The sequence below is a fragment of the Callionymus lyra genome, chromosome 2 (assembly GCF_982586985.1).
Source record: "Callionymus lyra chromosome 2, fCalLyr1.hap1.1, whole genome shotgun sequence".
NCBI classification, from domain to species: Eukaryota; Metazoa; Chordata; class Actinopteri; order Syngnathiformes; family Callionymidae; genus Callionymus; species Callionymus lyra.
Genome location: NC_141819.1, coordinates 38953884 through 39061466, shown reverse-complemented (window position 1 = coordinate 39061466; position 107583 = coordinate 38953884). Strand labels below are relative to the sequence as shown.

Genomic DNA, 107583 nt, shown 5'->3' with positions numbered 1-107583 from the left:
ACACACACAGGCACACAGCTGAGTCGGTTCATTCAGATGAAATACTCATCAAACTAAGTGCCAGTGTTTGACTGTGTCTGTGGCTCTACTCCGAGTCTCTCCTAGATGAGTGGTCCTCATCTTCAACACACAAACTCCCTCTGGACTCCCCTGTACCCCCGCTGACCCACATCTGGGTGAGATATTTTAGTTGTGTAGCTGAAACCTGATTTCAGGTCACAGGTTTTTTTTCACGTCAGCAAGGCCAGATACATGACATGACAAAAGTCTTCACACTCGTGTTTAAAACACAACTCAAGGCCACCAACAGAGATATTAGGAGGAAAATGTGTTCAGAGTAGTTGTGTGTCTTGTGTTTGTACTTGTGTGTATCTTTATTTGTGTGTGATTTGGTGTATTTACATACATGTATCATGTCAATGTGTAATGCTGTGACATTTTGTGTGTCAATGTCAACGTGTGTTAATGAATGTGAGTTTTTGTTGGTACATTACAGAATATTTGTGTGTACTCAGGTTTCCTCTCACAACAATGAGCACTTGTGAGTTTCGGCTGGAGAAGATCACATGTGGAAGTAAATCAGTGCCATTAGAAAATTGAACATTTCAAATGTTGAAACTTTAAACTTAATTATTAAAATTATTTTTAAACATTTTTTCTTTTAATAATTACATTTAGTATTTTTGTATGATTTTTTTTATTGAATGAAAAATTCAGAATATTTTCACAATTGTTTATTTTTTACTTATATACATATTCTAATTTCAATAATTTAAAAATAAATTTTATAATTTTAATCTTTCTTTTGTAGCCCTTTAATTACAATGTAAAAATATTATAATATACGACAGACTGGCGTCCTGTCCAGGGTGTCCCCTGCCTCTTGCCCTATGATACTGGGATAGGCTCCAGTCTCCCCACCACCCCGGGATAAAGCGGTAGACAATGATTGAATGAATGAATGAATGAATAAATTAATAAAATAATATTATAATACAATAGTGCCAACAGACATTATAAAAGAGTAATGAGCTCGGTACTTTTTGGGTATTGTTTGTACATTGAATTCAAAAGTCTAAAAATGTAAAAAATATATGGTATTATGAAAATGTATCTTTCAATTATTGGAATGAGAACCTTGAACTCTATATGTAAAAAATAAATACATTTCGTTATTTTGTTTTTTATGAGAATTTTTTTTTTAAATCACTGCTAAGAAAAAACATTTAAAAAATGATTGATTGAAAAAATGTTTCAACATTTAAAATGTTAAATTTAACCATTCAATATTCTGCTGTCACTGATATACTTCCGTTCTCACCTGTCATCAACCCTGCCGATAGTTTATGTTCCTCTGAACATAAATGTACTTTTTCTCATCAGCTTACAAGACACCTGACTGTGTTCTGCACTCTGGCCGGTGAATGTCCTGTGAGTTTGTGACCAACTGTATCTGTGGTCAGCAGCTGAAGTCACATGACTCAAGCATGTCCCGCTTCGAAACAGCAGCTCAGTTAAAACACTTTAATGCTCCACTCAAGAACGTCTCGATCACGTCACATGACCTCTTGATTGTCTCCACAACAACACAACTTTAAAAGTAGAACAAAAGTCACGAGCGTGTTTGCGTTGAACACGTCTTCATCAGCACCAAGGCAGGACCATCCTCACCAGGTCAAAGCCACGTACCTGTCTGGACCTCCAGCTCAGCCGCGTCCAGAAGCGTGTCCACAGCAGAGAGGCCACTACACACACGCCACCCAGGATCCAAATATCTCGGCCCAGAAGGCTCTCCATGACTCCCGCTCGGGCTCCTGGTCTGGACCACGTCCACCCACAGCATGACCACCCCCCCACTATGCCGGCTCCCCGGCCTCCTTCAACCTAAAAGGAGAACACGCCGCCCTCGAGACGCACAGGAGTCAGGTGGTGTCAGGTTCAAGACCCGACCTGCTGCTGCGGCAGGAATGTCCGAGGTGTCCCCTAACTCAGACGCAGCACTTCACACACGCTGCAGGTGTGTGTGTCACCAGAAGGTTTTGGAACTCTCAACTCCTCAGCTCAGAACCTTTCACAGGATCCTTGAGGTTTGGACGGGCAGCAGCAGGTGCCGGGGTCAGAGGTCGTGGGGGTCGGCGACCTGGTATCAGGTCTTCTGGCAGTCAGGTGAAATTTCAGCTGCAGCGCCCCCTGGAACTGCACCAGATCTCTTCATTTTTTGAGCAAATGCTTCAAGAACGACCTTCACCTCTGAACACTTCTATAGTCACTGAACAACAAACTACTTCCTGTTCCACTCACCTGAACACTCTGAAGCCACACCCTAGTGGAGGACACCTGCAGGTGCAGGCTCATAACAGTGTGTGTGTGTGTGTGTGTGTTCTCATGCTGCCTTATATTTTATGTCGATGGATTGTGTCATATGTGAGTCTCCACATGCATTTGTCTATGGAGGTGATTTGTCTATGTTCCTAACACAAAATATACTATTTCAATCAAAGAAAACTTTTTTTAAGTGCTAAAAAACTTTTTGTAATAATTATTTTTTTTAAGCAACCCTTTTTTTTTATTAGAAATGAATGTTTTTATTTAAAAAAAAAAAGTGACAATGACTCCATGCTCAGCTCGATCCTCATTGACATGTCGCCATCTTGTGGCTGATCAACGCACGTGCGTCCATCAGAGTGGCTCGTGTGTGTAACAAAGTCAGCCCTCTGCCGCCCCCTAGTGACACAGCGTCACATCCCGGGGCTGACAGGTGCAGCGACTGGTTGAGCTGCTCTAGTATGTCATGAACTGAGTGGACCCAGCGGGGTGTTTGACCTCTGACCCTCTGAACATCACAGGGGTTGAGCGTTGGTCTGACCTGTCCGTTCTGAGCCTGCTTCAACTCCCAGAAGCTGCGCATCGTCTCCACCTTCTCCACGTGTCGGTAGAATGCCAGGCGGAGACTGTCGCTGTGGTTCCTGATGGCCTTCAGACCCTCCATCTTCTCCACCATGGGGGACATGGGTATGGGCGGCGGGACAGTGCAGATGGACAGTCTGGTGGTCTGCATGGTCATGTCTGAACACAAAGGAGGCTTCGGCGACCTGTCGAGGAGAGACCAGTTGTTGGTTATAGTTATGGTGGTGGACACTGTGGTGGTAAATAGTACGTAAGTAAGTAAGTAAATAAATACATGTTGTGGTGGTGGACACTGTGGTGGTAAATAGTACGTAAGTAAGTAAGTAAATAAATACATGTTGTGGTGGTGGACACTGTGGTGGTAAATAGTACGTAAGTAAGTAAGTAAATAAATACATGTTGTGGTGGTGGACACTGTGGTGGTAAATAGTGAGTAAGTAAGTAAGTAAATAAATAAATAAATGATGTGGTGGTGGACACTGTGGTGGTAAATAGTGAGTAAGTAAGTAAGTAAATAAATAAATAAATGATGTGGTGGTGGACACTGTGGTGGTAAATAGTGAGTAAGTAAGTAAGTAAGTAAATAAATAAATAAATGATGTGGTGGTGGACACTGTGGTGGTAAATAGTAAGTAAGTAAGTAAGTAAATAAATAAATAAATGTCGTGGTGGTGGACACTGTGGTGGTAAATAGTAAGTAAGTAAGTAAGTTAATAAATAAATAAATGTTGTGGTGGTGGACACTGTGGTGGTAAATAGTGAGTAAGTAAGTAAGTAAATAAATAAATAAATGTTGTGGTGGTGGACACTGTGATGGTACATCATATGGTGGTGGACACTGTGGTGGCAAATGATTTTGTGGTGGTGAATTATGTAGTGGTGGACACTGTGGTAGTACATTATATGGTGATGGACACAGTGGTGGTAAATAATGTGGTGGTGGACATTTTGGTAGTAAATTTTATGGTGGTTGACACTGTGGTGATTAATGACGTGGTTATGGAAACTGTTTTGGTAAATGATAAAGTGGTGGTAAATGATGTGGTGGTGGACACCGTGGTAGTAAATTACGTAGTGGTGGACACAGTGGTGGTAAATGATGTGGTGGTGGACACCGTGGTAGTAAATTACGTAGTGGTGGACACAGTGGTGGTAAATAATGTGGTGGTGGGCTCTGTGGTGATAAATGATGTGGTGGTGGACACTGTGGTAGTAAATTATATGGTGGGGGACACTGGTGGTAAATTATGTGGTGGTGGACAGTTTTGTGGCAAATTATATTGTGGTGGTGATTTATGTAGTGATGGACACTGTTAGTAAATAATATGGTGATGGACACAGTGGTGGTAAATGATGTGGTGGTGGACATTGTGGTAGTAAATTACGTAGTGAGGGACACACTGGTGGTAAATAATGCGGTGGCAAAATATATTGTGGTGCTAAGTTATGTGGTGGTGGGCTCTTTGGTGATAAAATATATGGTGGGGGACACTGTAGTGGCAAATGATATTGTGGTGGTGAATTATGTAGTAGTGGATACTGTGGTAGTACATTATATGGTGATGGACACAGTGGTGGTAAATGATGTGGTGGTGGACATTGTGCTAGTACATTTTATGGTAGTTGACACTGTGGTGGTTAATGACGTGGTGGTGAACTCTGTGTTGGTAATTTTTGTGGTGGTGAACTCTGTGTTGGTAATTTTTGTGGTGGTGGACACTTTGGTGGTAAATGATATTGTGGTGGTGGACACTATGGTGGTGGACACTATGGTGGTGGACACTATGGTGGTGGACACAGTGGTGGTGGACACTTTGGTGGTAAATGATATTGTGGTGGTGGACACTATGGTGGTGGACACTATGGTGGTGGACACAGTGGTGGTAAAGGATGCGGAAGAAGCCGTGGTGTGGAACACTAGAACAAATCTATCACTATATGAGGAGCAGCAGCAGCAGTCCTGGACATCTGCGGGTCCACTTTCAGGACGTACAGAGCAGCAGCTGTCAGCCCCGTCTATATGTCCACAACATTCCTCTGGAGTTATTTTTATGTACATCACACTCGGCTCTCAACCTCTGACTCTTCTCATAACGATTAGATGAAACCATTTCCATCAGAAGTCACGTCGATCATTCATGAACGATGTCCGTCTCCAGCTGTGAATGCGTTAACTCTCTGCTCAAGAGTGACACCTGCTGGTGTTTTAAGGTGTTGTTTTAAAGGCAGTGGCCACCAGGAGGCGCCCTTCTGAAGCAGGGCTAATAACTGCCCGGCGCCCCTCGGTGATCCCCGGCTGTAAACCAGCGGGAGTTTCTCCTCGCAGTAATCCAGGCGCGTCAGTGAGAGGAAGCGAGTGTCTGGTGTCTCTGCTGCTTCATTAACTTCTAAAGTGACCCATGAAAACCACTCGATGAAAACTTCTCTTCAACTGCTGCCAAGTCCACAACAACCACACAACCTCTATTCTATTTCTGTGTGTTTGTGTGGCTGTTTGTCAGTGTCTGTTTGGGTTTGTGTTCATGGCTGTGTCTTCTTCTTTGAGTGTGTCTATGTGTGTGTGTGTGTTCATGGCTGTGTCTTCTTGTTTGAGTGTCTATGTGTGTGTGTGTGTGTTTGGGTGAATACACAAAACACTCACAAACAAAAAGTCACACATTTATATACATACTGTACATGCACACAGACACGCAGAGATAATACTTAGAAAGACTCACACATTCACACAAAACATTTCACACACATACATACAGACACCGACAATCACTTTTTTTGTGTATTTGTTTGTATTTGTGACTACTTTGGTTTGTGTGTGTAAATATGTTGTGTGTCTTTGTGAATGACTGTTCATGTTTTATGTGTTTGTGAGGGAGTGTTTTTGTGTATGTGTTGTGTATTTGTGTGTTTCATGTATGTGTGTGTGAGTTAGAGTCTCTGTATGTATAAGTGTTTTTGTTTGTGTTAGTATTGTTTTTTTTTATAAGTGTATGTTTGTGTGGCTGTACTTGTCTGAATGTCACTATGTTTGTGTGACAGTTTTCTTGTGTGTGTGGGTTTCTGAGTGAGTGTCTGTTTGTTTGTGTGTATACGTTTTATGTGTATACAGATATCCAAAAGAGTGTTTGGTAAGTGTGTTTTGTGTACATGCACACATACTTCATAGAGAGTTTTGATAATTGAAAGACTGCGACATGTGCAGAAAGGTTAAAGGTCAGGGTTTCGGAGATTCATGGGGTGCAGGTAGAAGCTAAATGGGGTCAAAAGGTGAGAAGATAAAAAGAGTTTTTATGGTTGTTACAACTGTCCTCATGACCTCTCACCCTCAGGTGTTCGACATGTGTCTGCTCAACACTCCGACAATAGTCACTCAAAAGCAAACAAGTCACTTTAAAATAGTCATCACATAGACCAGTTGTGCGACCGGAGACAAAATGAAACACACAATATTTGTTGGTAACAGAGTCACCAGAACAAACAACGGCGAGGCCTTTTCTTTGGCAGAGCGCTAATCCGTGGACACCAGCAGCTGTCACTTATCTGAGGAACATAAATGCCGTAAGTTCTGGTACCGCACGCGTTAAACGGGCGATTCGATGTGTAAAGAGGTCGGATTAGACGACTGCAGGCAGCCAGAGCGACGCTAGGCTAACGGTTGCGTTGTTGTGGGGTGTGGTAAGCTAACAGCTAGCATTAACAGGTGTAAAAGAATGTCAATAGAAGAGCGGCACCATTAATAATCCTTTCTTTAGTGTGTGTCTGTGTGTAAGTGTGAGTGAGAGTTTGTGTGGTAAAGTTAGCTAGTTAGCTAGCTTGTTTTCTGCAATCAGAAGTGAAGCGGTTGAGTTGTGTTGCGCGGTGATGCTAACTGTGTGTGGCTGACTTGAGTTGTGACTGTAGTAAGTGTTTAGAAATAGCGGGCGACTTGTGCTGTCAGTGAAGGAATGCCAGCCATGATTTGTGACGGCCGTTTTATTTTTTACAGCTAGCATTTCTGTTTGTGCTCTCGATGCCAGAAACTTTAATGTCACTAAACCTTGACACGGCCGGTTCATGACAGATGAACCCGCGACCTGCAACTGATGCACAACTGTTTTGCACAATGAAATAATTATAATCTCCTTTTTTCTTCTTGTTTACACAAGAAAATAATGACATTTTAGTTTTTTCTTCTTGATAAACAAGAAAATAACGACATTTTAGTTTTGGTCCTATTGTTTACACGACTAGTAGACTTTTTATGGTGCACAATTGTATTCCTGTAGATGGAGGAGAGAATGTTTGTTTTTTAAATCACCAGCTGTGTGTAGATGACTTGTGTATGGCCAGGTCAGATAATGCAGAGTGGTTCTTGGAGACCTAGAGTCTGGTGTGTGTTTGTAACTTTGTACTCACTATCTGAGTCATTGTGTGTGTTTGAGTAATGTGTGTTTGTGCGTGTGTACTTATGTAAAAGTAATCCAGACTAACTCTGGAGTGTGTCCGGGTGTGTCGGCTCCAGAAACAGCAACTGAACAGATTAGAGTCTTTTTTTAAAGTCGGGCACCAGCGGGGGGTTCGGCTTCTCTCGGGGGTCTCAACCGTGCTGTTTGGAAAGAACCTCCAGAGCCCATAAGCCAGAGGAATGTAGTGGAGATGTGTACTTGACCAACTGAGTTTCTTTCCAGAGCAACGATTGTTTCATCGTGTAGATCTTTGACTAATATTAGAGACGCAAAAAATCAATGTGCAGTGACAAAACTATTGTTGGTTTTAGAAAAACATTTTTATAAACACTGTTTAGAACATTTTCTGATGCCTTTTAAAGTCATAGAGACCATTATTTTTTTTATAATTCTTATGATATTTTCGCATCAAGTTTCTGTCTTTGTTTTGTTTTTTTATATATTGTTTAAAATATTATTATGATTTGTTGCATACCGGAACATTTTAGAGACCAGTATTCATTTATAATTTAAAAGGTTAAATGGTAGGTTGGATGAATCCGATTATTAATAAATAAATCTTGTTGTGATTTTTATGAAAGCAGTATTAGTTTATATATTTTTATGTATGTAAATCTGATTATTATTTGTTGCTTCAGATTTATTGTAAATTACTTCTTTAGTGGAAACCATCAAAAGCTGTTTTGCTAATTTCTAATGCATTTTTAAAATAAATATTATTGTGATTTGTTCCGTCAGATTTATTTTAGATTTTTTTTTTACTGGAAAATATACGAAAGCAGTATTTATCTATATATTTTTGCTTTAATGTGTTTTTATTGCCAAAGTTGTTCCACATTTCCAATACATTTTTAAACTATTATTATGATTTGTTGCATCAGATGTTTGCAAATTATTTTTTAACTGGAAAATCTTAGGGACTAGTATTTATTTATTTTTGTTTTAATATGGTTTTATTCTCAAAAGTTGTTTTGTTTTGAATTTAGAATTTGTTTCCTTTTCTGTTTTTTTAATTTATCTGTTGAGTCTTTTCCTCACTGATTTTTGAGCGATTTAAATGCATTTCTACCGTCTTAGCTGACTAAGAGCGTCTGGTACTGGTATGCAGCTTCATTAGCCACATTAATGAGCAGCACTCGGACCAGAACCTCAGATCAAGTGACCAGCAGATTTATTTGGCAGGATATCCCAGTGATCAACGTATCATCACCTTCCTGCTGAAGACTCTCAGATCCCGAGTTAGTCTAGAACTTCTCACTTTTACACTCCACTCAGCAGAATGTGAAACTATAGATGATCCACTGGATGTTTCAAGACCATTAGGAACAAAACAGAACCTCTAATTTGGTCTTGGGCAGATGACAAGTTCCACTCACGTCAAGTGGAACGCTCCTTCGTCACTCCAAGGAAAACTTCACTCAACGGTTGTTTATCAGTTCTATCACTTGTCATCATGTTGACGATCAAATGGAAAGTTATTAACGGTGATTTACAAAGACATAGACGATGATGATAAATGTCAAAGTCTTGATGTATGAGAATTTTGTCTTGGGTCGTAACTAAAACAAGATTGAAGTTTAAGTTGCTAAAGAATTGTTAGAATTGAAATGTTTCACCAGTTCTAACTTGAGTCAAAGGATGAGTCACAGGTGTTACTTTGAGTCACAAGTGTTATTTTGAGTAGAAATATATTGAGTCGGAAGTCTAACTTTGGGTCATGAGTCTAGCTTTAATTCTCATGTCTTACTTCAAGACTTCAGCATTGAGTCACAATCTTTCTCAGTCACAATTCTTACTCTGAGGTGCAAGTCTGACTTTGAGTCAGATGTCTTTCTTCTGAGTCAGTAGTCTCGATTTGAGTCAGAAGTCTGACTTTGAGTCAGATTTCTTTCTTTTAAGCAACGAGTCTTAGTTTAAGTTACAAACCTAACTTGAGTCATGCGTCTAACTTGTAGTCGCAAGTCTAACTTTAATTCAGAAGTCTTACTTCGAGGTTAGAAGTCTTACTTTGAATCTAAAGTCTTGCTTGGTGTAGTCTTTGAGTCACAAGTCTAACATTTAGTCATAAGTCTAACCTTGAATCACAAGTCTAACCTTGAATCACAAGTCTAACTTTGAATCACAAGTCTAACTTTGAATCACAAGTCTAACTTTGAGTCACAAGTCTAACTTTCAATCACAAGTCTAACTTTGAGTCACAAGTCTAAATTTATGTCATAAGTCTAAATTTCAGTCATGAGTCTAACTTTGAGTCACAATTCTAACTTTGAGTCATTAGTCTTTGACCCCGTTCATACTTAGCCTACGTAACCGGTTAAATAGACTAGAGATGCTTAAACGGTTGAAATAAGCCTAGTATGAATGAAAATCAACTGTTTTTTTTAGGGTTTTAACTGGTTGAGCAAAAACCTCCTCAGGAGTAGGTTTGGTAAGGGTTTTCTGGGGTTCGCCGTGGTGAAAACCCTGGTGTGAACGTAATGACGCACCATGGTCAGCCATAGGCTTCAGCGTAGCCAGATATGTCAAGTGTGTATGAACGCAAGAGGTTTTAACTGGTGGGTCTTACTTTCAGTCATGAGTCTTACCTTTGAGACACAAGTCTAACTTTAAGTCATAAGTCTAACTTTGAGTCACAAGTCAAACTTTAAGTCATAAGTCTAACTTTGAGACACAAGTCTAACTTTAAGTCATAAGTCTAACTTTGAGTACCAAGTCAAACTTTAAGTCATAAGTCTAACTTTGAGTCACAAGTCTAACTTTAAGTCAAAAGTCTAACTTTGAGCCACAAGTCTTACTTTAAGTCATGAGTCTAACTTTGAGCCACAAATCTAACTTTAATTCACGAGTCTTACCTTTGAGTCACAAGTCTAACTTTAAGTCATGAGTCTAACTTTGAGCCACAAATCTAACTTTAATTCATGAGTCTTACCTTTGAGTCACAAGTCTAACTTTAAGTCATGAGTCTTACCTTTGAGTCACAAGTCTAACTTTAATTCATGAGTCTTATCTTTGAGTCACAAGTCTAACTTTAAGTCATGAGTCTTATCTATGAGTCACAAGTCTAACTTTAAGTCAAAAGACTAACTTTGAGTAACAAGTCTAACTTTACGTCATAAGTCTAACTTTGAGTATCAAGTCTAACTTTATGTCATAAGTCTAACTTTGATTCACAAGTCTAACTTTGATTCACAAGGCATACTCTGTTTTACTTCAATTCCAAAGTCTTACTTCGAGTCAGAACTAGATGTTTAGTTTTAAACATCTAGTTCTTACTTTGAATCTGAAGTCTTACATGGAGTTACAAGTCTTTGAGTCACAAGTCTTACCTTAATTTGTGAGTCTCTCTAGCACTGTCAACAGACTCGAGAGAGGGTGAACACAGAAGAGATAAATCAGCAACTCGGCAAGCGTCGCTCGGGCAGAAACTGATACAGTTGGACACGCCGGCGTCAGAATTCCGAACACGGCAATTATGTAAATCCGACCGGAGACAAAAGATGGAGCCACTGACCCTTGGTAGTTGGGCACGTTTGCGATCACTAGGACCTTCTTATCCTTCCCTCCCATGTCTCTCATGGGCTCTTGTGGCTCTTCTGGTTCTTGTGGGTTCTGGGGTGCAGGAGTGAGTTCAGAGATGGTGACTGAGAAGGTTCTGCAACAGATGTCCAGGGATAAGCACCAGTGGGAAGGGGGGGGGGGCAATGGAAGGGGGTTGGGGGTGGGGGTTCTCTAGGAACAGTTCCAGGGAATGTGGCTTGTTATGGTTATGATAGAGTGAATGTTGGCAGCATGTGTCTGCGGCAGAGACGCTGAAGTGACTCTATCTTTAGCTGCTGTTGGTTGTTGACGTGGTTCTGAGCATGCTGGTCTCAGGAGGTCCTGGATCAGAACCTGCCCGCAGAGACCGGCCCAAATCACCGTCTGGAAGCGGGTTCCTGAGGGCTCCTTCCCACTCAGGTCTCATGTTGGTGTGAACACTGAACACAACCAGAAGATGCTCTGATGGACTTCCCTGGAGATTCTTCATTCATACACATGCTTTTACATCCCTTCATCCTTCCATTCCATTGCATACACATTTCACTTGTTCATCCGATTACCTTACTTTTCATGCATCCAGCCATTCAAAGAAACCAATCCAGCCATGATTCATTCATTCATCTGTCTAGCCAGGGTCATGGTTCCTCCTGGTGTTAGGAGTTCCCTGGATAGGGAACATCCGAGACTCTATAGAGGAAGTCAAAGTGCGCGTCCATGTTCTTCTCTCTTCTCCCTCTGACCTCCACAGCAGTCCTCCCTCACCCTGGCGCTGTAGCGGCAGGATTATCAGTCGCGGAAGAACAAATGTTTGTGTTGAACTAACTTTAGCTGGTTCTCTATTAGATTATCAAAGACAATAGAGCAGAGACACCAGAGACCAACATCAGGTCACATGTGGACCTAAGACAACAACACTGCTGAGGTTTGTAGGTCAACTGGACTCATGCGTGTCCCTGTTCTTTCCATCCATCCATCCATCCATCCATCTATCCATCCATCCATCCATCCATCCATCCATCCATCCATCCATCCATCCATCCATCCATCCATCCATCCATCCATCCATCCATCCATCCATCCATCCATCCATCCATCCATCCATCCATCCATCCATCCATCCATCCATACATACATACATACATACATACATACATACATACATACATACATACATACATACATACATACATACATACATACATACATACATACATCCATCCATACATACATACATACATTAATCCATCTATAAAATCATCATTATCAATAATCCATCATCATCTATCTATCATCATTGTCCATTATGATCATTCATTCATAATCATCACTAAACCATCCTCATCATCTGACAGACAGAAGAGAGTTACAATAGTCCAGCCTGGAGGTAACAAAAGCATGGATGCCAATGCCATGATTTATGAAATATCATCATTTATTATCATTCATTCATCATCATTTATTTATCAACATCATCATCTGTCTATCAAAATGCTAACACAACACAAGCACAACGCTAACAAAACATTAGTAAAATGCTAACTCACCCTAGCACAACACTGACATAGCAATTTTACAAAACTAAAATCACATTACATGACATTAACGTAATACTAACACAATACTATCATGACACATCTTCAAGATTAATACAGTGCAGGCTCAAAGTGTGGACTCACTTTCATTCAATGTGTTGTCCTTATTGTCGTGACTACTTCGACTGTAGATGATCACTGAAGGCATCAAAACTATGAATTAATACATGGGATATTAAGTACTCGGAAAACACATTTGAAGAAACTGAAATCATGTCTTAGATTTCAGTTTCTTCAAAGAAGCAACTTTTTTTTGTTGTAATAATTGCTTTTATCTTTTTCCTGATGAAGTGTATCTTTTCTGGCTTACTTTGTGGAATTTCTTTACTTTTTAATGGAGTGGGCCATCAGTTGTGTTGTGCAGAGATCAGGTTGACTGTCCATCAAAACAGAAAATTGCAAAAACTTTGAATGAGCCCGTTGGGTGTGTCCAAACATTTGGCCTGTACTGTAACACTAACACAAATCTTCCATGAACACAAACTTGAGTGCCAGCAGCAGTACGACAACACTTCTCTACTCCACGTTTTGGAGTTCCTGTACAAAAGTGGAACACATGATCGGCTCATCTGCTCTCAGAGTTTAAGAATGTTCCGGTCTGAGTATCAGGACGGATCAGGCTGCCGTATCCTCTGACCCAGGACTCTGATTGTTCTGTAAGTCCAACTCACACACACACTCTGATCACTTAAGCTTCCAACCATCAGAGGACAAGAGGACAAACCTGACACACACGTAAATTGACACACACTCCTGTGCACAAATGTATACACTCTGTCACTTTCACTCTGTGGTCTTGATTGGCACATGATGTTCACTAAGTTATGTGACTACAGGTGAAGAAAGTGGTCATGTGACTACAGGTGAGGAGAGCGGTCATGTAACTACAGGTGAAGAAAGTGGTCATGTGAATACAGGTGAGAAGAGTGGTCATGTGACTACAGGTGAAGAAAAGTATCTTGTGACTACAGTTGAGGAGAGTGGTCATGTGACTACAGTTGAGGAGAGTGGTCATGTGACTTCAGTTGAGGAGAGTGATCATTTGGCTATAGGTGGAGAGAGTGATCATTTGAATACATGCAGGTGAAGAGAATGATCATGTGAATACAGGTGAAGAAAGTGGTTATGTGACTTCAGTTGAGGAGAGCAGTCATGTGACGTCAGTTGAGGAAAGTGGTCATGTGACTACAGGTGAGGAAAGTGGTCATGTGAATACAGGTGAGGTGAGTGGTCATGTGAATACAGGTGAGGAAAGTGGTCATGTGAATACAGGTGAGGTGAGTGGTCATGTGACTTCAGTTGAGGAGAGTGGTCATGTGACTACAGGTGAGGAAAGTGGTCATGTGACTTCAGTTGAGGAGAGTGGTCATGTGACTTCAGTTGAGGAGAGTGATCATTTGGCTATAGGTGGAGAGAGTGATCATTTGAATACATGCAGGTGAAGAGAATGATCATGTGAATACAGGTGAAGAAAGTGGTTATGTGACTTCAGTTGAGGAGAGCGGTCATGTGACTACAGGTGAAGAAAATAATCTTGTGAATACAGGTGAGGAGAGTGGTCATGTGAATACAGATGAGGAGAGTGGTCATGTGAATACAGGTGAGGTGAGTGGTCATGTGACTTCAGTTGAGGAGAGCAGTCATGTGACTTCAGTTGAGGAAAGTGGTCATGTGACTACAGGTGAGGAAAGTGGTCATGTGAATACAGGTGAGGTGAGTGGTCATGTGAATACAGGTGAGGAAAGTGGTCATGTGAATACAGGTGAGGTGAGTGGTCATGTGACTTCAGTTGAGGAGAGTGGTCATGTGACTACAGGTGAGGAAAGTGGTCATGTGACTTCAGTTGAGGAAAGTGGTCATGTGACTACAGGTGAGGAAAGTGGTCATGTGAATACAGGTGAGGTGAGTGGTCATGTGGCTTCAGTTGAGGAGAGTGATTATTTGGCTATAGGTGGAGAGAGTGATCATTTGAATACATACAGGTGAAGAGAATGATCATGTGACTATAGGTGAAGAAAATGATCTTGTGAATACAGGTGAGGAGAGTGGTCATGTGACTACAGGTGAGGTGAGTGGTCATGTGACTACAGGTGAAAAGAATGATCTTGTGAATACAGTTGAGGAGAGTGATTATTTTAATACAGTTGAGGAGAGTGATCATTTTAATACAGTTGAGGAGAGTGATCATTTTAATACAGTTGAGGAGAGTGATCATTTTAATACAGTTGAGGAGAGTGATCATTTTAATACAGTTGAGGAGAGTGATCATTTTAATACAGTTGAGGAGAGTGATTATTTTAATACAGTTGAGGAGAGTGATCATTTTAATAGAGTTGAGGAGAGTGATCATTTTAATAGAGTTGAGGAGAGTGATCATTTTAATAGAGTTGAGGAGAGTGATCATTTAAATATAGTTGAGGAGAGTGATCATTTTAATATAGTTGAGGAGAGTGATCATTTTAATACAGTTGAGGAGAGTGATCATTTTAATATAGATGAGGAGAGTGATCATTTTAATATAGTTGAGGAGAGTGATCATTTTAATACAGTTGAGGAGAGTGATCATTTTAATACAGTTGAGGAGAGTGATCATTTTAATATAGATGAGGAGAGTGATCATTTTAATATAGTTGAGGAGAGTGATCATTTTAATATAGTTGAGGAGAGTGATCATTTTAATACAGTTGAGGAGAGTGATCATTTTAATACAGTTAAGGAGAGTGATCATTTTAATACAGTTGAGGAGAGTGATCATTTTAATATAGTTGAGGAGAGTGATCATTTTAATACAGTTAAGGAGAGTGATTATTTTAATATAGTTGAGGAGAGTGATCATTTTAATACAGTTGAGGAGAGTGATCATTTTAATACAGTTGAGGAGAGTGATCATTTTAATATAGTTGAGGAGAGTGATCATTTTAATACAGTTAAGGAGAGTGATTATTTTAATATAGTTGAGGAGAGTGATCATTTTAATACAGTTGAGGAGAGTGATCATTTTAATATAGTTGAGGAGAGTGATCATTTTAATACAGTTAAGGAGAGTGATCATTTTAATATAGTTGAGGAGAGTGATCATTTTAATACAGTTAAGGAGAGTGATCATTTTAATATAGTTGAGGAGAGTGATCATTTTAATACAGTTGAGGAGAGTGATCATTTTAATACAGTTAAGGAGAGTGATCATTTTTATACAGTTGAGGAGAGTGATCATTTTAATACAGTTGAGGAGAGTGATCATTTTAATACAGTTAAGGAGAGTGATCATTTAAATATAGTTGAGGAGAGTGATCATTTTAATACAGTTGAGGAGAGTGATCATTTTAATATAGATGAGGAGAGTGATCATTTTAATACAGTTGAGGAGAGTGATCATTTTAATACAGTTGAGGAGAGTGATCATTTTTATACAGTTGAGGAGAGTGATCATTTTAATACAGTTGAGGAGAGTGATCATTTTAATACAGTTGAGGAGAGTGATCATTTTAATACAGTTGAGGAGAGTGATTATTTTAATACAGTTAAGGAGAGTGATCATTTTAATAGAGTTGAGGAGAGTGATCATTTAAATATAGTTGAGGAGAGTGATCATTTTAATATAGTTGAGGAGAGTGATCATTTTAATACAGTTGAGGAGAGTGATCATTTTAATATAGATGAGGAGAGTGATCATTTTAATATAGTTGAGGAGAGTGATCATTTTAATACAGTTGAGGAGAGTGATCATTTTAATACAGTTGAGGAGAGTGATCATTTTAATATAGATGAGGAGAGTGATCATTTTAATATAGTTGAGGAGAGTGATCATTTTAATATAGTTGAGGAGAGTGATCATTTTAATATAGTTGAGGAGAGTGATCATTTTAATACAGTTGAGGAGAGTGATCATTTTAATACAGTTAAGGAGAGTGATCATTTTAATACAGTTGAGGAGAGTGATCATTTTAATACAGTTAAGGAGAGTGATCATTTTAATATAGTTGAGGAGAGTGATCATTTTAATATAGTTGAGGAGAGTGATCATTTTAATATAGTTGAGGAGAGTGATCATTTTAATACAGTTAAGGAGAGTGATCATTTTAATATAGTTGAGGAGAGTGATCATTTTAATACAGTTGAGGAGAGTGATCATTTTAATACAGTTGAGGAGAGTGATCATTTTAATATAGTTGAGGAGAGTGATCATTTTAATATAGTTGAGGAGAGTGATCATTTTAATATAGTTGAGGAGAGTGATCATTTTAATACAGTTGAGGAGAGTGATCATTTTAATACAGTTGAGGAGAGTGATCATTTTAATACAGTTAAGGAGAGTGATCATTTTAATACAGTTGAGGAGAGTGATCATTTTAATATAGTTGAGGAGAGTGATCATTTTAATACAGTTAAGGAGAGTGATTATTTTAATATAGTTGAGGAGAGTGATCATTTTAATACAGTTGAGGAGAGTGATCATTTTAATACAGTTGAGGAGAGTGATCATTTTAATATAGTTGAGGAGAGTGATCATTTTAATACAGTTAAGGAGAGTGATTATTTTAATATAGTTGAGGAGAGTGATCATTTTAATACAGTTGAGGAGAGTGATCATTTTAATATAGTTGAGGAGAGTGATCATTTTAATACAGTTAAGGAGAGTGATCATTTTAATATAGTTGAGGAGAGTGATCATTTTAATACAGTTAAGGAGAGTGATCATTTTAATATAGTTGAGGAGAGTGATCATTTTAATACAGTTGAGGAGAGTGATCATTTTAATACAGTTAAGGAGAGTGATCATTTTTATACAGTTGAGGAGAGTGATCATTTTAATACAGTTGAGGAGAGTGATCATTTTAATACAGTTAAGGAGAGTGATCATTTAAATATAGTTGAGGAGAGTGATCATTTTAATACAGTTGAGGAGAGTGATCATTTTAATATAGATGAGGAGAGTGATCATTTTAATACAGTTGAGGAGAGTGATCATTTTAATACAGTTGAGGAGAGTGATCATTTTTATACAGTTGAGGAGAGTGATCATTTTAATACAGTTGAGGAGAGTGATCATTTTAATACAGTTGAGGAGAGTGATCATTTTAATACAGTTGAGGAGAGTGATTATTTTAATACAGTTGAGGAGAGTGATCATTTTAATACAGTTGAGGAGAGTGATCATTTTAATATAGTTGAGGAGAGTGATCATTTTAATACAGTTAAGGAGAGTGATCATTTTAATACAGTTGAGGAGAGTGATTATTTTAATATAGTTGAGGAGAGTGATCATTTTAATACAGTTGAGGAGAGTGATCATTTTAATACAGTTGAGGAGAGTGATCATTTTAATACAGTTGAGGAGAGTGATTATTTTAATACAGTTGAGGAGAGTGATCATTTTAATACAGTTGAGGAGAGTGATCATTTTAATATAGTTGAGGAGAGTGATCATTTTAATACAGTTAAGGAGAGTGATCATTTTAATACAGTTGAGGAGAGTGATTATTTTAATATAGTTGAGGAGAGTGATCATTTTAATACAGTTAAGAGAGTGATTATTTTAATATAGTTGAGGAGAGTGATCATTTTAATACAGTTAAGGAGAGTGATTATTTTAATATAGTTGAGGAGAGTGATCATTTTAATACAGTTAAGGAGAGTGATTATTTTAATAGAGTTGAGGAGAGTGATCATTTTAATATAGTTGAGGAGAGTGATCATTTTAATACAGTTGAGGAGAGTGATCATTTTAATACAGTTAAGGAGAGTGATCATTTTAATATAGTTGAGGAGAGTGATCATTTTAATACAGTTGAGGAGAGTGATCATTTTTATACAGTTAAGGAGAGTGATCATTTTAATAGAGTTGAGGAGAGTGATCATTTTAATATAGTTGAGGAGAGTGATCATTTTAATACAGTTAAGGAGAGTGATCATTTTAATATAGTTGAGGAGAGTGATCATTTTAATACAGTTGAGGAGAGTGATCATTTTAATACAGTTGAGGAGAGTGATCATTTTAATACAGTTGAGGAGAGTGATCATTTTAATACAGTTGAGGAGAGTGATCATTTTTATACAGTTGAGGAGAGTTATCATTTTAATACAGTTGAGGAGAGTGATCATTTTAATACAGTTGAGGAGAGTGATCATTTTAATATAGTTGAGGAGAGTGATCATTTTAATACAGTTGAGGAGAGTGATCATTTTAATATAGTTGAGGAGAGTGATCATTTTAATACAGTTGAGGAGAGTGATCATTTTAATATAGTTGAGGAGAGTGATCATTTTTATACAGTTGAGGAGAGTGATCATTTTAATATAGTTGAGGAGAGTGATCATTTTAATACAGTTGAGGAGAGTGATCATTTTTATACAGTTGAGGAGAGTTATCATTTTAATACAGTTGAGGAGAGTGATCATTTTAATACAGTTGAGGAGAGTGATCATTTGCATACATTCAGGTGAAGAGAGTGGTCATGTGACTACAGGTGAGAAGAATGGTCATGTGACTAAAGTTGAGGAGAGTGATCATTTGAATACAGGTGAGGAGACTGGCCATGTGAATACAGGCTCCTCTTTTAGTCTACCATAACATAATGACCACACTGACCAAACAGATCTAGTCGACCTGGATCGTGACATCTGGACAGTACAGGAGAAGAAGAGCTGAAGATGATGGAGTCTATAAAGCTCCATATAAATATGTTAAGATATGTTGGTGGTTACATGAGTCCACCTCTATATTTGCTGTCATATAGTTTTACCTCCACATATGTCTAGACACGTGTAGGGACAACTTGAGACCACACGCGTTATAGAGCATCGGTATAAGGAGAGAGTGAAGCCTCTGTCCTTCATGATAATGGTCATGAACTCACCTGCTGACATCACACACCTCTCTTGTTCTCACACAACACTCCGTCCTTCATCCTCCTGTCATGTAAGACACGCCCAAACAACACAAAGATACAACTCAGGTCGGGTCAGAGTGAGGTGTGAATGCTGTTGTGTTTACCATATCCTACTGGTTACCATGGCAACACTGTAGTCTGTATAACATGTTATCTTCTGAAAGAGGGACACGTTGAAGTAAGAGCTTCAGAAACTTTTTCGAATGTCCTCCAGTTCTTGGTTAGACAGACTTCATTCTCTGCCCAAGGACCTCCTCCTAGTCCAACACCTTGGAGTAGAAGATATAACTCGTGGTTCAAATAAAATAATTATAACTTAACACTATTGTATCTTTTTATTATCTATTTATACTGTATTCAATGATGTTGGAAGTTTAATCACTAAAATGAAAATCAATATGTATTTCAAGAGAGAGTGCGAGTGTGTTCATGTGTGTGTGAGAATGCTTTCATGTGGGTGTACGAGTTTACGTGTTTGTGTATGTGTGTATGTCCAAGTGTATTGATGTGTGTGCGTGGGCGTGTGTGTGTGTGTGTGTGTGTGTGTGTGTGTGTGTGTGTGTGTGAGTGATTCATTCTCGCTCAGTCAGCGTTCCTCCCCCCGGAACAGACATGTTTGTATAAATGAACTTGTGAACTGCAGAATGTTCTGCTGCTGAGATTCTCGCTCCAACTGCTGCCACCACCCAGGTAACACACACTGAAACACACTTTCACCCACAAACATTGTGTTCAGACGGATTGTTGATCTCCAGTTGTAGAGTGTTCAGTGTTAAACCAGGAAGTGTCGGTCTGTTTTGTTCAAGTTTGGAACCGAATGTTTCTCGTCAGGAGTCTCTTTATCCTCGTAAGCATCATGGACTCCGTCAGCTGCTCCAACAACACCTTTTGTCTGGACCTCTTCCGGGCTCTGAGCGGGACCAAGCCGTCAGAGAACATCTTCATCTCCCCGATCAGCATCAGCTCTGCCATGGCAATGGTCTACCTGGGAGCTCGGGGGGAAACGGCGACCCAGATGGCTCAGGTACCAAGATGTTTAGATAGAAGATATTCCTTGATGCTCCCCACAGTGAGGACATTTAATGTGTTCGTGAACAGGGATTAGTATAATAGTCCATAACTCTGAAACAGCTGCTGAAGACCACATCCTTCCTCTCTGTCCCCACTGAGCCTTCCTACCTCGACAATTCTAGTTTCTGTCCTCTCCAGTCCAGAACGTCTGATCTTGCGGACACAGAATTCTGAAGATTCAGAGAACTTGGACCAGTATAAGTTTTGCTCTGGACCAGTCCAGATGTCCCGTTTCGTCTCAGAGCTGGCAGAGTACGCATTGAATTCCAAGCTCATATGGGTGTGCCGTCGGTGAGCTCCTGGACTTTGTCCTCTAAAGAAACTGGTTGCGGTTGTAATAACACTGAACGTTCATTGTTGAAGCTCCATAAATCAGATTTATCAGTTGTGTAACTAGCTGTCACATTCACACAAGACTGATAACCCAACTAATCTGTCTGGGTGGAGTCACATGACCACATGAGTCACTAGTCCCAGCTAAACGGGGAGAGAGGAGAGACCAAACCTTGCACATGATTAACACAATGGCAACGTTTTAACGGTTTGGAGTCTCTGATAGTGTTGCTTCATAATTTCTGGAGGATATAGAAATAACTAGATGTGTTCACCATGACTGAGACTCCACCATTATTGTGACTCTCCAAAAATGACTTGTTGGTCAGTGACTTTCTAGCATCTGCTGCCTGAAGAAGAACAATCCTGCGAGCCACTTATTGGTCCATTTTCGTGTGCCTATGTCTACTCAAATTCCTCTGTATTTTAAATTCAAGAACTTGTGTGTGTGTATGCTCCCTCCAGGCCATGTCGTTCAGCTCAGTGCAGGACGTCCATGCTGCCTTCCAGACCATCAACAGCGAGATCAACTGTGCGTCCTCCTCCTACACCCTCAAACTGGCAAACCGACTGTTTGGAGAACAAACGTTCAACTTTCTCCCTGTGAGTTTTTCTTCAGTCGTTCAGCTTTGCACCAGTCCGATCCTGACCGGTCTGTCTGCAGGAGTTTCTGGACAACACCCAGAAGTTCTACAAGGCTGACCTGAAGTCTGTGGACTTCATGGGGAACCCGGACCAGTGCCGGGGGGAAATTAACAGCTGGGTGGAGCAGCAGACCGAGAGTGAGACCAACAAATCTTGACAAACAAATGGCCGATTTTGACGGGATTGTCTATCCCTTTCAGATAAGATCAAGGACCTCCTGCAGCCTGGTTCCATCACCCCGATGACCCGCCTAGCCCTGGTTAATGCTCTCTACTTCAAGGGGGACTGGATGTCCAGCTTTAAAACCTCTGACACCAAAGAGATGCCGTTCAAGACCAACAAGGTGGACCACGTTCAATTATCCCGATACTCAGTCCTCGCTAAGTGTGATATTTTGTGGTCCAGAACGGAACCAAGCCGGTCCAGATGATGTACCAGATGAAGAAGTTGCCGTACAATTACATCCCAGAATTGGACCTGCAGATCCTGGAACTGCCGTACAAAGAACAAGAGCTCAGCATGTTTGTGTTGCTGCCGGAAAATTCCCCCGAAGCGCTGCAAAAGGTATGAGGTCGCACCAGGTCACAAGAAATGAGGAGGTTGTTATGTATTGCATGTCTTGCAAGCAGATTCTTAATGACATATCAATTGTTTAGAACCTAATTTTGTCAGAAATCTGCAGTATGACTTATGTATTAATTCTGTTTGTACAGACTGACCTCAGAGCAATTTTATTTGATTCAAGGAAATCTTTCAAAATGTTGGTAAAGTATGAAGCCGCACTGTGAGTCTCGGCGGGTCTCCATAGTATTATTTCACAAGGCTACATAGGTGTCCATAGAATTACTTCGCGAGGCTCTGTAGTTTTACTGGGCAAGGTTCCGTAGTATTTCTCAGCGAAGCTTAGTGGTATAACTCCGCGAGCGTCCATAGTAATATTCCATCAGTGACTGTGGTATAGTTCCGAGGGGCCATGGTATTAGGCTGTGAGGCTCTGCAGTATTACTCTGCAATCATCCCGGTTATTACTTCATTCACACTTGAACGGTTTTTTGGTGGTATTACTCCACGATGGTCCGTAGTATAACTCTGTGAGGCTCTGTAATATTAATACACAAGGGTCCATAGAATTACTTCAGGAGGGTCCCTGATATTGCTCTGTGAGTTAGTAGTATTACTCTGCCAGGCTGCTTATGGTCCGGGGAATACAGTAATAAAAGTGAGACCGGGTAACGGGTTAGCTGCGATATGATGAGGGACCACTTTAGTTCTTTATTAATGGTGTCTTAGCTGAGGTCATCCAGGTCAAGGACAAAGTATCTCTCAGCGAAGTCGCCGCAACTGAAATACATAAATATATAATAATATATAAATAGACAAATATTCTTTTTAAAATTGAAAACGTCTCTAACTAGTCTCTGAGATGCAAGTGGTGATATAGGCCTCTAAGTTAGCACCGGTTGGCGGAACCATCTTGCATGAAGACTAAACTTACTCTGTTGTTCCTCTGCAGCTGGAGGAAGCTTTGACCCCAGAGAAGCTGGAGGAGTGGACATCTAAAGACATAATGGACACCAGCGCGGATGTCCACGTTCACCTTCCCAAGTTCAAGCTGGAGGACCAGTATGAGCTGAAGGAGCCTCTGGCTAAACTCGGGATGAGCGATGTGTTCTGTGCGAACACGGCCAATCTCTCTGGCATGAATGATCTTGGTGGACTCTTCCTGTCCACGGTGGTCCACAAGACCTTTGTGGACGTGAACGAGGAAGGCACAGAGGCGGCCGCAGCTACCGCCGGCATCATCAGTTTCTGCATGTTCAGGGAGGAGCACTTTGTTGCCGACCATCCCTTCCTCTTCTTCATCAGGCACAACAAGACCAAGGCAGTCCTCTTCATGGGCCGTTTCTGCTCCCCCCAGTAGGATTTTAATTTCCTGTCAAAATAAAAGCTTTAAGTTGTCCTCAGATATCACTGGTTGAAGATGAACATTTTATCTTCACATTTATTTTGTCTCCTCTTAAGGGTCTTGTTTAGGTGAAGAGAGTGGTCATGTAGGTGCAGGTCATTGACTTGCTTTTGCTCTACACGTGTTCTCTTAGGTGTCCATACCAGAAGCTATGTCATGTTCTTTTCAGATTCATTTATTTTAGTCTACCATATCATCGACCACTGTGAGGAACGATCAGTTCTAGCTGACCTGAAACTTCACAGCGCGACTGAACAGGAGAAGACGAGCTGAAGATCAACATGGCTCTGCATATGAATATGTTAACATATGTTGGTGCTTACGTAAGTCCACCTCTATATTTGCGGTCATATAGTTTTACCTCCACATACGTCTAGACACGTGTAGGGACATCTTGAGACCAGCGTGACGTTGTGCACACACGCTATAGAGCGTCGGTATAAGGAGAGAGTGAAGGGTCTGTCCGTCATGATAATGGTTATGAACTCACCTGCCGACATCACACGTCTCTCTTGTTCTCACACAACACTCAGTCCTTCATTCTTCCTGTCATGTAAGACACGTAGGAACAACACACATGAAGACTCAAGACAGTTAAGAGGGTGGGCAATTACACTTCCTTATTTCCTTGTAGTTTTGACTGTATTAACGTGGCCCTCATGAGGTCACAGTAAAACTACAAAAATGTTCTGTGACAGCTAGAACGTTGATTGAAAAAACAATTTGTCTTATTGATAGCTTAAAGAGAGTCTTTTAGCTTACTTAAATCCTTGTTTGAACATTTTTGTGTGTAAGTTGTTTCCTTTTGAGCTTCTTTTTCTTTTCATTTATTTTAGTCTACTATAATATTAACCACCGTGATGAACGATCAGATCTAGCTGACCTGAAGCTTCCCAGCGGACTGTACAGGAGAAGAAGAACTGAAATATCAACATGGCTCTGCATATGAATATGTTAACATATGTTGGTGCTTACGTAAGTCCACCTCTATATTTGCTGTCATATAGTTTTACCTCCACATATGTCTAGACACATATAGGGACATCTTGAGACCAGCGTGACGTTGTCCACACGTGTTATAGAGCTTCTGTCTGCCTCATGCGTCACAGTATAACAACAACAAAAATGATCTGTGTTAGCGAGAACATTGATCGAAAAAAACTATTTGTCTTATTGATACCTTAAGGATAGTCTTTCAGCTTACTTTTATCATCAAGTTATTTATCAACATTTTTATGTTTATATTAATATATATATTTAAGTATGTTCGTTTTTATTTCCTGTTGAGCTTCTTTCTTCTTCTTCATTTTGTAATTTTTGTTAAACAGTATAGTACAGTGGCCCCTATGGAAATTAAGTTGTAACTAAGCTCCAGTACAGATATTTGAAACGTGTACTTTTAGCTTGTTACCGTCCACAACCCCTATTATGCCGAACCTCATAAAATCATCCCCCAAGTTGATTTTTTTTTTCCAAGATTTTTAACTTTCCTCCTAGTTTTATTTTGAAAGAACAAACCGGAAGCTCTCTTGCACTAGCTCCTCGCTGCCGGGCGCTCTTAAGTTGCCACAAAAACGCTTGGAGATATATAAATTTATTTTACGCAGTCATTATTTAAGATCTTGAACGTTAACTTTGGTGTCTGCGTGGAAAACAAAAGACGCAGCGATCTAGGGAACGTGCGATGCTAAGCTAACAGCTAAAGCTAATGACAGCAGCTGTGAGCAACTTCAGCTAAAGTTAGCAGCAGGACCGAGGCAGGTAAATAAAGCACATTTTACTATTATTTAGTATTTTATTAAACATACCGTGACGTGTGGAACACACTAAATTAAGCTCAAAATCTCTTAAATAGTACATTTTTAAAATCTAAATTGTGAACGATCTCGATCAGTTTATATAGAAACGTACGTGGAGATTATTTATAAATATAGTTTGTGTTTTTATACCCAAGTCCTGTAAAGTCTCCACTGCGTTTATTTTCTCCAAAAAGCAGCTACTGTGGACATTAATCATCATTGTTATCCTCCATTAAGACAATGTACGAATTGGTAATGAATGATATCTTTATATGACTAAAATCGTAATTCTATCGTATTCTTTTTTACTCGTATTTTTTTTTGTATCTACCTGTAATGATGATGTGTTGTGACTCAGGTGGACCTCACACGTGACATGAAGGTCCTGGTGACAGGAGGATCCGGTCTGGTCGGCCGAGCTATCCAGGAGGTGGTTCAACAGGAAGGGGGCGCCAGAGAGGGAGAGCAGTGGATATTCCTCTCTTCCAAGGATGCTGACCTCACGTGAGTGCACCGGTCAGGACTGCGTGTCGTCCAGAATGAGTCAAGTCCGTGATCCGCAGGAACATGGAGGCGACACGAGCGCTCTTCAAGAAACACCGACCCACTCACGTCATCCACCTGGCTGCTATGGTGGGAGGCCTGTTCAAGAACATGAAGTCTAACCTGGACTTCTGGGTGAGCTTAGAGACCTCCACGTGTGGGAAAGTTACATTGACCCAAGGAGTTAAAGTGCATCTTAAAATTAACTTTTATTATTTGAAAAGTTTTTTTTTATCTGACTGATGATCATTCAAGGGGGAAACATTTGTGTGGACTAAGAGTGAAGGCGGCGAAGAAGAGAATGCAGTATATTGGTGCCATCAGAATATTGACTTATTTTTAATAATTGAAAAGTTGAATTTGAATTGAAACTGAGAATTCTTTATTTAATTGTTGTTTTTTTGCATTTAACATATATTTTAAATGATTTAATTCAATAGTTTCTATATTAAAAGGTTCAGTTTGTTTTTATTGAAAAATTTAATTCTATCATTTTTAAGTTGACACCTTATTTTGTTGGTTTTTTTACATTGAATTTTTAAGAAATATTTTTAAAAGCAGTTTTTTTTACACATAGTTTGATATAATAATTCAAAAATAAATTTCTAAGTACAATATTTTTGAATCTTTAGCTTTTAAATTCAATACAAAATGTGTATAAGGGAGCCACCAGACAATACCATAGAGTACACAGCTACCTGATCAAACGGCGATCAATTGACGATGTCGAAGCACACTTTGATGTTAAATTTAAAAGGCTGCGAATTAAAACGTATTTAATTTTGATCTTTTTAAAAATTATTGTAGTTAAAATATAAACTCACTTTTTAGATTTAATATTTCAATGTAATTGACAAATTCAACCTTTCAATTATATTTAAAAATATTTTTGTAAATGCTTAAAACATGTTAAAATAAATTAGTAGAAATGTTAAATTGAACCATTTAATATACTACTAGCACTGATATACTTCCATATAAGAGTGACGGGGGTGAAGAAGAGAGTGCAGCAGAGTGGAGCAGCACTTGTATTCAGACTTTGGCAGAAAGAAAAAGAGCACCTGTGTGTTTTTTCCCAATTGTTGATGGACGGTGGTGAAGGTTCCATGTTTTTTCTTGTTTCAGAGGAACAACCTCCACATCAACGACAACGTGCTCCAGGCAGCTCACGAGGAGGACGTGGTCAAGGTGGTTTCCTGTTTGTCCACCTGCATCTTTCCAGACAAGACCACCTACCCCATCGACGAGACCATGGTGAGTCCCCAGTACTCCACCCATAGACCCTCAACTCTCACCTCCCCCCTCCCCTTAGATCCACAGCGGCCCGCCACACCAGTCCAACTTCGGCTACTCCTACGCCAAGAGGATGATCGACGTCCACAACAGGTGACCAGTCAGTCCTCATGGATCTAAGAGGAGCGTGAAGTTGTGACACACTGTTGTGTTCCTGCAGAGCTCTGTCGCAGCAACACAATCGCTGCTACACATCTGTGATCCCCACGAACGTGTTCGGACCGCACGACAACTTCAGCGTGGAGGACGGACACGTGCTGCCGGGACTCATCCACAAAACCTACATGGCTCACAGTGAGTTTCCTTCGCAAGGCAGCCGAGTCAACTTTCAATAAAATGTTTTGATTTAAGAATTAAATTACGTTCTTAAATTATTGAATTCATTAATTTCTATATTTCTTATTTTAAATATATTTTTTAATTTAATTTAAAACATTTACACATGAAGATTGATATTAATTCCATGTCATCATGTGATTTTCTGCGCGTCAAGTAGTAATATTAGAAGTAGCTTTTAAATCAATTGGATTTTTGTCTGGTGGCTCAACTATACTAATATTGTTATATTGAATTTAAAAGAATAATTAAAAATATTATATTTATGAAAATACATTTTTAAAATTATTGTAAAAAGAAAATCGTACTTTAAGATTTTGAATTTGTTTTTATTAAATTTAATCAATACAAAATAAACATTTGAATATAGAAATATTGAATTCAATTACCAAAGTAAAAATGAGACTAAATAATAATATTGAATTGAAAATATATGAATAAATAAGAAAAAATAAATTGAACCTTTTAAATATAAAAATTATTGAATTAAATTATTCCAAAAATGGCAAAATACTATCTATCGCAAGTATTCAATAAAAACACATTTAAAACATTTAAATGAAAAAAAAATCAGTCAACAAGCATCTCAACTTCAGAGCTGAAAGCAGGTCCAGGTTTTGCTCATCAACCTCCTGGCAGGTCACAATCTGAACCTCCGTCTTTGCAGAGGAGGGGACGCCACTGGTGGTCTGGGGCTCTGGCTCTCCTCGGAGACAGTTCATCTACTCCCTAGACCTGGCCCGGCTCTTCCTCTGGGTTCTCCGGGAGTATCCGGAAGTGGATCCCATCATCCTCTCTGGTGAGTCTTGCTCTGGTCCAGCTCGGCTGCAGGCTGATGTGTTCCTTCGCCTGCAGTTGGAGAAGAAGACGAGGTCTCCATCAGAGAGGCAGCCGAGGCGGTGGTGGAGTCGCTGGACTTCCGAGGCCCGGTGGTTGTATCCTTCAGTGCTGGTGAAACTGGAGCAAGGGTCATGAAAGGTCGCGGACGTCTTTGATTCCGTTGACCACATCTGAGTCATAAGTCCCGGAATATAAAAAGGTCACACATCCGAGTGAGTCACTGACTCGGTCCAGAGTCTCACTTGTTGACCAGGTTTAACCTTCTTGACTCCCACGGCGGGTCCACCATGACCTTCCTTGACCTCCAGCTCAGTTCGACAGCAGCAAAGCCGACGGTCAGTTCAAGAAGACGGCCAGTAACGGCAAGTTGAGGAGCTACAGACCGGACTTCACCTTCACGCCGTTCAGACAAGGTGAGGGACGTAAATGATGTCATCAGACGATAGGGAAGCACATCATCAGTTTGTTGAATGGAGGAGGGTGACCCCTGTGGTGACCCCTTAATGAAAAGAAGATATTGAATGGTTGAAATTCAAATGGAGATACCTTATATTTTTTTATTGAATTGAATTGTTGCTTTTTCATCTTTTTTCAATGATTGAATTGAATAATTTCTATATTGAAAGGTTGATTTAGTTGTTGTTCAATTTAATTTAAAATATTTTCAAAATGAATATTTTTTCTTTTACATGTTATCAATTGTTTTCATTCAAATATTAAACAAAACAATTTCAACCAATGTTGTATTAGTTGAATTAAATTACTCAATAAATATAATTCAATGCTTAAAAAACATTTTGATCACAAAATTCAAAGTTTCCACTTTTCAAATGTCTCTATTCTGATGTCACTGACTTCCGTAGATGATGTCATCACTGATGATGTCACTGACTTCCATAGATGATGTCATCACTGATGATGTCACTGACTTCCATAGATGATGTCATCACTGATGATGTCACTGACTTCCATAGATGATGTCATCACTGATGATGTCACTGACTTCCATAGATTATGTCATCACTGATGATGTCACTGACTTCCATAGATGATGTCATCACTGATGATGTCACTGACTTCCATAGATGATGTCATCACTGATGATGTCACTGACTTCCGTAGATGGTGTCATCACTGATGATGTCACTGACTTCCATAGATGATGTCATCACTGATGATGTCACTGACTTCCATAGATGATGTCATCACTGATGATGTCACTGACTTCCGTAGATGGTGTCATCACTGATGATGTCACTGACTTCCATAGATGATGTCATCACTGATGATGTCACTGACTTCCATAGACGATGTCATCACTGATGATGTCACTGACTTCCGTAGATGATGTCATCACTGATGATGTCACTGACTTCCATAGACGATGTCATCACTGATGATGTCACTGACTTCCATAGACGATGTCATCACTGATGTCACTGACTTCCATAGATGATGTCATCACTGATGATGTCACTGACTTCCATAGACGATGTCATCACTGATGATGTCACTGACTTCCATAGACGATGTCATCACTGATGATGTCACTGACTTCCATAGATGATGTCATCACTGATGATGTCATAGCTCCAAATCTTTCTTTCTCTTCCAGCCTTGAAAGAAACGTGCGACTGGTTCGTGGCGAACTACGACTCGGCTCGAAAGTGAGTCGCACCGACCCAGAACTGTTCAGGTGGACGTGTCAGGAAGTGACGCTGGACTAGTTGGACGGAATGTTGTCGAGGTCTGGTCATGTGATCAGACTCATGTTGCTGAGGTTCTTCGTTACATTCTAACAAACTCGAATCACGTACCCAACTGGTACTTTTGGTAACATGCTATCATGAAGAAGCATACACTTTGTACGAACTGGTGTTTTTTCTTGCAAAATAAAAAAATAATGTATATTTTACATTTTTCTGCTGTAACACTTTATTTTCTGTCAGTATTTTTCAGGGGATAAGTTGTGTTTGCTTGAAATGACCTGCAGCTCTTAGAGTCAGGCGAGTTAACAGAAGATTCTCAGAAAACAATGTTTTTTATGTGTCTTTAAAGTCTCATCACTACAGTTTACTTGTGGCAAATATGAATACACTAATATTTTATTACACAATACCATATTGATATCCAACACCACTGTATTGATTACGAAAAGAAACAATTTCAATGTTCGCTTTCAAATCTTATTTTTATATATTTATTTATATAGTTTTTATGGTTTTAGCGTGTATAAAAATCACACTTTTTTCATAATTAACGTTCTCCGCAGCTTAAGGAACAATCAAACCCCGCCAGATCACAGCAAAGACTGAGGACGAGAGGATACTATAGATTCCAGCAGCTTTTAAAGCTGATGTTTGGACATATTTTGGTTTCAAAACAAATGAAAGCAGTTACGACTTCATTAAGAGTCATGTGGTCTGTAAATACTGCAACACCGGAGTCAAGTACTCGACAATACAACTGTTCCTACAATACATTAATTTTGTTGTAACAAGTGCTGTAAATATTTACCTGGTCAAAAAGCATAACACGTTAATTAATACTGCAATTCAAACAGGCTTATGTTGCCTCACGTCACTCAGATCATTTAGCTCATATGGCAGAGCAACAGCGTTTTAGCGAGTTTGAGGCTTGCATCCACGGATTTTATTTTATTTTTTCAAGTTGATATTTATATTCATACAATGATAGTTATACATTTATTACCCTTTAAATGGATGTGGATGAGAGACTGGAAGAAACTTGCACTCTTTGTCACAAGCAAATCAAACGTTCAATTCAAGTACATATTTTAAAACTAAAACGTGAAACACTGGATAGAATGAACACAGAACGCATGGATAAAAGCACCTTTGTGAAGTTTACATTGTGGGCTGGATTAGATCACCGTTGTCAGCGCTTAAAATCATTTCATTCAAGATTAATTTTGTCATTTAATAGGTTTCTGTGATCGTTGGTGAGAAAAAAAAAGGCAACTTCAGCGTTGGTTGAGTGTATTCATTAATTTAAAAAAATAAGTTACTTAAGGAAATTAACTTGTAAATAACGTTAAAGTTACCATTTTAAACTCACTACCCCAACACTGCCGCTGACCAGGTTTAACTTGCTCAAAACAAACCATTTTTTGTTAAACAAAAAGTTATAATCCGAGTTCAGGTTGTTTAACATCAGCAGAAGACGGGAGGTCCCAACAGTCCCGAGACACTTCTTTTGACAGACAAAAAAAATTGTTTTGGAATCTTCTTTATTTGTGAACAGAAACATTCATAGGGTTGAAAGATAAATAATAATTTATCAAGTTAAAATAATAAAAGTGTAACATTTTTAAAAAGCTCAGAGGTTAAAAAGAAAGTGTGGTGGTCTGGTGGGTTCAGGGTGAGGGCCTGGAGCAGGAGACTCAGGTCTGAATGTAAGACGTGGCTCCCCCCTCGTGGACTCGACAAAACTCCTGCCCGAGCACGGCTCTCTTCTTACAGGCCTTCCCGGTCTTCGTGACTCCGTTACAGAGCTGTCGGCCCGTCAGAGAGCTGCGGAAAGACTTGGTCAATAGTGAACCATAACATTATGACCACTGATACTACACACATATCTTGGCAGGACAGACACTGACCTGTTGCCGACCATAGAGGGTGTTGGACTCCCGCTCCGAGAGTCGTACATAAAGTCCCGCGAGTCGTTTGCCCCGTCGAAAACTGCTCCCAAGTTCCTCAGTGGAGTCTCTTCTGCCTGCACCAAAACACCAGTCTTCAAATATTTAGCCACCAACCACTAGCTAGCATGACTCACACAAAGGGTAAAAAATGTCAATCGTTTTTTATAAAAATACAAATGTTTCTGGAAATCCCAGGTGACTGTGTCTTCCAATACCCCCAACATGTCTGTTCTGGGGGCTATCCAAGTATTTTTTTAGCCCCTCCGAAAGGGCTGCTTAAGTGTCTTTTCGGGAATTATGAACATACTTTTAACCAAGTTAGAAGCTAGTAAATTACAGCTCAACCCAACCCGAAAGAAAATCCAAAAAAATTTCGCTCCACAATTTTCCCGTTTTGAGGGATTCAAAGTATGGTCTCCCTACGTAACAAAGTAAACTGAGGTTGCATTAGCCAATGGACAAACAGGAAGTGTCGTCCTCTATAGAGTGTTGACTCAAGATGGCATCCTGGTGTAACAGTGGGTTCATCAACTATGTTTGGTGGAAAAGGTGATTGAAGATTCACCCGTTTATCTGATCACAAACCTGCTCCATCACTTTACTTGGATCTATTCTTGGGCTTCATGACGCATACAAGAGCGTCTATATACATTTACACCCACATATAGATCCATGTAGGGGAGACTTGCGACAGAGGGGGATTCCAAGCCTCAGATTCAGTATAGCCTCAGGCTTCCTGGAATCCATCGTGACAGAAGATCAACTACAAACTCATCAGAGGGCTTGAGAGTCATTTATGATGCTACTCATCGACTCCTCTTAGTCTTATTCCGTGCTGCAGTGACAAGTGACATTACAAGTGATATTACATATAATGGCGGCCTCTAGTGGTGGACCTGTGCCACTGCATGTCTCAACAATAGCCGCTTGATGGACATCCCACTAACGAGGACGCAACCGTATGAAGTTCAACAACATGAGGTATTAAAACAGCCCAAAATGATGTATGAAGGTAGGTTTGTTTCTTCATTATTAAAAAAAAGTGACCCTTTTCCCCACTGTACACAAATAAACAATTAAAAATGTACCTTCAAAAAGATTGAAGACTACAATGCGTTTGCACCTATTGATGCAAAGATCGTATGACGAACAGATTAAAGTCACATGACCGATCGACTCCAGGTCCCCGACTCGAGTGCAGTACTCACAGTTTTACGACTGCGGGGGGTGGAGTGACCCATCGAGCAGCTCAGAGGCCTCCTGGGAGGAGGAGAGACGACCGACACGCCCAGAGAACCTGAAGGCAACACGATGCATGAGTGGTCAGGGTCAGAGCGGGAGAAGGTTTTGACCCAACACACCTGAAATGATGGACTCCTGGACCAGCAGCTCGTCGCCAGAGTCGCCCTGATCTCTAAGGAAACAACAAGTGTGACTCCTCCCAACAATGACATTTCCATTAACAACAAGTCTTTTCTTAACCTACGAGGCCAAAGATCGACGAGTAAGCCTACATTTTTGTTACTTTAAAATGAATTAAAATATATATTAGATCCTATATTAAAAGGAAGGAATTGGTTTCTTCATTTAATTTAAAAATAGTACATTTACACAGAGTTTGATATCGTTTTTTCCAATAATTCAAAAATACAATATTCTTTATTATCTTTTCTTTAAAAATAAAATATATAAAAATATATTACGACTAAATGTAACTATTGAAAATAATTTAATAACCTTTACTTACTTTAAAAGAAATTTGAAAACATTAATTGTCACCCATAAATTTCACAAATATTCTGATGCCACCTCCACAGCGAGTGGTGAACGAACCTGTGGGGGGTGGAGGACGGGGGGTAACAACTGGACTCCTTTGGTTCTGCCGGCAGCAGCTGAGGCGGCTCTCTGGACTTCTCTGTTCCGTTGAAACGTAGGCGTACTTGTCGCAGCAGCCAGTGAGCTGTGGAGAACCTTCAGATCAGAAAAAAAACCCTGCACACTTTCCCCAACAGGGACCAGCACGTCCTCACCCAGAGACAGAACCAGCAACAGCAGCGAGAGGCTGCCCAGGTCCAGCGCCGCCTGCTGGTTGATCTCAGCGACAGCGTTGATGGGCACCACAAAGAGCAGCGCCGCACGAGTGAACCCGGGGCAGCGCAGGAAGGTCAGGAGGACGGCACACAGCAGGAAGTAGACGGCGTGAGAGACACAGACCCACATGGCCGTGATACTGAGACCTGCGGGTGGAACCAGATCGTGGTTTTACTGTCACACCGAAGGAAGTCAGTCAACATGGACCTGACCTGCCCAACTCAGGTACCCCTGGATCATGTGCAGTCGCTCCTCGATGCGCGTCTGCATGTGGTCCAGGTAGTCCAGCAGACCCGCCAGAGTGCTGTTCACGCGCTCCAGCTTGTTCATCAGGTCTGTGTAGTACTGGGAGGTACGGTCCTGGTACTGCTGGAACTCTGACATGCTGTCGTCTGCAGACAAGAGTTGATATCAGTCCATACATGAGTGCCTTCAGAAGATTCAGTGTTGAATTATTCTTGAGCTTTGAATTACTTTTTAATAATTGAATTAAATAAGTTCTATAGTGAAATGTGGATTTTTTTTCTTTTTTAATTATTAATTCAATTTTTACAATGAATACATTATCCACAGTTTTTGATATTGCAGTTGATACAATTGAACATTGCATTTTGAAATACATTTTTAAACCACATTTGAATATTTTCTGTTTTTAACATGGTTTAATATTCTTCTCGGTACCAAATTTATTTTTTATTCCATTTTTTTAATCAAATTATTTAAAAAGTAATGAAATGATTGAATTCAAGTATTAAAAAAGGGTTACACGGTTCCTACAGCTTAAGGCTCGTTAGACACTAATGCCATTTTAAATTAAATTTTAGACCAACATGATTTATTTTACACCATACCAGTTAAATTTGTTTAGTGACAGGTTTTTACGTTTTTTATTTTATTTACATAAAATAAGTATTTGATTTTACTGCACTAAAAAAAAAAAAAAAAAAAAACTTTCCTTAAATCTTTTTTTTTGTTTTAATTTCCTGGACAAAATCAAACGTGCCTCCTACTCGTTGCCAGCTAACAGGTCCAGCCATGTTGAAAACTGTAGTTGTACAGCCAATACTTAATTACATTTTCCCCTGTAGCCCAAAGCAAACGTCTCTTTCCTGAGTTGGTACATGAACCGAGCTGCAGTAGAAGTGGATCTGCTGTCCCGACTGAAACTACTTCACCGATGTTTGTTGAATCAGTCACGCTATTGGATTGTTTGTCGATCAGGTTGTATGTTTTAAATTAGTATTATAACTAAATTATAAAATGGTTACGCGTTTAGGATTTTTGAAAATGACCAGTATGCTAAATAATACCATGTTTAAAAAATGTAAGGTTTCAACATAAAAAAAAAAAATTCTATTTAATAATTCCATATTCTGATGGCATATAATTCCATATCAGTGCTGGTTAGACTTTACACCAACATCCAGGAAGAGACGCTCAGAAGCATCCGCAGACTCACCGATCTTATGTTGGATATCCTGGGTCTGGTGCTGGACCTGGGCCAAGTCCTGGACCATGGTCTTGTGGTTTTGCTGGACCTCAGAACCCTGCATCTGCAGGTTCTCGCTCACGTTCTCTGGAGACAAAATCCACTTTAGCTGGAGAGTCTAGAGTGTGTTCCTGATCTAGAAGCATCTGCTAGACTTTGACGGACAGGAGGATGAGGAGACTCGTGAGTGAAGAGAGGGAGAGACACTCACCCATTTTCTCCGTGATGCCCTGGATGAGCTGAGCCACCAGCTGCTGTCCCGAGGCGATCAGAGCCTTCTCCTGACCCAGACGCTGCAGGTTATGTGTGAGCGAGTCCTCCATCAGCTCCTGACCCGCCATCAGCGTCACCTGCTGACTCTGGAGGGCGCCGTGTCCCTGCAGCAGCTTGTCCAGCGAGGCAGACGTCAGATCCCGCAACTCCAGCTGAGCGTCCTGCAGACTCACACGTCAATACCTGGCTCAAGGGCAGCCAAGAGCTCCGGTGGAACGAGTATATTGAATGGTTGAAAATATTAAAAATGTTTTTCTTTGATTGAAATGTTTTTGTAGCATTACATTATTTTTTGGGGTATAATACAAACGTTTTAATTTTTAAATACTAAATGCGTTTTTTTTATACATTTAATTAACAAATAAGAATTATATATTCGTATTTCAATGATTCAATTTTTTTTTTTTCTTAATTCAATTCTTTTTTTAATTGCATATCTTTTTTTAATTCAGGGTCGCTGGTGGCACTTTTACACCAATATTTTATATTGAATTTAAAAGGCAATGCATTTAAAATAATTTGAATTTAGAAAATCGGAATTAAAATTTTAAACCACGTGAAACTCTTTAAATGTACAAATCATTGAAAACAATTATTCAGTAAAAAACAATTTCAACCTCTCATTGAATAAATGATTGATTATAATTAATTTAAAAAAATAATTTGAAATTTTAAAGAACTCTGCAGGTACCTTCAGCTCCTTCATGGCACTCAGCTGGCTGGTTGCCGTGGAGATCAGCGTGTTGACCGTGAGCTCCGCCCGCCGACGGAACAGCTGCTGGCGAGTGGCGTAGCAGACCGAGCGCGCTCTGTTGCTCACGATGTGATAAGCATTCCAGGTGTCGGAGTCCATGTCTGCCGTACAATCCTTGATGCCCTGCAGAGACACAAGCTGCTCGATCAGGTCTTCATCGAACTGAAGCGCAGTTAAGGTGGAAGAATATAGTCTTCTCTTTTTTGTTTGCGTTTCAATAAACATTAACTTTTATCAGTCTGCCTGAAAAGTTCTCTAAAGTAGCTCAGTATTTGATATCGTCTGATGGCACTTTTATATTGAATTTAAAACGCTACAAATACAACAAATATCGAGTTTGGAAAAGGAATTTTTCAATTATTGGAATTAGTGGAAAAACTCGCCCACATGTCTGCATATTTGAGTGGCGAGTCATTTATTTTTAAGGTCCATGTTCTACATCATCCAGTGAATTGTGCAGCGCCATGTTATTTAAGTTTTTTTTTTTTTTTTTTTTTTTTTTACAGTTTAAATAAAGCTATTTTATTCAAATCAATAGCTTTACAATTGTGTTAAATGTCGATATCAAATGTTGTGTTGTTCATACTACACAATGACTTGTATTGTATGATACTCACTACTTGAAACCCAACAGCAGGAACCATAAGTTAAAAATAAATACAAATATTTGATTTTAAACACTTGAATACAAACCACAAAACGACGATTATAAAAATATGATTTTAATCAAAATAAAAATGGTGCTTTTAAATATCAATACAGTATTAAGAAAAAATATTGTGATATACGGCCATATGGATATTATCCAACACCTCTACTTACCATCTCGTCTGTGCACGTGAACGTGCGTCGTCCTTCGATCTCGGCCTGACAGTTGAAGAGCACGACTCCTAGCTTGGCCAGCTGTTCTTCTGTCAGACCGTCGCAGCTCGCCCTCAGCTGTGCAACCACCTGACAGATAGGAGAAGCAGTTATTGACTCCATCAACTCAAGCTTGGACCGTCTGCACTGAGGTCGCTGGTTCCACACCCGGTAGTGGCAGGAGTCTAGTCCGCTCAGCTGCAACTGTTTGGCTTCGGCCAGGAACTTCTCGTCCGCCGTCACCATCTCGAACGGAGCGTCTTCAGGGCGGACATCAGGAGCTGGAACCACTGCCACAGCCGGAGGAGGAGGACGAGGAGGAGGAGAGGTGGAGCGAAGCCAGTCGAAGAGAGAGTTCACCTCCACACAGGCCAGCAGCAGCAGCAGCAGCACACGAGACATTCCTGAGGACATGTGCCAGAGAATAGAAGCATATCAGAGCCATCAGAATATTGACTAGTTCAAATTTGGAAACTTTAAACTATTAAAGAATCAATAATCTATATCTAAAAAGTTTGATTAATTTTTTTATTATTATTGAATCAACATATTTGAATAGTTTCTGTATTGATTTTTTTTTTAAAGAATTGAATATTAAACAATGTATATATCTAAATCTTATATTCGTTTTGTTCTTGTTAAATTAGATTAAACAAAAAAAAAAATTTAAAAGATATTCAGAGTTTGATATTCCAATTATAAAACATTTCATTAAAAAAATGTCACCGGACAAGTATCTCAGTGTTCTTTCATTGTACTGCGGTCAAGTGAGCAGTTGTTTGGTGGAACTTTTATAGCAAAATTTTAAAATTGAATCGATTCATTTTATATTCAATGTAAAGGAAATTAAAAATATATTTAAATTATTTTTAAATCCAATCTTTCAATATAGAAATAATGGAATTCAATTGTTCTCTCAAAAATTGTTCTCGAATAGTATCCTTAGTATATATATATATATATATATATATATATATATATATATATAATTGACTTCCATACCAGAGAGACGCAAATAAACTTCCTTCAGAATCGCAGAATTTAAAAAAACGTGGACCCAACATAAGATAAGAATAATGTATGGCCCCAATATATAAATGACGTCATGAACTGTGGAGCCGTCAGAACCAAAATACAGCCACGCTCTAAAGCAACATTTAAATAGTAACAAAAGTTGCTTAAGTCAAAAAAAGCGCCATTAAAAAACTGATCTTTGATCAAATATATATATTTTGCGCAGCAGCCTCTGGGGGGCCGCGTCGAGCGTTGCCCGGACATGTCTCTCTGTCCTATGAACGCACCTGCAGAAGCTTCTCTCGTGTGGTCACTGGGTCTCAGGTGTGCAGGAGATCCACGCAGGTTCAAGCACGCAGCCGGTTCTGATCGCAGCTGAGCGGGTCGAAGATGAAGCTTCATCAGCCAATCCAAAGTGACGAGCCGGGGAGCGCTCGCGTTTGTACCGTCATCTTCGCGGAGAGCGGGACTTCTGCTGAGCATAACTTTTATTTTTTAGTAAAACATTTTTATATAAAATAACATCTCTTCGAATTCTAGTTAAACACGTAAATTAGGCCGATTTTTTTTATTTTAAAGCACCACTGGATGACCAAACCTTTATTTTGTAATCTCAAAAAATATGAATTCCGGTAACGTCACGATAGATAGAACAACAATGTTGTATTAAAGTAAAGTTAATCAAATCTGAATCAGCCTTATTTGCCAAGTATATGTTGACAGAATGTTTATTCGGCTCTTTAGGTTTTATGAATGTAGGTACACACGGGAAATAAAATATAAATAAAGTTAGAAATATACATAAAATATACAAAATAGTCTCTAAGAAGAGCAGTGTGACATTTTTATTATAATATGTATTATTATAGTCTTGAAAAATATATTATAAAATATTAAAATAATTAACAAAATACAATATTCAAATATCAATAATCAAGATAAAATTTCCGAAGTAACCTTCCAAATAAATGAATAAAACACTATCTAGTGTGACTCCGCCCGTGTTGTTATTCCGGTGTTTAAACCTAACGCCGTACACGTCACACACTAGTTTGTTGATCACGCGTGGACATCCCGGTGTTCGTGTGAGGAACCAGAACCGAACCCGTCGACAGGACTCATCACAGCCAGCATGGACCGCAGTGCCTCCGACAACATCCAGGTGATTGACAGTTTTAACCAGACCGATCCACTCCCGCAGACGCGACCCTCCCGAGTCACTCCGCGATAGTTCTCGCTCGTCCAGCTCACACGTGTTTCTGTTCATCCGGATTATGTCCTGGACGCGAATAACAACAATAACAAAACCGAGATCCAACTTTGACCCTCGAATTGTCGCGGTTTTGTAAACATTCTGCGAGTCCGCGGAGGAAACTAGATCCTCGCAGAGACCCGTCATGTAGTCCATCAGGAAGCAGAACTGGGACGTGAAGGAGACCGAGGTGTTCCTGGAGACCCTGAAGGAGCTGGACACGAAGAACTGTTTGGACGGCAGGAAGGTTCGCAACACCAAGTTGTTCCGGGTGGCGCAGCGGCGGATGACGGCCGCGGGTTTCCACAGGTCTGTGGACCAGCTGAAGATCCGCTGGAAGCTGCTGAGGAGCGCCTACTACAGGTGCAAGAGAGATGCCGAGGCTCCGGCCCCGGTCAAGGTCCAGGGCTGGTGGCGTTACGAGGAGTCCATGGTGGCGATCATGGAGTCCAGGCACACGCTGGTCCACCCAGACCGAGCCGATGACGCCACTGAGGACTCGGATGGGGATTCCTCGATGACCATCTGGCCTCAACTGGAACTCCGGAACCCGATCAACAATGACCTCGGCATCCAGAACCACAGCTTCCAGAACTTGGACCTAGTTGTAGGCACAGTTCCGATTATTGATCATTTGCAGAGTGACGAGCGGACTCACTGTATGTTTCTAGAATGGAAAACCAGTTGGAAGACGGTCTCGCTCAAACGTGTGTTGTGGCAGCGTGTCAGGAGTCAAAAGTTCTGTTTGTTTCAGATGAAAACTGACCCAGAGCTGGATGGGCAGCTGAAGATCGGCTTCATCGGAGCAGGCAACATGGCGTTCGGCATCGCCAAGGGGATTCTGTCGGGTGAGTCCCACAAAGTGTCTCCTCTGGTTTTCCATCCTGTCAGACTCTTCTGATTATTATTCTGTTGATACGTTGACAGGAAACGTTCTCCCCTCCTGCGTGACTGTCGGCGCACCGTCCTCCAGGAACCTGGGCCGCTTCCAGGTGAGTCCCGCTGTGGGACTGGATGTTTCTACAGACTCTTCTGACATGGTCGTTGCAGGAAATGGGCGTGGCAGTCACACACTCCAACGTGGACGTGGTCCGCAGGTCTGACATCGTCTTCTTGGCGGTCAAACCTCACCTGGTTCCCCCGGTCCTGGGCGAGATCTCGGGGCACGTAACAGGGAAACATGTGGTCGTGTCGGTCGCTGCTGGAGTCACGCTGGAGACTCTGGAAGAGGTGAGGGTCTGGTAGAGCTTCTTGGCTTTGGATCTGGTCCGCTGACCTGTCTTTGGCGTCCTCAGATGCTGCCTGAGAACACCATCGTGATCCGGCTGATGCCCAACCTGCCATGCCTGGTCCAGGAAGGGGCTCTGCTTTTCTGCAGAGGCACCCGGGCCAAGGTGGAGGATGGGGCGCGGCTGAGGTCACTCCTGCATTGCTGTGGTCTGGTGGAAGAAGGCCCCGAGTCCTGGATCGACATCCACACAGGGCTCAGTGGGAGTGGAGTGGCTTTTGTGAGTCTGGCGTAGTCATGTGTGTTCACGCCTGTGTTAACCTTCTCTCTGCAGGTCTACCTCTTTGCTGAAGCTCTGGCAGAAGGAGCTCTGAAGATGGGCATGCCGAGCTCTCTGGCCCACAGCATCGCGGCCCAGACCGTTCTGGTCAGTTCTCTTCTTCTGATTCAGCAGACTTTAGCAACTTGACAAATCAATACACCTATTTTAAAGATATTGATATTCAACAGCACTTTATTGATTTAAAAAAAAAAAAAAAATTAAATTCCAATAAGGCTTTTTTAAAAGTAAAGTAATTCTATTTCATAATACTGCAATTAACATGCAAATATTTACAGAATTCGTTCATTTGGTGGCAATAAAACTTCCGGCCACTAGATGGGAGCAGTCATTAAATCCTCCCCAGCTAAGAGAAGAACGAAATCCCATGAGTGCCTAATGCTGACTGAGGACGAGAGGATACACTCGACTCTAGCAGCTTTTAAAGCTGATGTTTTTGTATTTGTCATTTTGTCTGTAAATTCTGCAATGCCAGAGTCAAGTACATAACAATACTATAAATGTATACTGGTTCCTAGAGTATCAAAATACATAGGGTGTGATTAAACAAAATCAGTATACCGATATAAATCGTATTTTTTATGTTGTTTTTTTTGTTTAAAAGATGTGTATATATACATTATGTATGTATATATATATATATATATATATATATATATATATAATTCATTTTTGGGTCTTATAAATCAGATTTTATTTTTAATATAGTAAAATGTATACCTAAATAACAATTTGGCTATATTTTGACTTTCAGTTCTATTCATTCATCCAAAAGCAGGTTAAACAATCACTAGATGGATGGATGGATGGGTAAACTTTATTAATCCCTCTGGAGATCTCCTTCGGGAAATTGTTTTCCAGCATACAGCAACACATACGACAGATGTCAGCTGAATATTCTTGCCAGGTTAGCAGATGAACAACATTTAATTATGACGGTCTTGACTTCATTTTTGCTGGTGTGAGACAGTTTAGTCCTGTGAGCAGACCCAAATAGCTCAGTCTGTTGACCAGGTTTAACATCCAGCACTGAATTGTCTACCAGGAGAGGAACAATTTCCTTCACTTTTCTGACTCGTGCTTTCGTCAGCAGGGTGCTGGGCGGTTGTTGAAGGATTCTGGGAAACACCCGGCCCAGCTTCGCTCGGAGGTCTGCACGCCCGGTGGGACCACAATCTTCGGCCTCCATGCTCTGGAGCAAGGAGGTGTGCGGGCGGCCACCATGGCTGCCGTGGAGTCGGCCACAGAGAGGGCAAAGGAGCTTGGACGCAGGTCAACGAGCAGCAGCAGGAAATGACTGTGTGTGTGAGTGAGTGAGTGTGTGTGTGTGTGTGTGTGAGAATTTTTAGTTTGTTAAAAAGTAACTTATTCAACACGATCATGTGGTCTGAGTTAACGTCTGAATAAAAGTGTTTTATTATCAAACACAACTTCCTCGTCAACGTCAATCATAGGTCATTAAGTACAGATATTAAAAAACTACTTCGGTACAGTTCCAAGGTATTCCAACTAGAAAATTGTCAAATGATGACATCAAATTATGATGTATTCAAAATGTAATATTCCCACATTTACACACTTGCCAAAGTCATTAAATGCAGCATAATATTTTTAATTTGCATGGTTGGCTCAACACAAACATTATTTCAGTCAAACTTTTTTTATTTAGCAATATTTGTCTGAAAATGGATTAAAGCTTCACTCGCTGAATGTGAAACTGACAGAAAAGCAAAATGGTAATTTCCTAATTTGGTTGATTCAGTTTAATATAGATTTTTTTTAATTGAATTGAGAAATTCTGACATACAATTATGACTTAATCTACCCATTTCTATCATGTGACTACTAAAATGATGTCCTAGAGGCCCACTATATGTTTTAAAAATGCAAGTATAATTTCTTATGTAATATTCATAATTCATGAGTGTCACACGAATCTCCAGAATGCAAGTCGCCCTATTTAAAAAAAACAAACAAGATTCATAGAAACTTACTGTACTTTAATTTTTTTGTTTTTTTACCTGTATTGTAAATTGAAAGACACTTAAACTAATAATAATATTCCGAAGATTTAAGTCTAGATTTTTATAAATTTACAAATAAATATAGCAAGTGTACATTGATTTATTTTTTAAAAACTGTATTGAAAAGTGAAGGACATTTTAAACTAAATGTATTTGTATCTTCGTATAAAATATCTATATTTAAGATTAAAGTCTAAATTATGTCAAAGCTTATGTCAAAGGAGGAACAATAGATCTTGCCGGGTTAATAACATTTTCATAACGTAAATGCCCAAGATCAAGCAGCTGCTTAGTTCTCCTAATAGGAGGGCCGGTGAAAAACCTGAGCTATGATATCATCAGTTTCTCAGACACCACAGATCCTTTGAAACCTTTGATGCCTTAAACACTCTTACAAAGGTCAAACGAGTCCCTCCCAGTTGGTAAACCTTCTTATTTGAATTCTAAACCGGAACACCACAAGAGCAAAGCTGGTCGCCCAGTTGCCAAATTATCCTTCAACAGTCGTACGCAACAGCGCCCCCTCTGCCTCCTCCCGTCACTGCAGCCGACACACACGCGTCTTCTCCCCCGACACACTCCAGCCGACAGCGCGGCCCCACCGAACCACCGCAGTAAGTAACACACGGACGCACACGGTCGAAGGTTCGGCTCAGGTCCAGTCTCGTCTGCCGGATCGTTTTTTATGTTAAAATAACGGAACGGACGTGGAAGAGGGGCGACACATGCTAGCTAGCTGAGGCTAACGCTAGCCGGCTTCGAGATTTCATTTGATTATTCAACGTCGTGTCAATAAAACAAACACATTCGATCTATTGGAAGGTGATCCTCGAACCTCGTTTGGTGCGGAGGATTTTTTTGTAGAGGTTGACTAGGGCTGTCGGTGAAAGTGAAAGCTCCAGGATGACAACGACGTGGTATCGACCCAGTAACCGGGGGAGCTCGTGTCTCCTGCGGCAGAACATCTTGACTCGTGTCAGTCTGAAGTCTTGATAATAACCGTTATTCTGGTGCTTTTTTCTTCATGAATGTCTAACCAAACTGACCAAGGGCTGACCAGGTATTTCCACGTCAGAGTGAAGTGTACATAAATCAAGTCTGGTCAAATTTAGGGGTGTTGTTTTTCATGAATCTGGCAAAAACGATACTTATCGCGATACAAGGCAGCGAAACAATATATTGTGATACTGTAGGGACGAGAAGATGATTTAAGTAACAAATAACAAGCCTGTGTGAATCGCATTAATTGTTTAACATGTTATCGTTTTTGACAAAGTAAATAGTCACAGCAATTGTTACTACAAATCTAACATAGTACTGTAGGGACAATTATTTGTAGTATTGTCGAGTACTTGACTGTGGTGTTGCGGAATTTAAGTCGTTGCAGATGAAGTCACGGCTTCCATTTGTTTTGAAAACAAAATATGTACATCAGCTTCAAAAGCGGTTGACATTGAGTGTATCCTCTTGTGCTCAGTCATTGCAGTCATCTCACTGGAAATAATTGTTCCTATAGCTGTGGAGGATGTAATGACTGCTGCCATCTAGTGTCCAGAGGTTTAACACAAACATTTATTTTTATTATTATTTATTTACATTTAATCAATTTCCCAAAGGAGACCTCCTGAGGGATCAATAAAGTTTTACCTTACCTTATTTTAATTGTCAAATAAAATGTCCATACAGTACACTGACAAAAAGTATTGTCACATTTTGCTACACCGCTTGTGAAATTCCAGTTTGTAATTAGGTTAAGTCAGAAGTGACTGCAGTTGTCCTCGCATAACCTTTTGTAAATCAATGTTTCTTTCTTGTAAATGCAAGGTTGTAAGAGGTGTAATGACGGTTCAACTCTCAGGTGTGATCAGTAAACGAAATGGAAAAAGTTTGGCTCCACCTGTCAAAAGCATGTTGTTTGTCAAAGCAAAACCGGTCCTGAATTAAATCTGCTTTCACGTCTCACACCTGTTTGTGACTTCTTCTTCTGCTTCTTCTTCTGCTTGCGTTCTTCTGGGTGAAAAGTTCGCTCACCTTGTCACTAAGACGGTGAGTCACAATCAAGATTATGGTCTGTTCTGTGGACAAGTGTCCCACTGTGAGTCTGTGTGCATGTTTGTGTGTCCTTGTTGGATTACCTAGTTTGCCTCCTGTGGATCTGTGACGTGTTGACTTCCGTTCACCTTCAGTTCACACTAGTAACACAGCACAAGTGTCACTGTGACCAAACTCTGAAATCACTTAGTAAAGGACATTTTAAGCTTATTGCTTCATTCGGTAGCTTAGCTAGTGGCGAATAGTGCTAGCTGCACTTATTTTGAGATGACATTAACGCGTTGTATATTTTGGATAGTAAAGTCTAAATTCTGTAAATGTAGATCATTCTTTAAAAAATAATAATTAAAGTGTTTGGAAAAGAGATTTGAAACTTGGTGGTTTATTTGGTAGCTTGGCTCTTGGCTAGCAGTGCTAGCTCGAGTCATTTTGAGGTGAAACCAAACAAACATTTAACGTGATACACGTTACAACACGTCAACGGCAGCTTTACAAGCTAAAGATGTCCCGTCGGCGTTGGCGCTGAAAGTCGGGCATAACGAACCAATGAATCCAAGATGATTTATCGAGCGGCATCCACGATGTGCATGAAGAAAACGACTTCCTCCTCTGTTATTAATTTCCCAGCATGCCGATTGACTGCACGCCATGTGTCGCCTGATCAGACTGGTTGTCCAGTCGCTTGCTCCTTGTGTGGCTAAACCTGTGTGTGTCTATCTAACCCAGAAGCGCGTTCCTGTCCTGTCTCTGTTTCTGCCGGATCAAAGATGATGCCAAAGAAGGTTCATCTGAGTTCTATCGAGGACAAGGACCCAGAGAAATGTATCGCAGCAACGGGGTCGGGTCCGAAACTTAAGACAACCCCGAGCCAGCGGAGCAGCGACACAACGTCGTCCTCTCCGGAGAGCAGCGGCACCAACGGTGATGTTAAGCGAAACGGAAAAAGCCGCAGACGCAAGAAACGTTCTTCTAATCCAGACAGCGGCACAGAAGAAGTGGTCCGCGGGCAGTCAGTTGAACCAGGAACTGGGCATAAGGGGGACCCGGCGGCCTCTCTGGCTGGGCTTCAGTCCGAGTGTGCCAGCGTATGGATGGAGAGGAGCTCGTACGAGCGGGCCGAGAGTCTCTACCACAGCTGGTTGGCCTGCAACTCGAATGGAACCGGCACAAAGTCCCGACCTCCACCTGCTCAAGGGAAGACCACTCCGCCGACCGTGACACAGTCGTGTCAGCACGGCGAGCATGTGGCGTGTCACCATCTGGTGAACGACGTCTGGGTGAACAAGCGCAACTTCGACCAGGCAGAGGATCACTTTCTCAAGTCCGTCCAGCCGTCTGTCCCGAACTCCCTGAACCTCCAAAGACCTCCAGTCACCCCCGATAGCCCTGATGAAGGTTACCAGTCTCGAACCCCAACTCCCGCCACACCTCTTGTCCAGCAGCAGCCGGCGCTGACGGCGGCAGCTCGACCTTCTGTCAATGGGCTTCCTGGCTTCCCGCTGGAGATCCTTCAGGATGTCTGGCTGGACAAGCCGCGGTACGACCGTGCCGAAGCTGCTTTCTACCAAAACCTTTACGGCAGCAACTCGTCTAAAAGGCCTGGAGCTACTTCCAATTCAAGAAGTGGCGACCGCCCCCAACGCCTGCTGGAGGAAGAGGAGGAGGAAGAAGAAGAGGCGATGTCTGTGGAGGAGAAGCCGGCAACGCCTCAGGGAAAGGCAGAGATCTTCCATGCTCTGCACCCCATCCAGGAGGAAGAGGAGCCGGCAGAGGTCTCGGACAAGGAGGACCCGTCTGGACCAGGAACCGCCTACTTCCTCCACCCAGACAGCGAGCGGGTTTGGATGGACAGGCGTCAATTCGACGTAGCCGAGAGCCGATTTCACGACAGAGGCGGGAAGGCTGCTGGGAAGAAAGGTCGGAGGTCAGCAGGTGTCGCAGCCACCCAGATTGGGGTCAAGTATGACAATCCGGCGGAGCTCCATCGTTTGTTTTCCTGCAGCTTCATTCGTTTATCCGATGGTTTTATTTTCCCGTCATCCGTTCCCCCACGTGTTTTAGCCATTTTTCCACATCCATCACCTCCTGCTCGTCTCGCTCACCCGTCACGGACTCTCTCGAGTCTTCTCACACCCGAGACACAAAGGTCGCCCTCAGATTGGCTGACTCTACTGTTAGCCACACCTTCTCTTCCAAAAGCATGGGGCTTTCTCTGGAAGTCAAACCCACAACCTTCTTGCTCACTGAAGTATAATCGTTTCATTCTGATGAAAATGTTTTCGATGACCAGGTGACGCGGGTCCGGGTGTGACAAAGCTATGGGGTTCCCGGTGAAAGGGGGTCAACGTGATGCAGCGGTCTTCACTGTCTTCTCTCCCCTCAGGAGCACCATGACCTCCGTCCAGTTCCTAGCTCAAGAGAAGATCTGGTTCGAGAAGCCGAAATACGATGAAGCCGAGCGGCGTTTCTACGAGAACCAGAACAGAAGCTCTCAACTCAAACAGGTAAAGAACAGAGTACTTGCCTCTAGGGGGGTCTGTTGTCAATACACTGGTGAAACGATGTTCCCCTCTATACAGGGACAACGATACAATATAATGTGAGCAACAATTATATATTTGTAGTATTTCAAGAGTACTTGATCCTGGCATTACAGGAATTACGGACCAAACACGTCATCTGCTTTTTTTAATTTTTTCTTTATTTTTTTAACCAAAATATCTCCAAACATCAACATTTGGCAACATTTAATTATTCCTTATCCTGTGGTGGGCATAGTGACTGCTGCCATCTGGTGGCCGGAAATGAATGATGTGAATATTTTAATTTTAATTGTAAATAAAAATGGTTTTATTTTATCCACACTTTAAAAAAAAAATACAAACCATAAAGAAACTATGATTGCATTTTTTTTAAATACGATTTGAAAGCTGTATAACAAAAAATAAATACATACATTGATAAAGTTTACTATTAATGTGGTAGTGTGAAAAGTAACTATATTTAAGTTCATCAATATTTTGTTACACACCTACTCACCACTGCAGACGTAGTGTTTTTGATATTCTTTTTACGATGTGATACAGGACGTCGGCCCCAACTCCTCGATCCTGCAGGACATCGCCAGAGCCCGTGAGAACATCCAGAAGTCGCTCGCCGGTGTAAGTTGTCTTACCATCTTATCTTACCGTCATTTGTTGGAACCAATTTAATTTCGTCAGAGTGTAGATGTTGGTCTCAGAGGTCAAATGAATTCCGTCTACCCCTCAGCTGAAGACCACTCTCTGTAGCACTCCTGCTTCCCTCAGACCCCCAACTTCTGTAAGTCCCTGTGTGAGGTTCTGACCCTCCAACAGTGGAGACTAGGGTGCTCTTAGCACCCAGTAACGTGTGTGTTTGTGTGGTTTTCTACATATTGTGAGCATTAATTAGTCTGCGTTTGTTTAACAGGCTTTTACATAGGGGTGTGCATATTACGTTACGATATATTGCGATACTGTAGAAACTGAGATATATTTGTAGTATTGTCCGAGTACTTGACTCTGGTGTTGCAGAATTTACAGACCACATGACTCTTGATGTATTCGTAACTGCTTTCATTTGTTTTGAAACCAAAGTATTTTTAATCATCAGCTTTAAAAGCTGCTGGAGTCAACAGTTCTTTCAGTTGCATAGGACGTAGTGACTGCAGCCACCTAGCGGCCGGAACTTTAATTGCAGCACACATTAAAACGAACTAACTGTAAAAAATATAATTTAAAAGCCAGAATAAAAATATCGATACAGTAAATTGCAATATTTAAGTGTATCGATATTTTCTTACACCCCTACTTTTAAGTGTGTATTGCTAATGTCCGTTCTGAATCAGAACCGGGTCAAAGAAGGCAAATGTTCATTTGTGTGTATGTGTGTCAGAACACCAACACAACATGCAGCGCAGCAGATCAAGAACTCGTCACTCGCATCAAGAACCTGGAGCTGGAGAATCACAACTTGTACAAAGGTCAGTTGGTGGTTCAGACTCTCACTGGTCACGTGACTTGTGTGTCTGACGTGTGCTCTCGTTTGCAGTGATGGGTGACCTGAGGTCATCTCTGTCCAAGTTGGAGTCTCGAGTCGCCGTTCTAGAAAAGTCTCCCGCTGCAGCCTCGTCCACAGTTGCCCTAACCAACGTGAGCACACACGGATATACACACAAGACATTTTTGCTCTTTTTCAAACTTTATTTGAATGTGACAGAGAGAAGGAGCAAGTTCTAATGTTACACATGAAGATAAAAAAGGCAACATTTTATTAACGATTGGATCATTGACAAAAAGTACAAACATAAAATTGACACAGACATCAGCACTGAGGGGGTCTGACCCGCTGATGTCCCGGCTCTCCAGGGCACGTCCGTCCAGCAGAAAACAACCACTCCAGCCAAACCAGTTGCCGCCGACGACGACGATGACGACATGGACCTGTTCGGCAGTGACGAGGAAGATGACGAGGAGGCGGAGAAGCTCCGAGAGCAGCGGGTGAAGGAGTACGCGGCGAAGAAGAGCAAGAAACCCACAATCATCGCCAAGTCCTCCATCCTGCTGGACGTCAAGCCTGTAAGTCTGAGGTTGGAGGCGGGCGAGTGAGGTCAGACTGACGTGTGTTCTTCCAGTGGGACGATGAGACGGACATGAAGCAGCTGGAGACCAACGTGCGCTCCGTGCAGATGGACGGGCTGCTGTGGGGGTCGTCCAAACTGGTGCCTGTCGGCTATGGAATCCAGAAGCTGCAGATCAACTGTGTGGTGGAGGACGACAAGGTCGGGACAGACATCTTGGAAGAGGAGATCGTCAAGTTCGAAGATTACGTGAGTGTTGAAAAGACCCCCTCATCCCTTCTACGTGACTGACGCTTTTGTGTATTTTAGGTCCAGAGCGTCGACGTGGCTGCGTTCAACAAGATCTGAATTCTCATTAAAAAGTTGCACTGATGACTCGTGTTTCGTTTACTTCACCATCAGTCCAGGCCGCACAGACGCACACTGGTCTCCACGCCCACCCAAAACGCTGGGTACAATGGTTCCGTGAAGCGTCCGGTGACGCGGTGCAGCAGTCTGAAGTCTCCTCGAGTCACAGTGTAGAAGCAGATCAGACCAGCACGGTGGTCCAGGAAAACTCCCATCCTTTTGATGGCACCCTTGGGCGCCAGCGTCTGTTGCTCGCCATCGTGTGTGAACACCATGGAGGAGTCGCTGCACTTGATGCACCAGGAGCTGGAGTTGTGACCGAGCCGGCTGTTGTTCAAAGAACCCTGAGGAGCACAGAAGTATATCAGTGCCATGAAATTATGCATTATTGTTTATTTAAGAATTGATTATTTTTTATATATATTGAATTCAATAACTTGTATATTAAAAGGATTTATTTCTTTCTCTTTTAAACAATTTATTAATATATAATTTCAATTAAAAATACATTTGACCGTTTACAAAAATGTAAAATAGTGCCACCATTTTAAAAGGCAAAAAATTAAAACATTGATTCAAGATTAAGCCGTTTTTAATACCATTTAATATCCAATTTAAGAACAACTTGACAATCAACAATGAACAAATCTTTAGGAACAATTTTTAACCCATTTTTTTATTTTAACATAACTCCAATTATGCTGATTTTAATTAAAGAAAACAACCTACATTACAATAATCTACGCGAATCTTGTTCAATGCTTAACAAAAAGTTGAAATGTTAAATTCAATCATTTAATGTTCAGTGGGCAGCTAAAGCATGAAGTGAGAAAGTTCTCTCAACTCACTTTTCTGTTGATGCTCTGGTACGTGAGCCCCAAGGCCAGCTGTGGGCCGCTCCACTCCACTTCCCAATAACTGCGACCTCGTAGACCTTCTCGACACAAGACCTGGACCCACGAGTCGAAGCGGTCCGGATGCTCGGGGTAGGGATGCAGCTCCATGCTTCGCTCTACCACGCGGTTCCCTTCACTCAGTCGGAGTTCACAGTGAGCAGAGAACTGATCCAGTGTCATTGGAAACATATCTGCAAAAGACAATTTAAACTCTTAGGAGCAACAAATCTGGCTTGTTCTCCACATCTCTACAATTGATTTATAGTAGCAACGATACAATATATTGATATATTGGGATACTGTAGGAACAAGGATATATTTGTAGTATTGTCGTGTATCTACTCTGGTGTTGCAGAATTTACAGACCACATGACTCTTGATGTAGTCGTAACTTGTTTTGAAACCTTAATACGTCCAAACATCAGCTTTAAAAGCTGCTGGAGTCGATTTTAATTGTTATTCTAGCTGAAGAAGGAAATGTGACTGCTGCCATCTGGTGGCCGGAGTTCTAATTGCAACACAAAATGGATTGCATGTTACTTGTTAAATAAAATGAAAATTATATATATATATTTTTTTTAACTAAAAATCGATACCATGCTATTGAGTAATAATAAAGGACAGTAAAACAACTAAATTGATCAACTCCTGAACATATGGATCACGAGACAGCTGTGGAAGAAGACTCACACTGCTGCAGCTCACTGTGGCTGTCCAGAGAACAAACCGCCTCCCTGTCCGTCTTTGTCTCTGCAACATCAAAGGACGTCAGAATCTGGACAGTGATCATGCGAGAGTTAAGACTCACCTGAGTCCTGCAGGATGCAGACGTCTCTCACTGTGGATCAAAGCTTCGTTAGTCACATTTAGAAGAACCAACCAGCAGCGTTGATGACATCACCTGCAGACGTGACCCTGGGGAAGCACGACTGATAAACGTTCTGCAGCTCCTCCTTCAGGTCTGACACTGCGCCGCGAACATCCACGAAGGAGACGGAAGCACTGACCACGGGGGGGCAGCGAGTGGCTGGGAGCTGGCAGACAAAAGGGGTTGAGTCTCCCTGCTGCAGTGATTGACAGGATGAAAGAGGAGGTCACCTGGAGAGGCAGGTGTGCGTCGGGTACTTGCGCGATTCGCTTCAGATCGGCTACTTGTTGCTCGAGTCCCCTCAGGACGTGCTCGGCTCGGGTCACTTCGGACCTCTCGTGTGCTCGGATCAGATCCTTCATCTCCACACGCCGACTCTCCAGGAAGTTCTGGAGCTCTGAGAAGATCCTGCTGACGTCCTTCACCACCGACTTGGATGCTCGCTGACGATCAAAGACACGGCGTCTAAATTATACTTTTTCAATACATTTTATAAGATCAAGATTAAGAAATGTACAATTACGCAAATCATGAGTTTTAATGTTTCAGCTTTGGTATATTTCCACTCAACGCTGTTCTCTTACACAAAAGTGTTTTTTGAGAGGACACAGTCGACTCCAGCAGCTTCTAAAGCTGATGTTTGGACATATTTTGGTTTCAAAACAAATGATAGCAGTTATGACTTGTCAAGAGTCATCTTGTCTGTAAATTCTGCAACACCAGAGTCAAGTCAATCAGGTAAAAATAAAAGCCAATCACCAGCAACATTATTAAGTCTTGATCCCGCATTTAATCTCCGGGTACTGTAACTTGGAACCGAACGACAAAGAATGTTTTAGTACTTGATACTACCTAAGCACCACCCAAGTTCATTACAGTCCTAAACCCACATGTCAATTGAGCATCATGCTGGTTTCTCCCCATTATGTGTACTAAGATATTGTTGGCATAGTTTCCTATTGATTTTGTTGTTTGTTCCTCACCAAGATGGTCTTGATGCTCTTCCTTAGATTCTCCATTTCCGTCTCTTTCTGGAGGATTTGTTGAGCGAGTTGCTGTCGTATCTCCTGCATGCGTCTCTGAAACAGACAAAGTTGAAATGGAAGACGGACCTCAGATCTGTTTTTTAACTAAACTGAAGAAGCCACCGCTCACCTGATCTCCATGCACCTCACTTCGCACTGAGTTGATGTCGAAGATTGCGTGTTCGAATCCCTCCGGTCCAATACTCGCCAGGTCCAGTGGCGGGGCAGAGGGGACCAGTGTCATGGCCCTTATGCTCTGGATGGTGTTGTGCAGCAGAGTGTTCCGGCCCAGCTTAGGTCTGGGTCTGAAGATGACCCGGCACATGGGGCAGCTGCAGACCTGTTGTTTGTCCCAGAAGTGACTCAGGCAGCTCATGCAGAAGCTGTGTCCACAAGGGATGGTGACAGGATCCTGCAGCAGCTCCAGACAGATGGAGCAGCTGAACTGGGCGGGATCCAAGCTGGTCGGGTTCATGGTGGATACTTTAGACGATCTGTGAGATGTGGTTGTCATGGAGGGGGGAGACACACACTTTTGAAACTGGTTCACAAACAATGACTGACTTAACTGTTGTTACATGTTCCAAAAGTGTAACAACATGTTTGATCTAAAGTTAGTTCGATGAATTAACAAGTTGTCATCCCCAGGTGTGAAAAATGAAACACATTCGTGTAAAAGATGTAATTTTAGAATGCGATAAAATAGGTTTCTACGTACACGTTTGCAGTAAAACCTATAAACCACAGTAAAAGGTAATGCCAAATGTGTATTCTACCTCAGGAATTAATTAATTAAATATGATTAAAGTGTGTAGTTCTCCGCAGCGACGTGATTGGACGGACACAGTCTAGCCCCGCCCCTGTGGCAAATCACACCCTATCAGTCACGAACATGTTGTGTTTTGCTCCGTAAACTTCCTCAAAATTGAAAAAACAACAAAAAAACAACAAGAGCGAATCAAACAAACTCTTACCGCGCTGAGAAAACGAGTCAACGCTTCGTCTCTGCAACGACAACAACGGCCGCTGTTAAAGAAATCGGAAGTAGAAGCTTCTTCTTCGCGAGTGTCAACAACACGGACCTCGAGAGCGAAATGCCACCTAGGGGCTGAATGCGTAAGTGTAGTGACTTCACGACTTTCCTGCGCTTTAAGTCCAGTTAAATCATCCCTTTATCATCATCTAAGCATTCTGCTGTTTCTTCATCCCTCCATCTTCGACCTCCACCCTTTCTACGCTGCTATTCTTTCATTAATCAATCCTTTCTTCATTCATCCAGCATTCTAGTATTCATCGATTACTCTTTCATTAATCAATACTAACGTTCATTTATCCATCCATCATGCTTTCATCCATAAATATTTCCTTTTACTCACCCATCCATCATGCTTTCATCCATAGATATTTCCTTTTACTCATCCATCCATCATGCTTTCATCCATAGATATTTCCTTTTATTCATCCATCCATCATGCTTTCATCCATAGATATTTCCTTTTATTTATCCATGCATAATTCTTTGATTCATCATTCATCTATATTGCCTTTCATCCATCCATCAATCTTTCATTAATCAATCTTACATCCATCTATCCATTCATCATTCTTTCATTAATCAATAATTCCCTTCATTCACCCATCCATGATTATTTCATTATCAATAATTATTCAATTTATCATTCTTTTATTAATTGATCTTTTCTTTAGTTTATCCATTTATCATTCTTACATTACTGGATCCTTCCTTTCATTTATTCATCCATCATTCTTTCATTGATCCAACCATCAATTTTACGTTAATCAATATTTCCTTTATTATTTGATTCCTTCGTTCTTTCATAATCTATCCATTTACTCATCAATCCATCAATATATCTTTCCTTTCATTAGTCCACCAGTTTTCCCCCACCCTTTCATCCATCATCCTCTCATCCATTCACACATCAATCAGACAAGCAGTGAAGTGACGCCAAGTTTATAAAAGTGGATCAGAAATTATTGTTTTTTTAATTAAAGATTTAAGAAAAACATTCATTCACACGCTTTCAATTGACAATCGGTTCAATCTCCTTCATTGGCCCGGAAATATTTTTCTTTACGATTCAGAAACTGTTCATTTTTCAGAAGAAAGACCTTGAAATACTATTTTAAAGAAACAGCAACACAACTACTGGCCTGAAACCTACTCCGACATCATAACAAGTCACTCGTGTGGTCCCTTGTGTTCTTTGGTCTCTCGGGTCTCAGGGACTTTGTCCACTTCTACAATCTTTTGTAGGTTCATCTGTGAAGATCACTCAACCTGGGCTGGTGCCCATGCTCACTCCTTCGTCATCCTTTCATCTTTGAAATCGATCTTTTCCTTATCTCACTCATCCCATCATAAATTCACCTTCACTCTGTCCAACAGAATTCCTTCACTTTTCTCTTCTCGACCTTCTGAGTCCTTCTTTGTCGTGTTCGTCCTGCAGCAGCGTGGATAAAAAACAGGTAAAAAGGTAAAAAAGTATAAATTTGTGTTCTGTCAATCAAATGACAGCAGGTCAGGGTGCGTCTCCCCCTCCTCTCCTCTGCCAGGGGGGGCGCCACTCTCCAGGAACTCCTCCCCCACACTGATGCGGATCGAGTTCTTGCCCGAGCGGGGCGTAGAGGCCAGTCTGGAATCTGGACACGAGGCCTTCTGCCAGACCTCTGGGGCAGGGGGGTCTTTGTTGATGAGGTCTGGGACACACAGGTGCAGAGGGGAGTCTGCAGGGACCTCCCCCTCCTCAACCTCTCTTCCCTCCTGTAGCCCCACAAACTGCTCTTCACTAGGGCTCTCCAGACATTCCTCTGCCAGACGACTGGTGATGTCGGTGTTCTCCTGCAGCTCCTCACTGATCAGGGGGGTCTTCTGGGGGGACGGGGGGAGAGAGGGGGTGTCGCCAGGGTCTGGGGAAGTCACCACCGGGTCGGAGGAGATCATCATGTCCTGGGTGGTCTTCAGAGCGCGGGGGACGCGCTTCTTCCCCGAGGGGGGCGGTGGGTCCAGACGAGGGACGACGTCGCAGCTGCAGAAGACACAAGATGCCATGTAAGAGTGTGTGTTTGTTTAGGTGTGTGTGTTTGTTTAGGTGTGTGTTAGTATGTACGTGTGTGATTGTTTGCTTTTTTTATGTGTGTGTGTGCGTGTGTGTGTACGTATTTTCTGGTGTGCATACGTGTATGTGCGTACATGTGTGTATAAGTTTGTGTACGTGTGTGTGTGCTTATGTTTGTACGTGTGTGTGAACGTGTGTGTGTGTACGTGTGTGTGCGTGTGTGTCGCTTATGTGTGTGTGTGCTTATTTGTGTGTGTGTGTGTGTGCTTATGTTTGTACGTGTGTGTGTGTGTGTGTGTACGTGTGTGTGTACGTGTGTGTGTGTGTGTGTGTGTGTGTACGTATGTGTGTGTGTAAATGTGTTTCTTAGGTGACAGTTACCTGGCTGACGACCCGAGGTCGATGGAATCTCTGCAGCTCCACACGTCCACATTCTTGTTGACCTCAGTGACCCCGACTTCACCGAGGTGACTGGACTCTTTTCGTCTCAGCAGGTCGTTGACCTGGCAGGAGACTCGTGGTCAGACATGTGTGTGTCAGTGATGGTTTGTTTACTTCAGGTCACTAATGTCTCTCTCACATTCCTGTCAAAGACCCTCACTGACCTTTGCCCCCACGGCTCTCCCCAGGTTGATGGCGTTCTTCAGCCTCTGTTGGCCGGCGGACGGCGAAGGGTCGCAGGACAGCGTTGTCAGAGAGCGGCGGGAAGACAAGTGAGCGGCTCTGGAGGGAACGGGACTCTGCTGCTGCGCCCTCGAGTTCTCAAACATGCTTTGATCCACTGAAACATGTACACACACACGTTAGTAACACTCTCTGTGACATCACTTCCTGTTCTTACTTTACACTGTGTTTGTGTGTAGGTGCGTGTGTGTCAACACGTCTGTGTCTGTCTTTGTGCAGGTGTGTTTGTGTGAACATGTGTGTATGTTTGTCTCGCTCTGTGTGTGTGTATGTGCGTGTGTGTGCCTGTGTATGGTTGTATGTATGTGTGTGTGGGTACATGTATGTGTGTAGGTACGTGTGCATAGGTGTGTGTATATATGTATGTGTTTATTTGTGTAGGTATTTGTGTGTGTCTGTGATAGCATGTGTGTGGGTACATGTGTGTGCTCGTACATGTGTGTATGGATGTGGGCATGTGTGTGTACATTAGTATTTGTGTTTCTTTGTGTGCGTGTGTGGGTATTCGTACGTGTGTATATCTTTTTTGTGTGCGTTTGGGCGTGTTTGTACCTGTGTTTGTATAATATAAATCACAAACAACAATTTCAACGATACAACATGATACAAACACAACATCGACAACAAAAAGGTCAACAATGTTCCTCAGAAAGACAACAACAAGGTTAAACATTGTGTTGCTATGAGGTGTTGAACAGAGTTTTTCATGCTCAACAAAAGTTTTGTAGAGTTTCTGAGGAACCAGCAGGCAAACATGATGATGACACACATGCACACACACACACACACACGGGTCAGAACCAGGACCAGCATCGGACCAGTTCTTACCTCGAGCGCAGAACAGACTCTCGGCAGCAGTAAACAAAAGAGTTGAAAAGTTGAACCTCTGAAGAAGAGGTTGAAGAGCTGCTGACTCATGTTTAGGAAGAGAAACGTTAGGCATCCTGCTGAGTCACTGCAAAGTTAAAGTAACTGCTGACTCATAGTAAGGGAGGGCTACAGAAACTGCTGATTCATGGTAAAGAAAATCTAAGTCAAAGATGGCCGACTGTTGGCGAACGATAAATCGCTGCGTCAAGATAAAAGAAAAACAGACACAGAAAGTTGTAATTCATGGTATCACGAATCAGGAAGAAACAAAGTTGACAACAAAGATGTGACAGAAGATTTTTATATCGGTTAAGGCGTGGACAGATGATGACGAAGATCACATGATCCGAGCAGCATCACGAAAGGATCCTTTATGACAAAAATGTCACATGAGAGTGAAGGTGAAGATTTATCCATTGTTTAAAATTTGTTCTTGAGGGAGAAAGCATGTAACTACCATGCTAGCCTGATGCTAACATCGACCAAATGCTAACATGCTAACGTTGCTATAAAGGTTCCTATGTAGAAGTATGTCAGTGCCATCAGAATATTGAATGGTTGAATTTAACATATGTAGAAACTTTGAATTTTTTTTAATGAAATGTTGTTGGCTTTGTTTTTTCGAATAATTTAATTATATAGTCAATTTTCAAAATGGATTTTAGACATATTTTTACACATATAGTTTGATATTCTATTTCCAATAATAAAAAATAAAAAAAACACAAGTTTATTAAATATTATTAATTCTTCTACTTTTAAATTCAATATATAAATGTTTATATAGGAATGAAACCTTACACCAGACAATACTAAAGGTTTCCCAGCAACTTAATCAAACTTTCAGCCAATCATGTGACACACAGATGATCATGTGACTGATGAGATTGTAATTAGAATACTAAACTCTTGTGTTTAAATATTTTTTTTATTTATGTAGAAAATGATATTTTTAATTGAATTATAAAAATAACACAAATTCAACCTTTCAGTTTAGACTCTATAGAATCTAAAAATAAAAAAACAAAAAACAGATAAATAAATAAATTGGAAAAGAAAATACAAAAAAAAATTAAATGCTTAATTCAATCATTCAATATTCTGATGGCACTGATACACTTCAATACTCCTCGATAACGCTGATGGTTTGTAGAAATATTTCAGATAAATCGTCAACAAAGATAAGTACAACAATGACATCTTGAGATAATAAAAGTGCCTTTGAGCAAGACCTTCCCACTGGAAATACTTGTACTTGATGCCAACTTGGCCGCTGAAGGTTCTAAACTCCGACTGAGATTCAACAGCTCCACGTTTTATAAACGTCCAAAAGCCTCAACGTCTCGTCGTCGCAGCCCCACACAAAGACTTCCTCCTCCTCATCGCTGTCGTCGGTGTTAGACTCGTACTCGGACGCTATTCCCGACTCTCTGAACCTTTCACAGTCCGGCCGGTCCAGAGGGTCCAGGTCAAGCGAACCCTCGGGGTTGCTGACGGGTGAGGGCGAGGAGGGGGGACTCTGCCCGGGCGGGAGGAAACGGAAACAGTCTAGTTTGAGAAGACATCGGTTCCTACCTAGAGGACTTCCCAGCGTGCCGTTTGTAGACGAGAAGACGCTGGCGTCATCCGGACCCAGCGAGGGCAGCATCACCGTGGACACCTCTGGTTTGGGCGTAGTGGGGTCACAGATGACGGCGGGGACCGTGGAGCGGAAGGTGATCTCCAGCAGGCTGTCCTGAGACGCACCTGCAGGTGGAAGACAAGTTGAACAGGCGTGCCAATGTGCTTGGATAGTTCATTGCAAGGTGACTCACTACAGGGGCTGATCTTGGTCTCCAGCTCCTGGATCTGCTTGACCAGCAGGGAGATGTGCTGCAGCAGATCTTTGTTCTGCAGCAACAGCTGGTGGACTCGGGCCTGAGACTCCAGGCGGGCTGTGGCTTCTGCGTTGAGCTGGTCCTTCAGCAGCTGGACCTGCGGGAGCAGGAGGGGCACAGGTGTGAGTGCTTGAACATGGAGGTGCTGATCCTCATCTCATCATCCCTCCTCATGAACTCGTCTGCTCTCTCTAGCGCCACGGCAGGGAACTGACAATCCAAATTTGGGGGAAAAACGAGCCTCATAGAAAGTGACTTGTGGTGAGGAGGTGACCCGGTTTCTGTGGAAACAGACCAGATTCTCAGACAGAACCAGACTGAAAAATGGATGAGATGACGATACGTAAATTATTTAGCACAGAGCTCTGCAGATTCCCCAGCAGAGGGCGCCATACAGACATAGGTCAAGTTCTTGAGCGCCAAGTACTGTTCCAATAGAAAAACACATCTTCTGCAACGCTATGATTAACATCACAATCATTATCGTCCTCAACAGAGTCTTCTTTGTCGTTCTCCAGTGAGATATCAAGTGTTGAACAAGTCTGACTTGAAAGCTAGTCGACGTGGGGGAGGGATGAAGATGATGAAGATGATGATAATCCAGCATGAAGAGAACATCCCTGTCAGAAGAACAAGAACGTTCCAGATCCTATCACGACCGTGACGGCGGCGATCGTCAGAAGTCATGTCACATGACGGTATGCAGCCAATGTCTGACTGTGTGTGTGTGTGTGTGTGTGTACGAGCTCACAACTATGCTGTTGGCTTGTTTGTAACACAACTCCCACATTAAATTACACAGAGTCGTTGCCAGGGCGATACTCTAGCATCTGTCGGAAAAAAAGAGTTGGTGGTGTAAAAAGCCGCAGAGAGACTCCAACTCCAAAGTGTGTGTGTACAAAACCTCCAGTTGTGATCATCTTAACTGTGGCATGGTCGCCATGGTAACTCACCTGCGCGACGGCCACCTGCGTCTGCGTCTGCTGCTGCTGCAGCTGCTGCTGGAGCAGCTGGATCTGGTGGTGGACCGACAGAGGGGTGGCCTGAGGGGGGATGGCCGACGCGGGGAGCAGCAGCCGAGGACTGGACAGCAGCAGAGAGTCTGCGGGCTGAAGGTTACAACGCAGGTGAGACGTACTCAGCAGCAGGTCAGAGGTCAACAGATGAACATTCCAGTGACTCCAGTAGAACAAGACCTTGGGACCTTCATTGCTGTTCTGCTGACACCACATGAAACAGCAGTCTCATGACCAAACCAGCATCATTGTCTGGTCAAAGGTCAAGGTCACAAGAGTCTTTAAATATAACCTTGCAGACTGGCTCAGTATCGCTGAGTCAACAAACATGCATACACTCGCTTACAAACACACACACACACTCTCTATATTTATCTCACACATACACACATGTATGCATGCACAAACACACAAAAACTTGGATGTTTTCATCTCATTTGCCTAAAAGACTTGATCGGACAGTCCATCAATCACTCTGTTCAATTTGTGTGTGTGTGTGTCAGAGGGAGAGAGAGAGAGGAGGAGAGAGAGTGAGAAAGTGTGTGTGTGCGAGAGTATGCAAGTGTGTTTTTGCATACGTGTTTGTGTGTGCATGTCTACGTTTGTGTTTGTGTGTGCAAATGTATGCGTGTGTTCGTGCGTGCCTGTGTGAGAGAGAGTGAGTAGGTGTGTTTGTGTCCCCATATGTGTGGTTATATGTGTGTGTGTGTGTGATTCTTTCCCCAACACATCCTCTTCCTCTTTCAGCTCCAGGTATTATTTAATTGTCTGTCAAGACTCACCTGGGTGTACAGAACGTCCTGATCCACGGCCTCTGCGTCCAGGTCGGTCACTCCTCTGTTCTGGTTCTGGTCGTCCGACGCTGCAAGCTGGTTCAACTCGTCTGCGTCGATGTCCGTCTCCTCAGCAACTGTGGTTTTCTCTTCTGCTCCAGGATCCTCTCCAGCTGCTCCCAACAGAGTACACACACACACACTGGGATGAGCACACACACCTGCACGCACACATGAGGACATGTGTCGACACACACACACACACAGAGTGGTACATAAATGTAGAAACACAATCACACGCACACATGAGGAAAAATGTAAGAAGTATCAGTGCAGGGCCGACCATCGGACCAGAACCCAGCAATACCAGTGGTTCTGGTCAGTATTTTCTGACTAATATATTGGTCTGAAAGAAAACTCTCGCCAGTTCTAGACCAGAACCTCTAAACTAGTTTGACCAGAAACTCTAAAACTATTTTACTAGAAACTCTCAAACTGTTTGAACAGAAACTTTGGACTAGTTTATCTAGAAGATATAAAATTGTTTGATCAGAACTAGTTTGGCCAAAACCTCTCGGCTAGCTTGGCCGAAACCTCTAAACTAGTTGACCAGAACCTGATATAGTTTGACCAGAACTAGTTTGAGCAGAACCTCTAAACTAGTTTAACCAAAATCTCTGAGCTAGTTTGGACAAAACCTCTAAACAACAGCTATCTAATATAGTTTGACCAGAACCTCTAAACTAGTTGGTCCAGAAACTCTGAAATCATTTGACCAGAACCTCTAAACAAGTTTATCCAGAACCTCTAAACTAGTTTAACCAAAAGCTCTGAGCTAGATTGCCCAGAAACTCTGAAATCATTTGACCAGAACCTCTAAACAAGTTTATCCATAACCTTTAAACTAGTTAGACCAGAACCTCTAAACTAGTTTTTCCAGAACCCTTAAACTAGTTTGTCCAGAAACTCTGAAATCATTTAACCAGAACCTCTTAACTAGTTTATCCAGAACCTTTAAACTAGTTTGTCCAGAACTGCTAAACTAGTTTGACCAGAACCTCTGAACTAGTTTATCCAGAAACACTGAAATCCTTCTACCAGAACCTCTAAACTAGTTGACCAGAACCTGATATAGTTTGACCAGAACTAGGTTGAGCAGAACCTCTAAACTAGTTTAACCAAAAGCTCTGAGAGCTAGTTTGGACAAAACCTAACATCTATCTAATCTAGTTTGACCAGAACCTCTGAACTATTTTTTTCCAGAACCTTTAAACTAGTTTGTACAGAAACTCTGAAATCATTTGACCAGAACCTCTAAACTACTTTTAACCAGAAACTCTAAACTAGTTTGACCAGAACCTCTAAACTAGTTTATCCAGAAACTTTAAAATATTTTTTCCAGAACCTCTAAACTAGTTTATCTAGAACCTTTTAACTAGTTTGACCAGAACCCTTAAACTAGTTTGTCCAGAAACTCTGAAATCATTTTACCAGAACCTCTAAACTAGTTTATCTAGAACATTTTAACTAGTTTGACCAGAACCTCTGAAATAATTTGACTATAACTTCTAAACTCCTTTAAACTAGTTCAGACCCTCTGGACTGGTTTGAAGAGAACTTCTGGACCAGTACTGCCTCTCATGAGACACCTACAGGGTGTTTATCCCACTAACTATCAAGCACAAGTTAAGCTGAGTGTTCTTGTCGAACTACACAACTGTTGTCAACACTGAGGGAAGTCGTACCTGTGACTGAGGTGTCGTTGCCGTTCTTGTCCGTCTGGTTGTCGTTCTGCTGTACGTGCTGCAGACTCAGCTTGTGGCAGACCTCGAAGGCCTGACCTACGGTCCGCACGATCCTCATGGCCTGACTCTAAGAGGGACACACTGGTAAGCTACACACAGTACTGTCGACAACTCTGTGTCTGTCTATTAACCACAAACAAGAGTGACAGATTGGGTTCATTACTGATTCAGTGCCACCTGGTGGTGGAGAGCTGTCACCTTCTTTTTGGACTTGAAGACGTTACAGCGGAACAAGTTGCTCTGCCCATCTCGAGCGATGTAGCTGAAGATCTTCAGGTCCTGTGAGTCGTGTGACACGTAGAAGATCCTGCAATGAAGACCGAACACAGAGAGACTCAGAGAGACTCAGGGAGACATGAAGAGACAGACAGGTGTCACACTGGTGATGCTGAGGCGGATCTGCTGTCTCCTCACTGAAGATCAGCGGTTAACAAGGGTGTGTGTGTGAGAACATTGTTTCTTTTTCTTATCCTGCTGAGGTACTACTACTACTGAGGAGTATAGAAGTATATCAGTGACATCTGAATATTAAGTGAGTGCATTTATTATTACAATAATTTATATAACTAAATAGAAATATTGATTGTTTTTAAATAATTCATTTTTTCTGTGTGAACCCGTGTTTGATAACCCAATTTTCAAAGTAAATATTCGTGGCAATGTATTGTTTATTGAATTTGAAAGGCTACAAATTAAAACATATTTAGTTTAGAAAATCTTTTTTTTTAATTATTCAAATAAAAAAATGTGTAAAAAAAACCCAATTAATTTAGTTTCAACATTTAAACAATTCAACATACAGTACTTCAATATACGATTCAGTCTTAGAAGCTTTGTTATTTGATCGTTACCACAAATCTGCAATGGAATGTGGGATTGTAAAGGATCTTTCATCTTTGTCTTTTTTGTCGCCTTTATCTTTTATCAGGTTTTTAAACTATTTTAGTTTGATTTAACGTCATCAACTTGAGGTGTGAAAGACGGACGTCGTTGCGCAGTGGCGCCCCCTGGCGACAGTCTATAGCAGAACACGGAGAAAGATGCGCGTATCGGACTGACCTGTAAATCGGATCCTGCATCACCATCATCTTGCTCTCGTCCCACGTCCACCCCTTCTTCTGCGGAGTCATGTGACCAGACAGAACCAGGTGAGAATCTTAATCCATCAACTTTTTGAATTTATTTGAACAGTTTTGACATATTATGACGAACGCTGTAAATGCCACAGCGGCGGGCCGACCGGTGATTGACATTCAGATCATTGTCAGTCAGATTATCGTCTCCATCCGGTTGACGGACGCAGGTCGACGACTCTCCTGACATTTCCGTAACCACAGTGACGAGACAAAAGCCTCCGGGTTTCGTCTCCAGTAAACAAAAAGTTGTGACATTTATGAAGCCATCAGTCCGGCAGCGCATCGCCATGGGAACCAAACGACACGACGAGGTCGACCCACGCGAGTCTTTCAATCCTCACCTGCTGCTCCACTTCTAGAACAATCGAGATGAAAGTTTTATTTTCTATCGTCAGATTTGATTCTTTTTCTTCTCTTCTCTTCGGAAATACACAAACTAGGAGTAGTTTCTCTGTTAGCTCAGGCTAGCTCAAGAACTTTTATTGAATTCCACAGGACCATGTCTAGCTTAAAACACGGAGCTAGCTCAAACATTTGTTTTTAGTAAGTCAGTAAGTAATGTTAACCTCCATAGTTGTGAATAAAAGTTAAAACATTAAGTGTCACCTTCCTCACTTTTCTTTTAAGAAAAATCCATTAACTCTGTCTTTATAAAAACTCAGTCAATAACTCTTATCCAAACCAGCGACCTTCAGAAAGAAGTAATTTTTTCAGCTGTTAAAAACACTGTAAAACACGTTCAATTTATCATTTTAATTTGATAAAACTTCTAAAAACCTTCATGTTCATGTTCTATGTGTGAGCATGTGACCTTTGAAATGTTATATTTATATTTTTTAAAGCTTTTTTAAAATATGGATTCCAATACTTTGTATATTGAAAGTTTCAATTAGTTTTTGTATCATTTAATCAAAATATTATAATATTTTTTTATAATGAGTATTTTTATTTAAGCACAGAGATTGACATTCTAATTTAATCATTCAAAAATGTTCCTGTAGTAGACCTGGTGCTCCAGAACCGGATATCAAATATTTGTTTAATTTAATATAGAAATATTACTGTTATAGTGCCACCAGACAATACTATTGCTTTGTATTTCTGTGATTAATCGACGCGCCAACTGCGTCTACGTCGTCATGTGATGGTCTACAAGTCACATGATCGGCTGAAAGTTCAATCAAGTACCTTTGTATGTACTTTGAGTATTGTTTTGATTGTTAAAGCGCTTTGTGACCCTGGTCTCGAAAAGCGCTATATAAATATATATTACTTACTTACTTTGTACTCCTTTGGTATTGACTGGTGGCACTATTATAGTAAGTAAGTAAGTAAGTCAAAGTTATTTGTAAAGCGCCTTTCTAGACCAGGGTCACAAAGCGCTTGAACAATCATAAATACACAGTTAAAATATATACTTTAAAAGGTCAAGAAACATAAGACAAACACAGTCAACACTGACACATTTTATGATTTTAATTTAAATAAATTATCTTCCTTGATCTCGATTTACTTGGGTTTGATTCACTTCTTCAACTCTTTCATCTCATCTTCGAACTCACCTTCTTCTTCTTTCTCAGAGCGACCCGCACGCCGTCCGTGGACACCATGATGTTCACCTTCTTCTTCTTAATATTCTTCACTTTGAACTCGTACTGCAGACACACACAAACATTGACACGTCAATACTCACATTTACTTCTTGTTTTTCCATCACAGAAATTCAACATCATTAACAATTATATTTAATATGTTATTCATACAACAGCAAACATTGCATAGTGATTGACATGTTGTTTAAAGGGTTGTTTATTTGCAAGAATACTAATACAATAATATATTTCTTGATATGTTATGATACTGTAGGAACAAGAATATATATTTGCAGAGTACTAGACTCTGGTGTTGCAGTATTTACAGACCACATGACTCTAGACGAAGTTGGAAATGATTTTGTTTGTTCATGGTGACTGAGAGAGAATCCACTCTGCAAACTCTGCGACCAGAGCGGGACTCTGGCACACATACTGTCAGGGTGTAAAACAGCTTTAACCTGCATAGGTGACGCCAAGATTAAGTCCTCCTCTCACTCGCTATCAAGAAGAGAGCAGCAGGTACAGCCACAGGGAGGGAAGTCACCTTCCTCAGGGAAGGAGCCAGGCCCACTCCAACAGCAAGTCCAACATCCTTCAATCTGCCAGCTCCGGCCTGACAATCGTGCTGTGATCAACCAAAGACCAGAAGATAATACTGGTTGAACAAACCATTCCAAGGGAGGAAGGCTGCGAAGTGGCCCATGAGAGGAAGGCCTTAAAGTACCAGCAGCCCCTTATCCAGGATTGCAGAGACAAGGGCTGGCAGGCATGGTTGTTTCCCGTGGAGATTGGGTGCAGGGGCTTCCCAGCTAAGTCGGCATGGCACTTGATAGTCAGCTTTGGGCTTGGATTAAGGGAGAAAGAAAAAAGTGGTCTGTAGGATGGAGGAGGACACAGGACTCGAGAAACCGTGAGGAGGAAGGCTGGAGGCCACTCACTGCCGGCTCACCGACCGGAGAGTGATGTGGTTGAGAGCAGAAACACTCAGTGAAGGTTGTGCACCACCTGATGACATCTGCTCCTGGACTAAGCCTACAGCTACACCTACTAAAGGTATCTGAAGAAGGCACCCACAAGTGTATGTACATGGAAATAGATAATATATCATGTGATATAAAAATAATAATATTAAAATACATATTTTTGGAAGAATATTTATTAAGAAAGTGTTGTTCAATACTGATATTGAATGAAAACATCGTGGCATTTAAATCTATCAATATGTCAATCTTGTCAACACAATACTCTAGTTGTCACTCACTTGATCACTGACTGATGACCAACAAAACTGACCAGAACCAAATGTTTCAAAGACCCCTTCCAGGTGTCGCTGACTCGTGAAGGTCCAGGAACCACCTCTGCAGCAGTCTCACTCAACGACACCGGCTCATCGCGATGCAGCAGGTACTTCTTCACACCCCGTCTTGTCACTCACGCTTCAGAAACTTTCACCGCTTCTGATCAGCCGGCTCTTTTCCCGCCAAAGTTACCACGGGCGCCGCCATCAATCACCACAGCAAACGACACCAGAGGGACAGGAGGGAGATGTGCCGACAGCCGTCACTGAGAACAATTCATTAAGTGGAGGAAGCGCACACACATGCACACTCACACACACGATATACTGCAAGAACGACTGTTTTGTGCAGGATGGACGACAATAGAACAACCGTGACTCTCCTGTTCCTATCCTACTCTTCCTCAATCCTCCTCCTCCCCACCTCCTCATCTCCTCCCCTCGCCCTCCAAGTCTGATTAAATCTCCTGCAGTTGTGTTGTTGTTTCATCACAAGAAAAAATGTTTTTCTCTCGCGAGCCTTCGACTGTTTATCAACGACAAAACTCCCAGTGTCAACGTGCGAGCCGGAGGCTGATTAGACTCTCACACACACACACACTCACAGTCACACACACGCACACAAACAGATATAAATTACAGATTGAGAAGTAATTTGTCTCGGATCTCTGCGGGACTATATCAGACGGACGAGAGTGGAAGTTATAGGATGAAAGTTGAAGCATCATTCTGAGGCGGAAAACTGCTGATATGAAGAGAATCCAGAACAGCTCTGCAGAGATTTACACACACGCCACCAGACGCACACTCGTGTCACTCTTCAGCCGACTCCTGTTTCCTGGGTTGAGACGCCTTCTCGTCTTTTTTTGGACACGATTCCTTTATCGGTTGATAAAATATTTAATATGGAATATATATTAATATGGAAATTCATGTAATTTTGAAGCGAAAATGTCCGACAACATCTTCAAAACTAGTTGTGTAATATTCATGAATCATTGTTATTGGAAACATGCACATTAGATCTGGTTCAATTCAACAGATGAACATTTTATGCTCTTTATGATGTGCTGTAAAACATTTTTACTACTCCATCGACATGATATAAATGTAAAGGACTTTTATGTAACCACAGTATCTCAAGAGTAAGATATTGGTCGTCTGATCAGAGCTTCTTAGCATCCGTTGCATTATTAGAAAATACGGAATATAAGTAAGTAATTAAGTAAGTCATTTATATTTGTAGAGCGCTTTTCCAGACCAGGGTCACAAAGCGCTTAAACAATCAAAACAATACTCAATAAAATATATACTTAAAAGGTCAAGACATCACTGAGAACAACACCGGAGTCTCAGAAAATCAAGAATAAAAATGTCTTAAGATGTTTCTTGAAGGAGAAGTGAAGAGAGTTAAGGATCGGAGAAATGTGAGTTCTTCTACTAGAGCAGGTCAGAGTACTAAATAAATTGCAGGCGAGACGTCTCCTTCTTCTGAAGACATGAAAACATATAACAGCAAATAAACCAACAGGGAAACATCTCATCTACTAAAATAACAATGGAACATGTCTAGATATGAACAAAAGCTAATATTGGTTGGAGGGAACAGAGAACGTCTCAATGACGTTATAAACAGCGGAGATGATAGCAGTAGAAACAGACCCGTCACACGGACAACAACATTAACAGCTGATACGAACAAACGATAGAGATGCAAGCGAAAGAGCAACAAGGTCTACCACCTTCTAATAACACAACAGTTATTCTCAAAACCTCTCTCAGTTAGTCTCTTTCAACCACGTTTCATCCAACATTCCTATCTTTGTGTGATCCAGTGAAAGAATAAATTAGCAGCTCCTCTGTTTCAGCTGGAGTTTAAAGCTTTTCATGGTCCTTGACAGAACTTGATGTTCATTAGAGTCCACCTAGTGCTACAGGTTCCTCTTTTGATGGTTTGAACGATGAACAAATCACACATTCTTTTGATATCGTTTGTACACGTGAATTCTATATAATCGTGATTATGTTTAACAGACATCAGATCGAGCAGTGTGAAGTCATGAGAGTCACTGATCTCAACCGTGTATTTAGCATTTTTAGTACATTCAAACATGATGTTTATGGTCTGTTCCTGTTGTGCAGGTCCACGACCACTAAATTACAAGGCATTCTGTCGAAGACGGGTGGTTTTTGAGCAGCTTATATTCCAGAACATGTGATTTAAATGAGCAGAGAACAGCTGTGTTTGAAGTATGTCTTCATGCGTTTGCGCAACTTCTGCTGGACGTCCATAAAAATATGCAAAAATAAGCTTTTTTTAAATCATTAAAAGATTTAGGATGATTGCTATTAAAGAAATACACAACCCTGCTCCAAATATCTTAAAGAATTATTTGGGTAAAAGTTGTGCAATCGCACTTAAACTGGTTATACCTTCAGTCCCGCAGTCATTTGTTGTGTATACACGTGTCTGCATGTGCAGGTTTTTCTGTGTATGTGTGTGCGTTTGTGTGCATGTGTGTTAGTGCGTGTGTGTGTGTGCTAGTGTGCACCTGCCCGCCAGCGACACTGACTGAATTAGGATCAAACAGAACCAGGCGTAGCTCAACAGAGCTCAGATCCACAAAGAATGTTCTGATGTTTCTGACTCTGATCTTGTTCCGATTCAGATTCATGAGCCGGGTCGTACAGGAGTGTGTGTGTGCGTGTGCGTGCGTGCGTGCGTGCGTGTGTGTGTCATAAATCGTCATGATAAAGTGGCGTTAATAAACGGAATTGATCTCAAAAAGAATGAGACCTTTTTGACACAGAATTGGCTTCGGTGTCTGATTTGATTTTCAGCTCTGGTGCGCTCATGTCCGTGAGGTCCGGTTTTGGAGCACCAGGTCTACTTGACAGAATCACTAATGTGTCTTAATGAGTCGACCTTTGACCCCTCAGGACTCGATTAACGGGCTTTGGACTGCAAAAGTTTCACATCAACGCGAGGCTCGTTAACTTCAGGGAGTTTTAAGCCCATCAAACACACACACATCCACACACACCTCCTACGCCATCTGCTGGTTCATGTCAATCCCACAATGAAGGAGTGCAACAACTTGTGAACATTGTCTTGCTCAAGTTTAAACTGTTGCACCTGGCAGTCTATGTGTGTATGTACATCTCCTTATCTATTTATGTAAACATGCTTGTTCACGCATGCGTGAGTCACTGTGAGGCATTATTGTACTGTTGTGTGCATGTGTGAGTCTGTCACTTTAAAGTGTGTGTCCACACATTCAGATTTTGACCGGTGCTGTGACTGTATAATCGTATTTTCATTGTGCATATGCCTGTGTCTGTGTTTGTGTACACATACATGATTGTGGGTGCGTCTGTTTACTGTGTGCGCGTGCGTGTGTGTGTATGTGTGTATGTGTGTATGTGTGTGTGTGTGTGTATGACATCAGCCTGAACACACACGCGAGAGGATTTCTGACCACCAGACAAGATCAGTTTGTCATCCCGGCTCATGGATGCAAAATAATGATGAAGCACAAGAGGAAGAGGAGGCATGAAGTAGAAAGAGGAAGAGTTTGAGGAGGAGGAAGAGGAAGGAGAGGAAAATGTTGCAGCTGAACATGACCTCATTGAATGTTCCTTTTTTATTGTTTTTTTAATGATTAGCTGCTGATCATGACCTTCGTCATATTTGCATGGCGGTCACGTTAGCTAGCGTGTCCAAGACTGATCTGGAGAAGATTGACAGCCGACGCCATTAACAGATGTTCTTGTGTCGTGGAAACACTTGTCCGTCACGCTGACGATCATCATCAGCCTCCAATCAACACTACAGTTACACACTTGGTGTTCATAAACTCACACCTAATGTACATAAACGTTTTTGACTTGCTTGTCCTGCATGATAGTTTTAGTGACTTAATGTTGATAACATTGATTTTTTACATACAAACTTTAACATATGAAAAAGTCACCTTTGTTCACACACTGATATTTTTGCAATAGTGTAGGAACAAGTATATATTTGTAGTATTGTCGAGTACTTGACTCTGGTGTTGCAGAATTTACAGACCACATGACTCTTGACAAAGTCGTAACTGCTCTCATTTGATTTGAAACCACAATATGTCAAAATGTTGGTCTTTAAAAGCTGCTGGAGTAAACTGTATCCTCTCGTCCTTAGTCGTCGCATAGATTTCAGAGGATTTTTATTGTTGCTTTAGCCGAGCAGGATGTAATGACTGCTATAAGTTTAATTGCAACACAAAAATGAACAAACAGCATGATTATTGGCATATTAATTGTAACAAACAAATAAAGAAACATGAAACATGATTTAAAAGGCACAAAAAAATAAAAATAAAAAGGATTTCTCTTTCAAGGCTTTTGAGTTGCTAAGCATGAAATCATATACTTGAATGAGCGTTTCACAATATTTTTGACCCCCCTTATTGTGGCTTTAAAGTACAGCAACATGTTCAGACCACTGTGGCAGAGAAGCCGTTCCTCAGTCTGGTGGTTCTGCTCGGGATGCTCCGCAGCCTCCTACCAGAAGAAGAAGAAGGGGAGATGATCGATTATCGGAGTCTCGCTCCACAGGTCTCCACCGCTTCGCCTCCTGTTGGGTCGACTCTGAGCGATGACTCGACCACTTCAGCTCATTAATCATCTCTGGGAGGAGCCGAGTCAGTGTTCGGGAGGACGTGACCTGGCCTGTCACTCACACCTCAAGTCCAGAGCTGAGCATCAAGTCGACGATTGACCTTCAGCCCTGCTGACTCAGCAACCTCGAATCACCACTTACTTGAAAAGAGAATCCTAAGTGAACGTCACCACCAGCGTGACTGACGGAGCATCTTAGAACACTAGAGTGAAATCCTCCAGCTCTCATGAGCAGGAAGTGACACGTCATAGAGTCAAACAGTCCACTGGCGTTGGGCTACACTTTCATCATCCGTGGATAGAAATGATGCAACACCAGCGCCGGAGGAGAGAGCGAGAGAGTCGGAGTGAGAGACGAGAAGAACTGATGCAATTTTGTTGGTTTACTTTTTTGTATAAACAGCCTGACGAGTGACATCTATGTTTTGTTTCTTTTTTTGTTGTGATCAGTAACGGTGTTGTTCGCTCGTCTACTGTGGTGTGTAACTTTTGATGTGGTGTGTTGAGTGACTGTGATTCATTTTGTCGTCTCCGTTTGAATAATAGATTCTATATTGAAAGGTTGAATTTGTTTTTCAACCATTTAATTAAAAATATAGATTTTATCTTTTGTACACATGTACACTGAGGGTTGGACAGTCTAATTCCAATTATTCCAAAAACAACGTTCCAAATTGAATATTGTATAATTCGTAATCTTTTAAATTCAATATAAAAATGTGATTAGTACCACCAGACCTTACCATGGCGGTTTCCTAAGTAACTGTAAGATATTCGATATTGTCACTAATGGAAGCTTTACAGCTCGGTGTGAATGTTGAAGTTAAAGCGAGTGGCTCAGCACTCGATTGGATTAGTCTGGTAAGATGGCACCAATATGCCATCATTCTTTTTGATTGATTTGGTTTAAAAATCAAACTATTTGTAAAAATAAATAAAATTTGGACGTAAAAAAAGTTCAAACATTTGAAATATAAATTAAAGTAGGTCAACATTTTCTGTGTAAACAAATAATCACACAATGTGTGGGCAGAGGATTGTGGGAATTTTCATGAATGCACATGGTCGGCCCTGGTTGATCTTCCAGTTGTTTTGTGTGGTTACTGTGGATGTGTCACTGCAGGAAGCCCTAATGTTGAGGGTCTGTACTTCCTGTTTGTTTGTCGTCATTGATGCCTCAGACCAACCTTCTCACCGCTGCCTCCTGTCTGTCAGGAAGTGACTCAACACTTGCACAGTGTGTAGGGAACGAGAATCTGTTTCCAGAATCATCCCACAAAAGTCTATGGTCTGCACAAGCTGTGTTTGTTCCCACATACGTTTGAAGATCAAAGTGTTGTATTGACGACCGTTTCATAAAAGGATCCCACAGTCAGTTTCCCCAGTTGATAACCACCGTCTGGTTTTTCTTGTTCTCTAATCTGAACAGCGTTAGCAGATTGTGTTGCTGAGAAGACGTGAGGCAGAGAAACAGAAGAAGAACACGTCAGCAATAATGCAGCTGATAAAATGAGTCAGGACCTCTTTGAGTGGCAGGTGGTCTGCTGAACCCTTTCCAAAGAGTCCACGGAACAACAATGGTTTCTTTAAAGTTGAGTAAAGGGGAAACTTTGTCAGCCTTATAGTTTGTGTTTCAGCAGGATAGTCAGTGCCATAAACAGACCATCTGAGAACAGGTGGAGAACGACACGGTTGGACTTTATGGTACACTTGGGTAACACAACGAGGGAACAATTTTAAATCAATTTTAAACCTTTTTCACAGTCGTCGGTTGCGAGGGAACCATTTTTGACCACAACGGAACAGTCTTTAATGACAAGGGAACAGTATTGAAAGCATGTGTGCATTTTGGGGATATTTTTCTATGTGCATTTATTTTTCTATGGGAACAGTCTTTTATCACGAGGGAACAGTTCTAAATCACAATGAAACAATCTTTGATCCCCGGTAAACAGGCTACATGTCTGTGGGATAATTCATTACAATTTACTGTTTCTTTCATATAGGAACAGTGTTTGATCAACTGTCTTAATTTATCATATTCAAAATTCTTCTATTACGTGGGAAAGGTCTTCTATTGCTTGGGAACATTCCCTCCTCAGCAGTAAACAGTCAGTAAAGGTGGGAACAGTCCTTATCTGGAGGGAAATGTTTTCAATCACAGTGGAACAGTCTCTGCTTAGGAGGAAAAACTTTGAGAACATTTTTCCTCCAGAAATAAAAGTCCAGTGGTTTCTTTTTTTTTTAGGGAAAAACCATCTCTCCTTCGCTCTCCTGACAGACACTCTGGATGTGGCCCACAGACCAGGTCCGCTGGACCAGAACCAGCCAAGTGTGTCTACGTTGCCGTTCAAACATTCCTGCAGCAGGTCACCACGGAAACACTGACGCAGCAGCAGGTCTGACTTGACATTGGTCCGGTAGAACTCGTCTTTGATTCTCTCGGTTTCATGGGTTCATGACACAACTATCTAATGAGGAACGTCAGGAACTTCCTTGACTCATCTGTGGGAGCAGCAGGGGAGCAAGAAGAGGGAGGAGGAAGAGGGAGGACGAGGAAGGTCAGCAATTCTTCATTTTCCCTCCTCCACAGGACTTCACCCCCTTCTTTTATAGAAGTCTTCTTGTCTCTCCTTCAACGGGTCTCCACCTTCATCGCCCCTCCTCCTCCTCCACTCCTCCTATTCATCACACCCTTACCTCCCCCGCAGCTTCCTCCTCCTCACAGCCCGATGAAGAGTTCTCATAGTTCACATTCCTGCTGGACACAAGTCTTCACACTACGACTTTAGCATTTAACATCTGGACAGCTTTACATCTTCTCCCCCCTCGAGTCTTCCCTCACCTCAAGTCTTCTCCCCCTTCTCACAACAGGTGACTTGTCTCGGGTCTCCCGCCGTCTCAAGACTTCTGTCCTCCAGAGTCTCCCCCATCCTCCTATCACCCTTCTCAAGTCTTTCCCCTCGAGGCTCCCTCCCCCTCAAGTGTTTTCACTGCTCGAGTCGTCCCCTTCCTCGAGGCTTCCACCCCAAGGGTCTGCTGAGATGAAATGCAGAGGAACGAAAATGTCGCCACGAGTCAAGTCACATCGGGTGACTTGTTTAAGTAAAGAGACAAATTGAGGTGGAGATAAATCAGCTAGATGTAGCACAAGTCATACTGCAATTAGATCCACACCAGGTCTGAAAAAGACTTGTTGACTTGGTCCGTCATGAAAAGAGGATGTTGTTGTCGTGTCTGCCGCAGTATTTTTTTGGTGTGAGAAAAATAATCTTTATCGAATCATTTTTTTTCCTTCCTCAGCGAGTCTTGACCTGCTGATGTCCTTGAACACTCTGACAAAAGTCTTATCACTTATCATCTCATTCGTCTGAAAAAAAAAAGAATCATCTTCTGGAGTCCTGACGACTCCCAAGGTCACCGAACGTCTTCTCCGCCAGAGTGACTTTGACAATCACAAGTGTCTTTCAGCTGATTTATGAAAGAAACTTTCAAGTCAACCTTAATTAAAGTCGAGAGTCTGAGAGTGCAGATCTTCCCTGTCGAGCAGACGAGTCACACCGCTCCGTGTCAGCGTGAGTGAGTCTGAGCAGGAAAAGGAAGCAGGATGCAGGAAGCGGACTTTGGAGGAAACAGGACTATTGTTGAAGGGACTTTGGTTTGGCTCTAAGGTTCCATTCGTGCTCTAGTTTCTGCTGGTTGAGAGACAAAATTCGAAACTGGATCTGAACTTTATGCGTCAGACTTATAATTAAGTGTGTGTGTGTGAGTGTTTATCTCTGTGTGAGTCGAGTGTGTGTGTTGAATAATAAAAGCAGCATCGTAAATCTCTCTGCTTGCTTAAACTAAACCTCGAGTGCCTCAACACTGTGCTGGGACAACCTGTATCTGGTCGTCATGGTGAAGGCTGTGTGCTGACCCACTCCACACACACACACACACACTGATTAAGACACAGATCTCAGAGGGCAGAGTCAGGATTCACAGTCCAGCGAGCAGCTTCAAAAGAAAGTTAAAAAGTCCAAAACCACGTGAGAGAAAATTCCCAGACGGACATCCGAGCAGTTCCAGAAGCTCCCCAACACCAGCAAGTCTGACTCATCCATGACTGTGAGCTCCAACACAAACATTACAACAAGCTGCTGGTGTGTTTGTGGTCAAAACATTAAGGAACTTTTGTCCTTTTAAACCTGTAGAGGAGGTCCAGAGTCACAGTAGAGGAGGTCAGAGTAGAGGAGGTCCAGAGTCACAGTAGAGGAGGTCAGAGTAGAGGAGGTCCAGAGTCACAGTAGAGGAGGTCAGAGTAGAGGAGGTCCAGAGTCACAGTAGAGGAGGTCCAGAGTCACAGTAGAGGAGGTCTAGAGCAGGGGTCTCCAAACCGGTCCTCAAAGGGCCGGGGTGGTGCAGGTTTTTGTTCCAACCAATCAAGCATGTACAGTTTCAGCTTTATCAAGCAACAATTGACTGTCAATCAACTGATTACACTCTAAAGACTCCTGATTGGGTTAAGGGTTAAGGGTCCAGAGTCACAGTAGAGGAGGTCCAGAGTCACGGTAGAGGAGGTCCAGAGTCACGGTAGAGGAGGTCCAGAGTCACGGTAGAGGAGGTCCCAGAGTCACGGTAGAGGAGGTCCCAGAGTCACGGTAGAGGAGGTCCAGAGTCAGAAAAGTGGAGGTCTAGAGTCACAGTAGGAGGTTCAGAGTAACGGTAGAGGAGGTCAGAGTCACGGTAGAGGAGGTCCAGAGTCCCAGTAGAGGAGGTCCAGAGTCATGGTAGAGGAGGTCCCAGAGTCACGGTAGAGGAGGTCCAGAGTCAGAAAAGTGGAGGTCTAGAGTCACAGTAGGAGGTTCAGAGTAACGGTAGAGGAGGTCAGAGTCACGGTAGAGGAGGTCCAGAGTCCCAGTAGAGGAGGTCCAGAGTCATGGTAGAGGAGGTCCCAGAGTCACGGTAGAGGAGGTCCAGAGTCATGGTAGAGGAGGTCCCAGAGTCACGGTAGAGGAGGTCCCAGAGTCACGGTAGAGGAGGTCCAGAGTCAGAAAAGTGGAGGTCTAGAGTCACAGTAGGAGGTTCAGAGTAACGGTAGAGGAGGTCCAGAGTCCCAGTAGAGGAGGTCCAGAGTCACGGTAGAGGAGGTCCAGAGTCACGGTAGAGGAGGTCCCAGAGTCACAGTAGAGGAGGTCCCACAGTCACAGTAGGGGATCCAGAGTCATGGTAGAGGAGGTCCAGAGTCAGAAAAGTGGAGGTCCAGAGTCACGGTAGAGGAGGTCCAGAGTCACAGTAGAGGAGGTCCAGAGTCACAGTAGAGGAGGTCCAGAGTCACAGTAGAGGAGGTCCAGAGTCACAGTAGAGGAGGTCCAGAGTCACGGTAGAGGAGGTCAAGAGTCACGGTAGAGGAGGTCCAGAGTCACAGTAGAGGAGGTCCCACAGTCACAGTAGGGGATCCAGAGTCATGGTAGAGGAGGTCCAGAATCAGAAAAGTGGAGGTCCAGAGTCACAGTAGGAGGTTCAGAGTAACGGTAGAGGAGGTCCAGAGTCACAGTAGAGGAGGTCCAGAGTCATGGTAGAGGAGGTCCAGAGTCACGGTAGAGGAGGTCCAGAGTCACGGTAGAGGAGGTCCAGAGTCACGGTAGAGGAGGTCCAGAGTCACAGTAGAGGAGGTCCAGAGTCACGGTAGAGGAGGTCCAGAGTCACAGTAGAGGAGGTCAGAGTCACGGTAGAGGAGGTCAAGAGTCAAATTAGAGGAGGTCCAGAGTCACAGTATAGTGTTAGATCAAGACTTACACAACACAGTTATTGATTAACAATAAACCAGCAGAACTCAAACTGTGGTTAAATGCTTTAGTGCCACAATAAACTTCCAGATCTATGAACTGCTTCGGCACGATCACGAGAACAATAGTTGTTGAGATGACGTCGCAGCAGACGAGACACTGACTGTCAAATGTCCAGAACTAGGCAGTCTGGACATGAAGGTGACACCTCTGACCTCAGAAACTCAGCAGGTGTTCAACCAAACATCCAAACACTCAGAACAATGAATTTTCAACACTTTCGAAGATACCTATGGTAAACCAGCTGCAAGGTCACAAGCAGAACCTCCCAGTCAAATTGAACAACAACTCCTGAAAATGATCGTGTCTGCAGATGTTTTTCCTTTATCTTCCGACCACAACATCTGCCACGCAGACCTCATGAAGAACTCCCGCTAAGATTGCATTGAGGAGCCAATACAGTATTGGGTCAAATGTAGTTCCTGGTTAGTGGATCACTTGTCAGTGGGGTTTGTACATCTTTGTCACCACAGTTGGTTGATATGAAATCACAACTTGATGACAACGTGACCCTGAACTCACAACAACTGATGCCAAACACACAAACAAACGACGGTGGTGCATTATTCCCGAGTTACATGAATGCATCACAGGCCAAACTTAAAATATAATTCGTATTCGTATATATTTTTTAAGTTACTTCAATACTCTGATAAATTAGATTTTCGATGACGTTAGTGGCTTCCAACACGTTTTTATTTATTTTTTAGCTCCGACTTTGTACCTGAATGAACTTCCACAGAACCGAAAGCAACCCAGTAAAGTGACCCCGACCTTCAGACGACCCAAGTCAAAGTTCCACTCACCCGGATCCTCCTCATCGCAGCCACGATCTCCACTCGGCTGCTCGGTCTGGTCACGTCCAGGCTCCCGATGTACTACAAACACAGTTGGTCACAAACACTTGAACTACTTCAGGAACTTCAGCCGGGAGCTGAGCACGTCTGTCTCGAGTTAACAGAGAATAAACACCACAAGTGAGTTTATTTACCTTCGCCTCGAAGTTGATCCCATGCTGGAAGGCGTCCTCGTTGTGCAGAGGAATCCTCAGGTCGTGACCGTCGTCCACCAGGTTGTACTTGGTCCTGGCAGGCATTTCCAGCTCCAGGAGTCCCTCAAAACAGCGAGAAAAGGAAGAGGAATCCCGCGGTACGATCCCAGATCAGCAAATCCGGGAAACCCACAAAGCAAATATCCGGTCAGTGAGCGTCCCCGCGCGCGGTCCTCTGTCCCGGCATAGCAGCTCCGCCGCCGCACGGCGTCCAAGAGTCGGTCAACTCCTCCGTGGAAGTCGGAGGCTCCGCTCAGACCCGTCGCTCTCACTCCACAAGGACGTGCGCGGATCCACGTCCCCACACTCTCGCTCGACTGTGAGGAAGTTCTGGTCCTGCCCTGCACTCACTGCTCACGCACCGCCGCCAAAGCGCACCCTGACCGGGGAGTGTGATTGGAGGAGCCGCTGCAGACCCGCGGAGCTCCAGAGGAGGAGCCGGAGACCAGTACCTGCCACACACACACACACACACACACACACACACACACACACACACACACACACACACACACACACACACACACACGCACACACGCACACACGCACAAACACTCTCACACACACACACAATAATAATAATTATCACACTCTTACTTATAGACTTACACTAAGTGGCGCAAAATGACATCGTGACGTCAAACGAGTAGCATGAACGGATCGTGACGTCACTTGCAGCTGTAACAAAACACCACGTGACCGATACTTGTTTTCGGTCGGTCCTCTGTGCAGGTGAGGCGGGAAAGACTGCCCTCTAGTGGAGTGAATAAAAAGTCTGAAGTTTCCAAGTTTAAAAAAAAAAAAAAAATTTGTTAGACACTGAATGAGCTGGGTGGTCTTAATCGCACATGGACTCTTCTTGATAACGTGTAAAGATTGTGACGTGAAAAAAAAAGATCTTACAATTCTGGTGAAGTCACTCAAGCAACAGTTGAGTTAACTTACTGCAGTGAGAAGACAACAAGGTCCATATGAACAGTGAAAATGATTCCTCTCAACTGGTGTCAGGTCCAGATCCAAACATAGCCAAAGTGTCAAACTGCTCTTCATGTCCGATCTTCCCTCTGAAGGTCCTAGTTCTCCACAGATGCAGCAGTAACTTACATATGTTCATGGAGGGTTACATTTCAATTTTCAATTTCAGTTTATTTAAAATGACAGTGTGCAGTTCCATTAAAAAAGATGGCTGCACCAGATTTAGCACAATGCCACTTTCCATCTGTAGGTTTTTCATCAAGGATTTTTAAGTCCTGGCTGTGCAAAGATCTAAGCGAGTTTAAAACTGTAGGTTTCGCTTGGGACCATGATGACATGCAGTACAACAATCGAAATTACCATTGCATTAAAATAACATTTTGCTGCTTCCAATGATAAGGAGCTCCTGATGTGTTTAAAGTTGGCAATGTTAAATTTCAGCACATTGCAGACCTTTTTCACATGTTTTTTAAAATTAAGTGTAGGGTCCAAAACGACACCAGTACCAACAACAAGTATTTCACTTCCTCTACATTTTTGATTGTTAAATTATCCACATAGATATTTGGAAGGACTCTTTGGATTGGTCTGTTCGAGAAGAACATGGAGACCGTCTTCTCCATGTTCAGTGTAAGGCAGGACCTGTCAAGCCACTCAGTTGCTCTCTTCACTGCTGTAGAGAGCCTAGCTGCTACAGAATTTGCGTCGGGGCCGTGTGTATAGAAGACCGTGTCATCAGCGTACATCAAGACCTCCACATCGTCACAGATGGAGGGTAGATCGTTGAAGTACAAGCTGAATAGTAACGGCCCTAGAATAGAACCTTGTGGGACACCCGTTGTACAGGGTTTGAAAGGTGATGTTTTGCCGTTGATTCTAACGCACTGAGAAGGGTTAGCGAGGTACGACTGAAACGAACTAAGAGAGTTTACAGAAAGATTGAAATTAATACGTTTTTTCAGCAGCACTGAGTGGTTGACAGTGGGAGGGACACGGCCCCCACCACCCCTCCCTTGTCTCACTTGGATTTGATGACCTCAAATGGGTCTGGAGTTTTCAACATATGATGGTGCCTCTACTGAAGTCTGTGGTGTTCCTCTCTCTTCTTTAATGGTCTTAACCTTCTTTTGGTCTCCAGTCTCCAGCTCTCCTGACTCACTCACATGTTTCAAATGTTGAAGTCTTCCTCTCCAAGATGCAGTAAGTCCCTCACAGAGACTTCTGGGATTGGTGAGGCGCATTATTTAAACAATATTTAATCACTTAAGATAATTTTATAATGTAAATATTTCAATGAAAAAAGGGTTTTCAACAAACAGACACATACTGATGATACAATTGAGTCCAATATCTATTAAAGACACACTTAAATCAACACATTAGTTGCTCTTGAAGTTTTCTACTGTGTTTATGTTCTCCAGTAGTTTCAATAGTTTGATATATTCTTCTTTTGGTCTTCAGTGGTTTCAGTCTTTTACAGTGGTCCAGTTTTCTGCTGTGGTCTTTGTTGTTTTAGTTCTTCTATCATTGTCTTTAGTGGCTTTTTTCGGCTAACTGCTATGATTTTCTGTGGTCTTAAGTCTTCTTCCTCAGTGTTTTTTCAGTGGTTGTCAGTCTTAAATATATTTTCATTTTGGCCTGCAGTGGTTTCTATGTTCTTTAGTGGTTTCAATTCTATTTCAATGTCTTCAGGGATTTGAGTGGTCTTTTTTGTTTCAGGTTTCCAGTGTTGTTTCAGTGTTCTGCAGTCTTCATTCGTTGTTGTGTGTTCTTTGGTGGTTTTATTGGTGGTCTTCCATGAACTTCAAAATTTCTCAATTTTTTTATTGGAAGACTTGATATGATATTATGATACATAAACATATTTGTGAAAACAGAGTCAGAAATGAGACATACAAGGAAGCATGCAAATGATTGATAAGAGTAATGCAGGTCAAACTTCCAGAGTTTTTTTTTCCAAAATAAAGAGAACACACACCCACACATACACAAACACACACACACACACACACAAAAAAAATAGAAATAAAAACGTAATAATGCTTTTATGCTATATAATTTCAAAAAAGACAGTATTTGTAAGCCACTGTTAACTTGATGGAGGTTTCGGTGATGTCCAGTGAAGTAGGAGGCGACATCTTGCTACCAGAGAGCTGAAAGCTATGACGTCCAGCTGGTCGGATGTATAATGTCGAAAATCTTCTTTGTAGCCAAATTACGTTACATGAGGTGAAGGAATCAGAGATATTGAGAATATTTTTGATATTGTATCAAAGTAGTTTTTCAACATTCCTATTTTGTACAGTATCAGGTGGACATTGTTCCGTTTATACTCCTAAACTGCCCTGAAACTTTCTGTGAAAAAATCCTTTTCTCTCAGGCAGTCTGGCTCTGCTCACAGCAGGAAACGGAAAGTGAGGTCAGAGCCTGTTGTAGTTGAGTGGTCTCAGGTCCACCCAGCCTCCCTGATTGGCTGATGCAGTCTAAACTCTGACCCTGCAGCAGCTGATAGCAGATGTTTGTTCTGGCTGCACACCAGACAAAGTCCAGCAACAGAATCAGAACCACCGGAGCCGCTGAGCTCACAGAGGATCCGCGATGACCACTAGGTGTGTGTGTACGAGTGTACGCCTGTCGCTGCTGTGTGTACTTCTGTTGCGGCTGACCGGTGCCGACCCAGAAGGCTGCAGCGGTCCTGAGGTGCTGAGAGTGGCCGAGGAGACCCTGGACCAGATCAACAAGGACCAGATCCGGGGCTACATCCTGACCCTCAACAGAGTCTACGACTACACCAGGATCGCTGACAAGGTAATACATATAAACACACACACCAACACAAATACAAACAAGTACAGTCCACAGAGGGACACAACAAGAATAAACACACAACCAACAGAATACAGACCTACACACTGGCACACACGCTTACGTGAAAATAATTGTTGATCAGTGTGAGTTTGTCTATGTTTTGTGTTTGTGTGTGTGTCTGCATGTGTCCAGAACTCCTCCATCTCTCTGGTGTTGGACGTCATGGAGACAAGGTGTCACGTCAGCAGCAGGAAACAGTGGAAACAGTGTGAAGTCCGAGGCATTGGCAGTGTACCGGTAGGTTCCACCAGTTGGCGCTGCCTCTGTGTGTGTCTGTGCTTCAGTGTTGTCAGACCTATCTGCAACACATCCCTGAGAAACACAACTCCGTCATGGATCTTTGAGGTCACAGCAGGGTCACATCAAGGTCACTCCAAGGTCATGATCGATGTTTTGTGTGTGTGTTTGTCTAGGTGTATGGAGAGTGTGAGGCGTTTGTTACAGTCGACTCTGCTGTCCGGCTCCACAGCTACACCTGCACTACTAGAAAAGGTACGGGAACACAACTTTTGACTTCAAATTGTGTTGCTTTTGTTGTGTTTGTTTAAAAGTTGTGTGATTAAAGCCACGTGACTTGACATTGTGTTACTTTTGTTTTGTTTAAGTAAAACTTATGTGACTAAAGTCATGTGACTTGACATTGTGTTGCTTTTGTTAAGTTTAAGTGAAGGTTCTGCGAGTGAGGCCAGGTGACTTGACGTTGTGTTACTTTTGTTTTGTTTAAGTGAAAGTTTGGAGACTGAAGCTATATGATTTGACATTGTGTTAATTTTGTTTTGTTTAAGTGAAAGTTTGGAGACTAAAGCTATATGATTTGACATTGTGTTACTTTGTTTTGTTTGAGTAAAACTAATGTGACTTAAGCCATGTGACTTGACATTGTGTTGCTTTTGTTAAGTATAAGTGAAAGTTCTACGAGTGAGGCCAAGTGACTTGACGTTGTGTTATTTTTGTTTTGTTTGAGTAAAAGTTGTGCGACAGAAGCCATGTGACGTGACATTGTGTCACTTTTTTTTGTTTTAGTTAAAGTTCTGCTGTAAAGCTAATTGACTTGACGTTGTGTTACTTCTTGGTGTGTTACAATGACGGTTAGTCGACAGAGGTCCTTTTATGTGTTACTTTTTTTGTTTTGTTAAAACTGTGGTAAACTGCGCTAAAACCAAGTAACTCATCATTCTTTATAGGAATTTGTATCTGAATTGTTATTTGAATTGATAGTGGTGTAACATGTGACCAGTGGTGCCTGTCATGTCATGCTGATTGTGAAGTTATGTTGTAGTTCCTGCCACTGAGGTGGTCCAGGTGTGCCCAGACTGTCCCACAGCAGAGGGTCTAGAAGAGCCGGTGGTCCAGGAGGTGGTGAGCTTGTGCCTGCAGAGGTTCAACGAGGAAAGTGGACTCAACCATCAGTTCTCCATGGACCGGATCACCGATGCCAGTTTTCAGGTCCCTCAAGTCTCACTGGGTTGTGGGTGGTGTGAGTCAAGACATGCTGAACGTTCACGAACTTCATGACTTGTTTTCACTGAAGAGTTTCAGTCAAGTAACATCCTGTGTCCCGGGACAGTGGCAGGTGGGGCCGTCCTACTTTGTGGACTTCACCATTGTGGAGACGGTCTGCCTGAAGACCTCAGACCAGGGTGACATGAGTCTCTGCAGCCCCAAAGACTGTCGATCCGCGGTAAGTCCAGCTCAGATTGATTGATGGTTCTGAAGAGTCCTGACTGGCTTGTTCTGGTAGCGCCGGGGGTTCTGTGAGGGCTCGCACGTGGCCGAGGAGGAAGAGTTCCAGGTCCGACTCCCAGTGGGACAAAAGAACATGTTTACCAAGAAGCCAGTGGAGGTGAAGTGTGAGATCTACCAGCCACAGGTACTTCAGAACTGGTGGGCCATGAAGCTCAATAAGGGTCCAAAGAGTCAGAATTAAAGAAAAACCTTAAAAAAAACTCTTGAAATTTAAATTTATGTTAGAGATGAAACCTTTTTGTATGTTTTAACTTTGGATCCAGGACTGTTATTTTCTTCTGAGCCTCTCCATTTGTCTCCACCAGGGGGCAACGGATGAGAAAGCATCCGGCATTTACAACCACACACACCTGCACACACACTCCAGCAGCTGCCCCGGCTCCACACCGGCCCTGGGCACTGTGGTGTACCGAGCCTCCCAGCCCCGGTCCGCCCCAACTGCCATGTCCTGTCCTGGCGCCCGCAGACACCAACTGGGCCTCCAGAGACTACGACTGTGACAAGCTCCATTTTCTTCTTCAATTAAAGTCAAGTGAAATCTGAGTCTTTATTTGGACTAACATCAAACATCTGAGTGTGACTCATCTATCACAGAGACAAGGTTCTGTCACCATAGAGACAAGTGTCAGTTACTTTGGACATGAGCGTCAGTTACTAGGGATGTGAGTGTCAGTCACCATGGACAACAGTGTCGTCACTATGGCAACAAATATCAGTCACTACGTAGAACGGTGTCGTCACCATGGCAACACATGTCTGTTATTAGAGAGACGAGTGTCAGTCACCGCCGAGTAGAGTGTCGTTACCATGGCGATGAGTGTCGGTCACCATGGTGACAGGTGTGATTTACCAGGGAGACAAGGGCCAGTTACTATGGAGACAAGTACCAGTCTCCGTAAGCGCCAGCGTCAGTAAGCGATTAGAGTCAGTCACCATGCAGACGCGTGAATCTAATAATTACATTTTGGAAAACAAGTGGAAAAAAAACTTGGAAAACAACATTTGTGTTGAATCTTTATTTCATCCACAACAGACAGTAACAAAATGTGACGCTCGATTCAGAGGATCCTCAAAACTATGATTCGGTCTCTTAAACCTTAAACATCGGGTCTTCGGAGAAAAAGTCCGACAGCACGTTCCTGACCAGGTTGGCGGGGCACTTGGCGGAGATGGCGGTGGGGTAAGACCTGATCACCGGCTCCATCTGTCCTGGGATGTCAGGGTCGGGGACGGCCGGCAGGGTCACACCCACCTCCGGTCCGGCGGCGGGCTGGTCTGGGAAGGCCGGCAGCGTCATGGGCTGGTCCATAGAGGACAGCATCCTCACCTCGCCCTTGGGCTCACGGTGAGCGGCGCTCTCGTGCGCATGGCCATGGTGGTGATGATGGTGCTCATGCTCATGAAGATGTGCATGCTTGTGCTGGTGGTCCAGGGACAGCTCGTGGTCGTGCTCGTGCGTGTGGGTGGCGGCTCCGTGCACGTACTTGTGGTGGCTGTTGGGGAAGTCGCCAGCGTGGTCGTGGGCCTTGGCGTGGTGAGTGTGCTCGTGGTCGTGTCCGTGACCGTGGTCGTGGGTGTGGTCGTGAGCGTGCCTGTGGGCGCTGCCGGCCTGGTGGTCGTGAGTGTGGTGGTGCGCTGCGTCGTCGGTGTGAGTGTGGGTCTGGTCGTGCTGACTGTGTGGCTTGGTGTGGTCGTGCACGTGATCGTGCGTGTGTGCGTCGTCCACAGAGTGGGCCAGGTCGTGTTTGGGGTCGTGGGCGTGTGTGTCATTATGGCCGTGGTCTGTTTCAGTGGTGTGGAGAACCTTTTCCCTGTCAGCCGCCTGAAGAGACACAACAGCACGCCATGAAGCTTAACTAGCAAATGTCTTGATGTAACATGTTGCTAAACTAGCAGCAGTTTAGATGTAAATGAAGGTATGTAAGCAGTTGTGTAGATGTTAACATAAAGCTAAGCTAGCAGCTGTGTAGATATAAATATTATGCCAAGCTAGCAGCTCGATAGATGTAAGCATAAAGCTAAGCTAGCAGCTGTATAGAGGATAACATTAAGCTAAGCTAGCAGCTGTGTAGATATAAACAGGAAGTTAAGCTAGCAGCTATGTAGATATAAACCTGAAGCTAAGATAGCAGCTATGTAGATATAAACACGAAGCTAAGCTAGCAGCTATGAAGATATAAACATTAAGCTAAGCTAGCAGCTGTGTAGATATAAACCGGAAGTTAAGCTAGCAGCTATGTAGATATAAACATGAAGCTAAGCTAGCAGCTGTGTAGACGTAAACATAAAGCTAAGCTTGCAACTGCATAGATGTAAACAAAAAGCTAAGCTAGCTGCTCAATAGATGTAAACATAAAGCTAAGCTAGCAGCTGTGTAGATATACACATGAAGTTAAGCTAGCAGCTGTGTAGATGTTAACATTAAGCTAAGCTAGCAGCTGTGTAGATGTTAACATTAAGCTAAGCTATCAGCTATGCAGATGTTAACATGAAGCTAAGCAAGCAGCTGTGTAGATATAAACATGAGGCTAAGCTAGCAGCTGTGTAGATGTTAACATTAAGCTAAGCTAGCAGTTGTGTAGACTTTGATGTGGCCTCACCTCAGACTCGTAAATCGCACACTCCACTGTGACCTCATTGTCGCCTGAGGGCATCTGCTTGTACTGCGAGGCCTTACAGAAGCCGCGGTGCTGAGGACCAGAGAGTCACATCAGGATCAAGTCTCTGGTCAAGTCAAGTGAAGGAACTTTTCGAATACTCACCGCAAACTCACAGTCCATCGGAGGACACTTCTCAGCCGTCGGGGTGTCAACGTCGCTCAGGCAGGTGGTCTCCTGGATGGTGTAGTCCACATTATGGAAGGTCCCCGCCGGCGACATCTGGACCAGCAAACCACAGTCAGTCAACTTCAAACCTTACCAGACTGGATCACCAGAGTCGCCTCTAAGGACTCACCGAGAAGGAAGCCCTGTTGACCTTGAGCAGGGCAAAGTGCTTTCCCTGATTGCCCTCCTTATTGTATTTCGCCAGAGAGGCAGTTACAAGCGCGTTGACCTCGTCGCTGTTGGGGTCCACAGGTGTGGGACAGTCGGGACACTGCTTGACGATGGAAGCGCCGTTCACTGGGGAAGACACACACACACACACAAGAAGAGACGCGTGTGTTAGTGGTGACCACGTCTGGACCACGTCTGGACCCAGAGCTGCATCAGTACCTTGTCTGAGCGAGCAGTCGTACTTGTAGAGTCGGACCACGCGGTTAACCCGGCTGATGAAGATGGCAGCTTTACATGCTCCGATCACCTGAGAGCACGTGTCAGTCGTTACCATGGTGACGGCTGTACTGTAGTTGTGGTTATCAGTGTGGATATGAGTGTGGGTGTGAGTAGTTATTTGTCTGTTGTAATGTGTGTAAATGTGAGTGGATTAGTGTGAGTGTTTTTTGTGACTATGCTTTTGTGTATTCATTTTTCAAGTATGTCTTTATTAGAGTGTTTGTAAATATGTGTGTAACTATGTGTGTAATTGAGTGTGCATGAGTTACAATGAGTTGATGTTTGTGATTTTGTGAGTACATGTGTGTATGTTAATTCGTTGAATTGAGAGTGTGTGAATGTGTGTGTCTGTGTGACACTGTTGGTGAGTGTGCGTCTCCTCACTGGTGTGGTCTGTCGAGCTTCACATTCATTTGTGTCTCTCTTCAACACACTGCAGTTAGTCTCGGCCACCTGGAAGCTGAGGTAGAAGACTTGGCTGTTCTCTCCCTGTGACACACACACACACATTTGATCGCACACTTTGTAACCCAAGGATAGTTCACTTTGTCGTCTTGAGCTGCAAGGTGTTGCTAAAGGGCATGCGGGCAGCTGACGAATGACTGTGAGCTGGAGAGAGATCTTCTCTCATTCTTCTCTGGACAGAGAGATGAGTCAGCAGTCCTGGGGGAACAAAACTCTCGGGCCGACCACAGTGAAAGTAGAAACCCTGAGTCATCTGTCCGTCAAGTGCTGATCAATGATGGTATCAACAATAAAGTGTCAGGGATGTACTCACGTGCATGACCATGTGAGCGTTGGTCAGTCGCTGCAGGTCCAACACGTAGCCTTCCTTGCGGTCACCGTTGATCTCTTTGACCGCCAGGCGGGCGGCGCCGATCACCTGCGGGTCCTCACAGGAGGCCGCCTCCATCCCGTCCAGCGGCGCCGCCCGCAGGTGGACGCACAAGCACGACAGCAGCAGCGACAGCAGAACCCAGCGAGCCATGGTCAGAGGTGAAGCCCAGAGAGACGCCGGCTTCTTATAGCGCGTCGCACACTCTTACCAACACACACGCCCCCTGCTGACTCTGACAAACACAACCGTCGACCCCCATGACCCTTGACCCCAGCTCCTATCAGAGAATATATTGATCCTGCTGTCAATCATCATGCACTGTACACGATTACACAATGGTGGTGGTCAGTTGATGAGTAATGCAAATCTACAAAATACAAATAAGTTTGTAGATTTGTTTTAGAGTTTGTCATTTTGTTTCAGTGTTTGTAGATTTGTTTCAGTGTTTTGAAATTTGTTATAGAGTTTGTGATTTTGTTAAATTATAATTTATTTTGAGAAAATTTTATTTTTGCCAGAGTTTGTTTTACGTCTGGGCCACCATATCAAATAATCCATCATCTAAGTCTGTCCAGACGTCACTGGTATGTTATGAAGGTGACACATGCTGTTTTTAAACTCTTACTACACAGTCAGTCACTTGCATTGAGTTGCTGCAGATATTAAACACTCATCTTGAAAAACATACTTTGAAACACTTTTAAAAAATGCGCAGACTTTAGACTGAATAAACGAGGTGTAACCTCGGGTGACCTTTGATACAGTAAATCAGATCAAGACGTCAACGTGGACCCAGTTCGGCTGAAGAGTTCTGCTCTGTGTGTGTTACCCCATCAGTGTGTGTTACCCCTTCAGTGTTGGTCAGAAGATCTTTGTCAGAACTCAACAAGACTGTGAGCCGCGATCTGGCCGCAACTTAAAAAAACTTGTGCTTTTGTGAAGGTGTTACGGTAGTGAGGAAAAAGAAGACGCGGAAGGATCTACGACGCTATGCTGATAGATTCTCAAAAATCCTCTGATATGGTGACATTAAAGTATCTTTTCTCTCGATAGATTCCAGAGACACTTCTGTTCTAGGTTTGAAGCCACACTTGATGAGACCAGAGTCTGCAGACGTGTGTGAGACTGTTGGAAGAAAAGATGTGGAAATATTTTCTGATAATCTGTTATAATTTCCCGTTTAATCGTTTGTTTTCTTGCAAAAATAATTAGTTTACGGTTGTTGAAATAATTTAAGTACTGACGTATGACTTCTATTTGCTTAAAAAGCTGTTTGTGCACAATTAATTGTATTATTTAAAAAAAATAGAAAAAACTAAAATAATAATTGACAAAGATCTGACTTTATTTTCATGTTCAGCAAGTTTTTAAGTATTAATGAAATTCATGTACTTTTAATGTAGAAATATTGATTTATTGTCAATTTAGTACAGTGTATTGATGTCACTGTTAATCAAGCACGATATATATAAATTCTTATAAAAACAACCTTAATAGTTGACAAATATCTGACTTTATTTTCATGTTCAGCAGATTTTGAGGTATAAGTGAACAAAGTTTCATGTATTCTTACTGTAATAAAATGGATTTATTTTCATTTTTGTCCATAATTGATTTCATTGTTAAACAAGAGTGTTGAACATCTAACAAAGTCAGATTTCTGTCAACTATTCTTTTAAAAAAAAATAGTTTAATCAATATTTCTACGGTAAAAATACATGAAACTTTGTTTATTAATACTATAAACCCAGTTACGCATGAAAATAAAGTCAGATATTTGTCAACTATTAAGTTTTTTTTTACAATTAAGAATTACAATATATTGTGCTTGAACAGTGAAATCAATACACTGTACTTAAATGACAATAAATACACATTTCTACAGTAAAAATGCATGAAATTTTGTTCACTTATACTTCCAAAACCTGCTGAACATGAAAATAAAGTCAGATCTTTGTCAACTATTACGGTTGTTTTTATAAGAATTCATATACTGTATATCGTGCTTGGTTAACAGTGACATCAATACATTGTACTAAATTGACAATAAATCAATATTTCCACAGTAAAAATACATGAAACTATGTTCAGTAATACTTTAAAACCTGCTGAACATAAAAATAAAATACACTGTGCAAAAACAGCTTTTTAAGCAAACAAGTCAGTACTTAAACTATTTAAACAACCGTAAATTAATTATTTTGCAAGAAAACAGAAGATTAACGGAAAATTATAACAGATCAGCAGAAAATATTTCCACAGCTTTTCTTCCAACAGTCTCACACACATCAGACTCTGGTCTCATCAAGTGCGGCTTCAAATCTAGAACAGAAGTGTCTCTGGAATCTACTGAGAGAGAAGATACTTTAATGTCACCATATCAGAGTAGTTTTGAGACAGTGATAGTATCGTAGATCCTTCCGCGTGTTCTTTTTTTCCTCACTACCGTAACACCTTCACAACAGCGCAAGTTTTATTTGTTTAAGTTTTGCGGCTAGATCGCGGCTCACTTGACCGCAGTTGAACAAGGATCGATTCGGGACTCTGGTCTGAGTGTTCAGGGACAGTTACGTCACATCGGACCTATCCTGAAGTCACGCCGCTGTTCCGTTCCAAGAATTCCGAAGCCACACTGGACCCACCGGAGCGAGGAGTCCAACCAGGCCCCGGTTAGATGTTTAGATTCTGGTTCAGTCACGTGTCCCTGTGCTCGTGACGGGAGGTGAAAGTCCTGGTGGCACTGACTCATCGAGAAAAAAAGGAAAACACGCTTACTAAAATGCGACACTAGGTGGCGATAATGCCCAACCAACAGATGAATAAGATCCCGGAGTTCCTTCTTCAGAGTGTGTCGCAGATCGATTACATTTCTCAATGCAGATTCATAATCTTCAGTTGAAAGAATACGTTTTATTACGTCACAACTCGACAAAGTGTAACACATTAAGTTATACATTTTGGTCAAAGGTTTATGTCAAACAGATAATTAAGTGTCGTGGCGCGATTGGCGAAAAAAAAAGATTTATTGGCGTTTTTTAAGTAAGTAAGTAAGTATTTTTTATTTGTATAGTGTCTTCACCTCCACCTATAGCGTCCTTTAACTGCCACCTTTCACAATGTCATGTGACTAAGATGGTTAAAATATGATGACTACACTTTTAATTTCTCCAAAAGTCTACATTGAGATTTTGTTACATTTTCTAGAATAGATCTGAGGCAGTAACTTGCGTTATTTACTGCAAATTATAGCGTAATTGACAATGATCTTTTCAATGATCAATTTCTATAAAATTATACACACATGATTTTATTATTTTGTATCTGTTATCAAACAATAGCTATGGGACAAAATAATTAATAATAACAAAAAATTAATTAATAACAAACGTGAATTTTAAACAACCAAGAATCGTGATAATGTAAGATCACAAGGAAGACGCAGCGGATTTAATGCTCTTAATTTGAAAGCCCTCATTCAAAATAGAACTCGGATGCGTCTCAATTAAAGTGGTGCTCATGACATAGTATTTATTATCCTCTGGATAATAATAGTCATAACAAATAATAATAATAATAATAAGAAGAATAAGAATAAGAATAATCTGTCAGACATAAAGGTTTATATATATATATATATATATATATATACATATATATATATATAATAGTGACAACATAAACTCCACCTCTCCTATACTCTTTCTATCTTTAGTTGCCTTCGGTTTCCACCATGTTTTGGGTTGCAATGGTTCTGTTTACAGTACAAACTCTTACTCTTACTCATACATCTTATTTTTCCATCCAGGACATTTTCTTGTTTGTGACAATAGCACCACAGCGCTACTCACAGGCCTGGCATGTTACGACGTCTTTTCCTTCTATGCAGCACTTTAGTGAAACCAGTGGAGAAGAAGATCTGAGAGACTCACCTTTTCCAACTCTGACCCTCCAAAGAGAAGGTCTGGTTACTATGGCGACAGCAGTGCCCACACTCTGGTGGAGGAACTAATGAGGCTTTTAATGTTGGTACTCACTGGAAAAGTGGAAATAAGCACACAAGTGTGTGTGTGTCTCGAGCGAGGGAGTTTTTGTGTGAAGCTGCTGACCTTTGACCTGATGACTTACTCAGTGCAGAAGCTGCTGAGAGCTCTTCACTTCAGAAGGTTCTGATTCATCTTTACATACGTATAATTAGCACAGAGTATCAAAGAGTATCACAGAGTATTACAGTATCTCGTCACCTGCTCTTGTTTTCACCTGCGGCTGTTGAAAGGTCGACCTGTTTACTCTCTACAGCTGCCGATGAGAGGATCTACTGCTGCCTGAGAGAGAGCACGTACACTTACACACACACACACACACACACACACACACACACACACACACACACACACACACACACACACACACACACACACACACGTATACACTCACAAACACACACATTTGTACACACACACTCACACACGCACAGCTACACAAACATATAAACAAAAACACACACAAACACACACGTATACACTCTCACACACACACACACACACACCAAACACACTCACATGTATACACTCTCACACACATATATACACACACATAGGCGCACACACACAGCTAGAAAAACATGTAAACAAACAGACAAACGACACAAACACACATATGTACAGACACACCTTCACATACATTTACACACACCTACAAACATAAAAATACACATATTTACACATACAGTTCACATGTACATACACGTACACATTCAAGTCCACACACGCATGCAAATGTACACAAAAACACTCCTACACACAGTCATGTATACACAACTGCACACACACACACACATAATTCATTTATACACACATTTTCAAACACAAAATAAATGTATAAAGGCCTTGTTACACACACACAGAATCATGAATACACACATTCTCACACATATTCATGTATAAACTGACTACTGTACACACAGCGGTCAGAACCAGGACGCGTATACATGAAGACGTCCAGAAAGGTCACAGAGGTCGCTGACCTCCCTGCGGATTGAAGGAATCCCGACATTTCCCAGAAAGTTCCGTGTTTACGTTGGCCCTGGTCCGACTGCCGCATCTGTTTCCGGCTGCTTTGTTTGTTTGTCTCTCGCTTTTCCACTCCAGAGCGTTATGTCTTCGCTCCATGACGGTGCTGGTGCACACCCGCAACTGACCGGGGGCAGTGAACGCCACACAGGAAAGACCATGGACGTGAGTCAGAGAAATAGTGCGTTCACTGACTCACCTGCTGATAATTGGACATTTTCTCTTCTGTTTGTTGAAAGTGAGATTACAAGTCATTTCCACAAGTCTTTAATGTGGCGTCCCAAATAAATTAGTTGTCTTCACAGTTCAGAAACAAGTAGACAGTTGATGCAGGAATATACTTTATATAGTTTCACAAGCGCCACGGGGGCTTCGGGACGTCGGACTGGCTGATCCGCGTGGCCGACAGTCACCTGGCGGACGACGAACACAGGATAAATGCGAGAGTGGCGATTATAGAACACTGAACGAGTCACAACATCAAACCTTCAACTGAAGAAACGTCTGAAAATGACGGACAGGTGAGAGCAGGTGAGCTTTAGCCGCTGCAGCCCGTGAGAGTAACACAACACCAAATCCACTTTGCATCCATTCTCTATTGCGACTTGCAAGTTTCCCGATGTTTCCACTTCCTGTCAGTTTAATTGGAATAGAACCTTCTGAGTAACAGATTCACATAGAACGAGATATTATGACCTTTAATGTACCCGGGCACAGAAGCTAAATGTTGCGGCCGCTGCCACAGGATTGGGGTCACGTGACCTTTAAATCTTTAGAAAAGTTTATGGACAAAATTTCGATTTTGAATGTTGAATAACATTAAGATTTTTAGTTTTTCAGATTAAATTGATTACATGTCTTAAGCTTTTCTTTTAATGTAATTTTTTTTTTTTTTACTTATACTTTTTTAAGGTTCCCAACTTTTTTAAGTTCAAAAATATTTTTGGATTCAAATTAATTTTTTAATTATAATAAAATATTTACATTCAAATTTATTTTCAATTCCAAATGATTTTTCTTTCCAAAAAAACAATACACTTTTTGATTTTAAACTTTTAATTTTTAATAATATTTTTTCCAGGATTCATTTTATATATTTGTTTAAGGTTCCAACCTTTTATTTTTCAATTCAAAAATATTTTTGACCTTTGACCCTTTATAAACACCAAATCATGTCATTTATTTAGTCACTCATTGTGTTTTAATTATGCTATGTTATTGTTATTTTTTGTTATCTTTATTATTACATCAATATATAATTACAGTTTTAAAGTTTAGTTCAACTAATTCTGTGGAAAGATTTTTTTTTTTTTTTTTCAAAAATCCCAGTGAGCACGTTTGAATCGTCTTTTCGTCTGTCAGTCGCTCTTGTTTCTCCAGCTGAATCGTTCCTCACACTCTTCTCAACATCTTGGAATTTTAAAGCGATTATTCGGCGATAATAGGAGGCGTAATGGACCCGCTACCCTCCTGCTGCTCTGGGGCGCCCCCTCTAGTTGACCAGGAGCTCCTGGTACTGCTCTGAGCGCAGGAAGCGGCCGAAGGAATCTTTCTCCATCAGAGCGAAGATTCTCTTCTGGGCCAGATCGAAGGTGGTCGGTGAGAGCACCACCAGGTTCCGCAGGGTCACGTCTTTGGTGAAGTGGTCGATGTTCACCTGGAGAAGGAAAGGGAGAATCAGACAAGAAGACAATGAACTTAGAGGAAGAGGCATCCCTGACCTCTCTTGGACCCTCGGACTGGATGAAGTCCTCGTAGATCTTCTTGGCTTTTGCGGCCATCTTGACTGGGTTCTTGGTCTTCTTGAAGTCCTCGCAAGCGGACCAGAACTCGATATTTTCCTCGCTGAACTCGGACTGGAGGAAACCTCTGAAGGAGGCCAGGCCGTCTGACGGGAGGAAACCAGAGTTCAAAGAGCAGATCCCATGAGTCTTGACTCCTGAGTGACTGACAACAACCAACTTGAGCCACCAATCCCTAAACATAGATAGAGTCTCTCAGACTCTTGACCAGGTTTAACCAGCACTTCAAGGTAAGTCTCTGATGTCAGCGCTGATGTAGCTGCAGGCTTGTGAGCCAACAAGTCACTCATAACGTTTTCTAATGATCTATCATCAAGACTTGAGTCGTGAGAAGATGTGAGCTCTAATCAAGCAGCGTCTGTTATCTACACGCTGGCGCAGGAATGTTTGTGTTTCATGAGTCGTCCAGAGGAAACTCGACTTGGCTGCAGAACAAAGACTCCAGAGGAACGGCGGTCTGGAGTTGCACGTGGGTTCATGCGGCAGCAGCAGCTGGACTCTATCTTCACCATCTTCACGCCTCGTCGCGAGCAAAATGGCGCCGCAATCAAGCCGGCGCTCTGAGCAGCCGACTGACGGACAAGGTTGGAACAAAGGAGAAGACGTGATGGAGGGAGGTCAGCAGTTCAACCTTCTCAGCTCTGATGATTTATCAACAAGTTCATCGTCACTTTTTACTGTAATCCACGTCTCCTCAACTGAGCCGAGCTCAGAGCCCTGAGGTGCTCCATTGTCCAGAGAGTCTCCATGAAGAAAATGTTGACATTAAACTTTTTATTTATTTATTTAGATCTCAGGTGTCTCCTACAGTCTTAGTGTGTATTTGTGTATGTATTTGTATGTGTTTTGCATGTGTATTTGAGTATGTTTGCATGAGTGTGTGTTTGTACATAAGTCTGTTTGTATTTGTATTTGCATGTTTGTTCGAGTATGTGTATGTGAGTGCAGTTAGGTGTGTGCATGTGTGGCGTGGTTGTGTTTGTGGGTATGCATTTAAGTGAGTGTTATGTGGTTGTCTGTGTGTGAGAATGGGTCTCTGTGTGAGTGTGTGTGTGTAGCATGGTAGTTTGTGTTTGAGCAAATGTCCATGAGTATGAGTGTATTGTAAGTGTGTATTTGTGTGCATGAGTATGCGTTTGTATGTATGTGTATTTGTCTTTGCCTATTTATGTGTTGTGTAGTATAGTTCTGTGTGTGTGCAAATGTATACAAGTGTAGTGTGGTTGCGTTTGTGCATGTGAATGGTGTGTGTATGTGTGTGTGTTTGTGTGTGAGCAAGTGTGTGTGTGGGACCTACAGTTGTTGTTGAGGACTGGTTCCAGACTCTCGCGCCACTGAGCAGCTTCCTCTGGTGAAGGTCTGCAAACACAGAAGTGTGTTATTGTGTACAGCTGGAGTTTGTCGACACATCAGGACAAGAGCAAACATGCAAGCTCTGACTCAGATGGAGGGGAACATGAGGGTGTCAAAACATCATCAGCACGTCCTCAAGGTCCACAAACACACATCCTCGTCCCCAGACTCACCTGCTCAGCTTCTCCGGCTTCTTCTCTGGCTTGTCGGGCGCCGGGATGATGAGGTCGATGGCATTGTCGGGCTTCTGAAGCAGAACCCCCAACTTAGTCTTGATCTCCTTCGCCCTGCAGCACAACACACAGACTCTCAGGGTCTTTGTGGATCAAACTTTTACTGCTGCTCGAGGAAGGATGCTGGATGAGAAGCTTCATGCTAACATCACGTGTGTGCAGACCTGCGTCCGACGGTCAGTGACCATCTGTACTGAAGTGGATTAAACCTGGACGGAAGTTTATTGAGCTACAAATCCTTGTTCCCAACATCTCTGGACCATTGACCTACTCAGGAAGATGATTTCTGAACGGTACTCCTGCTCGAGGACTCAAATCTATCCGCTGTCTAAACTGTAGCTCCATTAAAATGTCACATTACTTGTGGAAGTGTATTTTGACCTCTGACCTTTCAAGAAGACCCTGACATTTTGACCTGTGAAATCATTGTTATCCTGCTAAGAGACTTAAATAGGATTATTTTTTTATGCCTGTCCAGGTGCTGAAAAATGTGTGTACATAAGAACTAGAACTAAAGTAACCCTAATTGGGATATGTATTGTAACCATGGCTATGTTTCCATCTCAGACCCGACACATCAGCATTACAGTTTCTTAACAAATGTAGTGACACTCTGGCATATTTGAAACTTAATTATGTTTTCTTTAAAAATATATATAAATTGAGTTCGGCCTGTATTTGATTGGACAACTTTAAATTTTTTTAAAGGGTATTTAAAAGGAGAATATATTTCTTTAATGTTCATTCGCTTTCTTTCTGATTGTTTTTATCCATTGATTTTTTCCCTAAAACATGTCACATATATCCACATAGCTTCTCTTTGATACTTAATGACGACGTTGGCGAGAAAAAAATGGGAAATGACACAACCTATTAACTAAATTTATATATAAAAGCATTTAAAAAATAAACTTGAATTTGCTGACAATAAAACATCTCTGCGAAAATGACTTCAAGAAAATGAGTCAAAGATGGTAAAACACTGAAAAAAAAGAGAAAAAAAAAAAAACTTAGGCGAGAAAGACAATCAGGAACTGACGAAAAAAAGAATGTGGGCCCAAACATCTCAGGTAGGTTCAGGTGTGAGGGGGTCAAGAAGGAGCTGGACTCACCTCTCCAGGCACGACTGCGGTAACGCTGCTAATCCTTTACACATGTCGAGTGGCTTCCAGCTGCTCTGTCTGCTTTGTGGTCTGACTGAGCTCCCGGACTCCAGAGGTTTTTATAAACACCCTGATGACGGACCCGGCACACCAGCAGACGCCCGCAGAGACGCAGCAGCGCCTCTAGTGGAGCACATGAGGAAACCTGCTGGTCTCCTTCAGGTGTGGGTCAGGTCTGATGATGTAACCCATGTGGGCCAGAGATGTACAACTCATCAGTTCTAGTCCAGTCTGCTGCAAACAAACCTAAAATATACAGACGACCATTGCTCTTGTTGATAAATACATTCAAGTTGACTGAATAGTAGAGAAACATATTCAAAATAAATGGTGACGAACAATGCCTTAATCAAGATTAATGAATTACACATGTTTAAAATAGCTATTTTTCATCTTAATGTCATTAAATCATAAACTGTGTCTGAAAGTCATTATTGTTGTTTAATACATACACACACACATATATATACTGTATATAGTCAGTGAAACCTTGAAACGGTGTATTGTATGGTCTGGCAAACCATTTAATACTTAGAACACATTTTATTGGTGTGAACAAATATGACTTCATCAGGAAACCTTTTCTTATACATCAATATTTTAATCTGCCACTATTATACACAAGAATAAAAACATGTCTGCTTTTCTTAACAATTTGTGGGTAAAAGAAGAGAAATCTGGTCAATTATTTTGTTTAAGTCTCTTCACAGCAGAAAGGTAACAACTAGATATTCAAGTTCAGATAGTTCTCAACCATTAATCTTCAGAAGCAGGTGAAGGAACAAGAACCAGATGAAATACCAGGATCAGAATTAGGGGAAATAACCGGGACTGGTCATGGACTGACACTGAAGCCCCGACTATTGCTGGCCAAATAATGATTGTTTGTGGAAGATGAATGAAGGTGGTGAGGACATGAGTGATGCTTCTGGACTCACATCAAACGTTCTGAGGTGCAGCAGACTTGGTCAAACCTGGACCTCGAGTGATGGATCTGAGCTGTAAACATAGTGCAGCTCTGGCCAAATATGGATTTTCCACCTTAACTTGTTTACTTGATGCGTCTCAGCTGCTTTATGTTTTGTTGACTTCCCTCCTGAGACTCGTCGTCACGGAAACAAGTGAACTTGTGAAGCTGACGAGTGTAGAACAAGCAGCTGTTATTTCACTGGTCATAATGAGGTGGACTGATGTCCGCGACCATAACAACTATTGTGTTGACAAACATAATGGTTGTTATAGAGAAAGTTGTGATGAGTTTTAGACAGCTAGATTTCTCCAAAAGGTGTCGGAGGAGGATCTGAGCCAGGACAACGAGTCTGGATGGAGGAGCTTAAAAAAATAAAAGGAGACGCCGTAGAAAACGTTCCCCAATTGTTATTTAGCACAGGAAAGTAACAGCACAGCTGGATGTCCTGGTCTTGACTGAACCAGGGTCAATCTTCAGTACCAAGTCAAGATGGAGAGAAAGAACAAGGAAGATAAAAAGCACCAGAAAAGAAAGAAAAAACAGGATTACATGAAGGAAAGAATCAAGTCTAGATGGAGGAAAGAACCAGGAGAAGATGAAGAGAAAGAGACAGGACCCGATGAAAGGGAAGAACCAGGAGAAGATGAAGAAAAATAACCAGGACAATAAGAAGGGCAGGAAACAGGAACACATGAAAGGAAAGAACCTGGACTATATAAAGAAAAAGAAAGCGGAACTAGATAAAAGGGCAGAACCAGGGCCAGATGAAGGGAAAGAACCAGGTAAAGATGTAAGGAAAGAACCAGTACCAAATGAATAATAGAACCAGGACCAGATAAGCAACAAAACCAGGGCCAGATAAAGAAAAAGAACCAAGACAAGATGAAGGAAGAATCAGGACCAGATAAGGAAAGAGAACCAGGATCAGATGAACTAAGTATCAGGGCCAACTTAAGGAAGAACCAGGACCAGGTGAGGAAAAGGAACCAGTGTCAGATGATAAAAGAACCAGGTTCAGATGAAGTAAGAACCAGGAATAGTTGATGGGAAAGAACCAGGACCAGAAGAATAAAAATAACCAGGACCAGATGAAGGAGAAGAACCAGGACCAGATGAAGGAGAAGAACCAGGACCAGATGAAGGAAATCAACCAGGTCCAGATGAGAGAAAGGACCAGAACCAGATAAAGGAATAACCAGGAGAAGATGAAGAAAAATAACCAGGACAATAAGAAGGGCAAGAAACAGGAACAAATGAAAGGAAATAACCTGGACCAGATAAAGAAAAAGAAAGCGGAACTAGATAAAAAGGCAGAACCAGGGCCAGATGAAGGGAAAGAACCAGGTAAAGATGTCAGCAAAGAACCAGTACCAAATCAATAATAGAACCAGGACCAGATGACCAATAGGACCATATAATGAAAAAGAACCAAGACAAGATGAAGGAAGAATCAGGACCAGATAAGGAAAAAGAACCAGGGTCAGATAAAGTTAGTATCAGGGCCAACTAAAGGAAGAACGAACGGATGAAGGAACAGAATGAGGATGCGAAGAATAAAAAGAACCAGGACCAGATGAAGGAGAAGAACCAGGGCCAGATGAAGGAAAACAACCAGGTCCAGATGAGAGAAAGGACCAGAACCGGATAAAGAAAAAGAACCAGGGTCAAATGACTTAAGAACCAGAACAAGATGAAGGAAAAAAAACAGGGCCAGATAAAGGAAAATAACCAGGGTCAGGTATAGTAAGAACCAGGTTCAGATGAAGGAAGATTAAGACAGGAGGACGGACCCATCATATTGATTTGGGAGACACGGGACAGACCAAGGAACAACTCAGAATCATGATGAATCAGTCAGTCCTGAGGCCTGTTGACCGCTCCTCTAGGTCAGCTGGTCCCTATGGTCTTGGGGTCCCTCTGGTCTGGAGGTCTGGAGTTGCCCAAGTCGTCAACTACTCCAGAGGAAATGAACAGAGACTTTCCCACAGCAGTGTTCATTATAATTCCCGACACTATTTGTTTTGGGAGCTTCTCCTTCTAAACGGGTCTCGGTCCTGATGGGCCGGCGGCTTGATCAGCACAAAGTCTCACGGATAAATAACAAACCTCTTGGTTATCATTCCAGCGCTGGAGAAACAAATCAAGTGCTCATTGACTGAGTTTCCATCCGAGAGGTCGGCGACCCGGCGGCTGCAGGATCAGGCCGCTTACGCAACACTGGCGAGTGCGTGAAGACAAACACACACACATGTGCACACACACACGCTTGTGACGCAGTGAAGACGGCTGCAGAGGAGCCGTTGAGCAGGGTCGCTGCTGGACCAGGTGCGTGGATTTGATAACAGAGGTAATTTCAGCGATTTGGAAACCGAAAACATTCCAGGCTAAAAACCCTTCCATGTGTGGAAGAGTGGAGTTTATGCAGCCCTTGGCGTTGAACCAACAACCACATCAGGACGGCGACTCTGCTCCACTCCCGTGTTTGTTTTCTCCTCTAATTGAGTAAATTAGATTTTCCTCTCTAGGTTCTGAGAGGGTTACAGCGGCTGTTCTGGTCCTGGAAGCTCCGCCTCCTTCACACCAGCAGAACCGTTACCGCGGCAACACAGTCCAGATCGACCAGATCTGTCGGATCTGCAGACCTTATGATGTCATTGAAAACCTGTCTGTGTGCGTGTAATGTAATATGTGTGTTTACGTGTGTGCATTTGTGTATATGTGTGTAGTGTAATATGTGTGTGTATTTTTGTATGCATGTGTATGTATTTGTTTACCTGTGTGTAGTGAATATGTGTGTATAGTAATATTTTTGCGTGACTGTGTGATCAGTGTTTTGTGTTAATGCCTATAGTTGTAGATGTGTGTTGATGCCTCTGTGCATTTGTGTGCACGTGTATGTGAGAGTGTGTGTCTCTGTAAGGGTGTTGATGCCTGTGTGTATCTGTGTGAGTGTGTATGTGAGAGTGTGTGTCTCTGTAAGGGTGTTGATGCCTGTGTGTATCTGTGTGAGTGTGTATGTGAGAGTGTGTGTCTCTGTGAGGGTGTTGTTGCCTGTGTGTATCTGTGTGAGTACGTCTGTCTATGTCCTTGTATATCTGTGTGTGTTTGTGTGAAAGTGTTGATGTTTGTGTGTCTGTGTGGGTTTTTTGATGCCTGTGTGCATCTGTGTGAGTGTGTATGTGTGAGTGTGTCTCTGTGAGGGTGTAAAGCCTGTGTGTATGTGTGTGACTGTGTATGTATGAGTGTGTATGTGTGAGTGTGTATGTGTGTGTGTGTCTCTGTGAGGGTGTTAAAGCCTGTGTGTATGTGTGTGACTGTTTATGTATGAGTGTGTATGTGTAAGTGTGTATGTGTGTGTGTGTCTCTGTGAGGGTGTTAAAGCCTGTGAGCATCTGTGTGAGTGTGTGTGTCTGATTGAGAGTATGCTTGTTGATGCCTGTGTATATGTGTGTGTCTGCGTGTGTGTTGATGCCTGTGTGCATTTGTGTGAGTGTTTGTGTGTCTGGGTGTTGATGACTCTGTATATATGTCTGTGTGAGTTTGTTGATGCTGTGTTTAAGTGTCTTTGTGTTGGTACCTGTGTGTGCATGTGTTGTGTGTGTCTGTGTGAGTGCATGTTTATCTGTGTTTGTATTTGTGTGTGCTTGTTTGTCTGTGTGTCTGTATGAGATTGTGTGTTGATGCCTGTGTATGTGTATCTCTATGAATGTGAGTGTGTAAGTGCCTGTCTTGTGCGTTCATCTGTGTAAAAATGTGTCTGTAAGTTTGTGTATCTATGGTGAAAGTCAAGAACTGTGTGGCTGGTCAGAAAAGGGTTTCTGGGAGACTTCATTACGCACACGAGTCGGGGCTCATACGAGAAGTCTAACCACAAATGAGTCAAAATTAAACGTCACACACGTGACCTCTGACCCAGGCCTCCGCATGCGAGTCACGAACGATCAACAGGGAATCAGCCGTAGACTTCCCACGCTGAGCGTCGCCTGAGTCTGGCTCTAACTTTCACTCACAGCAGACTGAAAATAAATTCAGAGAACCTTGTTTGTGACAAACACACACCCACGTTCTCTTCGATACTGTCAATCAAACCAAATCTGTGTAACCCGTAACGTAGAGGGTCAAAGGTTGTTTTAAGGCAGGAAGTCCTCGTGTGTAGCTTTCAACTCATGTTCATCTGCTGTGTGTTTCGTTTGGTCCTACAGCAGACGTTTTATCTGCGATGATCAACCTGGCTGAGTCTGTGTGAGGTGATAATAAATAAAGGTTTCTGCAGGACGTGAAGCTTTGAAAGCTACAGTAGAGGGGACGTGTGCAAACTATTTTGGGTCACTTCCTGTTGCAGCTGTGAGAAATATTGTGCACAGTAGTTTGTTTACGTGGCAGCAGTAAACATATGATGGAGACTACTACGGATCGTCTGTTCTGAACACTTCAAACTATCTTTATTTGAGGAGTGTTGCTCTTAAGTGTCGCCTGCTTTTCTGTTCTGTTTTCTTAGGGTCAAGGTGACCTAAAGGCCCGAAAACAAATGTGTTTGTGGTATCCCTTCTGTTGCCTCCGAGTCACTTCGACCCAGAGATAACACAAGGGTTCACTACCCTTTCAAGAGCGTTAAGATTAATTTTTCCTATGAATATACTGTATATCAGTGCCATCAGAATATTAAATGGTTGATTTTATAGAAATTTTGAAACTTTTTCTATTGAAATGTAGGTGTTTTTGTTAAAGCATTTAATAATATTTTGAATAATTTAATTAAATCATTTGAACATTGAAAGATTCAATATGCTTTTATTGAATAATTGACTTAAATGATTTGTATATTGAAAGATCAAATTAGCTTTTATTATAATAATAATTTCAAATCAATTATTTATATATTTAATGGAATTAATTCATTTTGTTTGTTGGTATAATAGTCGAATCTTACCAAACTAATCAAATAGAGCAGTGAGCCACTCACTTTAATTTTTTCAAATCAAGCAATAAAAACAAAAAAGCTAACATGTTTCGGTTGAATCCACCAAGATATATTTACGCGCAAGTACGTCTACGTCGTCACGTGATAGTCTGCAAGTCGCATGATTGGCTGAATTAGCATGACCAAGTCGCTTGGTATTTCTTTGGTATTTTCCAGTGGCACTACTATAGCAACAATTGTATATTGTATTTAAAAGGATACGAATAAAAAAATATTGAATTAAGAATAAAACAATGTTTTCTTCCTCATTTTCATCACGTTCCTACCTATATTCATTTGCACTGCAGTGACGCCATCAGAGAAGCTTGTCAGCTGCTCCCTCTGCTGCTGTAATGGTAATACAACAGCAAGGGTCCACGTGAGAACTGCGTCATCGATGGTGGACTCATCTAACAGAATCTAAAATTTCTAAAACTTCAAAAAATGTAAAGTGTTCACAGTTCAATTCCACAGAATGGCTGCAGCTAGCACTGTTATACGATTTTAAATGTCCTTTAGTTCACGTTATAACGTGGTTTGGAGTGAAGCCGTTAAGCGTGTCTTACGTCATCATCAGCAGTAACTAAAGAGCATCATATTGTAATGCCAGTATTTCCCACAAGAGGTCAGTAAAACTTTAGTTGTGAACCACTACACAGGAACCGTCCGTTTATGTAATTTTACTTAATATATAATTTGTATTTATTTACAGGTTTAGCAATACCATTGTCCTTCACACGTAAATGATAGTTCAGTTCATGAACAACTGGTGAAATTTGACAGAAATAACATTAAAAAACGTTAAAAATAATAATTTAACTACAATTAAACATAATTATTTAATAAACAAAAGGGGATAAACATTTCCTTCAACCTTACTTTGTCTGCGTGTGTGTGTGTATTGGAGAATATAATTCATTTTCTCTCTTCTTTGATACACACAAGATGTTTTATGTATCTGTTTACAGATACACACACAAGCACAAACACAGTTGCTTAGTTAAGAGACATAAAACATGTTAATTGGCTCGAGGCACTCATTCGTGTCAGTGTGGACTTAAAGTTGACAACACTGGGAACAATTATCACCGCTTGAGCCTCTCATGATCCTTATGACAGAACATCAGTGTTTCCTCTCATGTCTGTTTATATTCGGACAAAGATCACTCTGAGATCTGGATCTGAGGAGAACCCTGTCTGGAAGGAAACAGACTGTCTTCTGCGGCTTCAGGCGCAGCATGAAACCTGAATTACGTCCGAACTGGAACAGACCTTTTGGTGAAGACGGAGCCCAGAGCAACAAGACTTCTCAGAAACTGTTGTTATGATGAACTGTTGAGACTGCAGGTCTGTTTCCTTGAACAACAAGCCTCAGAGAAAAAAATAAAAATAGAAAGACACTTCCTACATCTGCTTCGGCTTCAGGATATCTTCCATTCTGACTTTTGTGGCCAACTGAATATTTTTAAACTAATCAAGACTGAAAGTTCAGAACAAATCACATATAGTTTGTGAGGACTAAAATGGTCAATGTTATTTATTCTTGTTACCAGTTTCATGTAGAATGTTGATGAAGCTTTAAAGCTGTTTTTATTTGTTTGTAATTGTCCTGTTTCCTGTGAATTATGATTGATTCTTGTCGCTGTCCTTCTTGTTTGTTCTGTGTTCTTGTGAACCATATCACTTAGATGATTGTGTTTCAGTTTATTACCCTCTTAAGAAGAAATACCCCATAAATAACAGTAATAATAATAGGTTTTATATACTCGGTTTTTCAAGGTACCCAAAGACGCCTTAGAAAAACAGAAAAAAAAATCAACAAACAAAAATAGGACACAGATGGACATTATGTACAGTAATACATACAAAAACAGAAACTCAAAAGAAATGAAAAACAAGAACCTGGAGAGAGTAGATGTTGATATTGATCTTGATATTGTTTTTCCTGGATTCTCCAAACTCTTTCCTGACGTTGTCTCCTTTTTTTAAGTTTGTTGGTGTGAGTCTCGTATCCAATAACGATGTATTACTGTTTTACGATGTACTGACCCTTGAGTTATCTCAGGGTCAAGGTGACCTAAAAACAAATGTAATTTTGGTATCCCTTGCGTTGTCTCTGGGTCAAGGTGAACAACCTCTACCACTGCATATGTATTTATGGAAGCCACTTTCCCCCAGAGGCAACGCAAAGGATACCACAACTTGTTTGTTTTCGGGCTTTCGGGTCACCTTGACCCCGAGATAACTCTAGGGTTAATAAAACTACATTTAAATATTGCAGGTGTAACAGTTTAATATAAAGTTGCTCAAATCTGTTGATCGGACTTCTAAAAAAAATGAGTAATCGTTGTCAGTAAGTGTTAGAGATGCATGTTGCCATGACGACCCTCTTCTCTCACGTCACTTCCTGCTCAGAAATTCTCATAGACTCACTGTCGAATGAGGGACGTCTGACGCAGGGTGAAGAAATAACTAGTTCACTTCTGTCATGACCACACAGACAAATCACAGCTCATCTGTAAACCTGTTGTTTCTCGCAAATATACTATCAAATAGTATACTGAAACACAAAGTTTTCTGTCTCTTACTGAGCGTGTGCAGACTGAGAGTAAGGAAGTCATGAAGGACAGCTCGTAACTTAATGAGCAAGTTAGCTAGCATAATAACTTTAATTCCACCATGTTTATTTCCCTTAACATTTAATAAATTATGATACACAAGGTGACTTCAAGTTATTACAAGAATCAATAATCCTTCTGCATTTGAAACGTTTTGGAAAGTTTAACACGTCTTTTCTGTTTATATTTGACTCTTCAGGAACGGCTCCCTTAGGTCCCGCCCCCTTCCAAAGGACGTGAACCTATTGGCTGTTGTCACTGTTGTCACTGTTATTGGTTTTTGATTAAAGATCATCGCGAATGAACTGAACACAAACGTTTTCTTTTTTAAATAACTCTTGACATTAAAACGCATTTAAAGTAACCTTTGTTTAAAGCTCCTCCACAAGGTTTACTAAATGAACATTGATTTTCCTCTTACACAACTACATTTGCTTAGGGTCCACATACAGTTTTTATATTTATTATTTATACAGTTTAGGTGCCATCAAGAAAAAAAAGGTAAAAGTAAAAGTATAAAATCAAGATAAATGTATCAAATGTATAGAGGAATAAAGTCCTAAAACAAGAACCCTATAGTTATAGTTGGAGACTAGTAATGAATGATTTATATAAATACAAACATTATTTTTTTATTATCTTCTATTATCTTCTATAGGATCTTTGATCTCCTGGGGGCCACATAAATACTGCCTGGGGGCCACGCGTGGCCTCCCGCCTGCACCTCGCCCAGGTGTGTTCACTGAGGTGTTTGCAGGTCAGAGAAATCACTGTGTCAACACACTCTCATGACGGCGACGTAGGAGCAGAGCAAATAGTTGCCATGGTGACACTGAAGATATACAGCCTTGATTGCAGGTGCGGTGAGACCTGCTGCTTCCTGTTATCATCAACACAACCGTGGTGTTGTCGTGGCCACCTCGGAGTGTGAGAGATTTACAGTAGGGCTGGAGGTGAGTTCCTCTTCCAGATGGTGTCACGTCTACCACTTGCTTTAATAACGTCAGTGGCATTAAACCTGGAGTCACGTGACCAGTTCTGTTGATCATTACTGTCTGGAATCTGT

The 107583-nt window shown here is 41.9% G+C and overlaps 10 protein-coding genes across 18 annotated transcripts; 5 read left to right on the top strand and 5 right to left on the bottom strand.

Moving 5' to 3' along the window:
* The first annotated feature begins 19922 nt into the window (after window positions 1-19922).
* serpinb1 (serpin peptidase inhibitor, clade B (ovalbumin), member 1) lies at window positions 19923-23386 on the top strand. Of its 3 annotated transcripts, none has more exons than XM_087785109.1 (7): window positions 19923-20061; window positions 20203-20395; window positions 21241-21378; window positions 21440-21557; window positions 21621-21763; window positions 21826-21984; window positions 22934-23386. In XM_087785109.1, exons 2-7 carry the CDS (start codon window positions 20228-20230, stop codon window positions 23339-23341), a joined length of 1134 nt encoding a protein of 377 aa, XP_087641235.1. In that variant the 5' UTR covers window positions 19923-20061; window positions 20203-20227; the 3' UTR covers window positions 23342-23386. The 3 variants fall into 3 exon arrangements, with proteins under 3 accessions (XP_087641235.1, XP_087641234.1, XP_087641233.1); XM_087785108.1 differs by having other exon boundaries at window positions 19967-20061; window positions 20178-20395; XM_087785107.1 differs by lacking the exon at window positions 19923-20061 and having other exon boundaries at window positions 20111-20395.
* Window positions 23387-24925: 1539 nt separating this feature from the next.
* LOC148086936 (GDP-L-fucose synthase-like) lies at window positions 24926-30112 on the top strand. Its single transcript, XM_087785117.1, has 10 exons — window positions 24926-25147; window positions 25544-25689; window positions 25749-25863; window positions 26854-26982; window positions 27041-27114; window positions 27182-27315; window positions 28025-28156; window positions 28213-28292; window positions 28511-28610; window positions 29813-30112. The coding sequence occupies exons 2-10, from the start codon at window positions 25562-25564 to the stop codon at window positions 29866-29868; spliced, it is 948 nt and encodes a 315-aa protein (XP_087641243.1). The 5' UTR covers window positions 24926-25147; window positions 25544-25561; the 3' UTR covers window positions 29869-30112.
* Window positions 30113-31515: 1403 nt separating this feature from the next.
* Window positions 31516-39090, bottom strand: bmb (brambleberry). Its single transcript, XM_087785098.1, has 13 exons — window positions 38625-39090; window positions 37492-37727; window positions 37285-37413; window positions 36400-36585; window positions 35647-35869; window positions 35406-35522; window positions 34159-34338; window positions 33886-34092; window positions 33689-33815; window positions 33217-33269; window positions 33064-33152; window positions 31814-31929; window positions 31516-31730 (listed from the first exon to the last, which is right to left on the bottom strand). Exons 1-13 carry the CDS (start codon window positions 38818-38820, stop codon window positions 31601-31603), a joined length of 1989 nt encoding a protein of 662 aa, XP_087641224.1. The 5' UTR covers window positions 38821-39090; the 3' UTR covers window positions 31516-31600.
* A 270-nt stretch (window positions 39091-39360) lies between these two features.
* On the top strand, window positions 39361-42576 carry pycr3 (pyrroline-5-carboxylate reductase 3). 2 transcript variants are annotated; one of them, XM_087785111.1, is made up of 7 exons: window positions 39361-39499; window positions 40344-40437; window positions 40517-40581; window positions 40640-40819; window positions 40885-41097; window positions 41152-41244; window positions 42251-42576. In XM_087785111.1, the coding sequence occupies exons 1-7, from the start codon at window positions 39470-39472 to the stop codon at window positions 42452-42454; spliced, it is 879 nt and encodes a 292-aa protein (XP_087641237.1). In that variant the 5' UTR covers window positions 39361-39469; the 3' UTR covers window positions 42455-42576. The 2 variants fall into 2 exon arrangements, with proteins under 2 accessions (XP_087641237.1, XP_087641236.1); XM_087785110.1 differs by lacking the exon at window positions 39361-39499 and adding an exon at window positions 39526-40196.
* A 2627-nt stretch (window positions 42577-45203) lies between these two features.
* LOC148086933 (uncharacterized) lies at window positions 45204-50205 on the top strand. 4 transcript variants are annotated; one of them, XM_087785094.1, is made up of 10 exons: window positions 45204-45227; window positions 45960-47193; window positions 47617-47737; window positions 48320-48394; window positions 48504-48554; window positions 49149-49236; window positions 49305-49405; window positions 49622-49831; window positions 49888-50082; window positions 50143-50205. In XM_087785094.1, the coding sequence occupies exons 2-10, from the start codon at window positions 46001-46003 to the stop codon at window positions 50179-50181; spliced, it is 2073 nt and encodes a 690-aa protein (XP_087641220.1). In that variant the 5' UTR covers window positions 45204-45227; window positions 45960-46000; the 3' UTR covers window positions 50182-50205. The 4 variants fall into 4 exon arrangements, with proteins under 4 accessions (XP_087641220.1, XP_087641219.1, XP_087641223.1 ...); XM_087785093.1 differs by having other exon boundaries at window positions 49888-50205; XM_087785097.1 differs by lacking the exons at window positions 45204-45227; window positions 48504-48554.
* Window positions 50206-50231: 26 nt separating this feature from the next.
* LOC148086932 (E3 ubiquitin/ISG15 ligase TRIM25-like) lies at window positions 50232-54028 on the bottom strand. Its single transcript, XM_087785105.1, has 9 exons — window positions 53945-54028; window positions 53101-53464; window positions 52929-53024; window positions 52176-52388; window positions 51979-52111; window positions 51886-51915; window positions 51768-51827; window positions 51030-51268; window positions 50232-50525 (listed from the first exon to the last, which is right to left on the bottom strand). The coding sequence occupies exons 2-9, from the start codon at window positions 53443-53445 to the stop codon at window positions 50232-50234; spliced, it is 1410 nt and encodes a 469-aa protein (XP_087641231.1). The 5' UTR covers window positions 53446-53464; window positions 53945-54028.
* A 930-nt stretch (window positions 54029-54958) lies between these two features.
* On the bottom strand, window positions 54959-79248 carry LOC148086931 (carboxyl-terminal PDZ ligand of neuronal nitric oxide synthase protein-like). 3 transcript variants are annotated; one of them, XM_087785091.1, is made up of 13 exons: window positions 78588-79248; window positions 78403-78474; window positions 65774-65866; window positions 64135-64190; window positions 63274-63382; window positions 63016-63142; window positions 61280-61491; window positions 60435-60590; window positions 59419-59578; window positions 59180-59350; window positions 56656-56831; window positions 56432-56553; window positions 54959-56020 (listed from the first exon to the last, which is right to left on the bottom strand). In XM_087785091.1, exons 1-13 carry the CDS (start codon window positions 78690-78692, stop codon window positions 55495-55497), a joined length of 2085 nt encoding a protein of 694 aa, XP_087641217.1. In that variant the 5' UTR covers window positions 78693-79248; the 3' UTR covers window positions 54959-55494. The 3 variants fall into 3 exon arrangements, with proteins under 3 accessions (XP_087641217.1, XP_087641216.1, XP_087641218.1); XM_087785090.1 differs by having other exon boundaries at window positions 64135-64193; window positions 78588-79247; XM_087785092.1 differs by having other exon boundaries at window positions 61280-61443; window positions 64135-64193; window positions 78588-79242.
* Window positions 79249-82052: 2804 nt separating this feature from the next.
* Window positions 82053-84779, top strand: LOC148086930 (fetuin-B-like). The gene is made up of 7 exons (XM_087785116.1): window positions 82053-82430; window positions 82623-82727; window positions 82904-82982; window positions 83770-83936; window positions 84058-84171; window positions 84232-84360; window positions 84542-84779. Exons 1-7 carry the CDS (start codon window positions 82221-82223, stop codon window positions 84734-84736), a joined length of 999 nt encoding a protein of 332 aa, XP_087641242.1. The 5' UTR covers window positions 82053-82220; the 3' UTR covers window positions 84737-84779.
* Window positions 84780-85237: 458 nt separating this feature from the next.
* Window positions 85238-88514, bottom strand: fetub (fetuin B). Its single transcript, XM_087785104.1, has 7 exons — window positions 88290-88514; window positions 87896-88000; window positions 87452-87539; window positions 87192-87358; window positions 86999-87115; window positions 86837-86926; window positions 85238-86058 (listed from the first exon to the last, which is right to left on the bottom strand). The coding sequence occupies exons 1-7, from the start codon at window positions 88497-88499 to the stop codon at window positions 85327-85329; spliced, it is 1509 nt and encodes a 502-aa protein (XP_087641230.1). The 5' UTR covers window positions 88500-88514; the 3' UTR covers window positions 85238-85326.
* Window positions 88515-93669: 5155 nt separating this feature from the next.
* On the bottom strand, window positions 93670-98055 carry rgs5a (regulator of G protein signaling 5a). Its single transcript, XM_087785123.1, has 5 exons — window positions 97919-98055; window positions 96747-96860; window positions 96518-96579; window positions 95140-95306; window positions 93670-95075 (listed from the first exon to the last, which is right to left on the bottom strand). Exons 1-5 carry the CDS (start codon window positions 97960-97962, stop codon window positions 94911-94913), a joined length of 552 nt encoding a protein of 183 aa, XP_087641249.1. The 5' UTR covers window positions 97963-98055; the 3' UTR covers window positions 93670-94910.
* Window positions 98056-107583: the final 9528 nt, after the last annotated feature.

What these genes read in the sequence shown, in the direction of transcription:
- LOC148086932 (XM_087785105.1), bottom strand. Translation starts at nt 53,445, where the DNA reads ATGAACCCGACCAGCTTGGATCCCGCCCAGTTCAGCTGCTCCATCTGT. An exon ending in AGAGCATCAAGACCATCTTG is followed by an intron (nt 52,389 to 52,928) that starts GTGAGGAACAAA and finishes TTTGATCGTCAG; the next exon opens with CGAGCATCCAAGTCGGTGGT. An exon ending in CTGCATCCTGCAGGACTCAG is followed by an intron (nt 51,828 to 51,885) that starts GTGAGTCTTAAC and finishes TTGATGTTGCAG; the next exon opens with AGACAAAGACGGACAGGGAG.
- pycr3 (XM_087785110.1), top strand. Translation starts at nt 39,876, where the DNA reads ATGACGGCCGCGGGTTTCCACAGGTCTGTGGACCAGCTGAAGATCCGC. An exon ending in CGCTGGAGACTCTGGAAGAG is followed by an intron (nt 40,820 to 40,884) that starts GTGAGGGTCTGG and finishes TGGCGTCCTCAG; the next exon opens with ATGCTGCCTGAGAACACCAT. An exon ending in GTGGGAGTGGAGTGGCTTTT is followed by an intron (nt 41,098 to 41,151) that starts GTGAGTCTGGCG and finishes TTCTCTCTGCAG; the next exon opens with GTCTACCTCTTTGCTGAAGC.
- bmb (XM_087785098.1), bottom strand. Translation starts at nt 38,820, where the DNA reads ATGCTCAGCAGAAGTCCCGCTCTCCGCGAAGATGACGGTACAAACGCG. An exon ending in GTGCCATGAAGGAGCTGAAG is followed by an intron (nt 35,870 to 36,399) that starts GTACCTGCAGAG and finishes GTGAGTCTGCAG; the next exon opens with GACGCTCAGCTGGAGTTGCG. An exon ending in CCAGGAGTCCATCATTTCAG is followed by an intron (nt 33,153 to 33,216) that starts GTGTGTTGGGTC and finishes TGTTGCCTTCAG; the next exon opens with GTTCTCTGGGCGTGTCGGTC.
- fetub (XM_087785104.1), bottom strand. Translation starts at nt 88,499, where the DNA reads ATGGCTCGCTGGGTTCTGCTGTCGCTGCTGCTGTCGTGCTTGTGCGTC. An exon ending in AAGCTCGACAGACCACACCA is followed by an intron (nt 87,540 to 87,895) that starts GTGAGGAGACGC and finishes ACGTGCTCTCAG; the next exon opens with GTGATCGGAGCATGTAAAGC. An exon ending in CGATGGACTGTGAGTTTGCG is followed by an intron (nt 86,927 to 86,998) that starts GTGAGTATTCGA and finishes TCTGGTCCTCAG; the next exon opens with CACCGCGGCTTCTGTAAGGC.
- LOC148086936 (XM_087785117.1), top strand. Translation starts at nt 25,562, where the DNA reads ATGAAGGTCCTGGTGACAGGAGGATCCGGTCTGGTCGGCCGAGCTATC. An exon ending in AGTCTAACCTGGACTTCTGG is followed by an intron (nt 25,864 to 26,853) that starts GTGAGCTTAGAG and finishes TTCTTGTTTCAG; the next exon opens with AGGAACAACCTCCACATCAA. An exon ending in CAAAACCTACATGGCTCACA is followed by an intron (nt 27,316 to 28,024) that starts GTGAGTTTCCTT and finishes CCGTCTTTGCAG; the next exon opens with AGGAGGGGACGCCACTGGTG.
- serpinb1 (XM_087785108.1), top strand. Translation starts at nt 20,189, where the DNA reads ATGTTTCTCGTCAGGAGTCTCTTTATCCTCGTAAGCATCATGGACTCC. An exon ending in CGGCGACCCAGATGGCTCAG is followed by an intron (nt 20,396 to 21,240) that starts GTACCAAGATGT and finishes TGCTCCCTCCAG; the next exon opens with GCCATGTCGTTCAGCTCAGT. An exon ending in AAACGTTCAACTTTCTCCCT is followed by an intron (nt 21,379 to 21,439) that starts GTGAGTTTTTCT and finishes GTCTGTCTGCAG; the next exon opens with GAGTTTCTGGACAACACCCA.
- LOC148086933 (XM_087785093.1), top strand. Translation starts at nt 46,001, where the DNA reads ATGATGCCAAAGAAGGTTCATCTGAGTTCTATCGAGGACAAGGACCCA. An exon ending in TCCAGAAGTCGCTCGCCGGT is followed by an intron (nt 48,395 to 48,503) that starts GTAAGTTGTCTT and finishes TCTACCCCTCAG; the next exon opens with CTGAAGACCACTCTCTGTAG. An exon ending in CCACAGTTGCCCTAACCAAC is followed by an intron (nt 49,406 to 49,621) that starts GTGAGCACACAC and finishes CCGGCTCTCCAG; the next exon opens with GGCACGTCCGTCCAGCAGAA.
- LOC148086931 (XM_087785090.1), bottom strand. Translation starts at nt 78,692, where the DNA reads ATGCCTGCCAGGACCAAGTACAACCTGGTGGACGACGGTCACGACCTG. An exon ending in CTGCGATGAGGAGGATCCGG is followed by an intron (nt 65,867 to 78,402) that starts GTGAGTGGAACT and finishes GTGTGTCTGCAG; the next exon opens with TACGAGTTCAAAGTGAAGAA. An exon ending in CACGCTGGGAAGTCCTCTAG is followed by an intron (nt 56,832 to 59,179) that starts GTAGGAACCGAT and finishes TACATGTTTCAG; the next exon opens with TGGATCAAAGCATGTTTGAG.
- LOC148086930 (XM_087785116.1), top strand. Translation starts at nt 82,221, where the DNA reads ATGACCACTAGGTGTGTGTGTACGAGTGTACGCCTGTCGCTGCTGTGT. An exon ending in ACACCAGGATCGCTGACAAG is followed by an intron (nt 82,431 to 82,622) that starts GTAATACATATA and finishes GCATGTGTCCAG; the next exon opens with AACTCCTCCATCTCTCTGGT. An exon ending in CACCTGCACTACTAGAAAAG is followed by an intron (nt 82,983 to 83,769) that starts GTACGGGAACAC and finishes GTTATGTTGTAG; the next exon opens with TTCCTGCCACTGAGGTGGTC.
- rgs5a (XM_087785123.1), bottom strand. Translation starts at nt 97,962, where the DNA reads ATGTGTAAAGGATTAGCAGCGTTACCGCAGTCGTGCCTGGAGAG. An exon ending in CCGCAGTCGTGCCTGGAGAG is followed by an intron (nt 96,861 to 97,918) that starts GTGAGTCCAGCT and finishes GTTGTGCTGCAG; the next exon opens with GGCGAAGGAGATCAAGACTA. An exon ending in ACCAGTCCTCAACAACAACT is followed by an intron (nt 95,307 to 96,517) that starts GTAGGTCCCACA and finishes TCCTCCCGTCAG; the next exon opens with ACGGCCTGGCCTCCTTCAGA.